Source organism: Danio rerio, chromosome 1, assembly GCF_052040795.2.
Source record: "Danio rerio strain M-AB ecotype USA chromosome 1, GRCz13ab, whole genome shotgun sequence".
NCBI classification, from domain to species: domain Eukaryota; kingdom Metazoa; phylum Chordata; class Actinopteri; order Cypriniformes; family Danionidae; genus Danio; species Danio rerio.
This window is the reverse complement of record NC_141021.1, coordinates 35,544,163-35,688,341: the sequence shown is the minus strand read 5'-3', so window position 1 is coordinate 35,688,341 and position 144,179 is coordinate 35,544,163. Positions and strand designations below refer to the sequence as shown.

General features: G+C 36.0%; 2 protein-coding genes across 26 annotated transcripts; both read left to right on the top strand.

Moving 5' to 3' along the window:
* The first annotated feature begins 46,737 nt into the window (after positions 1 to 46,737).
* Positions 46,738 to 70,041, top strand: LOC147846901 (uncharacterized). Of its 15 annotated transcripts, none has more exons than XR_015475992.1 (37): positions 46,738 to 46,906; positions 47,879 to 47,999; positions 48,078 to 48,240; positions 48,421 to 48,613; positions 48,751 to 48,822; positions 48,968 to 49,039; positions 49,185 to 49,256; positions 49,402 to 49,473; positions 49,617 to 49,688; positions 49,834 to 49,905; positions 50,051 to 50,122; positions 50,268 to 50,339; positions 50,485 to 50,556; positions 50,702 to 50,773; positions 50,919 to 50,990; positions 51,136 to 51,207; positions 51,353 to 51,424; positions 51,570 to 51,641; positions 51,787 to 51,858; positions 52,004 to 52,075; positions 52,221 to 52,292; positions 52,438 to 52,509; positions 58,145 to 58,250; positions 60,341 to 60,411; positions 60,539 to 62,480; positions 62,743 to 62,817; positions 64,599 to 64,631; positions 64,818 to 64,868; positions 64,972 to 65,004; positions 65,134 to 65,184; positions 65,288 to 65,320; positions 65,468 to 65,518; positions 65,808 to 65,858; positions 65,966 to 65,998; positions 66,754 to 66,819; positions 67,718 to 68,403; positions 68,959 to 70,041. XR_015475992.1 is itself a non-coding variant. In XM_087236535.1 (37 exons), the coding sequence occupies exons 2-37, from the start codon at positions 47,882 to 47,884 to the stop codon at positions 67,966 to 67,968; spliced, it is 4,650 nt and encodes a 1,549-aa protein (XP_087092661.1). In that variant the 5' UTR covers positions 46,738 to 46,906; positions 47,879 to 47,881; the 3' UTR covers positions 67,969 to 70,041. The 15 variants fall into 15 exon arrangements, 10 of the variants coding, with proteins under 10 accessions (XP_087092661.1, XP_087092662.1, XP_087092663.1 ...); XM_087236535.1 differs by adding an exon at positions 65,622 to 65,654 and having other exon boundaries at positions 67,718 to 70,041; XR_015475993.1 differs by lacking the exon at positions 64,599 to 64,631.
* Positions 70,042 to 71,506: 1,465 nt separating this feature from the next.
* LOC147846900 (uncharacterized) lies at positions 71,507 to 94,810 on the top strand. Of its 11 annotated transcripts, none has more exons than XR_015475997.1 (37): positions 71,507 to 71,675; positions 72,648 to 72,768; positions 72,847 to 73,009; positions 73,190 to 73,382; positions 73,520 to 73,591; positions 73,737 to 73,808; positions 73,954 to 74,025; positions 74,171 to 74,242; positions 74,386 to 74,457; positions 74,603 to 74,674; positions 74,820 to 74,891; positions 75,037 to 75,108; positions 75,254 to 75,325; positions 75,471 to 75,542; positions 75,688 to 75,759; positions 75,905 to 75,976; positions 76,122 to 76,193; positions 76,339 to 76,410; positions 76,556 to 76,627; positions 76,773 to 76,844; positions 76,990 to 77,061; positions 77,207 to 77,278; positions 82,914 to 83,019; positions 85,110 to 85,180; positions 85,308 to 87,249; positions 87,512 to 87,586; positions 89,368 to 89,400; positions 89,587 to 89,637; positions 89,741 to 89,773; positions 89,903 to 89,953; positions 90,057 to 90,089; positions 90,237 to 90,287; positions 90,577 to 90,627; positions 90,735 to 90,767; positions 91,523 to 91,588; positions 92,487 to 93,172; positions 93,728 to 94,810. XR_015475997.1 is itself a non-coding variant. In XM_087236545.1 (37 exons), the coding sequence occupies exons 2-37, from the start codon at positions 72,651 to 72,653 to the stop codon at positions 92,735 to 92,737; spliced, it is 4,650 nt and encodes a 1,549-aa protein (XP_087092671.1). In that variant the 5' UTR covers positions 71,507 to 71,675; positions 72,648 to 72,650; the 3' UTR covers positions 92,738 to 94,810. The 11 variants fall into 11 exon arrangements, 6 of the variants coding, with proteins under 6 accessions (XP_087092671.1, XP_087092672.1, XP_087092673.1 ...); XM_087236545.1 differs by adding an exon at positions 90,391 to 90,423 and having other exon boundaries at positions 92,487 to 94,810; XR_015475998.1 differs by lacking the exon at positions 89,368 to 89,400.
* Positions 94,811 to 144,179: the final 49,369 nt, after the last annotated feature.

Here is a 144,179-nt window from a genome sequence, read left to right as displayed (position 1 = left end):
AGCGAACTTGGGTTCAGGAGAATAACCCAAAGCACACCATCAAATCCACTTCTGAATGGATGAATAAAAACAAAATGATGACTGTGGAGTGGCCTAGTCAAAGCCCTGACCTGAATTAAATTGAAATGTTGTGACATGAACTTAATAAGACAATTTGTCCTCAAATCCTCCATTATGGCAGAATTATATTAACATGTTAAATATTAACATATTTGCAAAGATGAATTGATCAAAATTCAATGATCAATGGCTCAACCAATTATTAGGTTTAGGAGCAAACCCTTTATTACACAGGGCTATGTAGTTTTGTATTTTGTTTTCCCTTAATAATAAAACCTTCAATTCAAACATTAAACTTCTGAAACATTTAGCTGACATTTCAAACATTGCATGTGTGTGCGTGTGTGTAAGCCCTGCCAAGTACATGCAGTGGTATATACTACCATTAGGGCATAAGAACGTATACCTTCACAAGTCTGTGGGTGATTTAATGTCATTCAACCCTTTCAGACATTTGTAACTGACTTCACTGAATATATTTACAGGCCCTCAAACTCAAATAATGGCTTGAAATCTATTTGGGCAGAAAGTCAATATAGCATCATTTGTCTTTTATACTGTCAGGTGATTCGCTCTGTGGGTATGAATGGTTCCTTCATGGACGTTATGGTAATACACTGCGGTTATTAGTAGATTTATGATGTGCAAATGCTAAGAGGTGAGTTCCACACTGTGCAAGTTCTAAGGTGAACATATGCTGTATTGACCAAAGAGACATTTTAAGCACAATGTAAAAAAAGGAAGTGGTGTTTAACAGTGTATTAAAATTGGGCTGAATGAAAGCACATTCATTTGGTAAAAATAAAACAGCGGACGTTTCAGGTGCTGTCAAAAGCAGAGAAGTGCTTTAGTTTGAGAGAGGGATTCAAGTTTAAAAGTGCCAAAAATAATCTGAAAATAAAGTTATATTACACACATTTACTGTCATTTTCACGTCTAGTTGAGTCAACACCTGATGTCCAGTGTAAAATGTTGTACCTAAAGCAAAAGCAGTGGAGAAGCAGGGCTGGGGATGTGCCATAAGATAAATTATAAATGAAAAATGAACAAGAGTCTATGACTAAGTGTGTAATTATCTTATGACACTGGAGCTTGAAAGGCTGTCATAACAAGCGAGAGCCTTTATGAAACCATTTTTCAAGATTATTAATGCTTTCAGAATTCATTGATGAGTTAAGATAAGGCATTCTTGTCAAGATTTATTCTAAGTGACAATCATGTCAAAACAAATTCTGTAATACTCTCAGATCACCAATGAATGTTTCAAGTGTAAATGTTATTTTCTGGATTACTTAATTGACAACCCTGTCAAACAAAAAAACAAGGGAAGTCGAGTATAACGTTTACATTATTTGGTCCACATAAAAACGTACGACTCCTCCCCCCTCCCTTGAGGACACCCTTGCCTGTCTCGTAATATCGCCTCAAAAGATTCTAAGATGAAACTTAGTGGACAGGGACTATCAAGGAGAACAAATAAACTATAGCCAATTATATGTTTGTGATTCCTCTAAGCTTGTCTCTTTTACTCTGGAGACTGATGGCACCTGTAGAGACAAGATTTAGTACACACTCCACACATACAATACTTTAACTTAATTGGAAAGACAGTAACAGAGAAGGAGTGATGAAAAAAAAAAACTGCTCTCTACTAGTGATACAAAAGAACAGATACCATATGTCAGTAAATCTTGACAGACACACTGAAAACGTGTATAATGTAATGCAGACACTGCCAGATCATAGCCTCAGGGCACATGTCTTTAAAAGTCCACAGCCCCCGTACCACACCTGGTGGAAAGTCCCTTATCCTGCATAAAATAGGAAATGTATATTTTGATAAATACTACCTATACTTCCATGCAGAATTGAGTTGTATTCCCAATTAACTACACCTGAAGCAGCAAATTAATGTGTTCAGGGTTATTTGGAAGTTATTGCAGCAGGGTTGGAAATGCAGGATTGGAGATTCCTTTTCTGTAGAGGGTATGTATGTGAGGTCACATACATACCCTCCACAGGGTTGATATTAACGTTTTTTGATCCCCAGCCAGTGTGGCTAGATTTCCAACATTACTAGCCACTAGCCATAATTTTGTTGTTGGGGAAAGCATATTTTATATGCATAGATTATACTTTGACATGCTAAAATTACTTAATTTAGATTTTGTGTTATGTCCACATGTCTACTCATTCATGTCACTTTTGTGTGTGTGTGTTGTGTATGAGCTTGCTCAAAGTGCATGAGCAAATGGGTTGTGTCGCATTACAATTAGTTTTTATTTCACATGACTATTCAGAGCTTAATGTTAAGGATTTAGCAAATTTATCTCTAACCACACCAAAAATAAATAAATATTGTTTCTTAGCCACACATTTTAAATAATGTGTCTAAACAAGCAAAGTATAGCTGTATAAATTCACTTTTTAATTTATCAAAGCATTTCTTAAAAAAAAAAAAAAAACATTAAAAAAATACCTATTGCCATGTATCTAAAATATGCACAGTGATCTGTCCTGGCTAAAGCTCCCAGATGACCAGTGCACATAAATGGGGAATTAATCTCATATAGATGCAATGGTATTGTAAAAAAAAAAAAAAAAAGATAATTAAATAATATTAACAAAAATGATTGTAAGCAAAAGAAAGCAGGTAAAAAAAAAGCCATAATTGAAGGATAATCAGGTGCACACGGTTGATGTGAGGCCTGTTCATAATCTGTTCAAACAATAATTACAGCAAATGCAGCGACCGCAGCTGCTTTCAAAAGGATTTTTTTTTCAAACCTGGAACTCTTGAAGTGCATTTGCACGAATATTGGGCCATCCTTAATGTCGAACTTTGCTTTTAAGAAAACTACAAATTAAAAATCAGCCAAAATGGCTAGAGCGACTGTCTGTCTAACCCGCCACAGCTGAAATCTACCTGCATTTGGCGGTTGTTAATGTCAAGCCCTCAAGGTCACCATCAACTGGAGTAATTACAGTGCTTCCTACTTTGTAACAACATTTGTGTAGTGTAAAATCTGCAAAAACTTGCATAAAAAAGGAAAACGTTTGTGATTTTCTGCTCCAATAGATTCAACATGAATTGGCATATTCATTCATTCATTCATTTTCTTGTCAGCTTAGTCCCTTTGCTAATCTAGGGTCAACACAGCGGAATGAACCGCCAACTTATCCAGTATTTTTTTTATGCAGCGGATGCTATTTCAGCCGCAACCCATCTCTGGGAAACATCCACACACTTATTCATACACACACTCATACACTACGGACAATTTAGCCTACCCAGTTCACCTGTACCGTATGTCTTTGGACTGTGGGGGAAACCGGAGCACCCGGAGGAAACCCACGCGAACGTAGGGAGAACATGCAAACTCCACACAGAAACGCCAGCTGAGCCGAGCCAAGCCGAGGTTCGAACCAGCGACCCAGCGACCTTTTTGCTGTGAGGTGACAGCACCTAAATATGTCATACTCAAATATTTTACCATCCCATATTTTGTTTTGTCAGTCACCCTTTATAAATCAAACAAACTATAAAATAAATACATACATCAATATATAAATGTATAAATTAATTAATTATAGTCCATTATATGTGGATAGATACTCTAAAGGCCAAAAACATCTAGCTAACAGCCTTCTCCAGCCTGTCGCACACTGGAAGATAAGTGACACTACAGTACGCCAAGTTTACATTGTTTCTTCCTTTGCCATAGACAGATACTGAATGATGCATCTGGTGTCTGCTCACAGAAAATAAATGTCATGTCTCACTCATTCTCATGTGTGACCCCCTCAGTATCTTTAAAATGTCTTTGTGAGTGATTGTACATGTGTAGATGACCCCCATGGATCTGAGATAGGAATCATTTGCACATCAAAGAAGGTTCAAGTTAAAGTACACACTCACCAATTGTGTAATTGACAAAGACCAATGGTAGCTTAGTTGTGTTTGTAAATGTGATATACAAATGAAAACAAACAACATTTTGGTATTCAAAGCCGAATTGGCATCAACACATTTTTTATTTTCTTTTAGCTTAATCCCTTTATTCATCAGGGGTTGCCACAGCGGAATGAACTGCCAACTTATTTGGCATATGTTTTACACATTGAATGTCCTTCCAGCTGCAACCCAGTACTGGGAAACATCCATACACACTCATTCACACATATACTATACTGCCAATTTAGTGTATTCAATTCACCTATACTGCATGTCCTTGGACTGTATGGGAAACCGGAGCACCCAGAGAAAACCCACACGAACAACTTACCCAGCTGGAACTCAAACCAGTGACATTCTTGCTGTGAGTGAGACTGTCCTAACCACTGAGCCACCGTGTCACCTTAACGTCAACACACAACCACCATATTCTCATTAACTGGAGGGACAAGTCAACATTTCATACTGTAGTTTCTGAAGGCACTACTTTAGGTATTCCAGTAGTCCAGTGATTATATGTTGATAAACTTCCCCTGCCTGTAGATTTCTATTAACCCTTTTGACCTAATTAGCTTTTTATAAGTGTGTTTGATTAGGGTTAGAGCAAAACTCTGCAGCTCGGTGGCCCTTCAGGACTAGGGTTAGCCACCTCACCCCAATATTAGTCAGCAAGTGCTCTGCAAGAAAAGGTCTGCAGGAGGTTTTTATTTTTTACTTTCAGGCAGAAAAGCTTTAAAGGACATTCATAGTATAAGGCCCCAGGCTACTGGCTGGGTCTATAATCTAGCCTGTAATCTTTAAATATGAAGGAAACCATCTTTTTGAAGCTCATTGCTAAAGGTGATCCTGAACCTGGTGAGCCTGAACAATCTACTTTCCATGCGGAAGCTCTCTATCTTTCCATCCCCTCTTTATCTCTTCCATCCCTGTGATCACAGCAGGAATAACACATCAGATTGTTTAGCAGGAGTGGATAGGCACAGTTCCTCAGCCGACAGTCAGTGCACTGGAAGAAGAAGGACGCATTTTCCTCTTTGCTGAAAGAATAAATGATAACGATGGGGTGTGACATTATTTCAGCTCTCGTCATTTGGTTCCTCTCTGACCGAAATGAGCTCATTTCATGCTCCAGCGGGTAGTCTGAATCCCAAAATGAGCACGAATTGTCTCTCACCCTGGTGCTCGGCTGGACAGCTCGCGATTGTGAGATCAGAGAATCTAACGGAAAATGTGAAAATCATGGCCAATAAAAGCCACCCTAGAGTTCACATTACCGCCAACCAATTTGATGGCTGACATGTTTTTGCTTGAGACGTATTGTTAGGTGGAGAGTTTTCCAGAGGTGTACCAGGCAGCTGGCTATGGCGTCTGTTGGACATCGGGGGGGCCTCACTATCAAAGGCAAAGACATCAAGCCCTGTCTCTCTCATTGGTCTAATGAGATTTTCACATCCTTTCAGCCTCTAGGCTTTCAGCAAACTGCCCTTTGGCAGCATGAGTATTGTGGTGTTATATCTCCCGGCTTTATACTATCAAGTCACTGAGCAAATCTGAAGAAAAGTTAAATGACTAAGCCTAACCTACTTTTGACAGTCAATATTTTCTTCACCTCTTCCTGGCTGCCACATGAAGAGAATGTGCCAGGACCCTTAGCTGTTTGAGGTGTCTTTGGCGATTTATTTACTTCCACTGAGAGTCTAGTGAGTAACTGGGTTGCCCTTGTCACAGCGTGCATCTGAATGAGCACACACCTTGTCAACTTGTTAAAAACTGCAAGTATGAGGCTGTGTGTTTGAAACAGTAAGGTTGCATCTCCTATAGGGAATGGCGAAAAAACGAATGTGGGAAACAAAGCCAGAGTGACAGAGGACAATGCAAAGATGAACACTGTGGAGGTCCTGAATGAGTGAAAGAGACAAGTCACTATGTTCAGTAGTCACTTTTAATAACAACTACCTACCACATACTCGCCGACATTCTGCAGCATGCGATGGACCCACTTGGGGATGGCATTCAACTCAAAGCCACCACATCAAAATAAAAGACTGATTAGATCTAAGTCTTTCACACCTCCGTTGTGTAAAAAGTGTAAATGAATGATGCTGCTGCTTTCCATGTGGGCTTGTCAGTCAAATTAAGCCTAGTGAGGACTCTGTTATCTGAGACAGCAATTATGTGTCTTGGAACTTTTTTCTGAAAGTTAATGGGAAGCTATTGTGCAAGAATTTGAAAGAGATGGGATAAACGCCATGGTAACAGCATCTCACAGCTTAGGTTCTGTCTAGTGTCTTGAAGCTTAAAGTTAAACGTAGTAGCTTTCCCTACACTGTCAAAAGATTGTCAGAGTAATACTTAACTCTGCATCATTTAATCTGTTCTGCTATTTTGGTGTTTGAATGGGTGATAATGAGAAAGACAAAGAACAGAGGAGAGCTTGAGACTTCCAAAATAAGTTTGCCTCCAGGGGCTGCTGTTGTTCAAGCCTTTGTAACTGTGACATCCGTGAAGTTTGTACAATAGTCTACAATAGCCACCTCTATGCATAATTGTGTTAATAGTACTTTATGTGTGAAATATAATTCCAAATAATCACCATTCATTTAGCATTTGTGAAATGCCACATGACAAAGCACAAACACAGCCTATTCAGGACATTAAATACCAACTACAGAAAATAACTCCGGGCCTTCCTCTCAGGTCCCAATGCATTATTAATGTACTGGGTTTCTTGATCATTCTTCTCTAGAGATAAATATCACCTGGCATTTTGGAAATGATATTTGATTTACAGCTTTATGTGTTTTATCCAGTGAGTCTGTTTAATTACATTATTCAATCATGTTACTGACACCTTATTTTGTCCCTGAGTCTTAGTAAAAAAAAAGCAATAGATAATTTGTCTGTGAAACACTGGCACACAAACCAGAAAGGTTTTTTTTTTTTTTTTTTTTTTTTGAGCTGTCACAATTTCACGACAAATACAGTCATCTGAGGCTGGGGAATAAAATGTTATCCTTAAAACAGGGTAAGTACAAGCAGATTATGCTTGGAACTACTCACAATTGTATTGTGCTTACACTGGTAACTGGGTACTAGAAGGGCACAGAGTAGATTGCTCTGCTCCCTTCTGTTTATGCAGGTAGAACAGAATGGTAACTTTCCTGCTGATATTTCTCTAAGTTTATGCAAGAAATACATATACAACTTTCCTTCACATTATTATTCACTGCCATTTGAAGAAGATCCTTGTAATGACTTAGGAATCATAATCCGGAATGGCTTTTCGAGAATTAAATTTCCTGTCCCTCAAGTCAGAGACAAAGTGGATGAAATCATTATTAAATTTTCTATAGGAGACAGATAGTCTGGTTGTTCTGCTAAATACACATGAGTTGGGTTATAAGAGAACAGACTGTCCAGTGATGTCTGTGTGGCCTTCAAGGACATTAGTGTCTTCAAGGAACACAAGCTTAGAGCACTATTGCGACCAAAAGGTCCTACAACATATCACAATAGTCCTCATAACACATTGCACTGCAAAAAAAAAAAAAAATAACCATCTAAACACAAGAAATGAATTAAAGATATAAAAAAGCTTTAGTAATCTAGGCTTTATTTAGTAAAGAAGTCTTGAGATAGGTATTATAACACTTATTCCAAGCACTGTTTTTGAACTAATTATGGTAAAACTACCTTGTTAATTGTTTTTTAAATGCTTTTATTTTCTTATCTTATGTGGAAAGATCTTAAAACTAGATTTACTAAACACAAGAATGCCTCATCATTTAAGAATTGTCACTATACACTCACCCTCCACTTTATTAGGTACTTTATTATCCAACTGCTCGTTAACACAAATTTCTAATCAGCCAATCACATGGCAGCTACTCAATGCATTTATGCATGTAGACATGGTCAAGACGATCTGCTGCAGTTTAAACTCAGCTTCAGAATGGAAAAGGAATGGGATTTAAGTGCACTGTTAGACCTTACCAGGCTTTTTTACAGTAGAACACTGGCAACACTGTTGCCAGCTACTCACTGTAAAAGTTTGGTTACAGTAATTAACTGGCAACAGTGTTGCCAGTTAATTACTGTAACTGAACCATTACAGTGAGTGGCTGGCAACAGTGTTGCCAGTTATTTACTGTAACTGAACCGATACAGTGAGTAGCTGGCAACAGTGTTGCCAGTTAATTACTGTAATAAAGCAGTAGTGGTAACTAACTGGAAACTGTGTACAGTTAATTACTGCACTGTAGTGTTACAACTCACAGCATTATACTGCATACACATTTATAGTATGTCAAGGTGTTACTAAAATTAATTTGTGTTCTTACCTGTTATTAAAAATAGAAGGCATAAACATTCTGACAAATTTATTTTATTGTTTTGGCAGCAAACAAATATACAACAGAAAATGTTTAACAAAATTAAGAAATCAGCAGATATAAATATCATCTTACATATTACTGAGAGCCACAGGTCTGCACAGTAAGGCTGTGGTCACACTAACGTTTGAGCATGCGAAATTCTGTCATATGGCACTGCGAAAAGGAGTGGTGTTAAACAAAATAATTAGAGATTGAAAAAGCTAGCGACTGGTCCATAATTTTGTTCAGAGAGGTCATGGTTTGATCTTTGATTAGTCTCAAGCAATCACAAGATGTGATTTCGCAGGTCAGAGTTCTCCAAGCTTGAACTTTTCAATGCTGCAAACTGTAAAATTTGTTGCATGAGCTAGCATTCCAGGTCTGCAGCATTCACATGCAGCATTCTGCAGCATTCAATGGAAGTCTATAGGGAGAAAAGTGCAGTGTGACCGGGACTTTAAGCTGTAACTCTAATTAAACACACCTGATCAAACTAATTAAGGCTTGTTAGAAATCTACAGGTAATGTTAAAGCAGGGTGGGAACTAAACTCTGCTGCCCTGCAGTTCTCCAGCAACTTGGAGTTTGACCCCTATGGTATATAGCAGGGGTGCTTAATCCTGTGCCTGGAGATCTACCTTCCTGCAGATTTCGGTTGCTACCCATATCAAACACACCTGCCTGTAATTATCAAGTGGTGTTCAGGTCCTAATTAATTGGTTCAGGTGTGTTTGATATGGGTAGCAACTAAAATCTGCAGGAAGGTAGATCTCCAGGAACAGAATTGAGCACCCCTCGTATATAGCATACTTTTAAAGCAACTTGCAACATTTATCACAATCACATATGCAAAAAAAAAATGCACGCACGCACACACACACACACACAAACACACACACACACACACACACACACACAACACACACACACACACACACACACACACACACACACACACACACACACACACACACACACACACACACACACACACACACACACACACATAAAGTGCTGCAGTGAAATGTGTTACTCTCTCCTCAATGTGAACCATGCATAAAAAAACTGAACAGCAAAAACACAAAATAATTATTTTATTTTTTAAATAATTAAAAAAAAAAATAAATAAAGTCGGCAACACCGAAAATCCAAAGGATCCAATCTTTTATTGTTATAATTATTATTTATTTACTTTAAAAATCTCATGACAACGAACTTTTCTATTGTTTCTAATATAAATGCATAGGTGGAAACACTGCTCTGAAAAATACTTAGCTACAAACTCACAACCTGGGACCTGACAGTGGAGCTTTTGTGTGGGGATGGTTATGTGTATCATATTTTTGTGATTCCCTGTGATGATTTCTGTGCACATGTTACCTTACTGAGATGATGGAATTTAATGGTTTTTATGTGCATAAAATCTGCTTATTTGCCAGAAAGATACATGAAACTGTTAGCATCTGTACATTATGGCAATATGCAATATCCAATAAATAAATATACTTAAACAAAAGTAATGTAAAAAGTTATATGAGGAGAGGCTAACTAGCTAACAATGTAGCTTTCAATTACACAGTTCAAGATAACAACAATATAACTTAAAACACAACCTTATTTTAGAAACCCTCAAAATTCATTTGAACACATTTTACTTACTCATTGTAGATTCTTATTTAAAGCCTAAAACATATCAGACTACATCTGAATTGATAGACAGAGAATAGAGCGCACTCAGCAGTAAACAAATCAAACACCTGACTCCCTTAAAGGGCCAGCATTTTCTGAAAATTAAAACTTCTAAAACTTTTTTTGTCAAGAATAAGACAGCCTGTGGGAGTGTCTGGTGATGCCTAAATTATTGTTTTCTGCCTTTAAAATGCACGTCTCTATAATTAGCAACTAAAAGCATCAGAGTAGATGGGACAGTAATGGTTGAACAGTAATTTGCCATTTATTGTCACAGTTACTACCTGTAATGTGTACGTAAAGTAAATTACTGTAATTTATCATTTGCACTACACAATTTCATACAAACTCTACTCCTTTTACAGTAAAATACTGTTTCTTTTTATTACAGCTAAACACTGGCTATTTTACAGTTATTTACTGCATAATCTACAGTAAGGGTTAACAGTGTGACTGTGGCATAGTTGGTGGTGCTAAATAGGCTAAAAAAAATTAAAACTTGCTGTTCTACTGGGATCGTCTTGCACAACCATCTCTAGGGTTTATTGAAAAGGAGAAACCTATTCAGTGAGTGGCAGTTCCCTCAAATAACAACTCTTTACAACCAAGGTATGCAGAAGACCATCTCTGAATGCACAACACTTTGGAACGTGAGACGGATGGGGTACAGCAGCAGAAGACCACACCGGGTGCCACTCCTGTCAGCTAAGAACAGAAAAATGAGGCTGCAATTCACACAGACTCACCCAAATTGGACAATATAAAATTGGTAAAAACATTGCCTGTCTGATGAGTCTCGATTTTAGCTGTGACATTCGGATGGTAAGGTCAGAATTTGGCATAAACAATATAAAAGCATGGATCCATCCCGCTATATATCAACAGTTCAGACTGATGGTGGTAGTGTAATGGTGTGGATGATATTGTCTTGACACAATTTGGGCCCATTAGTACCAATTGAGCACCGTATCAATGTCTGAGTATTGTTGCTGACCATGTCTATCCTGTTATGACCACAGTGTACCCATCTTCTGATAGCTACTTCCAGCATGACTACGTGCCATGTAATAAAGCGTGAATCATCTTTTACTGATTTCTTGAACATGACAATGAGTTCACTGTACTCAAATGGCCTCAACAGTAACCAGATCTCAATCCAATAAAGCATCTTTGGGATGTGGTTGAATGGGAGATTCACATCATGGATGTGCAGCTGACAAATCTGCAACAACTGTGTGATGCTATCATGTCCATATACAGGTGTCAAAATTCAGGATTGCAGATTCATGCATTTTGTCTACCTATGTTTATTAAATGAAAACTTGACAGTATAGTAACAATGAAAGTATTACTTGTTGCTTCTAAAAATGCTGAAGCTGAGTTTTGGCACCAAAGAACATATTACAAACAGTTTATTAAAGCTAAAATATATCTTAATAATGTCTCTGAGGGCGGCACAGTGGCACAGTAGGTAGTGCTGTCGCATCTGTTGGTGTTTCTCTGTGGAGTTTGCACATTCTCTCTCTGCGTTGTTATGGGTTTCCTCTGGGTGCTCTGATTTCCCCACGGTCCAAATACATGCAGTACATGTGAATTGGGTAAGCTAAATTGTCTGTAGTGTATTAGTGTGTATGGATGTTTCCCAGAGATGTGTAAACGTGCTGGATAAGTTGGCGGTTGAATCTGCTGTGGCGACCCCGGATTAATAAAGGGACTAAGCCGAAAAGAAAATGAATGAATGAATAATGTCTCTGAAAAAGAGATAATCTTAAAACAATCATAATAATCTTAGACAATCAGATCTTGCATAATCTTAAAACAACATCAATATGATTATTTTTATTTTTTTTCAATTCAATTCAATTCAGCTTTATTTGTATAGTGCTTTTACAATGTAGATTGTGTCAAAGCAACTTCACATAAATGGTCATAGTAACTGGAACAGTGTAGTTCAGTTTTTAGTGTTTAAGTTTAGTTCAGTTCAGTTTAGCTCAGTTCAGTGTGATTTAAAATCATCACTGAGAGTTCAAACACTAAAGAGCAAATTCATCGATACGTAGCTCTACCAATCCTGAACCATGCGAGCCAGTGACGACAACGGAGAGGGAAAAAAAAAACTTCACCTGATAGGAGTCAAGAAAAAAAAACTTGAGAGAACCAGACTCTTGAAAAAATTTGGCTTGAAAAACAAAATATTCTTTATTAGAAAGGAGGTTATGTCAGTTTGCAACCTGTGGCAAGTTTTCCCAGTTAAAAGGTTGAGAAGGCCAAAATGCTTAATGTGTAAATAAACAACAACAACAACAACAACTAAAAAAGCTTTCCCCACAGGTTATATAATTTGGATTGGTATTTTAAAAGTTGTATATAGATTTGACCCCCAAATAAACTTTTGTAACCAAGCTCATGGACATGAGACAAAGTACCATGTCGATCTATTCACACAGTGCAAAATTACTCTTGCCTTGAGTGCGCATAGTGATTTAACTATACATATTCACTTTCCATTTCTGTTGGTCCTGCTATTTAATGATAAGACCTAATTGAATAAAGCAGTACTTTCGCTTCTCTCTCTTTTCCTCTATCCTCTCTAGAGAAAACATGAGGCAATAACTGGAATATATTATTAAAACAATCGCTGTATTGTTGTATCGGCTTACAGCCAGATTCCTGTACAAAGGCAAATTTATATACAACAAATTTTGAGCACATTTTGATCTAAATTCTCACACTATGCCTTTGTCACAACGGGAGCAATGAAGGGTAATTCACGTTCCAAGCACTTTGTATTATAGTCATTTTTGAGAATTTGCCATAATTGCATGCTGAGAGAGAACACGGCGCACAATTCCCAACATCTATTTGTCAAGGTAAGCAATCTCGTCATCCCACAAGAATTTTACAAAACGCTTAATTCAGCACATGAACCTCTGCAGACAAGAGTTAATTTAGAACAATCCTGTGACTGCGGTGGTAATTACCCACTTCTTAGCATTGCTAATTATTGTCCTTTCATAACTGCTGATGATGTATAATCACAGATTTGGCATGCAAATTAGCCTGATAAATAAAAACAGATTTGCATGTAACAGAAATGAAAAGCATTTGGCTTCCTGATTGATGGAGATGAAAAATACATTGTGCTGTAGGGTCATTTGCTGCTGGCGCAGAACAGATTTGTTCCTGAGTGATGCGTTCGGAAAGACGATGAAAAACTTGCTGAGTGCAGTACAGGTGGATTGACCACCACAAACGTAATTAAGTGTCATTGCCATCTCTGGTGAGGTACTGAAAATGTCCCGCATTCTGAATTATTAATGGCATTTCAATGTGCTAGAGATTTATATCATGAATATGAAGACCCGTTCGCCTTTGAATCAATTTTAAATGAGCAAACCAAGCCTTAGAAGGCCACTGTGGGTTTCGTGTAAAGAGATATTCATTAAAGTGCAATAGTGTACAGTATAGTAGGACAAAATAAAAGTAATACAAAAATCATTTAAAATTATAAAATCATTTATACACTTTACCCACGTAGCAAAACATCTGTGGCCCACACAATCAGCTTTTGCTTGGCCCAGTGAATTTTGGTACATGACTGGACCAAGTCTGGCTTCCAGACAAGGGTCAAACATGGATCATATCTGGGCCAAGTCTCAGCCAAGTTAATAACCCATAACTGGGCCAGATATGTTGGTGTGTCACGACTGCGATGAAATTGATATGAATTTCCATGATTATTGTAGCTTGCTATGGGCATGCTTTTTGTTGAAGCGACCTGATTGGTAGAATTTTTTTTCTTTATTTGAAAATAATAAAATGTATTTTAAATGTGGGTCAAGAAAGGCCAAACTTGGCCCAACTATCAATTCTTTACATCTGGGCCAAATACTACATTTTACATCTGGCCAAAGTATTGTGTGTCGCTTTAAAGATGGTGCCACCTCTGACAAACCAGGGCCATGTTTGGCCCACATGCTGTATGCCAGTGCCTGATGAATGCCTGATGTGCCAGATTTATGTCAAATCTGGGCCAGAATTATTTGCTACCATAATCATGCACCTTTGCTCATTTGTAATGCTTAATTGGTCACACTTATAGGAGTTCACAATAAGGTTCATTAGTTAATGTTAATTAATGTATTTACTAACATAAACAAACAATGAGCATTACATTTACTACTGAACTGTATTTGTTCATTCTAGTTAACGTTAGTTAATGAAAATACAGTAGTTCATTGTTAGCTCATCTTAACTCATGGTGCATTAACTAAGGTTAACAAGCATGGACTTGAATGTTAATAATGCATTAGTAAATGATCAATTATGATTAATAAATGCTGTTCGTGTGTTGTTCATGATTAGTTCATGTTAGTAAATGCATTAACCAATGAACCTTATTGTAAAGTGTTACCACTTAATTGTTGTTGTTTTTGTTTTTACAATTTTAAAATGCATTATGTGGATTGATCTCTGTTTTGACAACTTTTATTGTAAAATGTTAAACAAAGTAACTTTATTGAAATAGTTGGTAGTTTGAAGCAATATATTGTCTGTGTTAGTCATGTGAATTAATTTCTCAACCATGTTTCTGGAGGACTACCGAAACTGCATGTTTTGGATGTCTCCTTTGTCACACCCATTGCAGGTCATTTAGTCTCTGCTAATGAGCTGATGATGTGAATCAGGTGTGTTTTGTTAAGGAGACATGGCAAATGTGCAGAGGTGGTGGTCCTCCAGGAATGTGGTTGAGAAACAATGAATTAACTGATCATGTTTATGTTGCTTTACTTTTTCGTTATTATTTATACAACATACTGTTTCAAACAAAATAGTATCAGTTTTTTCTTTAAATACGTTGTCAAAACAAAGCTCAAGGTCCCATAATGTATTTTGAAAGTGTATATAAAAATACTCATAAATTTAAAGCTATTTTTTTCTCAGTGACTACAGTTGAAGTCAGAATTATTAAACCCCCTGAATTATTAGCCTTCCTGTTTCTTTTTTCCTAATATCTGTTTAATGGAGAGAATATTTTTTAACACATTTCTAAACATAATAATTTTAATAGCTCATTTCTAATAACTGATTTATTTTATCTTTGCCATGATGACAGTAAATAATATTTGAGTAGATATTTTTCAAGACACTTCTATGCAGCTTAAAGTGACATTTAAAGGCTTAACTAGTTTAATTAAGTAAATAGGCAGGTTAAGGTAATTAGGCAAGTTATTGTATAATGATGTTTTTTTTTTTTTTTTTTTTTTTTTATAAAACTGATTTTATTCTAGCCTAAATAAAACAAATAAGACTTTCTCCAGAAGAATAAATATTATCAAACGTACTGTAAAAATGTCCTTCCTCTGTTAAACATTATTTACATTAACTAACACTGAGATAATATGTCCGACTTCAACTGTATGTAATGGTCAATTGGTGACATATCAGAATTCAAAAGAGGACAAATTGTTGGTGTGCATCTCGCTGGCAGATCTGTGAATAAGACAGCAAGTCTTCATAATGTGTCAAGAGCCATAATATCCAGAGTAATGTCAGCAAACCACCAAGAAGAAGAACCACATCCAACCAAAGTAACTATGGACCCAAGAGGAAGCAGTCTGAAAGGGATGTCTGGGTCCTTACACTGATTGTATCCAAAAAACATAAAACTAAAACAACTCAACTCACTGCAGAATTAAATGTGTACCTCAACTCTCCTCCACAGGGTCAATATACATAGCCAGCTGCTCACTCGTGCCAATGCTAAACGCTTGTTACAATGATGCAGCGGCCAAAATCTTGTGCTGTGGATAATGTGAAACATGTTGTGTTATCTGACGAGACCTACCTTTACTGTATTTACCACATCCGGTAAATTCTGGTGTGGAGCCCAACAGAGGCATCCCACCAAGAATATTAATCCCCAGAGTAAAACATGGGGGAATCATTGATGGATTGGGCTGTAATATAATGGCATTCCCTGGGCCCAATACTGGTGCTAGATGGAGCATCATTGCCGACACATTCTAAAGGATCAAGTGCACCCAGTGGTTCAAACATTGCATCCAGAAGGCGTGGTGACCTGTATCAGGATGATTATGCATCAATACACACAACAAGACTGGTGACAGAGTGGTTTGATGAACATGAAAGTGAAGCTGAAAATCTCCCATGGCCTACACAGTCACCAGATCAAAATATTATTGAGCCCTATGGGGTAATGTGGGGGAATGTAGGTTTTCCTTTAGCAGCATCTAGTGACCCTGAACAGTATTCTACAAAAAAGAATGGTTCAAAATCCCTTTTGCCACTGTGCACGACTTGTGTCTGTCATTCCTGACATGAACTGATGGTATATTGTCCGCAAAAGCAAGTCCGACACCATACTAATGATTTATTTATTTTTTTCATTTTCTTTTCATTTCAGTCTCTTTATTCATTAGGGGTCACCACAGCGGAATGAACCACCAACTTATCCAGATTATGTTTTACACAGCAGATGCCCTTTCATCTGCAACCCATCACTGGGGAATACCCATACACTCTCATTCACGCACATACACTACAGATAATTTAGCTTACCCAATTCACCTATACCGCATGTGTTTGGACTGTGGTGGAAACCGGAGCACCCAGAGGAAACCCATGCAAACACACGGAGAACTTGCAAACTCCACACAGAAATGCCAACTGACCCAGCAGGGGCTTAAGCCAACGACATTCTTGTTTACCAACTGCACCACAGCACTAATGAATTATTGTGCTCTAAAACCAGGCCTTTCAGTTTCATTGTCTAACTCCTGTAGATGTGTAATTAATTTTATTTTAAAATTTATTTACATAATATTTGAATAAAATAATAAATTAAAAAATAAAAATAAAAAAAAATAAATAAAAAAACAGTTTGCATTGTTACTGTTCATATGTTAGACAAATCAGGTTTTTTAAATAAATTTCAGCTTTACACATTTAAAAAAATGTGTGGTTATGCTTAGTAAATTAGTTAATTTAGTTCAATAAGTGTGAGTTTAAGAGTTTAATATTTTTTCTAATAAATATCTAATGTTTTTTTATTAATTTTTTATTTTACAATGACACTGATTAATTGTCATTTTCAACCACACCCTGTCATTTCCAGCATGGCCCTGTCATTTCCATCACCACACACATTTTTAATTTTTTTTATTTTTTATTTTTTTTAAAGTTATCACACATTAAATGTATGCTCACAATTTATGAGTTCATGCTCTATTCAATATACAAATTCATTTTTTTTTTTTTTCTAAGCTCTTAACCAAATTAATATTAAATTTTAGAGTGTGTCAGGTGTACAATTCAGCATTTGGTCCTATTAAACTAATTTCAAGAGTTCACACTTAGATATTGCTTGACAGCTGTAAGCAGGTTTGGCATGCTGTCCCGGGAGAGAACCCTGAGCTCGGAGATAGTTGAGCCCAGGGCTCCCGCCAGGTCCATAGAGCATGTGAGGGGAGTACGAGATCAGGTGGTTCTCGAGAGCTCCCCTTTTTGTAAAGGAGAAAAGGAGGAGAAAGGGGTGGATGGGGGGTTTCTTCGGAAAACGAAGATAAGGGAGTAATGTCTAGCTAGGCTACTTATAGTGGGTTAGGACAGATCTGATTGGCTAACTAATGAGTGTAGATAGGTGGCCAGCTGCTGTCAATTATATCACGTGCTCCTCTCGAAATTAGTTTAAAAACTTCACTTCAAGAGTTTACACTTAGATATTGCTTGACAGCTGTAAGCAGGTTTGGCATGCTGTCCCGGGAGAGAACCCTGAGCTCGGAGATAGTTGAGCCCAGGGCTCCCGCCAGGTCCATAGAGCATGTGAGGGGAGTACGAGATCAGGTGGTTCTCGAGAGCTCCCCAAATGCATGAAGCTCGGGACAGCAGCCGTGTATTCGAAGAAACTCCCCAAAAGGCTTGAAATGCTATATCCGGCTGCTGGATATAGTTATTTGAAAAAGAAAAGGTAAAGAGGGCTCCTTTGGAGCAAAGGGTGAAACAGGTTCCTGCGGGAACCCGAGCAGAGTTGGCTTGGGCTGTGAATACTCCTGCTGGAGTAGAGACTCGGGGAGACCCCTGCGGGGGTCAGAGCCATGGGGTGGGCGGGAATCCTGCTGGAGTCATTACAAGGGAAGGGGAGTGAAGGACTCCGGCTGGAGAGGGGGGTGAAGGGGGGCAGGGGGGGCGGGGACTCCAAAGGAGTAATTTGCTCGAGGAACACTCCTTGCGGAGATTGAGCTGGGAGGTGGCAGCACTATATATAATTATATATTTATATGAAACATATAGATATATAAATATATAATGGGGTAATCTAGGGCCTTGGGGGGGCGTTTTTACTGACTCTTGCGAGAGTCGAAGCTCTTGGCTCTCCTGCGGGAGAGAGAGCTGTATGTGCCATCTCCAGCTGGAGTCGGGAAAAGGAATGGTCGGTGAAGCCCCAGCTGGAGGGTGAAATGGCAGTTGGGCGATGACCCCTGCGGGGGTCCGGTGCTCGGGATTAACTCCGCGGGAGTTAGAGCTTGAGGGTGACAGCACTATATATAAATATATATTTATATGCGTGGGTGCATATATATATACATATATATAAATAAATTTAAAAAATAAAAGATAAGTGTGAGAAATAAACAAAAATAAACATAAATAAAAGCTAGGGCCGGGGAGGGTCGGTGACATGACTCATGTCACAGCTCGGGGTTGGGTGAGCTATTTAGCTGCTCCAGTAGGAGTCGGGAAAGATGAGGGGGAGGTGAAGACTTCTTACTGGAGGGTGACGGGCGGTATAGGTGCTCTGGGGGTGTTCCTGCGGGAACAGAGCGTGAGGGTGACAGCACTATATATAAATTCATATTTATATGCGTGGGTGCATATAGATATAAATTTATATAAATAAAATCAAACAGAGAGAAAAATAAATACTGCTATACTATATGTCATTATGGAATGACATAATATAAAAAGCTAAGGCCAGGGCAGTGAGATGATTCCTGCGAGAATCGAAGCTCGGGGTAACGCCCCTGCGGGGGCCAGAGCCATGGGGGGGGCGGGGTCCTACAGAAGTTAGAAAAGTTGGGGGGCAGTGAAAACTTCTGTGGCAGCGGCCGGGGGGGGCGGGGGTGACAAGGGGGCCTGGGCAGGGAGAGAACTCCTACTGGAGTTAGGTGAGTGAAAAGGGGGAGAAGGCTGAGTGCAAATCAGCTGGAAGGAAGAAAGGAAGCTAGATGGCTGGGTCATGCCCGCGCCCTTGGGAGACTGGGTAGTTCCTCTGCCCTCGGGAAGCTGGTATGGTTGGGTCGTATTCTCTCCCTGGACTAGGCCCATGCCCTTGGCCGCTGGGATTACTGCGTCTGCTGGTGAGGGTCCTCTGAGCTTCCCTGAGATGGCTGTGGCTGAGTCAGATATAAGATTTGAAGGCGTCGGGAGACTACTTTCCTAGTGTTTGTATGTGTTGTTACGATAGCCCTTGTGTGCTGCTGTGGTGGTGGCTCCAATTCTGAATGAGTGACTGGATTATGAATCTGGTGGGAAGCCTGAATGGTCCTATGACTTTAAGGTGTTATGAAACCAAAAATGTTATTGAACGGAATGTGTGGATGTGTTGAGCAGTGAGAAACTGATGAGGTGTTCTGGGGTAACTTAAAATGTATAAATGAATGCAGACGCAAATTGTGTATGCTGTGGTTATGGGATTATCATCTTAAAAGGAGAGATGGAGTCAGCTGCGGCTCTGCTTCTGATACCAGTTTCTGAAAATAAAGCAAAAGAGAGTCAGCGATTTCCTATGCAACTAGGAACATGTACAGCAGTATTTTTTTTTTTTTTTTTTTTTTTTTTTTTTTTTTTCAGAATGTATTGACTATATTGCCCGTTAGAAGCGCATTGGCGGCCCCGATAATATACCCCACGAAGGGGGCAGCATCTGTGTAAAAAGCATATACTGAGGATGAAATTGGATAGCTAATAAATGAATGGCTTCTATTCCAGCGCTTAAGGAAGGAAGCATAAGCAGGTCGCATGCTTTAAGCGCTACCTGATGGTTACGAACCTTTATGAATTTCATTTCTGTTAAACCAGGAGTCACCAAATATGGTACCAGATAGCTCACGAGGCTCTCGTGTGTTGCTCACAGGCCTGTTCTAAAATAGCTCACCATAACACCACTTACAAGTAAGCTTTCTCTAATATAGAAGTAATCATTTAAAAATGTAAATATTTGCAAAGATAAATAAAATAGTGTTGCACGTTGATATATTAATTACGGGGTATTTCCTACCCTGTTAAATCATTGTTGGTAACTTTGAGAGAATCATAACATGATCAGTGACTACACCTGGATGAATATTATTCATTATTAAAAATAACCAAAACTTAAATTATAATTATAAGTAAATTGAGCAATTTGTTATTTGAGAAGTGTTTATCCAACTGGTAGCCCTCCACGTTAATCGGTGCCCGAAAGTAGCTCTTAGTTTCAGAGGTTAGTGACTCCCGTGTTAAACGCTAAAGACAACATTTTGAAGAAAGCTGAAAACCTGTAACCATTGACTTTCACAGGAAGGAAATAAATAATAAGGAAGTCAATGCGGCTGTCCGTAGTGCCCAGCCACAATTCATGACACTTCGTATTCTGCCGCGCCGCGGAGCGCTATTTGTATAATTAATTAGTTTATTTGATAAAGTATGAATGCTTGAGTCTGGTGTGCATTAAGCCTGATTTATACTTCTGCGTCAGGTGACCGGCGTAACCCACGGCGCAGGCAACGCGCGTGGCTGTGCATTTATACTTCTGCGCGCTGTCTCTGCCGGTCTGCATTAACACTTCCGAAACGCTAGTTGGCAGTGAGGTGTAAATGTTCCTCTGTGTCAAGTTTCTTCGCTACTTTTTTGCATTTCCTGAACACTTCCGGGATGTACAAGTGGCTCAAACTCGCTCATTTTGAGGCAGGAACCGGCGGACGTGCAACAACTTTAACTATGAGGTAAACACAAAACAAAACTTTCCATCCGGAGCTCCTTCACGGGACTCCACATTTGTAAACAATCGCTCGCGCGGCGTCGCGCCATTCGCGCGCCTCTCGGTCCCGCCCAGACTCGTCAGCGCTACCAAGCCGACCAATCACAGAGCTTATGCTACGCGTCGTTGCGACGTGTAGTTACATTTTTTGAGAGGTGCACGTCAGTGACGGCGATGGCCACGGCGAAGGGCTATGCGTCAGCGCCGTAGCATACGCCGGTGTTTGACGCAGAAGTATAAATCAGGCTTTAATCTACTATTCTCTGTCGTAAGTGCGTCGCGTCACCGCGCCGTCGGCGCCTCTGGTGCGCGACGCCCTTCAGGCAGAGTTTGTTACGGCCAAGATCGGATTTAGATCATTTCTCTTCTATTCCGGAGATTGCTGCTGCGAGATGAAGTTGGTGAGTGACGAAAAGGCATCCCTGCGGGATAATGCGCATGTGTGTTTGATGTTCTAGATGGAGAGCAGTTTATGCTTAGCGTGATATTTTTCTTCCAGAATATAAAAGGGGACTGATTGTCGATTTATTCAAGTAGCTTATTAATGCTTGAAATTCTATCACTCCAAATTGATGCTTAAGAATTCTATAGAAGTGCTTAAGCCGGAGGTTCTTCCGCAATGAGAATGCAAATATTAGAAAACCGGTCACTAGTTTAGCTGGGGGATATTAGGGAGAGAGAAACGGGAACTTGTAGGTGAATTACGTGCAAACACCGTAGTTATTGGCGAAATCCAGCGGATCGTTTTTAAGCATAAATGTGTGGGCTACTTTTGCATCCGAATGTTAAACGGACTACGAAATGTAATTGTGACCTCCGATTGCCAGAAATCGGGTGGCGGGTCTAATGTTGATTGCAACCGAGCGTTGCAGCCGTCTAGATTAGAGAGATTGCTTGGTTTATAACGTGATAATTTAAGCATATTCATCAGGTAGAATCATGCTGTTAAAGCTGAAAAAGGCAGAATTATGAGGAGATGAAAGAGCCGTTATTAGACGTTTTTAGAAACGTTCTAATGTCCATTTCAGTAGGGCTGGTATGGACGTGCTTAACAGGGAATTGCTCTGTGATTTCTGGTGTAGTGTTGGTGGACGGCTAGTGAGGTTGTGGGAAGGGAGCGCCGAGATCGGCTGTGCTTCAGTAGACGAAACCTGGAATGAGAAATTCAGAAAATTAGGTCAGTTACAAACGTAATTCGGTAAAAGCATAAACATATTGACAAAAGTCGACAAGTAATTTCTATTTTAAAATAGAAAATAATCAGCAGTAGCTGCGAGCTTGTAAAAATGAGAGGGGGAAAAAGCAATGATACGCAAGGTAGAGGGGCGGGGTGCGTAGGTGGTAAGGATCGCTGAAAGAGGAGGACTGGAGTGTGCACTGGAATCGGGAGCTGCAGGATGGAAGAGGTGAGGTGGGATTCCCAAGAGTTGCTTTATTGTCCGGGAGATAGGTTTTATCCGTGTTTAGAATTATGATTGCTGCAATATGTCCAAATCCAATATTGCTTTTTAATCCTTTCCTTGATTCTCCGGGGAGGCGGAGAGATTGCGGGTTTAATGTCAGTTTAGGATAGGGGGTGTGGCAGGAGCGTGTTATGTCCTGGGGGTGGCGGTGAAGACGTGGATTCGCAAGTGTTTTGGGTTTAATGCAGCGGCTTTGAATTATGGTCCCGGCGTCTAGGAGTTTGGAGGAGTTCAGTGACAGTCGTTGTTGGATATGAGTGACACATGATGATGCTGTAGAAGGTACGTAGCGGAGCTGGGGATTGCATTGTGATCTGGCTGGAGTGGATAGGCCTACGGCCTCTCGTTGGAGCCTCGGTCTCGAGCTGACTTTCATGCTGGGCTGGTTGTTGTTAAGACGGGGCTGGTGTTTCAGGGAGCCCGGAGCTTTCTTTCTTGTATGTAGCTGCGCTGATGCTGTTGTGATCTCAGCCGCCGTCGCTGTTGTTGTTGTTTTTGTCATTTTTTGTAGTTGCTGACGATGGTATTAAAGGTGGTGTGGTATTGTAGTTGAAGAATAGTAGGAGATGTGGAGGATCCGTTTTGTCCGTGAGTAACTTTTGGAGGAGCTAGAGCGGACCTGTCGTTTGTTTCTTCGGAAAACGAAGATAAGGGAGTAATGTCTAGCTAGGCTACTTATAGTGGGTTAGGATAGATCTGATTGGCTAACTAATGAGTGTAGATAGGTGGCCAGCTGCTGTCAATTATATCACGTGCTCCTCTCGAAATTAGTTTAAAAACTTCACTTATTTAATTGACAAATGTATAATCATTGTATATATTGTGGAAAGATTGGCTAAACTAGATACAAAAAAAATATTTTGGACAAGGTTTGACTGCCATAATTTATTTCATTTTGAAATAAAAGCTGTATATTGAGATGTGGTAGAAATGACATTTGTTTAGTTCACGATGGAAAAAAAAAAAAAGTTAAATATTTACAATTTCCCTTTATATCTAAGTTTGTCCTCTAACAGATCTTAAAACTAGACAAATTGTTTAAACTTATGAGGCTATGTTAATTTTGAACAGGTTCATTTTACTCAAATTCACAAGGCTAAAATTGGCATAGTTGAAGAATTGCCCATATATATATATATATATATATATATATATATATATATATATATATATATATATATATATATATATATATATATATATATATATATATATATATAAACAAACAAACAAAAAATAATAGAGCCTAAAAGAAAAGTAGTTGATCATCATTCATAGTTGTTTATTTTATTTTTTTTAAGATCTTGTGTTTGTGGAATTCATACATTTGGCAGGTGTATTGCTCTTGACAAATTGTCTTAGTTTGTGCTTTTGGAAGATTAGGATAATGAAAAAATGGTTTAAAAGTCATAAGAACTCTCATAATATGATGTTACCAATGTTACTATACTTTAATTGTCTTAAATTATGATTGATTGTTCCTTCTGGAAAAAAAAAAACAAAAAACAAAAAAAACTCTAACTCTAAAAGGTGTATACTATTCTTAAGAAGCCCAACAGACTTGGTGGTCAAATAAGGACACATGTCTATTCTTTTCCCTTCCTATCAGACTGTCTGAAGCAGGCTCTCTAATAAGCTCAAACCCCCAGGGCCTCTGGAAGGGCAAAAGGCCCAGTGACACTGCTGATGTTCCAGCATCTACTCCACCCACACCCAGTCTGTCAGCCAGCAGCCCCAACATTAAACACTGTCCCTAAAGACTCCAGCTATTCCCATTGTGAATTTTTTTGATGTACTATAAACTGTAAGGTCCCATTTACAATATAAAGTTAGGGAAGAAGAATTTTCAAATGCAATTCTCTACTCTCATGGCATCGTTTTTTGTATTTTATTAAATTAAAGGCTTTTAGTTCATTTTGACATAAACATAGAAAAAAATGTTGCTACTTTGATGTTTTGTTTTGCATGGTTACAATGCATTGCAGCATGGTCTCAGTTGATTCTTTTAGACTGTAAAAATTCAGTCTAAACCCATGTGATTTACACATTTATACATTTCAACAACCCATGAGGGTATTTTTGTAGGGGTAGTCAAACACATCTGTTATTTTTATGCCAAAAATGTCTAGAATGAAGACATTTTGTACATTTTCTACTTGAAATATATTAAAACCTAATTTAATCAGACACCAAATATATGTCAAGTTCCAAGTATTTTAAATTCTCTTTCTTCCCTATTTTCATGCTCAGTTTAAACTTCAGCAGATCATATTGACCATGTCATGTCGAGCTGCTGCTAAGCAATTGGACGATTTAGACATGCTGATTAGAGAAGAGCTGGGCCTACTAAAGTGTCCAGTAACTGTAATATAACTATGATTCTATAATTTTGAACAATTCTTTTTTCCCCCTTCAAATAAATGCTATGATCTATGAAATGCATAAACAAAAATACAGTAGATTGAGTGTTTAAAGACGTTTGCAAACTGTGTAATCATTTTGATAATTTGTATTAAAAAAAAAAAATAAATAAATAAAAAAAAAAAAAAAAAAATATATATATATATATATATATATATATATATATATATATATATATATATATTAAAATAATCTCAATAGAAGCTCTAAATATAAATATGAAATGACAATAAGACTCCTTATGTGAAAAGACAGAATGACTGCTTTTGCCTTTGTAGTATTTTATGGTAGATCTCTGGTAGTCTCAGTGTTAATAATGAAATGAGCTGAAACATTAGCAATCGAAATATGGGAAAAACAGTGATTTTTATGATTGACCTTATTGCATATGCATTTGTAGGAGTTTTCTTTTCAGATGTAAAAAAATAAAATAAAAATAATAATAATAATTTGAGCAAAATACTGCATATACATCATGCATAGTAATTTAGGGTTAAGAAGAGTAACCTGGTATTTGCACAATATAATACCCAAAATAGTATGATTTAACCCATTTTCGTTTGTGTTGACATTACTATCATAAGGTTTGGTTGTTTGCTGCTTAATTTGCATTGGTTTATGCACAGTATTAAACTGTTGTATTTGTGTTTATTCTAGTGGATATAGTCGGTATATCACTCGGTGTAAAATTTATTTGCCCTGTTTATTAACTTAGCCCAAAGTCTTCAAAATGCCATTCAGCAATCACACAAATCCTATAAAGTGAATTCCATGCAATAACACTAAACTTTTTGTCAGTATGAAACAGCTGCACATGGAATACACCAAAATCCCCATCCAACATTTTTTACAATGCCCGAGGCCTTGCTTACAGCATATTCATAAGACTAACATCTCTCTATCTCTATCTCTCTGCATAACATAGATTTCACCACCATCTAAATCAGCCTAGATTTCATTTTTACTCAACGCATTATTCCACATAGATGGCGCACCTGTTTACACCTGGTCATTTTAATGCATTTTTCTCTGTGCAAGACATTATTGAGAATTGAAAAGGGGTTTTTGACTTTGTAAATAAACAAAAAAACACTATATATACTTAATCTTTGTTTGCAAACTTTGGCTTCCCTTTGGAAAAAAAAAATAAATTACTGAAATCATTTGCTTGCTATAACCATCAATATTTATAAATATCAGATTTTTTTAGTCCCTCAGAATTATTAGCTCCTCTGTTTATTTTTCCCAATTTCTGTTTAACGGACAGCAGATTTTTTCAACACATTTCTAAACATAATATTTTTAATAACTCATGTTATTTTTTTAATAACATTAAATTATTTTAATAACTTAATGTCTAAAAACGAATTTTTTTTATCTTTGCCATGATGACAGTAAATAATATTTGACTAGATATTTTTCAAGACACCTCTATCCAGCTTAAAGTGACATTTAAAGGCTTAACTAGGTTAACTAGGTTAACTAAGCAGGTTAGGTTAATTAGGCAAGTTATAGTATAAAAATGGTTTGTTCTGTAGACAGTCAAAAAAAAAAAAAAAAAAACCTTAAAGGGGCTAATAATTTTGACCTTAAAATATTTTTCAACGTATACACACACACACACACACACACACACACACACACACACACACACACACACACACACACACACACACACACACACACATATAATTATAATTATTATAATTATTATTATTATTATTACAGTTGTGTAATAATAATCTGTGGTTTCATCTGTGGTTTTGATCATTCCTGTTATATAATTTATATATGTGATATAGCCATGATATGAATTACACTTATTTTTATTAAACTAGGAGAAATAGTTACATTTGCGGTTTCGACATTCAGATACATTTAGACTTTTGTATGTGTTCCTGAACATTCCCTGAAATGGTTTGAGCAATCAGATTTATATCGACCTCACATGGATTTTGGAGGGCATTTACGGCCCTATTCATGAATAGATGGCTATCCAATCAGAAAAAAAAGGGCTTAAAGTGTAAACAGGAATTTGTTGAAACATGGAGACACAGATCCTTACTGTCCGAAACACGTGATGAAGACTTTAAAAGAGAGAGGTTTAGTTTGTTTCCAGTGGCCTGGCTGCTGATCATCTTGATGAATGAGATTAGGGCTGGGCTAAAGTGTGCCCTGATGAGCAAGCGTGCAATTGCGAGATTGATCAGTGTCATCCGTCGTGGGAGGCCTCTCTTGAATACATCCCCTTTGGATAAACTAGAGTAATGGAAAACATACAAGCCCCCCTAACTCAGTCAATCACAATATTTACCGGCTAAATCTTTTCTCAATTACTGTGCCCTGTATTAGGTCAAAAGTGACATCAGGCTCGGAAGAGAAAATTGCTCCAGAAAATTACACGGTGGCTTTGATAAATAACAAACACGTTTTGTGGTTTGATTCGGTTGCCAGATCTGGGTGCCCCAAGGGATTTAGCGATGAATATCTTGATGAAGACAAAAGGGAGTGAGTAATAGATAGATGGAGTTGCTGATAAATAGATTATCTCTTTGGGGGTAATTATACAGACAGAGCTCTGTGCGACTACTCAAAGTTTAAATGATAAACTGAGGTTCACTTTCTCCCTCAGGTTTCTCCCTCGCTTTCTCTCTCTCTCTTCCTACTCCACTTTACAGTTCATTTACTCCCTGTGGCTCACCTGAGATTGATGCTCTGATACTCTGATTGCCATAATAGCTCTATCCTAGAGATCCCATACATAATGCACGGCAGACTCGCTGAACGCGGGGGGCATCGCCAGGTCCCTGCGGCCATTCATTTCCCTCCAGCAGATGATGATGCTGCTGCATTAAATGTTGTTCTTTATTTAAATATAAAGTTCATTTCTGCTTTCAAATGATTTAGGTTTCTAATATATTAGCGTCTTATGCCACCTGCATTTGTTAAATGTTAAATTGACCTGCTGCAGTCGTTTTTGTAAATGCATTTGCTTAATAGAATCCTCAAATGGAGAAGTGTGAAAGTTGCAGTTGAAAGATTATAAAAACAACATTAAAAGATCCACATTAAAGCATATAAGCAGAGCAGCAGCATGCCAATTAGGTGACGAGTCAAAGAAAATCACAATTTAGGTGCCTCTCGATGAAATATGTGCATAAATTGACTGAGCACTCTGAAAACTTGGTGACACTTTACAAGCTTAGACTTTATTTTTATGACCTCCTTTAGACAGTCTCTTAGCTAAAACTTTTATATCACTTAATGTGTCAGCTAAAGACATCAACACGCTATAAGATAATCAATGTGATATAATATGTAAGCACCAAATGAGACCATGCAGGTGTAATGTAGCAATCTGTTTTGTCATATTATCTGTGGTGCACATATTTATAGTGGAAGGAGGATTCAGAAAAGAAAAAAAAAAAAAACAACAACAATGGCAACACTGTTTGAGGGTTTAGCTCTGGCAGGATGCAATGATAATTACAAGCATTTTTATATTATTTTGTTTTTCACACAACCAACAGTAAAAGCTTAATGTTTTATAATCTGTGGTCTTATTGCCCTGGGTATAAACATCTATAAAAAACTAATTGAATAACAAATACTAAAAAAGTAGTACACAGAGAAAAAGCAGTTGCAGCAATACATATATAAAATGTTCTAAACATAAATAAAGACAAGACATATTTGGTTAACAGTTCAAAAAACACAACACAGCCCCTTTTTAATATTCCACTGATTTTTTATTTTTTTAACCGGTCATGGGCTGCAGGGTGATATGGCTGTGGCAAAATTAATAAATTGTTACATAGTTAACTGTAGGTTTTTTTTTTTTTTTGCATTCATTTGTTATTGAGGCATGTTGCGATGAGGCAGGTGACTCTTCTGAGGTTGCTCTTTTGAATCGGGGTATGAATTAAAACAAACAAATAAACAAACTAATGTAAGAATCTAAAGTTATCACATAAAAAGTCACATAACACTATTTGTGCAAAGTCTCACGTGAGATTAGTGTCCACTTACTGTAACTAGCCACACGTGTTCAACTGTCCACTAACAAAAATGTCATATCAGCTAATCCACTAGCAGAACTTATATAAGCACGTTGACTGATATTCAAACTAAAATTATGCAGTTTCAAAGGCGATTTAAGTGATTTCGACATGAGAGATCTGCATCACAGAAGTGCAGCTGGCAATTTTTGTTTTTATTTTTGTTTTTATTGTTCTGGATGTTAAAGAGAAAGCTGTCACAAAGTGTAAAAGTAGAGTTTTGTATTTGATGGTTAGCACAGTCATCTTAGAGCAAGAGGATCGCTGGTGGGAGTAGTGTCTGAGCCAGTTGGTATTTCTGTGTGGAGTTTACTTGTTTTCCCCATGTTTGTCCCACAGTCCATGCACATGCAGTACAGGTGAATGAACTAAATTGGCCAAAGTGTATGAGTGTGTCTAATGTGAGAGTGTATGGGTGTTTCCCAGTACTGGTTTGTAGCTGGAAGGGTGTCTGCTGTGTAAAACATATGCTGGAATAGTTGGTGGTTCACTCTGCCTTGGCGACCCCTTAGTAATAAGGGCCTAAACTAAAGAAAAAAATGAATGTATGTATGTAAAAATTTGAACCCAAGACAATGTATGGCATTTTACAAAATGCATCATACCCAGCAAAAAAAAAAAAAAAAAAAAAAAAAGAAGTACATCACAAAGTTAGATAGACATATTATGATTCGCTGTTTCCTTGGCAACAGCCATTGTGTCCTTTTCCTGAGGCAAAACCCATCTCGCCAGCACAGACTGTGCAACCAGAATGTCTATTAAACGTTTATTTGTCCAGGCATAAACCACCCTGCTGCTCAGGATATTTGGTTCTATAGGACCATCAGTAACTGACCCCAGCTCTTTCAAAATATTCCTTTGACTGTCTCCTTAATTTCTAGCAATTTGTATTCATGAGAAAAGTGCTGCACCAGGGCACTATTAAGATGAATGTTAAGTTATGCCGGAATTCAAACTGTCAAGGTTTTGATAGTTATCAAGGCCCTGCTAGCCATGAATCTATAATTAAACTTTTTATTATTTTTTTTTCCCACACAAATAAAAGTGACAATTCAAAGGTTTGAAGGCTTCTGTATTTTGTGAGAGATATCTTGCAGGAATGCCTCTGCTTGTTTCTTGGTTGCCTGAAACCTACCAACAACAACACTGACAGCATCACCTAATAGGCCTGATGGTAATAATACCTTCCTTGATCCTGGAGACGTCCAGCCACAGGTGTCTCTCCTTAGCAACAATAATGTGGGCTGTTTTCTTGGTAGCATGGACAGAAAGGTCTGTGGCCTGGCATAACTACATCGTGACTCAAATCTGGTATCCAGCTATTTGAGTAGGTCAGCCTGACAGGCCTGTAACACTAACATGATGTGCAGGGAACCATCAGCCTGTCCTGCCACCACATAGGCTTTGCCCACCAGTGCAAATGTAAAATAGAGTCTGTCTTTTCCACTCTCTGCACCGTTTTATGCACATATACTCAATAAATCTGAATAGTTCATCAGACAAGCAAGGAGCCTGTAGTTATTTTATCAGCAACGTTCAGAATGAAAGGGAGACTTTAATACATAGTTCACCCAATAATGACAATTCTGCCCTCATTTATTAAACACGACTTTTCCAAACCAGCTTGAGTTTTTTTTGTTCTTTTGAACACAAAAGAAGATATTTTGAAGAATGTTGGAAACCTGTAATTGTTGACAGCCGGGTAAAAAATAATCTCTTAAGTCATTGGTTACACACTTTCAATAATAAACAAATAATATAACAAAAATACACAAACTTGTTTGGAATAAGTCAAGGGTGAGCAATTGATGGGAGTGGAATGTTCATTTTGGTGGGAAACTATTCCTTTCACTTTGTTACTAGTGCTCCATCAGTTTGAGGTACCTCCCTAGTTTCATTAAACCATTCAATATTCAACAAAGCCACCATTCTTTTTCATGATTTGGAGAAACTGCAGGTTTAAACATGAGGCTACTTGGTGAAACCCCCCTCAGTCTCACTTGACTCAAGAGTCCACATCAGTATTGGAGAGAATTGTGAAGCAAGCTTTTAAATCCACAGCGGGACCCTGAGTGACCATAAAGCAAGGAGAAGGGCTCCACTTACTCCATTCAATTCCCCTTGCAGACATTTAGCACAAAACAAATGCCGGTCATCCCCAGACGTAAAGCAGGGACTTGGCGGATACATGTCTGTCTGTCTGGTTGTGAGTGTATGTATGTATAAAATGTATGGTAAGTGGCATAGTATATTTTAGATATACATTTTGCTTTGAGGACATTTATCAGAAGAACTACAGAAGCAGTCATTCTGACTATTTTTTTATTGTGTTACCCTGACTTTTCCTAAATGTGTACTTTATTACTACGTTTATTTATTTATTTATTTATTTATTTATTTATTTATTTTTTATTTATTAAAATCGCAAAACACAGAAGAGTTTTCAGCATTTCTACCTTTATTGCCAAAAATGGTCAAATAAGCTGCATACTTTTCACCGTCATCTGCTTATTCCCTAGTTTATGAATATGATTCTATTTGTTGCCTAGCAACAATATGCCTAGCATATATATATATATATATATATATATATATATATATATATATATATATATATATATATATATATATATATATATATATATATATATATATATATAAAGACACATACCTTCCTAATAGCAAAAACATGTTTTTTTTTTTTTTTTTCAGATATGTCTTTCAAAACAACATCTTAATAGTTTGGATGCTAAAACCTGTGCTGTCTGAAATTTTTAGCATTTTTCCCAGGCTGTTGTGTGTACTTTCAGTAATTTTACCCTTGGTGAAGAGAATGGGAAATAACTGAACATAAATAGGCTGAGAAAAGCAATAGTTTTAGAGGAAAATTTTAGACGGCACTTAGAGGTGTTTGCATCTAAACACATCATTTCCATTGTGAGTGAAATAAAATGTGGTAAAAAGTAAAAAGATACATACCTTCAGGATTCATCTAGTAATTTGCACACAATTATAGGCTACGTTACAAAAAAAAAAAAAAAAAAAAAGCAATAGTGTATTTTAGGGTTTATGAATCATCTTAATTCCCTCACTCATCATTGTCTGTTGTACACTCAGGAAGTGCCCTCATATCTGCAAACTTACATTTGTAAAAAAAAAAAAAGAAAGAAAACAAAACTCTCTTGTTATAGCCTTCAGTGTCAGGAATTTTATTTATTGTCTAAATCAGTGGTGCATACCAAAATGGGGAAAACAAGTCTTTTAAATATGCAACGCCTCTTGCATAACCTAAAAGAAAGTTGCAGTTTAATGAGTTGATTTCACTACCTTTAAAAATATTTTAAATATTTTGTCATCTGAAACATTGGCATGTAGATGTTCTGACAATGCAATCTCATGGCAATTCGTAACTGTTTTGATTTGGTGGTTAATTTGTATGAATTTGTACGATTTAATTCATATAATTTAGTATTTAGTTAGTTCACCCAATGAAGGTTGGGGTTAGTGTGGGTTTGGGTGCCAAGACTCTTTTTTTAAAATCGTAAATTTTTGTACGACTGAACGGATTTGTACAAATTAGCCTCTAATCTGACAAAACGTAAAATACTTTTGTTTTCTTGTGAGATCAGGCTGGTTCTGACTAGTTTTAACTGTCATTGTATGCGTGGTTTGATGTATGGATGTTACCTGTTATTTATTTATTTATTTAACTGTATACTGCTTAATCTTGGCCAGGACACTCTTGAAAATATTTATTAATCCCAATGTGCTTCATATTCTGGTAAAGGCAATAATGAGCAATAATAATACGAGTAAAATATGACAACAAACATTTAAAGCTTAATTATAAAATCTCTAAAGAAGCATCAAATGTAATTATGAAGTGACAACATGGTGTCTAATGTGAATGATCTGAATGACCACGATTGCCATTCTAGTAATACATTCTTGTGGTTTACAAGTACTAAAAGTATTTTTCTAAATTGCACCAAATGTACCCAGATTAGGGTTTGTGTAATTCACCTTATGTACATGTGCTGACAAAATAATACTTTAGTTTTGTAATATATTAATATTGAGATCACTATAGTGTGCTTTCAGAGATCAGCAATGGCCAATTGCACATAGACAGCATAGGCTGTCAACCTTGATAAAATTGAGGAAGACAACTGCCTTAAATACAGACAGAGAATGACTGGTTGATATAGAGAGAGAAATGCCACTTTTGCTGTCCTCTCCTATTCTACTCTCTCATATTCTCCTTTTAATTATACAGGCAAGCACTTTGCCAGGGCATCAAGAAGGATGATCAATCTTTCCATCTAATCTGGATTTATACAGCAACATTATATTCATAATTAAAAAAGAAGATTAATTGCATCTTTAAAATATGACCTACATGAGGGTAAAGAATATAGAGTTGTTTGGTAAATAGATACACAGCAGTTACTGTATTTGGTGCATGGTAATGCAGATAGGAATTTAATTAATGGCGGGCATTTCACCTACAGCTGACCTTCTAGTGGCACATAAGCCTGCTGGGGAAAAATACAGCTAAGGGAAAAAGCAAGTCACGAAGATGAAGATTTATAAGGTTGGGTAGATTTAATCTCAGATAACTGTGCTGAATTTTAAAAAGTTTTTTCCTTAAGAGGCAATATGTAAGTTCACGACATAAATAAGGCAATAAAAGCCAATAAAAAAAGTAATGTCATAAATATAGTTGGAAGCGTTAAGTTGAGTGTACTACTAAATAAAGAATTAATGTCAAAATTGCTCCCCAAATGAATATATCTGACAGAATAGCACACCGTTTAGACATTTATATGGGACTTTTGGGCATATACTGTCAGAAAAAAAGGTGTTACTCAACATTTTTATGGACTACTTTAGGGATAAACAAGAAACTCCATAAATCAGAACAATAGAGGAAGGTCTGTCTTACAAGAGAGACTAATACCAGTGACCCTCTCATAATAAAACCCATGTGTAGGCCAGAGTCTCTCTCTTTGTGTGTGTTTTTTAGTTTTCTCAGCGGTGTGCTGTAAATATAGCGTGGGTGGGTTGAAGCTCATTGGAACAGAGTCAGTGCTGAAATACTGATCTCACTCTCAGCCATCTACATTACTTTCAGCATAAATCTCCCGCTAAACTGCTGAGCTACATGTTCAGAAGCAAAGCCTAATGCTTAATATTCAGCGCAGTAAATAATTTTTGCCACATTTATGCTAGTGCCCAGTGTAGTGAGTCACCACCACAGATGAGGCAGAGTAGACTCTTAATGTCTTTGGAGGAAAAAAAAAAAATACAAATCTTGCCGAATGTCATTTTTTAAATGAGCTTTGTTCAAAGGGCAAGAGAAGCTTTTGAAGTTTTGGAAAGGGCTGTCAAGAAGGTTAAAGTAGAAAGTCAGCGTGTGTAGGTGTGCATGTGGTTTCATTAATCTTAGTTCTTTTGGCATCAAGACAACGAAAGAGTTCCAAGGTTTTCTTCCAAGAGTAAGGTCTTCTTTAAAAAACAATGTGCTCTAGAGCTTGGAGCTATGAAGTTATCTAACAAATGAAGTGCCTCTATTTATTTATTATTATTTTTTTTCCATGTGCTTGATAAGAACCCTTTAGATGATTTGTGTTGCATGTCCTGCAGGGAGAAACTCCTATATGTTTGGACATACTGTATCAGGTTATTCAGGAGAATTCTGTTAGCAATGCTGTCTTTCTGTAAATTACTTCATTCCGCACAGGTATGCTTATAAGCATTCCTAAAAGACAAAGATTAACCATTATTAAATGGAAAATCTTCATAAAAAGTCTGCAACAAACTTTGGTTCTGATGTCAATCCAAACTGTAGAGAAAATATTATTTAATTTTAACAGAATATATTTTTTAACTCAACTCAACTATAGTACAAGCAGAAAAAAGTGACGTGAAATTCATGATATGTTAATAAATACCCATAAACATTATGAATGTAAAAAAAGTAACCGTTCCTAAACAGATATATTGCAACATTTATCTTTTTTTCTTTTTGCATCATTGAGCCGTATGACTGCATGTTTCACTATTTATGTGTGCATTGGCTACCTTACCAAATGGCTTAACACTAAAGTACTACACTATTTGTGCATAGGCTATCCTTGCCTACTGGATTAAAAGTATAGCTTTGTGACTTGTCTACTTTTGCCAACTGGCTTGACTGTGGATTATATTTTCCAGCGCTGTCTTGCCAAATGGCTTAACACCAGTGGTCTACAGGACTATATGTACTTAGCATTAAATTTGTCCTTGTTACAAAATTGTACTCGCAGGCTGACCCAGCTACCACCTGAGCAAGTGTAAATGAGAACCGTTTTATTGGCATGATCTTGCAGAAAAGCAGTGTTAACATAAATTGCATCCCCAAAGTGAAATTCTGACATTTAAATAGAAAAAAAAAATTAACTAAATTAATATCAGACAATAAGCTAAGGTAATTAATAGCTATGTTTCTATCCATATATGTTATGTACATTTTTGAAAGTCACATTAAAAATGCTTGATGGAAACACCATGATGAGCATAAATTTTAAAAACGCACATAAAAAAAAAAAAAAAAAAAAGCAGGACAAAGTATATTTTTGCAGAATAAAACCCTTCAGTCTTATACAACAGCTCTCTGGTTCATGTCGCACTGTCGTTAAGCTTTTCAGACTTTATTCTGGATTAACAAAATTGTAGATGTACTTTATCCCTAACATATAGAACATACCTAATTCTGATTGATTAGTCATGTTAGTCCAATTAGATTCACTTTATTTGGTAAACAAAGCAAGTCTCTCATATAATATGTCAACTAAAAGACAGAAAATGTTACTGTATAAACTGCAGTGTACATAATTCAGATGAACATTTTCATATTAGTCAATAATATTACTGTAATTAATTTAAAAACTGAGTAAATATAAATTTATCCACATTTACTCGAATAAATAAACAGATTTAATGATGGGCTAAAGATCTGTGGAAATCTGCAGAAAATCTGCGGGTATTGCAAGGTGTGCTATTCCAAAATGACAACCTATAAATAAAACTCCTTTTGAATCACCTCAACTGTCAGTGAATACATTCAAATACAAATGCTTATGTTCCCAATGTCTTGTGAATGAGTTCGTAGGTTAGTACATGATTCATATATCTGGTTTTGTTTCTATAAACTTTGCATTGTTGACTGTTTGGCACCATCTTGTCTGAATAATGCACAAGTTAGTGTACACTCCATCATCTGCTTTTAGTTTTGTCAGCTTTGCATTTATTTAATGAATTAATAAATCTTTTATTGCATAGAACAATGTTTTGTGTCTATTTGTTATGTTTATGGCATGCACTTATGTATGTATTGAGGATGGTTGTTTTATTTATTTATTTTTTGCAGAATAAAGCCCTTTGGTTGTATACAACAGCCCTCCGCCATGCGACAGGTTAATAACAACCTCCTGAATGCCTAACTTAAAGCATGGCAACCCATTGATTATCTTTTACATATTTACAGCTTGAAACCTTTTTTCAATGGTTTCCAGGCTTCCAAAACACTGTTGTTTGATGGCCAACATTAAATGCATATTTTGCAAACTACACAAAATGAAGCAACAATTTTAATTACACTTACATGTTATGATCTAGAGAAAGAAGAAACTGGCACACATGAACTGTAACAGTTACTGACAAACTACCTGTCATAGTTCCATACGTAATAGTGTCTGCTGCTCCACCCTTTAATAGCAAAGGGCCAATGAATCCCACGTTGCAGCATAGGTTATTTTATCAAAAATCTAAAAAAAAAAAAAAATGACAAAAACAAACAAAGCACTAGGTTAGCTATACTGTGGTATTGTTCTGAAAATAATGATTTTTAACCCTTTATTCCCCACAGCCTGAATTTACATCTGTCACTGACTGTCACCTTCATGTAATGATCAGTCCTGTAATCCCCCGTGCTTCGCTAGTGTCCGAAGGGAAGTGCGAGTTCAAGTTTTACCAGACCCAGCAATACATTTTTGGTGATGCACCGTATCGACGTTGACACGTTCAGGCAAAAGATCCGAACCATTTATTCTACTTTGAGTCGACTAAACTGTTGAAGAATCAATCGTTTTAAACACGATGCACTTTCAGATTTAAACCTCAGCTGGATGCTTTCATTGACTTAGTGCTGTGTTACACACTGCATGGAACATTATTTTCAAAACATAATAGGGGCTCTTTAAAAGAAACATTAAAGTATTGAATAAGGATTTGGTAAGATGACATATTCTATCAAGTTATTTGATTGCCCATCTGACCTTTTGATTGTCTTAGTACTTGTAAGTGTACCCTGTTAAAAAAATCAGCATACAGATATATAAGCAAACACTTGGCTAACTGTAAATACCAGAACAAATGACAACATTTTTGAGAGACATCAACAATTTCAGTCATCCAGAACACATCATTTCCATGGGAGGCATTATATGCTGGCAGAAAATGGAATTCAATTTTGCCATTTCTTTGTTAGTGTAAAGGGCACTTTGAAATATTCTGTGAAGCCAATGCAATGGCAAGGCAATATAAAGCTTGATAAACCTGCATAAACAGAGTCAGATTAAGGACAAACTAAGGCCCATGAGTTCACACTCCGAATACAGAAGCTGATGTGTTTTGCAGAATAAGCAGAGTGAAGCAAAGTGACATGAATTATAGACACTTCTCAATATTGCCTGCATTTCCTGCATTGATCTAGAGCTTATGAAAGTGTCTTGCTTTCGGCCTGTATAAGCGAAGTGGCTATTAAGGGGACTAAGAACAAAGACAACAGGGTGTGATATAAATGTGTTTGTTTGTGTGTTCATATACCACCTACCAACAGTTCTTGGCTCCTCATCTATTATGTAAACTCTGCTGACCACAAAATCTTGCACCAAATTAGAGCTTTCCCTCACTGGAAATTGGGCTTGAAAGTAAGCCCAGGTGACACGTAAAGACTATGTTTCTAAGCAGCTCTTGATACCTGCCTGGAGAGATTTCTTAAATTCATATGAGAGTAATATTGAAGGTGTGTGTGCCAGTTTACAGTCTCTGTGCAATTATTGTTGCGATTTGTGTTACTCTGCTTCCTGTTGAGAGCTCTTATGAAGCAGCTCTCTGCCTGTCGACCTGTGTCCCTGCATTAGTCTGATTATCTGGTTCTTCTTCCTCAACCTAAAGCTGTACTTTTAGTTACAGATAGCATTTTGACATTTTAATTCAGACACCTGCCAGGATAAAAAATGGCATTTTGAAAATTACTTGTAATGCTGGATGCAAATTAAGATGTAGTTGTCAGCATCGGTTTGGTGAGCCTTTTGCTTATATACGGAGTACTTGAAATTCAGCAGATCAAGATACAAATAGCTTTATTACTTATCAGGGTGTGTATAACATTCATTCATTCATTTTGTTTTCGGCTTAGTCCCATCATTAATCGGGTTGACATAGCGGTATGAACCGCCAACTTATCCAACTTATCCAAATGTTTTAGGCAGCAGATGCCCTTTCAGCTGCAACCTAATACTGGGAACACCCATACACTCTTATTCACACACGTACACTATGGACAATTTAGCTTACCCAATTCACCTATAGCATGTGTCTTTGGACTTCTGAGGGAAACTGGAGCACCTGGAGGAAACCCATGCAAACGCGGAGAGAACATGCAACCTCCACACAGAAATGCCAACTGACCCAGCCAGGGCTCCAACCAGCAACCTTCTTGCTGTGAGGCGACAATGCTAGCCACTGCACCATTGTGCACACTTAAATATTTTATGAACATAATTAAAATGTGCAATACTGTTGCAAAAAGATAATGTACTGATTTTGTTTCGATTATCTAGATAAGCCATATTCTATGACATTCTGCTTTATAAAGCTAAGTGACCAACATTTCAGAAATCAAAGGGTCCCACTTAATGTTTCTGATTGCAAAATCCAACTGCTTGAGTTTTATACTTTCAAGAGTTCACACTTAGTTGATGATTGATTATAAAAGTTTGGCATGCTGTCCCAGGAGCGAGCCCTGAGCTCATAAGATCCTCGAGCGAGGGGCTCCCTTCCCGTTTGCGAGGCGAGAGGAGAGTTTAAGCTCAGGTAGATCTCCAGAGCTCCCCTGCTGTAGTAACTAATGAACACTTAGTGGTTGCTCTTATGAGGTAAATATAAACTGGGAGCATGTCTATGGTGCCGATTTGGATTAGTCAACTAATTTAGTTTGAACCGGAGAACCCGGGGGAAACCTATGTGAGCGCAAAGAGAACGTGTAAACTCCGCACAGAAACAGTCTAAAGACTAGAACCAGTGACATTCTTGCTGTGAGGCAACAGTGCTAACCACTGGGCCACCATGCCACCCATCTAGGAAAGTAGGAGAAGTAGGTGTGGATAGGGGAATTCTTCAAAATGAAGATGGCTGTCATATGGAACATAGGGTATTTATAGTGGCCTAGGAATCGTCTGATTGGTGAATCATAAATAGAATAATGCGGTACCGGCTGCAAACAATCATAAGCACGTGATCCTCTCAAAATTTGTTTATAAATAAACTACAAATATCGGGATGAGGTAATTTAAAAAAAAAAACAAAAAAAAAAACACTAAAACAAACAATATAACATCTTAACAAAATGAAGATAAGTGACAGGGAATGAAAAAAAAAATAATGAAAAAAGAAGAACAACTTTCACCTTCAGCCAGCCAATCATTTGCTCGAAATGGCAGTCACGATGACAACCATGTTTTCACATGTCATAACTCAAAATAAAACTTTCAGTTGTCACAGAAGAAACAAGAACCAGGTTGCTAAGTTAATATACAATATATTTAGTAAATTATGGTAAGTAAACAGATGAAATGGAACATATTATAAATGGAATATCCAAAGATGACTTGAAGGAATGCCTGCTCTAGGACAGGGGTGTCCAAATTCGGTCCTGAGGGCCGGTGTCCTGCAGACTCAAGCTCGAACTTGCCTCAACACACCTGCAAGGATGTTTATAGAAAGCCTAGTAAGAACTTGATGAGCTAGCCCATGGGTGTCTGATTGAGGTTGGAATTAAACATTGCAGAACACTGACCCCCCAAGACCGGGGTTGAGCTCCCCTGCTGTAGGACATAGGTCTCAAACTCAATTCCTGGATGGTTGCAGCTCTGCACAGTTTTGCTCTAACCCTAATTAAATACAGCTGATCCAACTAATCAAGCTGTTCAAGACTACTAGACACTGCTAGATCAAAACTGTGCAGAGCTTCAGGAATTAAGTTTGAAACCTATGCCCTAAGAGAATGACAGGTAACCAGGAACGGAGGGAACCAGACACAGATACCAAACGGGGAACCAGGACAGACCAACACTAGAAGAGATATGCAGACAGGAGAGTAGGAGACACAAGTAACTTTGAAATGGCATCTAGACACTGACCTTATGGCAGTTCTTTGAACATGCAACAGCAACATGACTGCACACAGAAGCAAGGAGATGAACAAATTAGTATTTTTTGTCATTATTGCAACAAACAAGCATATGTTTTAATACAACGGAGTTAGTATTTCATCGCCATGCTTAAAAAAAAAAAAAAAAAAAGAAAGGCTGAGATAAAACCCACTAGATTTCAGTCCCACAACATACTTTAACATCTGATACTTGAATATCTTTTTAGAAAGTCTAGTGGCTGGGAATGATCAATTTGCGGTGTCTGGTATAATGTTAATGTTGTTTCTGTGTTTTTACATAGATGAATATGGTCACAGTTTAGATGGACAGAACAGTTACGATCTTAAAGCTACTTTATATGGTTATGATAACATGATATCTTTGCCTTTGGTGATTTCCTGAAGAAAAAAAAAACAAAAAAAAAAAAAACGCTGGAATACCTACAGATAGTCTGATCTCACATGAAGTGAGAGATTATGATGACATATGATGACGTGTGCAGGTGTTGTCGTGGTGTCCCATTTCTTATGGGTAAATTTTTAAGGGGAATGGGTAGGAGTACAAAATAGGATTGGGACTGGGCCTAAATCAGCAAGTAACTGCACTATTCTTATGAAAGGAACTAAGGTGACTAAAGTTAGGCTTATAACTGATATATTTAAGTCATTGTTCATCATTTAATTCACATGATTGACAAACATGCAGTTTGTGCCATTAATGATACATAAAAACATTGGAAACGATTATAAGGTGCAGTGAGATGATTAATACTTATTTCTATTGTAAGAGAAACACAGAAAAAGCACAAATGCATGTGCCTTTTGAAAATTCTACAGGTAAAACTGATGAGCAAATGCAAGAAACTGCCAATGGACTGGTGACGGTTGTATGTTTTAATTGAAACACCTCTAACCGTGTTGATGTTTCTATTTCAGCATTGGAAAGGACCTTTGTATTTTTTCTCTCACACAATGGTTTGGCTATTTGGCTGAAGAGTTTAAGTGCTGCCCTCCACTCTGTTGGAATGACTCTGTGAGATGAGCTCTATTCAGTGCACACTAGATCTGCTGCTGCAGCCTGCTGGTCTGTAGAAAACGATAGTGATGGTCTCTTGATGGACGTCCAATCACATCAGTTTCTCCACCTTTTTTTTATAGCCACATAATCCATTCGCCTTCACTGTAACGTCAACATAACTGTCAGCAAACAGAAACAAGTACATTGTTTTCATTCTGGTTTCTCTGCATTAAAGTAGCTGAATTATTCTTATTAGTCTTAGTCATGTTAAATGACATACAGTAAAGTAAACTGACCTATGTATAGCCACTGACTATGATAGCAGAGGTAATTAAATTAAATTCAGTAGAACGCAGTAGTATATATTCTGTAGTATTTGTGCATATATTATACTGCATTAATTCTTCTGGGAAGGCTTTCCACCAAAGTTTTTTGATCCTTCTTTTAGAACCAGATTTGTGAAGTTAGGCTCTGATACAAGACAAGAAGGCCTGGTTTAAGCCTCTACTTTAATTTACCCTAAATGTGTTCTATTGGGTTAAGGTCAGGACTCTGTGTAAGACAGTCGAGTTCCTCCAGAACCACTCCCACATGAACTCTCTCATCCATGTCTTAATGGACCTTGTTGGAAAAAGAAGGGGCCATCTCCACACTGCTTACACAAAGTTAGGACCAAAATGTCTAGTATGCTTGATCATTAAGAGTTAATATAACTGTAAATAAGAGGCCAAGTTCGTCCTCTAAAAAACAAGTCCAAACCCTAATTCCCCTTCATCAAACTTTACACTTTCAACATCATATTGGCCAGATTGCCAGACAGACGTGTGATTTGAGAACATGTCTCTACTGCTCTAGAGTCTAGTGGTGGTGAATCTCAAACCACTGCACATCCAATGCTTCAAGAAAGCACTTGGTGATGCAATGCTTAGATGCAGCTGGTCAGCCACGAAAATCCATTCCATGAAGCACTTAACACTGTTCTCAAACTAATCCAAAGACCACACAATGTTTAAAGGTCTGTCGCTGTTGACTCTGTAGCTGTTGACTCTTGACTCTTCACTGACACTGCTCTGAGATTTTACCTGGCCTACAACACAGTAGATGAGTTGCTGATCATGGAATATTAAGTAGTAAGAAATTTACCTATAACATAGGTAAGTTCACTTAGCTCCTAGGAGAGACATTTTGCACATATTTATAGAAGCAGTCTACATAGTGAGGCAAAGAGGAACAGAGGAGAGTCCAAAAACATTTGGAAATATATTTTATGTTTATGACTTATGAAATCACAAAATTGATATATACAGTTGAAGTCAAAATTATTAGCCCTCCTGAATTATTAGTCCCCTTGTTTATTTTCCCCAATTTCTGTTTAACAGAGAGTATTTTTTAACTAATTTCTAAACATAATAGTTTTAAGAACTCATTTCTAATAACTGATTTATTTTATCCTTGCCAGGATGACAGTAAAAAATATTTGACTAGATAATTTTCAAGACACTTCCATAAGATACAGCTTAAAGTGACATTTAAAGGCTTAACTAGGTACATTCGATTCACTTGCAGGTCAAGGTAATTAGGAAAGGTATTGTATAATGATGGTTTGTTCTGTAGACTATCGTAATAAAAAATATAGCCTAAAGGCGCTAATAATTTTGAACCTAAAACGGTGTTTAAAAAAATAAACTGATTTTATTCTAGTCCAAATAAAACAAACAAGATATATATATATATATATATATATATATATATATATATATATATATATATATATATATATATATATATATATATATATATATATATATACATACAAATAAAAACTGAACAAATGAACAAATAAAACAATCAAGAGTTTATACTTTATTTATATATAAATTAGTGCTGTCAAAATTAGTGCATTAACGCATGTGATTAATTTGAAATATTTAACATGTTAAAAAAATTAACGCAGTTGCAAGGTTTTTTTACTTCCTGTTGTGACCGACGTGTGGTAAACATGTAAACAAATAAGGATAAGACCAAGGAAGCCCTTTTTAAAGGCAAGTTTCAATAAAAAAAAAATAATAAATAAAAATTACATCGCATCACTAGGCTCTCCAGAGTTTCCTGCAATTTCAGGTGTGTCATTTTTAACCTTCGACTTCTGTTTTAATGGAATTCGATACCACATGGCGAACGGAAAGAAAAACTGCAATTTCGTGACTCTGTGTCCTTTAAAGGGGTGGTCCACTAGGATATCATATTTTAAACTTTAGTTGATGTGTAATGTAGCTGTGTGAATATTAACAACATCTCTGAATGTAAAAAGTTCTAAGTTCGATGCAAAGGGAGACCTTGGTTTTTACAAAGTTAGCTTAGCAAAGCCTACAATGAACAAATTTTACTGCGTATACAAACTGCGCAGGTAAGGACCGTGGCCAGAGGTGCTGTAACATTATAGCAGAAATAGAGATAGATAGATAATATGTGTCCAAACACTGCTGTTTCCACAGAGTTTCCCGTTCAATATTAATCATGTTCCAGAGAATTATAAAATACACAGCCAGCATGATTTGACAAAACAACTTCCAGAATCTCTCCCAATTCAGTGCTGGATTCGGCTAAAATCTACTCAAAGCAGAAGCTGTGAGCTACAACCAGTAAGTGTTTTTATTTGTTAAAATTGATTGCATTAATTGTCTTCAGGTAGCTTTTATATGCGTTTCACATCTCAAATAATTAAGTCGCAAAAGATATGTGAATGATTTACATTACTTACACCTGCATATTCCGGATATTTATGAAAGACGTTGAGTAATGCAAAGAAAAAATAAATAAAATACAGGTTAGCTTACCTGACTCGTGTAGCAGCAGAATAATAAATCAAGGCTCACACAGGTCACATTCCACATCTTGTGCTTTATTCTTCTGTCACGATATATTACAGAAAATAACAATCCGAGCGCCAAAGAAAGAAAATTAAAAAAGAACTCCCTTGCACATGCGCTTGTTACAGAAAGGTCACACATTCACTCACAAACACACACATAGACGCAGACAAAATTCACACACACAAAGACAAGGGGCCCTATCATACACGCAGTGGGGCGCAAGACGCAGCGCAATAGTCTTTTGGTAGTTTCAGCTTGGCGCAAGAGTCGTTTTGACTCTGATCTCTCATTCTCACACAGTAGATGCTCTGTTTAACAGTTTTCTGTTTAAAAACTGTCAACTGTTAACTGTTTGCTAGTGAAATGCTAATTTTTTCCACTTAGACTTACTTTGGGAGATGAGACTCTAATTGGTTTATTCTCAAAACACACCTATAACTCAATAAGAAAATAAACTCAACCCTTTTAGACCATGCGCCTTGGCGCAAGGCAGAAGTCCTTAAATTAGCAAAAACGCGTCCTGACATGCCCTGAAAGCATTTGCGCCCTGCGTTTTGTGCTCTGCGCATGGACCGTCAAAATAGAGCCCAAGGTCTATTAAAGGAGCCGCACCCCATTCTCACTTGTTACAGACACTTGTCAGATTTTATTTTAGAGCAGGCAGGAGGTTGACTGATTGTTTACACAACAGAAAAGCACGTGCTTTTACGGGCGTGACGTGGAGCCGATCCGCGAATAGCAGCATATTATGACGATGACCAATCAGAGTCACTTAAGGGCGGGCCTTTCAGAGGAACACGGAAATTTGACAGCTGTGTATAATCAAAGTGAGATAGATAAAAAATAACTCGATTTCCTTCAAGTGAAACACATTGCTTTGCATCTTATAAACACAACCAAGCTTTAAAATATAATTCTGGACCACCCCTTTAAGGTATCGCTGCTTACATGGTAGACTTTTAATAAGAGTATTATCTTAATCATATTAAATCGGAGAATTGGTGCCTTATGCAAATGTACTTAGAAAGTGTCAATAAAATTGCAAACTGTCAAAGACATGCCAATGTCTTTCTGCATGAGCCCTCCAATGTTTCAGTAAGTTTGACGTGTTTCCTTCTTAAACTCAACGAAAGCATATGCTTCGCGTTGTTGTGTCAGAATTCTTCTGAAATACTGCCATACTTTAGAAGGCTTAGTTTAAGCAAATTTGATGAACGTGATCATGTGTGTTAAATATGAAGCGAGTCGCTCCCTGCGCAGTCCTGCAGGTGCATAAGGTGCTGCAACGCAATCGCAAAGTAAAGAGCAAGTGCCCCCTGAGAGGGGCACCTCAGCCAATGAGGGCAGATGGGCAGTGGCTCTAAAATATATATATATTTTTTTTTATTGGCATTGATTGTTTCAAAATTCAAATGGCACTAACATGCCTGTGTTTTAATTTCTGTAATAAATATGGCTGTCAAGCCAGAATCTTGATAATTAGTTAATTTTTTTAACCAATTGACAGCACTATATATATATATATATATATATATATATATATATATATATATATATATATATATATATATATATATAGTTTCTTTCTTTTTTCCTACACTATGACAGTTTTTTTTTTATCACTTGAAATTGTGCTGATGTCTAGACTTAGCCAAAAAGACAGTAAGAGTGCTTTCACATTAGCACTTTTGGTCTGTATGCACGTTTAGCTAGTGTGAATGTATCTTCTGCATTTCTGTGTGGTGTGTGTGTGTTTGTGTGTGTGTGTGTGTGTGTGTGTGTGTGTGTGTGTGTGTGTTGGTTTATGTGATTTATGAAGACATTTCATATGAATACACGCCACACTATGAGGACATTTTCAATTATGAGGACAGGGTCGGAGTCCTCATAATTTTAGCAATGTAGAAGTGCTTCTTTGATGTAGAAGAGCTCAAATCCAAAATTTCTCCACATGACTTTATAGTTCACATAAACCTGATTTTGTGTATTACGTGTGTATTCGACATGCGCCCCTGTAGCCCGGACTGGGTACTGCATCCCCTCATTAATTATGTATGCGAGTGTATGAAATTGCGGCATGTGATTGGCTGACCACCAAATGTCCTTATAATTACTGTATCTGTCAAACATCTGTTAACAATAATGATTGAAAAAATAGTTTTAAACAGATATAAAATATGAATTACGTTCTAATTAAATAATAAAAATAACCCACTACCTTTAAAAGATCAATAAAAAATATGAATGCCAGTTATTGGCTAATCGCCACCACCTGACTCAATCAATTCCCGCGCTGGACAGATGGAGAGTCGAATTGAAGACAAGACGAGGAAGCACGGAGCGTTTTATTCGACGATTGATTGCACACGATTGATTAAATGTGAATTAATTTGTGGAAATTAATAGCCACTGGACTCAAGCGATTGCATGCTGGAAGATCCGATGACACATGGGTGTCAATCATCAGTAAGACCCTTCAGGTAAGACTGTTAACTAACCACCTAAATAATTAAGTCTACTACACGATTAATGTGCATTATTTGATTAAACTTAGAAGCCAGTAAACCAAGTAACTGTTAATAAAACCTTGTAAGTTAGCGTACTTTTCATTTCCTGTCAAGAGTGATGAACTATCGTTTTTAATATGTTGATTTATTGTTTTAGCATTACGTTTATGTTTGCAATGTCGTCATGCTTTACCAAAGTAACAGATGCGTTACATGTAATCGTTTTAGTGTGCTTATTAATCATGTAAGAGTATTTGCCAATCAAGTCATAAGGTTATTGTCAGTTTGATATCACTAACGTTGTGTAACGTTAATGACAAGTTACACGTTATGGCCTAACTTGTTATTAGAAGTTTTCAGGGCACCCAAGATACAAGACAAATATGTTTTCATAACTGTGTGTTACCTGTATTTTTCATAGCACGTGATGATAATTTAATCGTTTTATTTAGTCCTCATTTTGATTTAATTATAAATAATGTTGCTTACACTTACAAAATTGTCACAAGACATTCACATATATAAAATAGAAACATGAAACGTGATTCCAGAACACTTTTGGTGGTTTTGACATGAATTAACATGTGATTCACACAAATGTGTTCTAGAAGCACACATTTCACATTTGTGTTTTGCACATGTGTATACAATGTTATTTTTTTTTCTGTAAAGGCAACGTGTATACAGATGTTTCATCTTCTTAAATATGAAGTCTGTGTGTATTTGCCATATCTAGACATTTCTAGTGACAAAGAAAAAGAGAAAATCTGCAAAATCAAACAAATAATTTTTGATTAAAATGTTTTTCCTGTTTCACTGGCATGTTATACTGACATGCATATTACAGACAAAGCACAATCTTTAATATGTGTACCCTTTGTAAAAAAGAATAAACTAAAAACATATCTGATAAAATTATTATATATTGACATTGGTGCATTGCAGAAAATGGCAACAGCAAGGTCCCAGAGAGTCAAACTGAAGCCGAATGATGAAGCTGTGTACTATGCTTCTACTTCAAAAGATAAAACTGGATTTGAAATAAAATACATAAATTCATTCAAAGGTAAGAAAAAAAGTCATTTACGTCAGGGATCTCCAAGAATTGTTTTTTTCATGACTAATCAGAAAAATTCTTTGCTAGGTCGGGGAGTGTTCAGCTCTTGCCACTATAGAAAAGGAGATTTTCTAGTTGAATATCGAGGAGACATAATAACCAAAGAAGAATGTGAAAGAAGACGCAGACTTTATCATAATGCACTTGAAGTGTTTTTGTTTGAATTCCGTTTTAATGGAAAACAGTTATGGTATGTATATTGCTTTATTAAATGTGCTATCATTTATGTTTCCATATTTTCAAAAAAGTAATAAAAAAATTAAATTGTCTATTCATAAACTTGATAATTTTTTTGTGATCTGCAATTACTTAGTGTGTAATTTAGTAAATACTGTAATTACATGAGGTGGCATTGTTCTCTGTGATTCAGGGTTGATGCTGCAAGAGAAGATGGCTCGTTGGGTAGACTTATTAATGATGATCATATAAACCCAAACAGCAAAATGAAAATAATCAACGTTGATAGAAAGCCCCATTTGTGCTTATTCGCAACAAAGGACATCAGTCCAGGGCAAGAGATCACTTATAACTATGGCGATTCAGAGTGGCCATGGAGAAACAAGGTATGCAGAGATTAAACTTGTTTTCTTTAAAAATTATTTGGTTCTAGATAATAAAGCCAAAATAAACTTAAATCTGTAAAAATACTATATTCTGCAAGGGTTTACATATATTAATATTGTGTTGCTCATCTACACAGGCGACCTCTGACACTGAAATCCAGACCAGTACTTCACTCAGCTGTGCAGGAGAGAATGGTGGAACACAGAAGGTAAATGTCTGACATCACTGACTGTCTATTTTCCCTTTAGTTTAGCTCTATATATGCTAAAACTGTGACAAAGTTTACTGTTTATACAGTTTGTCAATTGTGTAAGGGTTTACATATATTAATATTGTGTTGCTCATCTACACAGGCGACCTCTGACACTGAAATCCAGACCAGTACTTCACTCAGCTGTGCAGGAGAGAATGGTGGAACACAGAAGGTAAATGTCTGACATCACTGACTGTCTATTTTCCCTTTAGTTTAGCTCTATATATTCTAAAACTACCACAAAGTTTACTGTTTATACAGTTTGTCAATTGTGTAAGGGTTTACATATATTAATATTGTGTTGTTCATCTACACAGGCGACCTCTGACACTGAAATCCAGACCAGTACTTCACTCAGCTGTGCAGGAGAGAATGGTGGAACACAGAAGGTAAATGTCTGACATCACTGACTGTCTATTTTCCCTTTAGTTTAGTTCTATATATGCTAAAACTGTGACAAAGTTTAATGTTTATACAGTTTGTCAATTGTGTAAGGGTTTACATATATTATTATTGTGTTGTTCATCTACACAGGCGACCTCTGACACTGAAATCCAGACCAGTACTTCACTCAGCTGTGCAGGAGAGAATGGTGGAACACAGAAGGTAAATGTCTGACATCACTGACTGTCTATTTTCCCTTTAGTTTAGCTCTATATATGCTAAAACTGACAAAGTTTACTGTTTATACAGTTTGTCAATTGTGTAAGGGTTTACATATATTAATATTGTGTTGTTCATCTACACAGGCGACCTCTGACACTGAAATCCAGACCAGTACTTCACTCAGCTGTGCAGGAGAGAATGGTGGAACACAGAAGGTAAATGTCTGACATCACTGACTGTCTATTTTCCCTTTAGTTTAGTTCTATATATGCTAAAACTGTGACAAAGTTTAATGTTTATACAGTTTGTCAATTGTGTAAGGGTTTACATATATTAATATTGTGTTGTTCATCTACACAGGCGACCTCTGACACTGAAATCCAGACCAGTACTTCACTCAGCTGTGCAGGAGAGAATGGTGGAACACAGAAGGTAAATGTCTGACATCACTGACTGTCTATTTTCCCTTTAGTTTAGCTCTATATATGCTAAAATTACCACAAAGTTTACTGTTTATACAGTTTGTCAATTGTGTAAGGGTTTACATATATTAATATTGTGTTGTTCATCTACACAGGCGACCTCTGACACTGAAATCCAGACCAGTACTTCACTCAGCTGTGCAGGAGAGAATGGTGGAACACAGAAGGTAAATGTCTGACATCACTGACTGTCTATTTTCCCTTTAGTTTAGCTCTATATATGCTAAAACTGTGACAAAGTTTACTGTTTATACAGTTTGTCAATTGTGTAAGGGTTTACATATATTAATATTGTGTTGCTCATCTACACAGGCGACCTCTGACACTGAAATCCAGACCAGTACTTCACTCAGCTGTGCAGGAGAGAATGGTGGAACACAGAAGGTAAATGTCTGACATCACTGACTGTCTATTTTCCCTTTAGTTTAGCTCTATATATGCTAAAACTACCACAAAGTTTACTGTTTATACAGTTTGTCAATTGTGTAAGGGTTTACATATATTAATATTGTGTTGCTCATCTACACAGGCGACCTCTGACACTGAAATCCAGACCAGTACTTCACTCAGCTGTGCAGGAGAGAATGGTGGAACACAGAAGGTAAATGTCTGACATCACTGACTGTCTATTTTCCCTTTAGTTTAGTTCTATATATGCTAAAACTGTGACAAAGTTTAATGTTTATACAGTTTGTCAATTGTGTAAGGGTTTACATATATTAATATTGTGTTGTTCATCTACACAGGCGACCTCTGACACTGAAATCCAGACCAGTACTTCACTCAGCTGTGCAGGAGAGAATGGTGGAACACAGAAGGTAAATGTCTGACATCACTGACTGTCTATTTTCCCTTTAGTTTAGCTCTATATATTCTAAAACTACCACAAAGTTTACTGTTTATACAGTTTGTCAATTGTGTAAGGGTTTACATATATTAATATTGTGTTGTTCATCTACACAGGCGACCTCTGACACTGAAATCCAGACCAGTACTTCACTCAGCTGTGCAGGAGAGAATGGTGGAACACAGAAGGTAAATGTCTGACATCACTGACTGTCTATTTTCCCTTTAGTTTAGCTCTATATATGCTAAAACTGTGACAAAGTTTACTGTTTATACAGTTTGTCAATTGTGTAAGGGTTTACATATATTAATATTGTGTTGCTCATCTACACAGGCGACCTCTGACACTGAAATCCAGACCAGTACTTCACTCAGCTGTGCAGGAGAGAATGGTGGAACACAGAAGGTAAATGTCTGACATCACTGACTGTCTATTTTCCCTTTAGTTTAGCTCTATATATGCTAAAATTACCACAAAGTTTACTGTTTATACAGTTTGTCAATTGTGTAAGGGTTTACATATATTAATATTGTGTTGCTCATCTACACAGGCGACCTCTGACACTGAAATCCAGACCAGTACTTCACTCAGCTGTGCAGGAGAGAATGGTGGAACACAGAAGGTAAATGTCTGACATCACTGACTGTCTATTTTCCCTTTAGTTTAGCTCTATATATGCTAAAACTACCACAAAGTTTACTGTTTATACAGTTTGTCAATTGTGTAAGGGTTTACATATATTAATATTGTGTTGCTCATCTACACAGGCGACCTCTGACACTGAAATCCAGACCAGTACTTCACTCAGCTGTGCAGGAGAGAATGGTGGAACACAGAAGGTAAATGTCTGACATCACTGACTGTCTATTTTCCCTTTAGTTTAGTTCTATATATGCTAAAACTGTGACAAAGTTTAATGTTTATACAGTTTGTCAATTGTGTAAGGGTTTACATATATTAATATTGTGTTGTTCATCTACACAGGCGACCTCTGACACTGAAATCCAGACCAGTACTTCACTCAGCTGTGCAGGAGAGAATGGTGGAACACAGAAGGTAAATGTCTGACATCACTGACTGTCTATTTTCCCTTTAGTTTAGCTCTATATATGCTAAAACTACCACAAAGTTTACTGTTTATACAGTTTGTCAATTGTGTAAGGGTTTACATATATTAATATTGTGTTGTTCATCTACACAGGCGACCTCTGACACTGAAATCCAGACCAGTACTTCACTCAGCTGTGCAGGAGAGAATGGTGGAACACAGAAGGTAATTGTCTGACATCACTGACTGTCGATTTTCCCTTTAGTTTAGCTCTATATATGCTAAAACTACCACAAAGTTTACTGTTTATACAGTTTGTCAATTGTGTAAGGGTTTACATATATTAATATTGTGTTGCTCATCTACACAGGCGACCTCTGACACTGAAATCCAGACCAGTACTTCACTCAGCTGTGCAGGAGAGAATGGTGGAACACAGAAGGTAAATGTCTGACATCACTGACCGTCTATTTTCCCTTTAGTTTAGCTCTATATATGCTAAAACTGTGACAAAGTTTAATGTTTATACAGTTTGTCAATTGTGTAAGGGTTTACATATATTAATATTGTGTTGCTCATCTACACAGGCGACCTCTGACACTGAAATCCAGACCAGTACTTCACTCAGCTGTGAAGGAGAGAATGGTGGAACACAGAAGGTAAATATATTTTAAGTGTTTGATACCTAGCAGAATTGCTCTCCGGGCAATTTGTGTTATTGGATATTATGTCAAATTTAAATTGTGAATAATTGGCAGATGCAGGTTTCTCTTACTAAAGTCAGATTGGGGTGTGTGTTGCACGCTGTCCAATTTTTTGATGGTGTCCTATTGTGTAATAATATGGGTTGTGTGTTGTGTCCTTGTATTTAGTGATGATTTCCTATTTTGTATAAATGTTGGTTGTGTGTAGTGTCCCCATAGTTACTGATTGTTCTGTATTGTGTATTAAATTAGGTTGTGTGTCCTCGTATTCACTGTTGTTGTCATGTTGTGTATGGTGGGGGAGGGACAGAAGATGCAGGTTTCCATTACTTAAGCCAGATTGGACCTATTGGTTGTGTGTGTAGTGTCCTCATAATTACTAATTGTGCTGTATTGTGTATTAAATTAGGTTGTGTGTCCCCGTATTCACTGATGTTGCAAGATGTTCAAGAAGTTTATCTACTAACAGAGGAAATTGGCATGCAAGCAGAGATTTGCATGCTACATATTGCATAAATGCAATCTCGACTTGCAATACTGTGCTCAATACATTTGACATTGAAATGACGCCACAGGTAGTTGGTAGATTTGTGTAAAAGGCCCAAGAAAGTCTGCCGCCACATCTGAAAAAAAAATCTTAAAGGAAACAGTGAATTATATATTTAAATTTAGCCTGACATGTTCAATGTTTCAAAAATATTTTTTTTCTTAAAATATACTTAGATTTTTATTTTATCCAAGGTAATCATATTGTCAGAATCATATTAGCCCATGCCTACAACCTATAGGTCCAATCTGACTTTAAGAAACACCTGCATTTTCTGTCCCTCCCCCGCAGTACACAACGTGACAACAACAGTGAATACAAGGACACACAACCTAATTTAATACACAATACAGCACAATCAGTAATTATGAGGACACTACACACAACCAATAGGTTCAATCTGGCTTTAGGAGTGTCCTCATAGTTACTGATTGTGCTGTATTGTGTATTAAATTAGGTTGTGTGTCCTCGTATTCACTGTTGTTGTCATGTTGTGTATGGTGGGGGAGGGACAGAAGATGCAGGTTTCCATTACTTAAGCCAGATTGGACCTATTGGTTGTGTGTAGTGTCCTCATAATTACCGATTGTGCTGTTTTGTGTGTCCTCGTATTCACTGTGGTTGCAAGATTTTCAAGAAGTTTATCTACTAACAGAGGAAATCGGCATGCAAGCAGAGATTTGCATGCTACATATTGCATAAATGCAATCTCGACTTGCAATACTGTGCTCAATACATTTGACATTGAAATAACGCCACACGTAGTTGGTAGATTTGTGTAAAAGGCCCAAGAAAGTCTGCCGCCACATCTGAAAAAAAATCTTAAAGGAAACAGTGAATTATATATTTAAATTTAGCCTGACATGTTCAATGTTTTAAAAATATTTTGTTTCTTAAAATATACTTTGATTTTTATTTTATCCAAGGTAATCATATTGTCAGAATCATATCAGCCCATGCCTACAACCTATAGGTCCAATCTGACTTTAAGAAACACCTGCATTTTCTGTCCCTCCCCCGCAGTACACAACGTGACAACAACAGTGAATACGAGAAAACACAATGTAATTTAATACACAATACCACACAATCAGTAATTATGAGGACACTACACACAACCAATAGGTTCAATCTGGCTTTAGTAGTGTCCTCATAGTTACTGATTGTGCTGTATTGTGTATTAAATTAGGTTGTGTGTCCTCGTATTCACTGTTGTTGTCATGTTGTGTATGGTGGGGGAGGGACAGAAGATGCAGGTTTCCATTTCTTAAGCCAGATTGGACCTATTGGTTGTGTGTGTAGTGTCCTCATAATTACTAATTGTGCTGTATTGTGTATTAAATTAGGTTGTGTGTCCCCGTATTCACTGATGTTGCAAGATGTTCAAGAAGTTTATCTACTAACAGAGGAAATCGGCATGCAAGCAGAGATTTGCATGCTACATATTGCATAAATGCAATCTCGACTTGCAATACTGTGCTCAATACATTTGACATTGAAATGACGCCACAGGTAGTTGGTAGATTTGTGTAAAAGGCCCAAGAAAGTCTGCCGCCACATCTGAAAAAAAAATCTTAAAGGAAACAGTGAATTATATATTTAAATTTAGCCTGACATGTTCAATGTTTCAAAAATATTTTGTTTCTTAAAATATACTTAGATTTTTATTTTATCCAAGGTAATCATATTGTCAGAATCATATTAGCCCATGCCTACAACCTATAGGTCCAATCTGACTTTAAGAAACACCTGCATTTTCTGTCCCTCCCCCGCAGTACACAACGTGACAACAACAGTGAATACAAGGACACACAACCTAATTTAATACACAATACAGCACAATCAGTAATTATGAGGACACTACACACAACCAATAGGTTCAATCTGGCTTTAGGAGTGTCCTCATAGTTACTGATTGTGCTGTATTGTGTATTAAATTAGGTTGTGTGTCCTCGTATTCACTGTTGTTGTCATGTTGTGTATGGTGGGGGAGGGACAGAAGATGCAGGTTTCCATTACTTAAGCCAGATTGGACCTATTGGTTGTGTGTAGTGTCCTCATAATTACCGATTGTGCTGTTTTGTGTGTCCTCGTATTCACTGTGGTTGCAAGATTTTCAAGAAGTTTATCTACTAACAGAGGAAATCGGCATGCAAGCAGAGATTTGCATGCTACATATTGCATAAATGCAATCTCGACTTGCAATACTGTGCTCAATACATTTGACATTGAAATAACGCCACACGTAGTTGGTAGATTTGTGTAAAAGGCCCAAGAAAGTCTGCCGCCACATCTGAAAAAAAATCTTAAAGGAAACAGTGAATTATATATTTAAATTTAGCCTGACATGTTCAATGTTTTAAAAATATTTTGTTTCTTAAAATATACTTTGATTTTTATTTTATCCAAGGTAATCATATTGTCAGAATCATATCAGCCCATGCCTACAACCTATAGGTCCAATCTGACTTTAAGAAACACCTGCATTTTCTGTCCCTCCCCCGCAGTACACAACGTGACAACAACAGTGAATACGAGAAAACACAATGTAATTTAATACACAATACCACACAATCAGTAATTATGAGGACACTACACACAACCAATAGGTTCAATCTGGCTTTAGTAGTGTCCTCATAGTTACTGATTGTGCTGTATTGTGTATTAAATTAGGTTGTGTGTCCTCGTATTCACTGTTGTTGTCATGTTGTGTATGGTGGGGGAGGGACAGAAGATGCAGGTTTCCATTACTTAAGCCAGATTGGACCTATTGGTTGTGTGTGTAGTGTCCTCATAATTACTAATTGTGCTGTATTGTGTATTAAATTAGGTTGTGTGTCCCCGTATTCACTGATGTTGCAAGATGTTCAAGAAGTTTATCTACTAACAGAGGAAATCGGCATGCAAGCAGAGATTTGCATGCTACATATTGCATAAATGCAATCTCGACTTGCAATACTGTGCTCAATACATTTGACATTGAAATGACGCCACAGGTAGTTGGTAGATTTGTGTAAAAGGCCCAAGAAAGTCTGCCGCCACATCTGAAAAAAAATCTTAAAGGAAACAGTGAATTATATATTTAAATTTAGCCTGACATGTTCAATGTTTCAAAAATATTTTGTTTCTTAAAATATACTTTGATTTTTATTTTATCCAAGGTAATCATATTGTCAGAATCATATTAGCCCATGCCTACAACCTATAGGTCCAATCTGACTTTAAGAAACACCTGCATTTTCTGTCCCTCCCCCGCAGTACACAACGTGACAACAACAGTGAATACGAGAAAACACAATGTAATTTAATACACAATACCACACAATCAGTAATTATGAGGACACTACACACAACCAATAGGTTCAATCTGGCTTTAGTAGTGTCCTCATAGTTACTGATTGTGCTGTATTGTGTATTAAATTAGGTTGTGTGTCCTCGTATTCACTGTTGTTGTCATGTTGTGTATGGTGGGGGAGGGACAGAAGATGCAGGTTTCCATTACTTAAGCCAGATTGGACCTATTGGTTGTGTGTGTAGTGTCCTCATAATTACTAATTGTGCTGTATTGTGTATTAAATTAGGTTGTGTGTCCCCGTATTCACTGATGTTGCAAGATGTTCAAGAAGTTTATCTACTAACAGAGGAAATCGGCATGCAAGCAGAGATTTGCATGCTACATATTGCATAAATGCAATCTCGACTTGCAATACTGTGCTCAATACATTTGACATTGAAATGACGCCACAGGTAGTTGGTAGATTTGTGTAAAAGGCCCAAGAAAGTCTGCCGCCACATCTGAAAAAAAATCTTAAAGGAAACAGTGAATTATATATTTAAATTTAGCCTGACATGTTCAATGTTTCAAAAATATTTTGTTTCTTAAAATATACTTTGATTTTTATTTTATCCAAGGTAATCATATTGTCAGAATCATATTAGCCCATGCCTACAACCTATAGGTCCAATCTGACTTTAAGAAACACCTGCATTTTCTGTCCCTCCCCCGCAGTACACAACGTGACAACAACAGTGAATACAAGGACACACAACCTAATTTAATACACAATACAGCACAATCAGTAATTATGAGGACACTACACACAACCAATAGGTTCAATCTGGCTTTAGTAGTGTCCTCATAAGTACTGATTGTGCTGTGTATTAAATTAGGTTGTGTGTCCTCGTATTCACTGTTGTTGTCATGTTGTGTATGGTGGGGGAGGGACAGAAGATGCAGGTTTCCATTACTTAAGCCAGATTGGACCTATTGGTTGTGTGTAGTGTCCTCATAATTACTGATGATGTCATATTGTCTATTTAATATGGGTTGTGTTTTGTGTGTCCTCGTATTTACTAATGGATGTTATATTGTGTATAATTATATGTTTTGTGTTGTTTTCTCATATTTGCTTATGATGTTATATTGTGTATTAAATTAGGCTCTGTGTGGTGTTATTTACTGATGATGTCCTATTTTGTATTAATATACTGTAGGTTGTGTGTAGTGTCCCCATAATCACTGTTGCTGTCATGTTGTGTACTGTGGGGGAGGGTCAGGTTTCCATTACTAAAGCAGGATTTTACCTATAGGTTGTGTGTAGTGTCCCCATAATTACTGATTGTGCTGTATTGTGTATTAAATTAGGTGTATGTCCTCGTATTCACTGCTGTTGTCATGTTGTGTGTTTTGAGGGAGGGTTAGAATATGCAGGTTTCTGTTAAAGTCAGATTGGACCTATAGGTTATGTGTTTTGTCCTCATTTACTGATGGTGTCTTATTGTGTGTTGTGTTTACTGCTGCTGTCATGTCATATTTACTCATGGTTTAATATTTTTTTTATTGTTATTAACTGATAAAATCATGGCAGAAGTTTGCCTTTTGTCTCCCTGATTGTTTGCCTTGTTAATACAAGTGAATTAAGGAGCAAACCTCTAGTTAGTTTCTTAACTTTTATGTAAAAAGTGTTTTTATCTTGACTTGATGTGTCTGATGTAATTACATAGTTAAATAGTATGTTTAAAGACATGATTTTTTTTCAACAGATTTGTAAACATGATGTAATATCAGTAGCTGTGTCAAGCTTGGATAAATGTGCCAGCTGCAGTGGGCCCTACAACGCATTTAAGTGGATTGGGGTGAAATGTAAATGTAAGTATTGTGCTTTGGTCAATTTAAAAATAATAATAATAATAATAAATTTAATTGTAACACTCTGTGAAAACCCAGCTAAAGTCATTTTTCGATTTAATGCTTTTTAAAATTTTTTTTTTTTTACGTTAAATCATTTTAGACAAAGGTAAAGAATATAATGTGAAAATATAACCGTGATGTCTTTAATACAAATCAAGTTAGGCCATGTCAACAATTTATTTTCGTTCATTCATTCATTTTCTTTTCAGCTTAGTCCCTTTATTAATCTGGGGTCGCCACAGCGAGTAGGCCTGGTAAACATACAGTAGACTTATAATAGCTGCATTTAAAAAAAAAAAAATAAATAAATAAAAACTTTTCTTTAGATTCCTCTCCAGCTTTGTCAAAGATTAAGTCTTACTTGTCATTCTCCAAAACAATAATCCATTATATCACCCTTGGGGCTATTCCACCATGATATACTTTAGCTGTTAAACAATTCTGTTCCTCGTGCTTCATAATTGCTGACCTGTCTGGCAATCAAACTAAAGCATCAGTGTGCTATAAAAACCAACTTTTTTTAGCATACAAGCAATACAAAAAACTTGAAATAAGCAGGGTTACTTTGATGCGTGTTGGGCTATAAAACAAAATAAAAAAAAATATTTTGAAATGTCAGCATTGAAGCAGAAAAATCTCCACAGAAACAGGAACAAGGATAAATTACAGGTTATCTCTTGCTTCATTGAGTCTACCTGGCAATCGTGTGTGAGGAGATTTTAAAGTCGCTTTACAGTCTTTAATAGTAGAAAATAAATTTATTAAGAAAATGATATGAAAATCAGATGTTTATTCAGTGCTAAAAGTAAATGGAGATGATTGAAATCATTGTTTAGGTAGTAAACCTCTAAAAAAATTTTGCTACAAAAATTTACAGTGTTGATAAAATAGTTTGTTTCTATATGTATTATGTTATATGTACTGTACATGTAGTGCTGTATCTTAAAGCATTTTACAGTTGAAGTCAGAATAATTAGTCCACATCTGATTTTAAAAATATTTAATTATGTTTAATAGAGCAAGATAATTTTCACAGTTTGTGTGATAATATTTTTTTCTTCTGGAGAAAGTCTTATTTGTTTTATTTTGGCTAGAATAAATGCTGTTTTAAACTTTTTAAAAACCCATTTTAAGGTCAAAAGTTTTAGCCCCTTTAAGCTATATATTTTTTTGTCTACAGAACAAACCATCGTTCACAATAACTTGCCAAATTAACCTAACCACCCTAATTTAACCTAGTAAAGCCTTTAAATGTCACTTTAAGCTGTATAGTCTGATTTTTTTTATTTCAACTAGAATAAAAGTAGTTTCACATTTTTAAAAACATTTTAGGTCAAAATTATTACCCCCCTTAAGCTATATATTTTTTCAATAGTCTACAGAGTAAACCATCATTATACAATAATTTACTTAATTACCCTAACCTGCCTAGTTAACCTAATTACCCTAGTGAAGCCTTTAAATGTCACTTTAAGCTGTATAGAAGTGTCTTGAAGAATATCTAGTCTAATATTATTTACTGTCATCATGAAAAAAGAGAAAATAAATAAGTTATTAGAAATGAGTTATTAAAACTATTATGATTAGAAATGTTGCAAAAATATTTGCTCTCCGTTAATCAGAAATTGTGGAAAAAAATAACAGGGGGGGGGGCTAATAATTCTGACTTTAATTGTATATTTAAGTCTTTCAACTACTGCAATGAAGAGAAATTGCATATTCTTTGTCATTTTTATGGCTATGACTTTGACACTCTTTTCTCAGAATTAGATTATATGACTTTAGCCAGGGTTTCACACAGGAGTGGTCACAATTAGCCTGCAGTTCAGCTAATGCCATGTTTTGTTTTGTTTTTTTCATTCAAAATGTAATGGTAATCTGGTTTGAGAAAGGAGATTTTCTTGAACTCTTGCTTTTATCTGTGAGCTGTTAATTTCATGCGTGTCTTTTTTATTTCTCAATTTAAGAACATTTACCCAAAGTTCTGAAATATGCTAATTGTATAGATCAAATTAACCAACCTTATATTCATTATGTATTCTGCCTAGTTTGCTCCTGTTTCTGGCACAGATCATGCTTTAATAAAGCAGTTCAATTTGAACCAGAGTCTGAATTATCAGTAAGTGCATTTAATCACATCATTATAAAAAATATTGATTTACTAACTGTTAAACTATTTATTTCAAGTAAAGATTAGTTTATATTGTCTATACATGATAAAATATATATATTTTTTTTCATTTCAGACTTCTGAAAATGAGATTTTCAGTGAAGACATGTCTGATCAGGAGTATGTTCCTAACAGTTTCTCAGAAAGTTCAGAAGAGAGTACAGATATAGAAAAGACAAGGAATGGCTCCTGTAGTGATGCCAAGACAGAAAAACAAAATGACATTGACGGTCAAAAAGAAATTCCAGTTGAAGAGTCACTGCTGAATGAACCAGTCTCTACAATGCAGCAGGACACAATTGCTGAAGATACCACAGAGACTGGGAAAAGTCCTGGTATTCAGTCTTCAAAAATTACCACTTCAGGTCACAAGAACTATTGTTACATATGTGGGAAACCACAGACGAAATTTGCAAGGCACTTAAAAATTCATGAAAAAACAAATGTAGATGTTGCTAGAGCTTTGGCATTGCCAGTCCATTCTAAAGAACGAAAACAATTGCTGGACAATCTCAGAAACAAAGGAAATTATGAACATAATGTAGACGTTCTATCGAGTGGTAAGGGATTATTAAAACTAAGACGCGAACCAAAGAAAAAATATAATCCTAAACATTATGTTCATTGTATGTATTGCAAAGCTATGTTTCTGCGGCGAGATTTGTGGCGGCATGTACGGAATTGTCTGTCAAAGCCATTGGATAATCGGACACAGCCTGGAAGATCTAAGGTCTTGTCTTTAGCAGAAATGTCTGGTTCAGCTCTTTGTCAACAGATATCACAGGGGGTTTGGAAATTGTTGACCGGGCTAAAGGATGATGACGTTTCTGCTGCTGTGAGGAGTGACTTTTGTCTTCTTCAGTTGGCTCAATCATTTTTTAATAAGCATGGCCAGGATCTAACGAAGAATGATTACATACGGCAGAAGCTTAGGGAGGTCGGACGACTTCTTTTGATCCTTAGAAGAGAATTTTCCATACAGACTGTTGAAGAAGCTGTTAAACCGGCCAATTTCAAGGTTGTTGTCCAGGCCGTTAAAAAAGTATCTGGATTTGATGATGACAAACAAATCTACCGCACTCCAAGCCTTGCTCTAAAGTTAGGTCACTCTTTAAATAAAATCTGTGACATACTTCATTGTAGAGCATTGATGGCAGAAGACGACGAAGGCATAAAGTCAGTGCATGCTTTTAAAAAACTCTATGATGCGAAATGGTCAGAACTAGTGTCTCACCGAGCACTAACCACCTTACACGAAGCACACTTTAACAAACCATCCACGCTTCCCTTCACAGAGGATGTTCAAAAACTTCACGGCCATCTGGAGAAGGTTACAGATTTGGTTTCAGAAAACTTAAAATCGTCGTCATCCCCTCAAGCGTATGGAGATCTTTGTAAAGCAACACTTGCCAAAATCATTTTGTTTAACAGAAGACGCGGAGGAGAGGTTGCAAAGATGGAAATTAAGGGATACCAAGAGAGGGACAGAGCTCCGTTACACAAAGATGTTGCCATGGGCCTTACAAAATTTGAACAAAAACTTTGTGAACATTTCAGCCGAGTAGAAATAAGGGGTAAAAGGGGGCGTAAAGTTGCTGTGTTACTTTCGCCAGACATGGTCAATGCCCTAAACTTACTCATAAGCAAAAGACAAGAATGTGGAGTACCAGATGAGAACACATTCTTATTTGCCAGACCCAACTGCTTAACCCCTTATCGAGGGCAAGACTGTTTGAGGGTTTTTGCTGAAGAGTGTGGTGCTCAGAACCCAGAACTTCTCCGCTCAACACAATTGCGTAAGCATGTCGCAACATTGTCACAGGTCCTAAATCTCAAAAATAATGAGCTTGACCAAGTTGCAGACTTTCTGGGCCATGATATTCGTATCCATCGTGAATACTATAGGCTTCCAGAGGCTACAACTCAGCTAGCTAAAATTTCAAAACTTCTAATTGCCATGGAGAAAGGTTCTGTTAAGAACCTTCAAGGCAAAACCCTGGAAGATATTGAAATAGAAGGTAAGGAGTATATTAAATTTGTTGCACATTTGATTGTATAGTTTATTGTACAAATTATAGTTTATTTTAATATAAAGTAATTAATTAGTATTTATAGTACATAGTTCTATAGTATAGTTTTTATAGTATTATATTTGACATACTAAAGAACTTGAACAATGTAATGCTTATATTTCAGAGTAATTATTGTGTTCATTTTATCTACTCATGCAATTTGCAATGTTAAACTTATCTGGTACTCAAATTGTTTGTCTTTTGTTAGATAACCTAGACTTCAGTGACATTGACGGAAGTGAAGACGATGATGAGTCGGTTCCAACAACACAGAGAAAAAATGGTAAAATAGAGATATAGGCCCAATCCCATTTCAATTTTTTTACCCCTACCTCTTTCCCTTAAAGCCGAGTGTGAAGGGGAAGGGCTTTAAAATGTGCCTCTAAGAAATGGAACAGCACCATAACACCTGCACTCATGTCATTGCGATCTCTTGCTTCATATGAGATCAGTTGATTGCAACTGCTGTAGTGATTCCAGTTGTGTTATTTTTTGGTATTTATCTTCAGGAAATTACTGAAGGCATATATTATGCATATATAATAATCTAATGTGGCAGTAAGCTCATAACTGTACTGCGCATTTACACAATGGCCATATTCATCAATACAAACACACCAAAAACAGCATGAACATTAGAGCAGACACTGTAAACAGCTAATTCCCAGCCACTAGACATTACTGACGGTATTCGAGTGTCAGAATGTTGTGTGACTACTATACAAGAGACATTATTATGGATTATAGATAGCCAAATTAAGCTGTTTTTATTTTAGCGTTTTATTTATTTTTTGTTTAACATAACAGTAAAATACGTGTGCGGTTATGAATGTATTAAAAAATGTGCTTGTTTGCTGTAAAAGTTCATAATAAGGACAAAAACTACTAATTTGCCTCTCCTGACTTCCGTGTGCTGCTATGCTGCTATTTTAGCTGGTGTATTCTGGGATATTGTCTTACCCCTTGCCTTCAAGTGTGGTCCTAAAAAATCTCAGTTCAAAGGGCTATCTACCCCTTCCCCTTAGCCTTACGCCTTTAAGCTAAAGAGAGTTGGGTAAGGGAAAGGGCTAAAGAGTAGAATTGGGATTGGGCCATAGACATTTAAATATTAATAATTAAGGCCCAATCCCAATTCTATTCCTTGGCCCTTCCTCTCATTTTGCATGTTCACAGGAAAGGGTAGGGGTGTCCCAATTTTTTTAGCTTGAAGGCGTAGGACTAAGCGGAAGGGCTAGATACCCCTCGAAGCAGATTTTTCAGGACCACACTCAAAACCAAGGTGTAAGAAAATTTCCCAGAAAACACCAGCGACAACGGCTGCATGTCTGCACACGAAAGTAAAGACATGCACAATTTAGTAATTTTTTGTTATTACAAATTTTTTAAACAAACAAGCATATGTTTTTATACATTCATAACCACGTTCATATTTTAGTGTGATTTAAAAAAAAAAAAAAAAAAACGCTAAAATAAAAACTTGGCTATTTATAAGTATAATAATGTATAAGTATATAATAAATTTGGCTATCTATAATCCATAATAATGTCTCCTGTACAGCAGTCCCACAACATTCTGACACTCGAATACCCTTTTTGAAAACTAGAGGCTGAGAGTTGTTTGAGTGTTTGCATTGATGAATTTGGCCATTGTGTAAATCTGCAGTAAAGTTATGATCTTATTGCCACATTAGATCATTATGATAACATAATATATGCCTTCAGTGATTTCCTGAAGATAAATACCAAAAAATAACACAACTGAAATCACTACAGCAGTTGCCATCGTCAATCAAGGGCTCACGAGGACATATGATGACTTATGCAGGTGCTGTAGTGCTGTCCCAATTCTTAGGGGTAAATTTTGAAGCCCTTCCCCTTCATACTCTGTTTCAAGGGCCAAGGGTCAAGGGGTAGAGGTACAAAAACAGAATTGGGATTGGGCCTAAAGTAAACACAATATGATGTACAACAAAAAACACTTAAAAGTGTTGAACTGTTTGTATGTCATTTCTAAACTATAAAAGTTATATATACTGCTACAGTATATTATTATTTATTTTATAGATATTGACACTGCATTAGAAGGCCCATCTCATGGTATGACACATGAAAATTCAATTCATTGCACAATTTAAGTTAAGAATAAATATTACATTTAAGATGTATAAGTACAGGTTTTGTGTCTTTAATATCGTTTTGTTTACTTATAGGTAACTGTAGTATGTAATATTTAAAAACTTGGCATCAGAACTAGTAAAGTAATCTGAACTGTTTATATTGCAGGAATGAAGAGAGCCGGGCAACCCTTTGAAGAATCTGCAAGGGCATCAGATGGTATGAGATTGTACCTCATTTTCACAGCTGAGGTTTGGTTTATTTCATATATACCAAGCAGTGTCTACTATATTTTATAGTATTGTTTTTACAAATTTTATAGAGGTCAACTCTGCATTGGAAGGCCCATCTCAAGGTACAACAAACATATACATTTTTTTAACTACTGTATTAACCAATTGAAGAGATATTTCAATATTATTATTATTATTATTATTATTTGGCACCAGAACCAGTGTAGTAATCTGGACTGTTTATATTGCAGGAATGAAGAGAGCCAGGCAATCCTGTGAAGAATCTGCAAGGGCATCAGATGGTATGAGATTGTACCTCATTTTCACAGCTGAGGTTTGGTTTATTTCATATATACCAAGCAGTGTCTACTATATTTTATAGTATTGTTTTTACAAATTTTATAGAGGTCAACTCTGCATTGGAAGGCCCATCTCAAGGTACAACAAACATATACATTTTTTTAACTACTGTATTAACCAATTGAAGAGATATTTCAATATTATTATTATTATTATTATTATTATTATTATTATTATTATTTGGCACCAGAACCAGTGTAGTAATCCGGACTGTTTATATTGCAGGAATGAAGAGAGCCAGGCAATCCTGTGAAGAATCTGCAAGGGCATCAGATGGTATGAGATTGTACCTCATTTTCACAGCTGAGGTTTGGTTTATTTCATATATACCAAGCAGTGTCTACTATATAAAATTTGTAAAAACAATACTATAAAATAGAGGTCAACTCTGCATTGGAAGGCCCATCTCAAGGTACAACAAACATATACATTTTTTTAACTACTGTATTAACCAATTGAAGAGATATTTCAATATTATTATTATTATTATTATTATTATTATTATTATTATTATTATTATTTGGCACCAGAACCAGTGTAGTAATCCGGACTGTTTATATTGCAGGAATGAAGAGAGCCAGGCAATCCTGTGAAGAATCACCAAGCGCATCAGATGGTATGAGATTCTACCTCATTTTCACAGCTGAGGTTTGGTCCATTTTGTATCAAGCAGTGTCTACTATATTTTTTTAAGTTTTTTTTTTTTTTTTACTCCTTTTATAGAGGTTGACTCTGCATTAGAAGGCCCATCTCAAGGTATGACAAACATGTTTTCTGTTTTATTTACTTTAATGTTAAATTCATTGTTACTTTGACTGGAATTGGACTATAATTGTAAAAATAGTGTTAAAGCAATGCATAGAGAAACTCTCATTTAAATCCAGTTAGCAATTTTTACACAGCATTTTTAATGCTGTTCCCTCTAGGGTGTGTATATGTTTCCCCATTGTACATCAGTGTTTGACTACATCCTTTATCTATCCATAGTGCAGAGGACCAACTGTGTAGAAAGTCCTACAAAATAGTTATTAATTTATTATAAAATATCAAGTTTTTGTAGATCAGGTAATTTGTGACACAACTATGATATAACTATAACTTTAGAAACCAAAGACTTTATTAGCTTTTTCTCAAGATTTGGAGGAAACTGGAAATCAGGTGAATGTTTTTTTTAGCATAGCAGGGACTCTACTCTTTTTCACGTACTATATTGTTGGGAAGTCTGCAGTCTCAAAGCAGCTAGGGTGAATGTAGCAGGTGAGGAGGTTGTGGCTGGTGTGTTCATGACAATTTGTAACAAGCAGTTGATTTTTGACAGTTTGTAGTTCTGTTTGTAGAGGGGTTTTTAGAGGATGGATAAATGTGTAGAAATCTATTGCAGACAGATGAATAAACAAAAGCTATCTTCAATTTAAATTTATATCCCCTATACTTGTTCATTTAGGTCCTAGAATGTACCAGGAAGTCCCCTACAATGTTTTTATGTGTTTTTTTTTTTCATTTATTTTTAGCCATTTACAGAAACACTTGTGGGAAAAAGAAAAAGAGAACCCGAAAGGAAAAGTGTGAACAAACTGGTAAAACTACACAAGCATACATACAATATCATTTATTAGAGAATCACATACTTAAGAATCAAAGTTTATATATAGTAATTGGTGTTTTTGTTTAAAACAAAAAGAAGGCTAAGAGCCTGTATGAAGGAATATTGCCAATATCATAAATTAGGTTATTTCATTTTATTTATTTACATTTTCATTAAGGTACAATGTAGTGCCAAGGATGGTCGATTAGTTTAAACAAAATTGTACAAATTAAATCATTGCACCTTAGTGTTTTCTAATGCGGTCCAGTCGGTACTGAAATTTACGTCCACTAAATGTTCCCACTAAAATTGAAGCACTGTTGATCGTGTTCTTAAATGCTACTGATTTGCTGTTGTGTTCACATGCTCAACAGAATAGGCTGTGAAGGTTATCAATTCACCGAACTCAACACTGTTTACCGAGTTTAAACACAGAAATACGGACACTGGAGTGTTTTGAAGCTGTGAAGATTAGTTGATTCATCAGTGGATTGTTCATATGTCAGCTTATAGACAGACCAGCTGATCTTTACATATTTAAAATGATTCAGTGTTCTTGTATCTGTGTTTACACTCAGTAAACAGTGGTGAGTTTGGTGAACTGATGACACAATCATTTCTGTTGAGCACATAAACACAATGGCAAAACAGCACTGTTAAAGAACTAGCTCAGCAACGCTTGGATATTATCGGGAAATAGACGGTTTTAAAATTCCAGTACCGATCAGTTCCAAAATTGAGTATTGTGACAATACTATTGCTTCTAGTAATAATAAAAAACCTAAATAAAGATAATGATTGGGAGGAGGGGGTGGTTGGGAAATGGAGATGAGCTCTGATCAACATGGTGCTGATCCCATGAATCTGTTTTTTTTTATTTTTATTTGCAGTCGTTCTCAAATCTCCTGAAAATAACGCAAGAAGAAAAACAAAAAGACCATGGTCTCCTGATGAAATTGCTGCAGTACTGAGACATTTCCATAGCCATGTTTCCAAGGGTAAACTTGCCACAAAAATAGAATGCCAACAATGCAAATCTGCAGAGCATCCCATGTTGGCAAATCGCTCCATTCAAAACATCAGGGACTTTGTCAGAAACAGAGGTTTGATGCTGAAAAGGAATCAGGTAGAAAAAAACTAAGTCTTTTTGCTAACACTTGAAGGATGTGTGTTTATAAGACTGTAATGAAATCTTTATAATTGTTACATAACATGTCATGAATATGAATGAGATTTTATGCATGCTTATGACAGTTGTAATTATAAGGAGAGCTGGAAGGGACGTAAAGGTGGGGAAAAACAGGTGTAGGAAAAAAATTGGTGGAAGGAAAAAAAAACTGGGTAGGAGAAAAAAAAACAGAGTGATAGGAAAAAAATATTTTTTTTTTGCATTACCTCGCGAAGATGTTTTGCGTTCTCTCGTAAAACCGTTTCTCCATAAACACTTCCTGTTCTCATTCATGTAAACCCTCCCGTTTTTACCGAAATTCTCCCGTATTTTACCATTCTATCCCATTATCATCCTATCATTAAGTATTTTCCCATGTTTCTGATATATTTTTAATCTTGAAAGCACGCTGAAATTAATATTAAAATGTCTGCATTCACTTTCTTTACATTAAAGCTGTGCGTCGACCATCGCCTTTCATATGCTACCTCTGAACCTATAAATGCATGTAAGCGCTCATTGTCAGACGAGCGCCGTACAATATATTGGTCCCAGATCAGCTTCTGTACACACCATTTACAGAAAAGCAAAAGTGCATGACACTTTTGGATTCGGGTGTATGTTTAAACAGACAAATACACTGACAAATACACAAATAAACATCTCCATCCTGCATGTTTTACTTTAAACAGCTAATTTTCTCTTAAATGAGTACAAACAGTAATGGAATGCTTTCATTATTGATCTGTGCATTCTTACAGAGACACCTCTGTTATCAAACAAAACAAAACAAGAGATTCATTGGCTGCTCACTTGTTTGATAACAGAGGTGTCACATTAAATGGCGTGTACAGAAGCTGATCTGGGATCAGTTTATTGTATGAAGCGCATCTGTCAATCAGCGCTTATGCATGCATTCACTGGTTCAGAGGTTACAAATGAAAGGCGAAGATCAACGCACAGCTTTAATGTAAAGAAAGTGGGATAGAATGTGAAAATACGGGAGAATTTTGGCAAAAATGTGAGGATTTTTGTAAATGAAGTGAGCAGGAAGTGTTTGTGGAGAAACAGTTTTGCGAGGGAACGCCAAACATCTTTGCGAGGGAACGCAGAAACTTCAGTAATATGTCTTCCTACCACCCAGTTTTTTTTTTTTCTTCCACCAATTTTTTTTTCCACCATCACGTCCCTTCCAGGTCTCCGTATAATTAGATGTCATTTCCTCAGTTATGTCATTTTAAATGACAACTGAACAAACAAATACATCACAAGCTCTTTTTATTTTTGTCATGACAACTTGACAATACCAAGACAAGAGAAAAACATGCCATAAATCTGTCATAAATATGATTGTCATGAGGGCATTATAATTGTGTAATTTTATAAAATGAACATTAATTGTGTGTGAATTTTATTACAGCTTCATTCATATTTTTATTGATCTCGAGTAAATTGGTAAAAGCTAAATGTGTTATTAAAATGTTGTGATTGACAGAGTAATAACATTTTTAAAAATGTCATTTAAATAAAAAAAAATTAAAAAAGTGATTGGATAAATATTCATGACATGATTATAATGGCTTCATGACAATTATAAACTACTTGTTTTGATTATGTTAGGTTGTCATTACTAAGACCAGATGTGATTTATTTGTTTGTCAAGTTGTCATAACAAACATCATATCATCATCTTTGCATTTAAAATGTTGTAACTGAGTGAATGACACTTAATGGCAGCTGTCATAAGCATGCATAATATTTCATTCATATTCATGACATGTGTGATGTCAGAATCATAACATATTTATGACAGTTTTTATGAACACCCCTTAAAGTAAAGTGTTACTGTTTTGCTTTTTATTTTATTTTATTTTTTTAAATGGTTATATGCCGTTTGTTTGGTTCACACAGGTGTTGTGCAGATTTGTTTGATTTTTGTGCAGGTTTGTTTGGTTTTATGGTCCATCGATAGTTAGTAAAGCTAATGTTTTACTTGTATTAATTAGATTTTCTAAACATGCACAAATAAAACTTGCATTTTGTTCACATGCTGTGTTCTGCATTTGTTCTATTAGTAAATTCTTTTAGTTGCCATATCAAAGAAACAGTTGCTTGAATACACTACAGATTTACATTAGTGTGTATGGATAATGTAAAAAAATACTGATCAGGATGCCACACAAGTAACTAAATGGGCATATTTGTAAATGAATGTGATGAATGTGTATATAGATTAAAAAAGTTTACTACACTCACTTTTCTATTTAACCATTCGTCCTCATAGATCAGTTATGTCCTTTTAATACACAAGACGTTTAGTTTTGTGTGTGTGTTTAACCATTCGTCCTCATAGATCAGTTATGTCCTTTTAATACACAAGACGTTTACTTTTGTGTGTGTGTTTAACTATTCGTCCTCATAGATCAGTTATGTCCTTTTAATACACAAGACGTTTACTTTTGTGTGTGTGTTTAACCATTCGTCCTCATAGATCAGTTATGTCCTTTTAATACACAAGGCGTTTAGTTTTGTGTGTGTGTGTAACCATTCGTCCTCCTAGATCACTTATGTCCTTTTAATACACAAGACGTTTACTTTTGTGTGTGTGTTTTGCTGTGTCCCATTAAATCACATTTGTCCCTTTAGGACACATTTGTGAGGTGTGTGTGTGTGTATAGCTACTGTCCTTATAATAACGGTTTGTGTTATGGGCGGGGTTTCAAGGTAATTATAATATGACCTCATAAATTAGTATTTAGTCAGGTTGTTGTATTTTAAGTTGTGTTGTGTGTAATCAAACTTTGAAGTGAAATCTGTGTTGTACAGCTAAAAATATAATTTTTGATATGCACCACGTCGCTCTAGAGTAAGTGGAAGAGTGTGCTCCCCTAATACACCAAAAAACTGGTTTGAGCTGAAGTGTCCTTGTAACACACATAAACCCGTATGTGTGTGTGTGTGTGTGTGTGTGTGTGTGTGTGTGTGTGTTTGTGTGTGTTGGTTTATGTGATTTATGAAGACATTTCATATGAATACACGCCACACTATGAGGACATTTTCAATTATGAGGACAGGGTCGGAGTCCTCATAATTTTAGCAATGTAGAAGTGCTTCTTTGATGTAGAAGAGCTCAAATCCAAAATTTCTCCACATGACTTTATAGTTCACATAAACCTGATTTTGTGTATTACGTGTGTATTCGACATGCGCCCCTGTAGCCCGGACTGGGTACTGCATCCCCTCATTAATTATGTATGCGAGTGTATGAAATTGCGGCATGTGATTGGCTGACCACCAAATGTCCTTATAATTACTGTATCTGTCAAACATCTGTTAACAATAATGATTGAAAAAATAGTTTTAAACAGATATAAAATATGAATTACGTTCTAATTAAATAATAAAAATAACCCACTACCTTTAAAAGATCAATAAAAAATATGAATGCCAGTTATTGGCTAATCGCCACCACCTGACTCAATCAATTCCCGCGCTGGACAGATGGAGAGTCGAATTGAAGACAAGACGAGGAAGCACGGAGCGTTTTATTCGACGATTGATTGCACACGATTGATTAAATGTGAATTAATTTGTGGAAATTAATAGCCACTGGACTCAAGCGATTGCATGCTGGAAGATCCGATGACACATGGGTGTCAATCATCAGTAAGACCCTTCAGGTAAGACTGTTAACTAACCACCTAAATAATTAAGTCTACTACACGATTAATGTGCATTATTTGATTAAACTTAGAAGCCAGTAAACCAAGTAACTGTTAATAAAACCTTGTAAGTTAGCGTACTTTTCATTTCCTGTCAAGAGTGATGAACTATCGTTTTTAATATGTTGATTTATTGTTTTAGCATTACGTTTATGTTTGCAATGTCGTCATGCTTTACCAAAGTAACAGATGCGTTACATGTAATCGTTTTAGTGTGCTTATTAATCATGTAAGAGTATTTGCCAATCAAGTCATAAGGTTATTGTCAGTTTGATATCACTAACGTTGTGTAACGTTAATGACAAGTTACACGTTATGGCCTAACTTGTTATTAGAAGTTTTCAGGGCACCCAAGATACAAGACAAATATGTTTTCATAACTGTGTGTTACCTGTATTTTTCATAGCACGTGATGATAATTTAATCGTTTTATTTAGTCCTCATTTTGATTTAATTATAAATAATGTTGCTTACACTTACAAAATTGTCACAAGACATTCACATATATAAAATAGAAACATGAAACGTGATTCCAGAACACTTTTGGTGGTTTTGACATGAATTAACATGTGATTCACACAAATGTGTTCTAGAAGCACACATTTCACATTTGTGTTTTGCACATGTGTATACAATGTTATTTTTTTTTCTGTAAAGGCAACGTGTATACAGATGTTTCATCTTCTTAAATATGAAGTCTGTGTGTATTTGCCATATCTAGACATTTCTAGTGACAAAGAAAAAGAGAAAATCTGCAAAATCAAACAAATAATTTTTGATTAAAATGTTTTTCCTGTTTCACTGGCATGTTATACTGACATGCATATTACAGACAAAGCACAATCTTTAATATGTGTACCCTTTGTAAAAAAGAATAAACTAAAAACATATCTGATAAAATTATTATATATTGACATTGGTGCATTGCAGAAAATGGCAACAGCAAGGTCCCAGAGAGTCAAACTGAAGCCGAATGATGAAGCTGTGTACTATGCTTCTACTTCAAAAGATAAAACTGGATTTGAAATAAAATACATAAATTCATTCAAAGGTAAGAAAAAAAGTCATTTACGTCAGGGATCTCCAAGAATTGTTTTTTTCATGACTAATCAGAAAAATTCTTTGCTAGGTCGGGGAGTGTTCAGCTCTTGCCACTATAGAAAAGGAGATTTTCTAGTTGAATATCGAGGAGACATAATAACCAAAGAAGAATGTGAAAGAAGACGCAGACTTTATCATAATGCACTTGAAGTGTTTTTGTTTGAATTCCGTTTTAATGGAAAACAGTTATGGTATGTATATTGCTTTATTAAATGTGCTATCATTTATGTTTCCATATTTTCAAAAAAGTAATAAAAAAATTAAATTGTCTATTCATAAACTTGATAATTTTTTTGTGATCTGCAATTACTTAGTGTGTAATTTAGTAAATACTGTAATTACATGAGGTGGCATTGTTCTCTGTGATTCAGGGTTGATGCTGCAAGAGAAGATGGCTCGTTGGGTAGACTTATTAATGATGATCATATAAACCCAAACAGCAAAATGAAAATAATCAACGTTGATAGAAAGCCCCATTTGTGCTTATTCGCAACAAAGGACATCAGTCCAGGGCAAGAGATCACTTATAACTATGGCGATTCAGAGTGGCCATGGAGAAACAAGGTATGCAGAGATTAAACTTGTTTTCTTTAAAAATTATTTGGTTCTAGATAATAAAGCCAAAATAAACTTAAATCTGTAAAAATACTATATTCTGCAAGGGTTTACATATATTAATATTGTGTTGCTCATCTACACAGGCGACCTCTGACACTGAAATCCAGACCAGTACTTCACTCAGCTGTGCAGGAGAGAATGGTGGAACACAGAAGGTAAATGTCTGACATCACTGACTGTCTATTTTCCCTTTAGTTTAGCTCTATATATGCTAAAACTGTGACAAAGTTTACTGTTTATACAGTTTGTCAATTGTGTAAGGGTTTACATATATTAATATTGTGTTGCTCATCTACACAGGCGACCTCTGACACTGAAATCCAGACCAGTACTTCACTCAGCTGTGCAGGAGAGAATGGTGGAACACAGAAGGTAAATGTCTGACATCACTGACTGTCTATTTTCCCTTTAGTTTAGCTCTATATATTCTAAAACTACCACAAAGTTTACTGTTTATACAGTTTGTCAATTGTGTAAGGGTTTACATATATTAATATTGTGTTGTTCATCTACACAGGCGACCTCTGACACTGAAATCCAGACCAGTACTTCACTCAGCTGTGCAGGAGAGAATGGTGGAACACAGAAGGTAAATGTCTGACATCACTGACTGTCTATTTTCCCTTTAGTTTAGTTCTATATATGCTAAAACTGTGACAAAGTTTAATGTTTATACAGTTTGTCAATTGTGTAAGGGTTTACATATATTATTATTGTGTTGTTCATCTACACAGGCGACCTCTGACACTGAAATCCAGACCAGTACTTCACTCAGCTGTGCAGGAGAGAATGGTGGAACACAGAAGGTAAATGTCTGACATCACTGACTGTCTATTTTCCCTTTAGTTTAGCTCTATATATGCTAAAACTGACAAAGTTTACTGTTTATACAGTTTGTCAATTGTGTAAGGGTTTACATATATTAATATTGTGTTGTTCATCTACACAGGCGACCTCTGACACTGAAATCCAGACCAGTACTTCACTCAGCTGTGCAGGAGAGAATGGTGGAACACAGAAGGTAAATGTCTGACATCACTGACTGTCTATTTTCCCTTTAGTTTAGTTCTATATATGCTAAAACTGTGACAAAGTTTAATGTTTATACAGTTTGTCAATTGTGTAAGGGTTTACATATATTAATATTGTGTTGTTCATCTACACAGGCGACCTCTGACACTGAAATCCAGACCAGTACTTCACTCAGCTGTGCAGGAGAGAATGGTGGAACACAGAAGGTAAATGTCTGACATCACTGACTGTCTATTTTCCCTTTAGTTTAGCTCTATATATGCTAAAATTACCACAAAGTTTACTGTTTATACAGTTTGTCAATTGTGTAAGGGTTTACATATATTAATATTGTGTTGTTCATCTACACAGGCGACCTCTGACACTGAAATCCAGACCAGTACTTCACTCAGCTGTGCAGGAGAGAATGGTGGAACACAGAAGGTAAATGTCTGACATCACTGACTGTCTATTTTCCCTTTAGTTTAGCTCTATATATGCTAAAACTGTGACAAAGTTTACTGTTTATACAGTTTGTCAATTGTGTAAGGGTTTACATATATTAATATTGTGTTGCTCATCTACACAGGCGACCTCTGACACTGAAATCCAGACCAGTACTTCACTCAGCTGTGCAGGAGAGAATGGTGGAACACAGAAGGTAAATGTCTGACATCACTGACTGTCTATTTTCCCTTTAGTTTAGCTCTATATATGCTAAAACTACCACAAAGTTTACTGTTTATACAGTTTGTCAATTGTGTAAGGGTTTACATATATTAATATTGTGTTGCTCATCTACACAGGCGACCTCTGACACTGAAATCCAGACCAGTACTTCACTCAGCTGTGCAGGAGAGAATGGTGGAACACAGAAGGTAAATGTCTGACATCACTGACTGTCTATTTTCCCTTTAGTTTAGTTCTATATATGCTAAAACTGTGACAAAGTTTAATGTTTATACAGTTTGTCAATTGTGTAAGGGTTTACATATATTAATATTGTGTTGTTCATCTACACAGGCGACCTCTGACACTGAAATCCAGACCAGTACTTCACTCAGCTGTGCAGGAGAGAATGGTGGAACACAGAAGGTAAATGTCTGACATCACTGACTGTCTATTTTCCCTTTAGTTTAGCTCTATATATTCTAAAACTACCACAAAGTTTACTGTTTATACAGTTTGTCAATTGTGTAAGGGTTTACATATATTAATATTGTGTTGTTCATCTACACAGGCGACCTCTGACACTGAAATCCAGACCAGTACTTCACTCAGCTGTGCAGGAGAGAATGGTGGAACACAGAAGGTAAATGTCTGACATCACTGACTGTCTATTTTCCCTTTAGTTTAGCTCTATATATGCTAAAACTGTGACAAAGTTTACTGTTTATACAGTTTGTCAATTGTGTAAGGGTTTACATATATTAATATTGTGTTGCTCATCTACACAGGCGACCTCTGACACTGAAATCCAGACCAGTACTTCACTCAGCTGTGCAGGAGAGAATGGTGGAACACAGAAGGTAAATGTCTGACATCACTGACTGTCTATTTTCCCTTTAGTTTAGCTCTATATATGCTAAAATTACCACAAAGTTTACTGTTTATACAGTTTGTCAATTGTGTAAGGGTTTACATATATTAATATTGTGTTGCTCATCTACACAGGCGACCTCTGACACTGAAATCCAGACCAGTACTTCACTCAGCTGTGCAGGAGAGAATGGTGGAACACAGAAGGTAAATGTCTGACATCACTGACTGTCTATTTTCCCTTTAGTTTAGCTCTATATATGCTAAAACTACCACAAAGTTTACTGTTTATACAGTTTGTCAATTGTGTAAGGGTTTACATATATTAATATTGTGTTGCTCATCTACACAGGCGACCTCTGACACTGAAATCCAGACCAGTACTTCACTCAGCTGTGCAGGAGAGAATGGTGGAACACAGAAGGTAAATGTCTGACATCACTGACTGTCTATTTTCCCTTTAGTTTAGTTCTATATATGCTAAAACTGTGACAAAGTTTAATGTTTATACAGTTTGTCAATTGTGTAAGGGTTTACATATATTAATATTGTGTTGTTCATCTACACAGGCGACCTCTGACACTGAAATCCAGACCAGTACTTCACTCAGCTGTGCAGGAGAGAATGGTGGAACACAGAAGGTAAATGTCTGACATCACTGACTGTCTATTTTCCCTTTAGTTTAGCTCTATATATGCTAAAACTACCACAAAGTTTACTGTTTATACAGTTTGTCAATTGTGTAAGGGTTTACATATATTAATATTGTGTTGTTCATCTACACAGGCGACCTCTGACACTGAAATCCAGACCAGTACTTCACTCAGCTGTGCAGGAGAGAATGGTGGAACACAGAAGGTAATTGTCTGACATCACTGACTGTCGATTTTCCCTTTAGTTTAGCTCTATATATGCTAAAACTACCACAAAGTTTACTGTTTATACAGTTTGTCAATTGTGTAAGGGTTTACATATATTAATATTGTGTTGCTCATCTACACAGGCGACCTCTGACACTGAAATCCAGACCAGTACTTCACTCAGCTGTGCAGGAGAGAATGGTGGAACACAGAAGGTAAATGTCTGACATCACTGACCGTCTATTTTCCCTTTAGTTTAGCTCTATATATGCTAAAACTGTGACAAAGTTTAATGTTTATACAGTTTGTCAATTGTGTAAGGGTTTACATATATTAATATTGTGTTGCTCATCTACACAGGCGACCTCTGACACTGAAATCCAGACCAGTACTTCACTCAGCTGTGAAGGAGAGAATGGTGGAACACAGAAGGTAAATATATTTTAAGTGTTTGATACCTAGCAGAATTGCTCTCCGGGCAATTTGTGTTATTGGATATTATGTCAAATTTAAATTGTGAATAATTGGCAGATGCAGGTTTCTCTTACTAAAGTCAGATTGGGGTGTGTGTTGCACGCTGTCCAATTTTTTGATGGTGTCCTATTGTGTAATAATATGGGTTGTGTGTTGTGTCCTTGTATTTAGTGATGATTTCCTATTTTGTATAAATGTTGGTTGTGTGTAGTGTCCCCATAGTTACTGATTGTTCTGTATTGTGTATTAAATTAGGTTGTGTGTCCTCGTATTCACTGTTGTTGTCATGTTGTGTATGGTGGGGGAGGGACAGAAGATGCAGGTTTCCATTACTTAAGCCAGATTGGACCTATTGGTTGTGTGTGTAGTGTCCTCATAATTACTAATTGTGCTGTATTGTGTATTAAATTAGGTTGTGTGTCCCCGTATTCACTGATGTTGCAAGATGTTCAAGAAGTTTATCTACTAACAGAGGAAATTGGCATGCAAGCAGAGATTTGCATGCTACATATTGCATAAATGCAATCTCGACTTGCAATACTGTGCTCAATACATTTGACATTGAAATGACGCCACAGGTAGTTGGTAGATTTGTGTAAAAGGCCCAAGAAAGTCTGCCGCCACATCTGAAAAAAAAATCTTAAAGGAAACAGTGAATTATATATTTAAATTTAGCCTGACATGTTCAATGTTTCAAAAATATTTTTTTTCTTAAAATATACTTAGATTTTTATTTTATCCAAGGTAATCATATTGTCAGAATCATATTAGCCCATGCCTACAACCTATAGGTCCAATCTGACTTTAAGAAACACCTGCATTTTCTGTCCCTCCCCCGCAGTACACAACGTGACAACAACAGTGAATACAAGGACACACAACCTAATTTAATACACAATACAGCACAATCAGTAATTATGAGGACACTACACACAACCAATAGGTTCAATCTGGCTTTAGGAGTGTCCTCATAGTTACTGATTGTGCTGTATTGTGTATTAAATTAGGTTGTGTGTCCTCGTATTCACTGTTGTTGTCATGTTGTGTATGGTGGGGGAGGGACAGAAGATGCAGGTTTCCATTACTTAAGCCAGATTGGACCTATTGGTTGTGTGTAGTGTCCTCATAATTACCGATTGTGCTGTTTTGTGTGTCCTCGTATTCACTGTGGTTGCAAGATTTTCAAGAAGTTTATCTACTAACAGAGGAAATCGGCATGCAAGCAGAGATTTGCATGCTACATATTGCATAAATGCAATCTCGACTTGCAATACTGTGCTCAATACATTTGACATTGAAATAACGCCACACGTAGTTGGTAGATTTGTGTAAAAGGCCCAAGAAAGTCTGCCGCCACATCTGAAAAAAAATCTTAAAGGAAACAGTGAATTATATATTTAAATTTAGCCTGACATGTTCAATGTTTTAAAAATATTTTGTTTCTTAAAATATACTTTGATTTTTATTTTATCCAAGGTAATCATATTGTCAGAATCATATCAGCCCATGCCTACAACCTATAGGTCCAATCTGACTTTAAGAAACACCTGCATTTTCTGTCCCTCCCCCGCAGTACACAACGTGACAACAACAGTGAATACGAGAAAACACAATGTAATTTAATACACAATACCACACAATCAGTAATTATGAGGACACTACACACAACCAATAGGTTCAATCTGGCTTTAGTAGTGTCCTCATAGTTACTGATTGTGCTGTATTGTGTATTAAATTAGGTTGTGTGTCCTCGTATTCACTGTTGTTGTCATGTTGTGTATGGTGGGGGAGGGACAGAAGATGCAGGTTTCCATTTCTTAAGCCAGATTGGACCTATTGGTTGTGTGTGTAGTGTCCTCATAATTACTAATTGTGCTGTATTGTGTATTAAATTAGGTTGTGTGTCCCCGTATTCACTGATGTTGCAAGATGTTCAAGAAGTTTATCTACTAACAGAGGAAATCGGCATGCAAGCAGAGATTTGCATGCTACATATTGCATAAATGCAATCTCGACTTGCAATACTGTGCTCAATACATTTGACATTGAAATGACGCCACAGGTAGTTGGTAGATTTGTGTAAAAGGCCCAAGAAAGTCTGCCGCCACATCTGAAAAAAAAATCTTAAAGGAAACAGTGAATTATATATTTAAATTTAGCCTGACATGTTCAATGTTTCAAAAATATTTTGTTTCTTAAAATATACTTAGATTTTTATTTTATCCAAGGTAATCATATTGTCAGAATCATATTAGCCCATGCCTACAACCTATAGGTCCAATCTGACTTTAAGAAACACCTGCATTTTCTGTCCCTCCCCCGCAGTACACAACGTGACAACAACAGTGAATACAAGGACACACAACCTAATTTAATACACAATACAGCACAATCAGTAATTATGAGGACACTACACACAACCAATAGGTTCAATCTGGCTTTAGGAGTGTCCTCATAGTTACTGATTGTGCTGTATTGTGTATTAAATTAGGTTGTGTGTCCTCGTATTCACTGTTGTTGTCATGTTGTGTATGGTGGGGGAGGGACAGAAGATGCAGGTTTCCATTACTTAAGCCAGATTGGACCTATTGGTTGTGTGTAGTGTCCTCATAATTACCGATTGTGCTGTTTTGTGTGTCCTCGTATTCACTGTGGTTGCAAGATTTTCAAGAAGTTTATCTACTAACAGAGGAAATCGGCATGCAAGCAGAGATTTGCATGCTACATATTGCATAAATGCAATCTCGACTTGCAATACTGTGCTCAATACATTTGACATTGAAATAACGCCACACGTAGTTGGTAGATTTGTGTAAAAGGCCCAAGAAAGTCTGCCGCCACATCTGAAAAAAAATCTTAAAGGAAACAGTGAATTATATATTTAAATTTAGCCTGACATGTTCAATGTTTTAAAAATATTTTGTTTCTTAAAATATACTTTGATTTTTATTTTATCCAAGGTAATCATATTGTCAGAATCATATCAGCCCATGCCTACAACCTATAGGTCCAATCTGACTTTAAGAAACACCTGCATTTTCTGTCCCTCCCCCGCAGTACACAACGTGACAACAACAGTGAATACGAGAAAACACAATGTAATTTAATACACAATACCACACAATCAGTAATTATGAGGACACTACACACAACCAATAGGTTCAATCTGGCTTTAGTAGTGTCCTCATAGTTACTGATTGTGCTGTATTGTGTATTAAATTAGGTTGTGTGTCCTCGTATTCACTGTTGTTGTCATGTTGTGTATGGTGGGGGAGGGACAGAAGATGCAGGTTTCCATTACTTAAGCCAGATTGGACCTATTGGTTGTGTGTGTAGTGTCCTCATAATTACTAATTGTGCTGTATTGTGTATTAAATTAGGTTGTGTGTCCCCGTATTCACTGATGTTGCAAGATGTTCAAGAAGTTTATCTACTAACAGAGGAAATCGGCATGCAAGCAGAGATTTGCATGCTACATATTGCATAAATGCAATCTCGACTTGCAATACTGTGCTCAATACATTTGACATTGAAATGACGCCACAGGTAGTTGGTAGATTTGTGTAAAAGGCCCAAGAAAGTCTGCCGCCACATCTGAAAAAAAATCTTAAAGGAAACAGTGAATTATATATTTAAATTTAGCCTGACATGTTCAATGTTTCAAAAATATTTTGTTTCTTAAAATATACTTTGATTTTTATTTTATCCAAGGTAATCATATTGTCAGAATCATATTAGCCCATGCCTACAACCTATAGGTCCAATCTGACTTTAAGAAACACCTGCATTTTCTGTCCCTCCCCCGCAGTACACAACGTGACAACAACAGTGAATACGAGAAAACACAATGTAATTTAATACACAATACCACACAATCAGTAATTATGAGGACACTACACACAACCAATAGGTTCAATCTGGCTTTAGTAGTGTCCTCATAGTTACTGATTGTGCTGTATTGTGTATTAAATTAGGTTGTGTGTCCTCGTATTCACTGTTGTTGTCATGTTGTGTATGGTGGGGGAGGGACAGAAGATGCAGGTTTCCATTACTTAAGCCAGATTGGACCTATTGGTTGTGTGTGTAGTGTCCTCATAATTACTAATTGTGCTGTATTGTGTATTAAATTAGGTTGTGTGTCCCCGTATTCACTGATGTTGCAAGATGTTCAAGAAGTTTATCTACTAACAGAGGAAATCGGCATGCAAGCAGAGATTTGCATGCTACATATTGCATAAATGCAATCTCGACTTGCAATACTGTGCTCAATACATTTGACATTGAAATGACGCCACAGGTAGTTGGTAGATTTGTGTAAAAGGCCCAAGAAAGTCTGCCGCCACATCTGAAAAAAAATCTTAAAGGAAACAGTGAATTATATATTTAAATTTAGCCTGACATGTTCAATGTTTCAAAAATATTTTGTTTCTTAAAATATACTTTGATTTTTATTTTATCCAAGGTAATCATATTGTCAGAATCATATTAGCCCATGCCTACAACCTATAGGTCCAATCTGACTTTAAGAAACACCTGCATTTTCTGTCCCTCCCCCGCAGTACACAACGTGACAACAACAGTGAATACAAGGACACACAACCTAATTTAATACACAATACAGCACAATCAGTAATTATGAGGACACTACACACAACCAATAGGTTCAATCTGGCTTTAGTAGTGTCCTCATAAGTACTGATTGTGCTGTGTATTAAATTAGGTTGTGTGTCCTCGTATTCACTGTTGTTGTCATGTTGTGTATGGTGGGGGAGGGACAGAAGATGCAGGTTTCCATTACTTAAGCCAGATTGGACCTATTGGTTGTGTGTAGTGTCCTCATAATTACTGATGATGTCATATTGTCTATTTAATATGGGTTGTGTTTTGTGTGTCCTCGTATTTACTAATGGATGTTATATTGTGTATAATTATATGTTTTGTGTTGTTTTCTCATATTTGCTTATGATGTTATATTGTGTATTAAATTAGGCTCTGTGTGGTGTTATTTACTGATGATGTCCTATTTTGTATTAATATACTGTAGGTTGTGTGTAGTGTCCCCATAATCACTGTTGCTGTCATGTTGTGTACTGTGGGGGAGGGTCAGGTTTCCATTACTAAAGCAGGATTTTACCTATAGGTTGTGTGTAGTGTCCCCATAATTACTGATTGTGCTGTATTGTGTATTAAATTAGGTGTATGTCCTCGTATTCACTGCTGTTGTCATGTTGTGTGTTTTGAGGGAGGGTTAGAATATGCAGGTTTCTGTTAAAGTCAGATTGGACCTATAGGTTATGTGTTTTGTCCTCATTTACTGATGGTGTCTTATTGTGTGTTGTGTTTACTGCTGCTGTCATGTCATATTTACTCATGGTTTAATATTTTTTTTATTGTTATTAACTGATAAAATCATGGCAGAAGTTTGCCTTTTGTCTCCCTGATTGTTTGCCTTGTTAATACAAGTGAATTAAGGAGCAAACCTCTAGTTAGTTTCTTAACTTTTATGTAAAAAGTGTTTTTATCTTGACTTGATGTGTCTGATGTAATTACATAGTTAAATAGTATGTTTAAAGACATGATTTTTTTTCAACAGATTTGTAAACATGATGTAATATCAGTAGCTGTGTCAAGCTTGGATAAATGTGCCAGCTGCAGTGGGCCCTACAACGCATTTAAGTGGATTGGGGTGAAATGTAAATGTAAGTATTGTGCTTTGGTCAATTTAAAAATAATAATAATAATAATAAATTTAATTGTAACACTCTGTGAAAACCCAGCTAAAGTCATTTTTCGATTTAATGCTTTTTAAAATTTTTTTTTTTTTACGTTAAATCATTTTAGACAAAGGTAAAGAATATAATGTGAAAATATAACCGTGATGTCTTTAATACAAATCAAGTTAGGCCATGTCAACAATTTATTTTCGTTCATTCATTCATTTTCTTTTCAGCTTAGTCCCTTTATTAATCTGGGGTCGCCACAGCGAGTAGGCCTGGTAAACATACAGTAGACTTATAATAGCTGCATTTAAAAAAAAAAAAATAAATAAATAAAAACTTTTCTTTAGATTCCTCTCCAGCTTTGTCAAAGATTAAGTCTTACTTGTCATTCTCCAAAACAATAATCCATTATATCACCCTTGGGGCTATTCCACCATGATATACTTTAGCTGTTAAACAATTCTGTTCCTCGTGCTTCATAATTGCTGACCTGTCTGGCAATCAAACTAAAGCATCAGTGTGCTATAAAAACCAACTTTTTTTAGCATACAAGCAATACAAAAAACTTGAAATAAGCAGGGTTACTTTGATGCGTGTTGGGCTATAAAACAAAATAAAAAAAAATATTTTGAAATGTCAGCATTGAAGCAGAAAAATCTCCACAGAAACAGGAACAAGGATAAATTACAGGTTATCTCTTGCTTCATTGAGTCTACCTGGCAATCGTGTGTGAGGAGATTTTAAAGTCGCTTTACAGTCTTTAATAGTAGAAAATAAATTTATTAAGAAAATGATATGAAAATCAGATGTTTATTCAGTGCTAAAAGTAAATGGAGATGATTGAAATCATTGTTTAGGTAGTAAACCTCTAAAAAAATTTTGCTACAAAAATTTACAGTGTTGATAAAATAGTTTGTTTCTATATGTATTATGTTATATGTACTGTACATGTAGTGCTGTATCTTAAAGCATTTTACAGTTGAAGTCAGAATAATTAGTCCACATCTGATTTTAAAAATATTTAATTATGTTTAATAGAGCAAGATAATTTTCACAGTTTGTGTGATAATATTTTTTTCTTCTGGAGAAAGTCTTATTTGTTTTATTTTGGCTAGAATAAATGCTGTTTTAAACTTTTTAAAAACCCATTTTAAGGTCAAAAGTTTTAGCCCCTTTAAGCTATATATTTTTTTGTCTACAGAACAAACCATCGTTCACAATAACTTGCCAAATTAACCTAACCACCCTAATTTAACCTAGTAAAGCCTTTAAATGTCACTTTAAGCTGTATAGTCTGATTTTTTTTATTTCAACTAGAATAAAAGTAGTTTCACATTTTTAAAAACATTTTAGGTCAAAATTATTACCCCCCTTAAGCTATATATTTTTTCAATAGTCTACAGAGTAAACCATCATTATACAATAATTTACTTAATTACCCTAACCTGCCTAGTTAACCTAATTACCCTAGTGAAGCCTTTAAATGTCACTTTAAGCTGTATAGAAGTGTCTTGAAGAATATCTAGTCTAATATTATTTACTGTCATCATGAAAAAAGAGAAAATAAATAAGTTATTAGAAATGAGTTATTAAAACTATTATGATTAGAAATGTTGCAAAAATATTTGCTCTCCGTTAATCAGAAATTGTGGAAAAAAATAACAGGGGGGGGGGCTAATAATTCTGACTTTAATTGTATATTTAAGTCTTTCAACTACTGCAATGAAGAGAAATTGCATATTCTTTGTCATTTTTATGGCTATGACTTTGACACTCTTTTCTCAGAATTAGATTATATGACTTTAGCCAGGGTTTCACACAGGAGTGGTCACAATTAGCCTGCAGTTCAGCTAATGCCATGTTTTGTTTTGTTTTTTTCATTCAAAATGTAATGGTAATCTGGTTTGAGAAAGGAGATTTTCTTGAACTCTTGCTTTTATCTGTGAGCTGTTAATTTCATGCGTGTCTTTTTTATTTCTCAATTTAAGAACATTTACCCAAAGTTCTGAAATATGCTAATTGTATAGATCAAATTAACCAACCTTATATTCATTATGTATTCTGCCTAGTTTGCTCCTGTTTCTGGCACAGATCATGCTTTAATAAAGCAGTTCAATTTGAACCAGAGTCTGAATTATCAGTAAGTGCATTTAATCACATCATTATAAAAAATATTGATTTACTAACTGTTAAACTATTTATTTCAAGTAAAGATTAGTTTATATTGTCTATACATGATAAAATATATATATTTTTTTTCATTTCAGACTTCTGAAAATGAGATTTTCAGTGAAGACATGTCTGATCAGGAGTATGTTCCTAACAGTTTCTCAGAAAGTTCAGAAGAGAGTACAGATATAGAAAAGACAAGGAATGGCTCCTGTAGTGATGCCAAGACAGAAAAACAAAATGACATTGACGGTCAAAAAGAAATTCCAGTTGAAGAGTCACTGCTGAATGAACCAGTCTCTACAATGCAGCAGGACACAATTGCTGAAGATACCACAGAGACTGGGAAAAGTCCTGGTATTCAGTCTTCAAAAATTACCACTTCAGGTCACAAGAACTATTGTTACATATGTGGGAAACCACAGACGAAATTTGCAAGGCACTTAAAAATTCATGAAAAAACAAATGTAGATGTTGCTAGAGCTTTGGCATTGCCAGTCCATTCTAAAGAACGAAAACAATTGCTGGACAATCTCAGAAACAAAGGAAATTATGAACATAATGTAGACGTTCTATCGAGTGGTAAGGGATTATTAAAACTAAGACGCGAACCAAAGAAAAAATATAATCCTAAACATTATGTTCATTGTATGTATTGCAAAGCTATGTTTCTGCGGCGAGATTTGTGGCGGCATGTACGGAATTGTCTGTCAAAGCCATTGGATAATCGGACACAGCCTGGAAGATCTAAGGTCTTGTCTTTAGCAGAAATGTCTGGTTCAGCTCTTTGTCAACAGATATCACAGGGGGTTTGGAAATTGTTGACCGGGCTAAAGGATGATGACGTTTCTGCTGCTGTGAGGAGTGACTTTTGTCTTCTTCAGTTGGCTCAATCATTTTTTAATAAGCATGGCCAGGATCTAACGAAGAATGATTACATACGGCAGAAGCTTAGGGAGGTCGGACGACTTCTTTTGATCCTTAGAAGAGAATTTTCCATACAGACTGTTGAAGAAGCTGTTAAACCGGCCAATTTCAAGGTTGTTGTCCAGGCCGTTAAAAAAGTATCTGGATTTGATGATGACAAACAAATCTACCGCACTCCAAGCCTTGCTCTAAAGTTAGGTCACTCTTTAAATAAAATCTGTGACATACTTCATTGTAGAGCATTGATGGCAGAAGACGACGAAGGCATAAAGTCAGTGCATGCTTTTAAAAAACTCTATGATGCGAAATGGTCAGAACTAGTGTCTCACCGAGCACTAACCACCTTACACGAAGCACACTTTAACAAACCATCCACGCTTCCCTTCACAGAGGATGTTCAAAAACTTCACGGCCATCTGGAGAAGGTTACAGATTTGGTTTCAGAAAACTTAAAATCGTCGTCATCCCCTCAAGCGTATGGAGATCTTTGTAAAGCAACACTTGCCAAAATCATTTTGTTTAACAGAAGACGCGGAGGAGAGGTTGCAAAGATGGAAATTAAGGGATACCAAGAGAGGGACAGAGCTCCGTTACACAAAGATGTTGCCATGGGCCTTACAAAATTTGAACAAAAACTTTGTGAACATTTCAGCCGAGTAGAAATAAGGGGTAAAAGGGGGCGTAAAGTTGCTGTGTTACTTTCGCCAGACATGGTCAATGCCCTAAACTTACTCATAAGCAAAAGACAAGAATGTGGAGTACCAGATGAGAACACATTCTTATTTGCCAGACCCAACTGCTTAACCCCTTATCGAGGGCAAGACTGTTTGAGGGTTTTTGCTGAAGAGTGTGGTGCTCAGAACCCAGAACTTCTCCGCTCAACACAATTGCGTAAGCATGTCGCAACATTGTCACAGGTCCTAAATCTCAAAAATAATGAGCTTGACCAAGTTGCAGACTTTCTGGGCCATGATATTCGTATCCATCGTGAATACTATAGGCTTCCAGAGGCTACAACTCAGCTAGCTAAAATTTCAAAACTTCTAATTGCCATGGAGAAAGGTTCTGTTAAGAACCTTCAAGGCAAAACCCTGGAAGATATTGAAATAGAAGGTAAGGAGTATATTAAATTTGTTGCACATTTGATTGTATAGTTTATTGTACAAATTATAGTTTATTTTAATATAAAGTAATTAATTAGTATTTATAGTACATAGTTCTATAGTATAGTTTTTATAGTATTATATTTGACATACTAAAGAACTTGAACAATGTAATGCTTATATTTCAGAGTAATTATTGTGTTCATTTTATCTACTCATGCAATTTGCAATGTTAAACTTATCTGGTACTCAAATTGTTTGTCTTTTGTTAGATAACCTAGACTTCAGTGACATTGACGGAAGTGAAGACGATGATGAGTCGGTTCCAACAACACAGAGAAAAAATGGTAAAATAGAGATATAGGCCCAATCCCATTTCAATTTTTTTACCCCTACCTCTTTCCCTTAAAGCCGAGTGTGAAGGGGAAGGGCTTTAAAATGTGCCTCTAAGAAATGGAACAGCACCATAACACCTGCACTCATGTCATTGCGATCTCTTGCTTCATATGAGATCAGTTGATTGCAACTGCTGTAGTGATTCCAGTTGTGTTATTTTTTGGTATTTATCTTCAGGAAATTACTGAAGGCATATATTATGCATATATAATAATCTAATGTGGCAGTAAGCTCATAACTGTACTGCGCATTTACACAATGGCCATATTCATCAATACAAACACACCAAAAACAGCATGAACATTAGAGCAGACACTGTAAACAGCTAATTCCCAGCCACTAGACATTACTGACGGTATTCGAGTGTCAGAATGTTGTGTGACTACTATACAAGAGACATTATTATGGATTATAGATAGCCAAATTAAGCTGTTTTTATTTTAGCGTTTTATTTATTTTTTGTTTAACATAACAGTAAAATACGTGTGCGGTTATGAATGTATTAAAAAATGTGCTTGTTTGCTGTAAAAGTTCATAATAAGGACAAAAACTACTAATTTGCCTCTCCTGACTTCCGTGTGCTGCTATGCTGCTATTTTAGCTGGTGTATTCTGGGATATTGTCTTACCCCTTGCCTTCAAGTGTGGTCCTAAAAAATCTCAGTTCAAAGGGCTATCTACCCCTTCCCCTTAGCCTTACGCCTTTAAGCTAAAGAGAGTTGGGTAAGGGAAAGGGCTAAAGAGTAGAATTGGGATTGGGCCATAGACATTTAAATATTAATAATTAAGGCCCAATCCCAATTCTATTCCTTGGCCCTTCCTCTCATTTTGCATGTTCACAGGAAAGGGTAGGGGTGTCCCAATTTTTTTAGCTTGAAGGCGTAGGACTAAGCGGAAGGGCTAGATACCCCTCGAAGCAGATTTTTCAGGACCACACTCAAAACCAAGGTGTAAGAAAATTTCCCAGAAAACACCAGCGACAACGGCTGCATGTCTGCACACGAAAGTAAAGACATGCACAATTTAGTAATTTTTTGTTATTACAAATTTTTTAAACAAACAAGCATATGTTTTTATACATTCATAACCACGTTCATATTTTAGTGTGATTTAAAAAAAAAAAAAAAAAAACGCTAAAATAAAAACTTGGCTATTTATAAGTATAATAATGTATAAGTATATAATAAATTTGGCTATCTATAATCCATAATAATGTCTCCTGTACAGCAGTCCCACAACATTCTGACACTCGAATACCCTTTTTGAAAACTAGAGGCTGAGAGTTGTTTGAGTGTTTGCATTGATGAATTTGGCCATTGTGTAAATCTGCAGTAAAGTTATGATCTTATTGCCACATTAGATCATTATGATAACATAATATATGCCTTCAGTGATTTCCTGAAGATAAATACCAAAAAATAACACAACTGAAATCACTACAGCAGTTGCCATCGTCAATCAAGGGCTCACGAGGACATATGATGACTTATGCAGGTGCTGTAGTGCTGTCCCAATTCTTAGGGGTAAATTTTGAAGCCCTTCCCCTTCATACTCTGTTTCAAGGGCCAAGGGTCAAGGGGTAGAGGTACAAAAACAGAATTGGGATTGGGCCTAAAGTAAACACAATATGATGTACAACAAAAAACACTTAAAAGTGTTGAACTGTTTGTATGTCATTTCTAAACTATAAAAGTTATATATACTGCTACAGTATATTATTATTTATTTTATAGATATTGACACTGCATTAGAAGGCCCATCTCATGGTATGACACATGAAAATTCAATTCATTGCACAATTTAAGTTAAGAATAAATATTACATTTAAGATGTATAAGTACAGGTTTTGTGTCTTTAATATCGTTTTGTTTACTTATAGGTAACTGTAGTATGTAATATTTAAAAACTTGGCATCAGAACTAGTAAAGTAATCTGAACTGTTTATATTGCAGGAATGAAGAGAGCCGGGCAACCCTTTGAAGAATCTGCAAGGGCATCAGATGGTATGAGATTGTACCTCATTTTCACAGCTGAGGTTTGGTTTATTTCATATATACCAAGCAGTGTCTACTATATTTTATAGTATTGTTTTTACAAATTTTATAGAGGTCAACTCTGCATTGGAAGGCCCATCTCAAGGTACAACAAACATATACATTTTTTTAACTACTGTATTAACCAATTGAAGAGATATTTCAATATTATTATTATTATTATTATTATTTGGCACCAGAACCAGTGTAGTAATCTGGACTGTTTATATTGCAGGAATGAAGAGAGCCAGGCAATCCTGTGAAGAATCTGCAAGGGCATCAGATGGTATGAGATTGTACCTCATTTTCACAGCTGAGGTTTGGTTTATTTCATATATACCAAGCAGTGTCTACTATATTTTATAGTATTGTTTTTACAAATTTTATAGAGGTCAACTCTGCATTGGAAGGCCCATCTCAAGGTACAACAAACATATACATTTTTTTAACTACTGTATTAACCAATTGAAGAGATATTTCAATATTATTATTATTATTATTATTATTATTATTATTATTATTATTTGGCACCAGAACCAGTGTAGTAATCCGGACTGTTTATATTGCAGGAATGAAGAGAGCCAGGCAATCCTGTGAAGAATCTGCAAGGGCATCAGATGGTATGAGATTGTACCTCATTTTCACAGCTGAGGTTTGGTTTATTTCATATATACCAAGCAGTGTCTACTATATAAAATTTGTAAAAACAATACTATAAAATAGAGGTCAACTCTGCATTGGAAGGCCCATCTCAAGGTACAACAAACATATACATTTTTTTAACTACTGTATTAACCAATTGAAGAGATATTTCAATATTATTATTATTATTATTATTATTATTATTATTATTATTATTATTATTTGGCACCAGAACCAGTGTAGTAATCCGGACTGTTTATATTGCAGGAATGAAGAGAGCCAGGCAATCCTGTGAAGAATCACCAAGCGCATCAGATGGTATGAGATTCTACCTCATTTTCACAGCTGAGGTTTGGTCCATTTTGTATCAAGCAGTGTCTACTATATTTTTTTAAGTTTTTTTTTTTTTTTTACTCCTTTTATAGAGGTTGACTCTGCATTAGAAGGCCCATCTCAAGGTATGACAAACATGTTTTCTGTTTTATTTACTTTAATGTTAAATTCATTGTTACTTTGACTGGAATTGGACTATAATTGTAAAAATAGTGTTAAAGCAATGCATAGAGAAACTCTCATTTAAATCCAGTTAGCAATTTTTACACAGCATTTTTAATGCTGTTCCCTCTAGGGTGTGTATATGTTTCCCCATTGTACATCAGTGTTTGACTACATCCTTTATCTATCCATAGTGCAGAGGACCAACTGTGTAGAAAGTCCTACAAAATAGTTATTAATTTATTATAAAATATCAAGTTTTTGTAGATCAGGTAATTTGTGACACAACTATGATATAACTATAACTTTAGAAACCAAAGACTTTATTAGCTTTTTCTCAAGATTTGGAGGAAACTGGAAATCAGGTGAATGTTTTTTTTAGCATAGCAGGGACTCTACTCTTTTTCACGTACTATATTGTTGGGAAGTCTGCAGTCTCAAAGCAGCTAGGGTGAATGTAGCAGGTGAGGAGGTTGTGGCTGGTGTGTTCATGACAATTTGTAACAAGCAGTTGATTTTTGACAGTTTGTAGTTCTGTTTGTAGAGGGGTTTTTAGAGGATGGATAAATGTGTAGAAATCTATTGCAGACAGATGAATAAACAAAAGCTATCTTCAATTTAAATTTATATCCCCTATACTTGTTCATTTAGGTCCTAGAATGTACCAGGAAGTCCCCTACAATGTTTTTATGTGTTTTTTTTTTTCATTTATTTTTAGCCATTTACAGAAACACTTGTGGGAAAAAGAAAAAGAGAACCCGAAAGGAAAAGTGTGAACAAACTGGTAAAACTACACAAGCATACATACAATATCATTTATTAGAGAATCACATACTTAAGAATCAAAGTTTATATATAGTAATTGGTGTTTTTGTTTAAAACAAAAAGAAGGCTAAGAGCCTGTATGAAGGAATATTGCCAATATCATAAATTAGGTTATTTCATTTTATTTATTTACATTTTCATTAAGGTACAATGTAGTGCCAAGGATGGTCGATTAGTTTAAACAAAATTGTACAAATTAAATCATTGCACCTTAGTGTTTTCTAATGCGGTCCAGTCGGTACTGAAATTTACGTCCACTAAATGTTCCCACTAAAATTGAAGCACTGTTGATCGTGTTCTTAAATGCTACTGATTTGCTGTTGTGTTCACATGCTCAACAGAATAGGCTGTGAAGGTTATCAATTCACCGAACTCAACACTGTTTACCGAGTTTAAACACAGAAATACGGACACTGGAGTGTTTTGAAGCTGTGAAGATTAGTTGATTCATCAGTGGATTGTTCATATGTCAGCTTATAGACAGACCAGCTGATCTTTACATATTTAAAATGATTCAGTGTTCTTGTATCTGTGTTTACACTCAGTAAACAGTGGTGAGTTTGGTGAACTGATGACACAATCATTTCTGTTGAGCACATAAACACAATGGCAAAACAGCACTGTTAAAGAACTAGCTCAGCAACGCTTGGATATTATCGGGAAATAGACGGTTTTAAAATTCCAGTACCGATCAGTTCCAAAATTGAGTATTGTGACAATACTATTGCTTCTAGTAATAATAAAAAACCTAAATAAAGATAATGATTGGGAGGAGGGGGTGGTTGGGAAATGGAGATGAGCTCTGATCAACATGGTGCTGATCCCATGAATCTGTTTTTTTTTATTTTTATTTGCAGTCGTTCTCAAATCTCCTGAAAATAACGCAAGAAGAAAAACAAAAAGACCATGGTCTCCTGATGAAATTGCTGCAGTACTGAGACATTTCCATAGCCATGTTTCCAAGGGTAAACTTGCCACAAAAATAGAATGCCAACAATGCAAATCTGCAGAGCATCCCATGTTGGCAAATCGCTCCATTCAAAACATCAGGGACTTTGTCAGAAACAGAGGTTTGATGCTGAAAAGGAATCAGGTAGAAAAAAACTAAGTCTTTTTGCTAACACTTGAAGGATGTGTGTTTATAAGACTGTAATGAAATCTTTATAATTGTTACATAACATGTCATGAATATGAATGAGATTTTATGCATGCTTATGACAGTTGTAATTATAAGGAGAGCTGGAAGGGACGTAAAGGTGGGGAAAAACAGGTGTAGGAAAAAAATTGGTGGAAGGAAAAAAAAACTGGGTAGGAGAAAAAAAAACAGAGTGATAGGAAAAAAATATTTTTTTTTTGCATTACCTCGCGAAGATGTTTTGCGTTCTCTCGTAAAACCGTTTCTCCATAAACACTTCCTGTTCTCATTCATGTAAACCCTCCCGTTTTTACCGAAATTCTCCCGTATTTTACCATTCTATCCCATTATCATCCTATCATTAAGTATTTTCCCATGTTTCTGATATATTTTTAATCTTGAAAGCACGCTGAAATTAATATTAAAATGTCTGCATTCACTTTCTTTACATTAAAGCTGTGCGTCGACCATCGCCTTTCATATGCTACCTCTGAACCTATAAATGCATGTAAGCGCTCATTGTCAGACGAGCGCCGTACAATATATTGGTCCCAGATCAGCTTCTGTACACACCATTTACAGAAAAGCAAAAGTGCATGACACTTTTGGATTCGGGTGTATGTTTAAACAGACAAATACACTGACAAATACACAAATAAACATCTCCATCCTGCATGTTTTACTTTAAACAGCTAATTTTCTCTTAAATGAGTACAAACAGTAATGGAATGCTTTCATTATTGATCTGTGCATTCTTACAGAGACACCTCTGTTATCAAACAAAACAAAACAAGAGATTCATTGGCTGCTCACTTGTTTGATAACAGAGGTGTCACATTAAATGGCGTGTACAGAAGCTGATCTGGGATCAGTTTATTGTATGAAGCGCATCTGTCAATCAGCGCTTATGCATGCATTCACTGGTTCAGAGGTTACAAATGAAAGGCGAAGATCAACGCACAGCTTTAATGTAAAGAAAGTGGGATAGAATGTGAAAATACGGGAGAATTTTGGCAAAAATGTGAGGATTTTTGTAAATGAAGTGAGCAGGAAGTGTTTGTGGAGAAACAGTTTTGCGAGGGAACGCCAAACATCTTTGCGAGGGAACGCAGAAACTTCAGTAATATGTCTTCCTACCACCCAGTTTTTTTTTTTTCTTCCACCAATTTTTTTTTCCACCATCACGTCCCTTCCAGGTCTCCGTATAATTAGATGTCATTTCCTCAGTTATGTCATTTTAAATGACAACTGAACAAACAAATACATCACAAGCTCTTTTTATTTTTGTCATGACAACTTGACAATACCAAGACAAGAGAAAAACATGCCATAAATCTGTCATAAATATGATTGTCATGAGGGCATTATAATTGTGTAATTTTATAAAATGAACATTAATTGTGTGTGAATTTTATTACAGCTTCATTCATATTTTTATTGATCTCGAGTAAATTGGTAAAAGCTAAATGTGTTATTAAAATGTTGTGATTGACAGAGTAATAACATTTTTAAAAATGTCATTTAAATAAAAAAAAATTAAAAAAGTGATTGGATAAATATTCATGACATGATTATAATGGCTTCATGACAATTATAAACTACTTGTTTTGATTATGTTAGGTTGTCATTACTAAGACCAGATGTGATTTATTTGTTTGTCAAGTTGTCATAACAAACATCATATCATCATCTTTGCATTTAAAATGTTGTAACTGAGTGAATGACACTTAATGGCAGCTGTCATAAGCATGCATAATATTTCATTCATATTCATGACATGTGTGATGTCAGAATCATAACATATTTATGACAGTTTTTATGAACACCCCTTAAAGTAAAGTGTTACTGTTTTGCTTTTTATTTTATTTTATTTTTTTAAATGGTTATATGCCGTTTGTTTGGTTCACACAGGTGTTGTGCAGATTTGTTTGATTTTTGTGCAGGTTTGTTTGGTTTTATGGTCCATCGATAGTTAGTAAAGCTAATGTTTTACTTGTATTAATTAGATTTTCTAAACATGCACAAATAAAACTTGCATTTTGTTCACATGCTGTGTTCTGCATTTGTTCTATTAGTAAATTCTTTTAGTTGCCATATCAAAGAAACAGTTGCTTGAATACACTACAGATTTACATTAGTGTGTATGGATAATGTAAAAAAATACTGATCAGGATGCCACACAAGTAACTAAATGGGCATATTTGTAAATGAATGTGATGAATGTGTATATAGATTAAAAAAGTTTACTACACTCACTTTTCTATTTAACCATTCGTCCTCATAGATCAGTTATGTCCTTTTAATACACAAGACGTTTAGTTTTGTGTGTGTGTTTAACCATTCGTCCTCATAGATCAGTTATGTCCTTTTAATACACAAGACGTTTACTTTTGTGTGTGTGTTTAACTATTCGTCCTCATAGATCAGTTATGTCCTTTTAATACACAAGACGTTTACTTTTGTGTGTGTGTTTAACCATTCGTCCTCATAGATCAGTTATGTCCTTTTAATACACAAGGCGTTTAGTTTTGTGTGTGTGTGTAACCATTCGTCCTCCTAGATCACTTATGTCCTTTTAATACACAAGACGTTTACTTTTGTGTGTGTGTTTTGCTGTGTCCCATTAAATCACATTTGTCCCTTTAGGACACATTTGTGAGGTGTGTGTGTGTGTATAGCTACTGTCCTTATAATAACGGTTTGTGTTATGGGCGGGGTTTCAAGGTAATTATAATATGACCTCATAAATTAGTATTTAGTCAGGTTGTTGTATTTTAAGTTGTGTTGTGTGTAATCAAACTTTGAAGTGAAATCTGTGTTGTACAGCTAAAAATATAATTTTTGATATGCACCACGTCGCTCTAGAGTAAGTGGAAGAGTGTGCTCCCCTAATACACCAAAAAACTGGTTTGAGCTGAAGTGTCCTTGTAACACACATAAACCCGTATGTGTGTGTGTGTGTGTGTGTGTGTGTGTGTGTGTATGTGTGTGTGTGTGTGTGCTGGAAGGGCATTTGCTGTGTAAAACATATGTTGAAATAGTGGCGACCTCTAAACCTAGGTCGCATAGAAACTAAGCCAAAAGAAAATAAATGAATTAAGGAATTTATTTGAATAGTAGCATTAAATTATGTTTTCTTATAGTTATTCACCTCATATTCAGAGTTTTGGATGAGGGTACAGCTGAAGATATAAATGTATAGTCAAGATAAAATGTATTAAAAATAAATCCTTCACAACCAACTTGAACATTTCCAAGTGTTGTTGATTCACAGTTGAGAATGTACTGTGTAAAAGTGTTGTTAACTTTTATTGAAATTACCTAGAATATTAAAGTCCGACTGGTTATTGTTTACTTGTATTTAAATAACTTGGTATAACTTTTTTTTTTTTTGTCAGTAATACACCCTTCACAAATTAATGCAAATGACACACTGATACATACTGTAAATCTTCATAAAACACTCAGTCATATTTTTTCTGTGACACAGTGACTGGAAGCAATGTTAGACAGGCACGGCTCAGTGACAGAGATGAGGATTCGACAGCATTATGATGATCGTCAGCCATTATCATCTGGATGTCACACGCCTGCCTGCCTCAGGATGCTGACAGCGTTTTCTGCACTCTGATGCTCCTCTACAGGTGGAGGGGAATTTTTTAAAATATGTTCATTCCAGCTTTCTCACAAAGGATAGGAAAATGTCCATCACACTGAAGACAAGCGTCAAGCTCTTTATGATTGATGAGTGTCATGTTTGACTACCATGAAGCAGATTACTGACACTAGCTGTGTGCAAGCAAAAAAAAAATAAATAAATAAATAAAAAGAAAGCTAATTCCTCCGTGAATTGAATTTTTAAAAATGTTTAGAGCAATCCCATAATAACAGTACAGATGGAACTTAAACGATTTGCAAGTTATCTACTGGCAAATGGTCAGAAATGACCCATGACCATTTTAACAGCAGGAGGAAAAATAGAAAGTGGTTTTGTTTAATTATTTTTTTTTCTGAAATGATCCAAATATTAAAAAAAGAGACCATTTAAAATTTCTATATTTTTATGAAGGCTGTCTCAGTGGTATTTATATTTATATATATATAATTTATTTATTTTTTATTTTTTGGCGTAGTCCCTTAATTAATCTGGGGTCGCCACAGCGGAATGAACCGCCCACTTATCCAGCATATGTTTTATTCAGCGGATGCTCTTCCAGCCACAACCCATCACTGGGAAACCAATACACACTCATTTGCACACATACATACACTATGGACATATATATATATATATATATATATATATATATATATATATATATATATATATATATATATATATATATATATATATATATATATATATTGTCCATAGTGTATGTATGTGTGCAAATGAGTGTGTATTGGTTTCCCAGTGATGGGTTGTGGCTGGAAGAGCATCCGCTGAATAAAACATATGCTGGATAAGTGGGCGGTTCATTCCGCTGTGGCGACCCCAGATTAATTAAGGGACTACGCCAAAAAATAAAAAATAAATAAATTATATATATATAAATATAAATACCACTGAGACAGCCTTCATAAAAATATAGAAATTTTAAATGGTCTCTTTTTTTAATATTTGGATCATTTCAGAAAAAAAAATAATTAAACAAAACCACTTTCTATTTTTCCTCCTGCTGTTAAAATGGTCATGGGTCATTTCTGACCATTTGCCAGTAGATAACTTGCAAATCGTTTAAGTTCCATCTGTACTGTTATTATGGGATTGCTCTAAACATTTTTAAAAATTCAATTCACGGAGGAATTAGCTTTCTTTTTATTTATTTATTTATTTTTTTTTTTGCTTGCACACAGCTAGTGTCAGTAATCTGCTTCATGGTAGTCAAACATGACACTCATCAATAAAAAAAAATAATAAATCCTGAAATGTATTCTGCATTCATCTGTAAACTCTGTAAATGTGGTGTTTGTGTATACATGTGTGTACCAGTATCTCTCTCTTTCTCTCTTTCTCTCTCTCTCTCTCTCTCTCTCTATATATATATATATATATATATATATATATATATATATATATATATATATATATATATATATATATAGAGAGAGAGAGAGAGAGAGAGAGAGAGAGAGAGAGAGAGAGAGAGAGAAAGAGAGAAAGAGAGAGATACTGGTACACACATGTATACACAAACACCACATTTACAGAGTTTACAGATGAATGCAGAATACATTTCAGGATTTATTATTTTTTTTTACATTATTATTATTGAATCAATCTACTTTATTTTAGAGGTTTAGTGAAGGCGAGTCATTTTTTGTCCCTTCAGGCAGGGGTTCCCAAATTTTTCAGCCCGTGACTACCCAAAATAAGAATGCCATTGACTCACAACCCCCAATATTCTTTGAGGTGTTGATAAATATAGAAACCTTGCATGCAACGGCGCACACGCACCACTAGGCCCATGTCTATTCTTTATTTATTTATTTATTTATTTATTTATTTATTTATTTATTTATTTATTTATTTATTTATTTATTTAACGTATTTAAAAGCTGTAAATAATGTAATCACTCCAAGGGTCGCAATCCAATAAAGAAAATAAAAATGACAAACTTTAACTATAAACTTCTATTTATAGTTCTATTTATAGTATATTATGACTCACTTCTATAAACTAGGGCCATAATAAGGGGACCTAGAAATGTGGTCTCAACCTGAGCCTCTCAGGTTGTTAAGGGAACACACTGCAACATTTGTTGGCTGAGTGTAAAAGCAGTAGCTCACATTTCACTATGTTGGAGAAAAAATTAAAACAATAACCGAACAATTGTTTGGCATAGCTGTGTTTGCTGTTTATAATTGAACATATTTTAAGTAATGTTTTGCTGAGAGGGCCAGGAAATTAAAGAAAACTCATTAAAATAATAAATTATTGTGCATAGATTTTAAGATGCAAGTTGACACGGTGGCGCAATAAGTAGTGCTGCCGCCACACAGCAAGAAGGTCGCTGGTTCAAGCCCTGGTTGAGTCAGTTGGCTTTTCTGTGTGAAGTTTGCATGTTGTCCTTGGGTTTGCATGAGTTTCCTCCGGGTGCTCCGGTTTTCCAGACAGTCCAAAGATATGCTCTATAGGTGAATTTAATAAGCTTAATTGGTTGTAGTGTACATGTGTAAATGGAGGAGTATATGGGTGTTTCCCAGTGCTGGGTTGCAGCTGGACTGGCAGCTGCTGCATAATAAAATATGCTGGATATGTTGATAGTTTATTCCGCTGTGGCGACCCCAGATTAATAAAGAAAAAGGCGGAAAAAAATGAATGGATGAAGATAAGAATCAGATTTGAGTAGCAATTACATTATAGCATCATTTAGCAACTTTTAAATTGTTATTCAACATTTTGTTCCCTCAACAAATTGTGTCATCTTTAGCAGCTAGGAAAAAAACACAGACACACACTGACACACACACATGCACACTCAAACACCACATTTACAGAGTTAAATAATGAGGTTGTTTCTTTAAGCAGAATAGATTTGACTTTTTTATTGAATCAAACTGCTTTTTTTATTTTAGTGAAGGCTGGTCATTTTTTGTCCCTTAGGGAGCTGTATACAGACCAAACAAGGGTTAAACAATTCCAACAGATTCAGATTTCTTTTTTTTTAAATGTCCAATGCAGTGTTAATTAGGTCAAAAACTAGCAGAGCCAATTATGATGAGGTGTGTATTAAATAATAATCAAAAAATTAAGGGAAGCTACAGTGACAATAAGCAGGATTCTAAAGCTGCCTTTCCACTAGCTCCAACAAATATCCAAATAGAGATGTAAGGCCATATTGATAATTATTGGGTTCGTGTGGACATATTCATAATGATATTATTCATTTACCACGGTAAATGAGCATAGAGCCTCATGATCAATTTGAAAAATCTATATGACTGCCACAAGGGGGTGAAATATGACAAATGTGTGTGATTAGTGAAAATGTGGCTTATGACTGTAAGCTGCATTAATATAGCAGTCTGTGCTATTTAATATATGTGAATATAGTGTCTAAATTAATTTGCATGTCAACAATGAACAATCGCATGTAAGATGAAAATTTAAATGCTTACACTGCATTATTAGATATTGTGTAACCAATATAGTTTCTTCTGTTAGTTTCTTCTTCCTGTGGGGTAAAAAAAAAATCGGACCATTAATCTTAATTCCAGAGGTTTGGTTTATGTGAGACTGTCTTGTCTTTTTCCCTCACCTTCTTCTTCCTCTTGAGAAAGCTAGAGATCCAATCCTTTTGTAAACAAAATACAGTAGTATATCATAACCACAGTGCCAAGGGCTTCTATTAGAACCACAGAGCAACAAACCTGGAAGCTCTGAAGTATATCCTTGGAATATTGGCAAACAAATGAGGCAAAAATGTGATACATTAATCTTGTTACATCGCATGAGTACATCTCCAATGAAATCATGTGTAATCTGCCCCAAGGTGCCGTTTACAACCAAGGTGATCATAGGAGAATAGAAGTAACAAGAAAAGACACAAACAGAGAAATCATATGCCAGATCTATTAAATGATATATGTTTAATACAAATTAGATGTTACCACTCTTATGGCAAACATTCAAACAGCCTAAAGGCATTTCATTTTTTCTTGTTTTGCACTATTCAACAACCTCTGCATGCTTAAATGATATTTAAGATTGTGCTCTTGGCTTATTGACACAAGAATCCTCGAACCCTGACCCTTTAAAAGGCAAATTGAGAAGCCATCATTCTGTTTTAAGCTAAAGAGCCTTAATGGGAACGATACCTTTAAACATAAATAATGCATGCGCTTTGCACTACAATGTGTGAGACAGAAAATAATATTGACAAACATGCCTGGTACACCAAATGTCAGTTGAAATGTCCTCATAATGTGAGCTGTCTTAAAGTTCTCACTCAGGTTACAGGAAGCAACACATCTGGTATTTACCTGCACAAAGTGACTAATATTAAATGCTAAGAATTATGACTCACACTTAAAGAAATAAACAAATAGGTAGGCAACACAGTGGTTCAGTGGTTAGCACTGTTGCCTCACACCAAGGAGGTCACTGGTTTGAGCCCCTGGCTGGGTCAGTTGGCTTTTCTGTGTGAAGTTTGGATGTTCTCACCATGTTTGCGTCGGTTTCCTCTAGTTTCCCCCACAGTCCAAAGATATGTGCTAATACTTTAGATGAATTGAATAAACTAAATCGTTCATAATGATGGCACGATGGTGCAGTGGGTAGGGCTGTCACCCTTACAGCAAGAAAGTCACTGGTTTGAGCCTCAGATTGGTCAGTTGGCATTTTTTTGTGGAGTTTACATGTTTTCCCCGTGTTTGCGTTGGTTTCCTCCGGATGGTCTGGTTTCCCCCACAGTCCAAAGACATGAGGTATAGGTGAATTGGGTAAGCTAAATTGTTCATAGTATGTGTGTGAAAGAGAATGTATGGGTGCTTTCAAGTGGTTTGTTTCAGCTGTAAGGGCATCTGCTGCGTAAAACATATGCTGGATAAGTTGGGGGTTCATTCCGTTGTGGCAAGCCCTGATCAATAAAGGGACTAAGCAGAAAGAAAATGAATGAATGGATGAATGCAATTGGCCATACTCTAGTGTGTGTGTGAAGGGCATCCACTGTGTAAAATATGCTGGATAAGGTGGCGGTTCACTTTGTTGTAACAATCCCTGATAATAAAGGGACCAAGTCAAAGAAAAATTAATGAATGAATATACATTGGTGTGAAAACGTGTTTGTCCCTTAATGGTTTCTATTTTTGGCATATTTGTCACACTTTAGTGTTTCAGATCTTTGAACACATTAAAGATTGGTTAAAGACTACACAAGTAAACACATCAAGCGGGTTATTATCATTAACCTAACTTTAAGCTGAAATAAACATGGGTTGAATTTTGATCAATGATTCAAACCACATCAGCAGGAACACTTCTGAATGGCTGAAGAAAAACAAAAAAATAAGACTTCTTGATGTGGCTTGTTCAAAGTCCTGACCTTGATCTAATAGAGATACTGATCAATTAAAACTTTTCTCATTAAAAAAAAAAAGTTTTTTTTTTTTTCAATAAACAATTTAAAATATCAGAATAGCCAACATTGAATTATCTTTTTTATAATAAAAATAAAAAAAATATAAATAAATAAATAAATAAACAGAAAAAGTCAGGATATACTGTATGTGATGAAATATTACTGTAAGTAAAATCATGCAAAGAAAAAAATGATGAAGTCATCTGTGCATTATTTTCACTTCTATACGGTACAGTATATTTATTAGCAACTGTCTTTCTGTAATCCATCAAGGGATATTTGTACCTCACTGTGAAGTCTCTTTGGATGTCCTCCATCCATGTGTCCTCTATTTTTCTTTCAGAGGAGCCACACTAGACACAATGTCCCAGCCTTCTTTCCTCGTCTTAGGAAGTCTGTTCATGAACCCCCACAGGAGAACCAGGAGCAAACACAGCAGACCGAAGTCTACACACCAGCATCTTCATTTGTACCTTCTTCAATATCGTATTTGCTGAGGCAGGGCCCAGGGGTGGGATGACCCGAAAGAGCTCGCTGAAATATTGAACTAGCCAGAGGATCACACAAAATATTCAATATTGATACTCAGAGGAGGACAGTGGGAAGATTCAGAATAAGGAAGGAGAAAAGAGCAACAGAGAAAAAGAGAGAGACATGGTGAAAGTGGAACAGTGGGTTGTTTTATCTTTGAGATAGAGAAAAATAAAGAGATGAAACGAGGTGAGGCTCTTATGCTGCTGTGGTATAACATGTCTCCAAACAGACATTTTGGGACTGCTGAGGCAGGCAATAAACCGTTAAACTGAATTGGTTTGTCTGAAAGCTAAGCGGAGCACTAAACTCACCAGAGTCTCCATTGGACAGTTGTGTATGAATTTTAATGAAAGCAGTGAGTCTCCCACTGCACTGCAAGCAAGCTTTCACTGCTTTTTTTCTTCCTGAGACTTTCACTGAACTAACCTAACCAGCAGCTATATGTTCACAATCAAACAATACATAAATCATGATCAGATGATGTTATACTGAAGACCAAACAGAGAAAAATAAATGAATAAATTTAATATGAATAGAAAAAAAAATAATACAACAACAATGAATAACTAAAAGCAAGCACATCAACTGCTTCACTTCTTGCATCATCAAGCCTGAATCATTTACACACACTCTACACAAGATTTCATTGCAGAATGTATAGTGCAAAAGTGACATACTTTATGTGGCATTTCCTACTAATTGGTTCCTTGGAATTATAAGGTTATCCGCATTCTAAATGATTTTTGAGCTTACATGTTTTTGCTTTTCATATAGCATGTGTGTAACAGTTCTCTTTCATCATTAACATGACAGAGACCCTAAATGAACTTTTTAAATATTAATTAACAAAGTTCTTCAATTTGGGGTAAAAAAAAAAAAAAGAAAAAAAAAAGAAAAAAAAAACTAATGCTAAAAAGTTATTTTCTGCTTGGAGTTATAAGGTTGTTTCTGGCAGATCATTAATTAAAGCGTTACTTTTCAAGAAATACAACCAGTCTGCTTATGTATTTAATTTAAAAAATAAATAAATAAATAAATAAATAAATTGGTGTTGTAATAATATGTTGATGTCTAAGAAAGTCATATATTTGCTTTTCATAACATGTATTTAATGTTTTAGAAATATATATTTTTTCTTGTTCAAATTAAGCATATAAGGTTGTGCTTAATATTTTATCCAGTGGAGCTGTTAGTTTTTATAAAATAAACATGGTAATTTTTATTTATTTATATGCCCCATAAATTAATTTAAGTATTTGCTTAATATCTAATTTAAAGACTTGACAATGAGCAAATGTGTTGTTTAACAGAGTTTAATGAACACTGAACATGTTTCACTGACTATATCCACTAATAAAATAATTTCACATTTATTATATTACATTTTTTGTTTATTTTTCAACAATTTAAAATTGATAATTTTATTTCCATGTCAAAAAAAAACATGCTTCTAAATGATCACATTTACACACATCTTTTCAGTTTCAGGCTTCTTCTTAATTTTGTGTGGTGCAGCATTATTTAGTTGACTCTGATTTTGTATTTCTTTCCGGTTTTTACCACTGTCACCCAAGCAGTCCGACAAAATGACAAAGAAAGTTGATCATGATTGGTCCTCATGCGTGAATTCGAAATGCTGATGGCTCACAGAAAGAACCTTATAAAGCCAAGCTAGAACTTTTAATTTTGGTAAATAAACATTACCATGTTTATTTAGTTGTTTGTAAACAACTTATACAAACATCACATAATATAAACAAGTTGTAATTTAATGAGAATATGTTAATAACTTGTAAAAGTCCATCTATTAGCCTAATGACAAAACAGTGTGGTCGAAAGTTAAATGCATGTAGGCCTTTTCTAGTGCTTCTGAAAATAATTTTGTTAGTTATTAGAATTTATTCATATTTGTTTTTCAGCTTTAAATTTAATCTATAACTAATTTTCATTGACCGTCAAAATTAGACTGTATTTCTTATTGTAACAATCACATTCTTCACATTCTTCATTTTATGACTCAATTTGGAATTTTGATTTATATCTGATCTTATACTCTTCAGTTATAGGTTCATTAGGGACCCAATGGCGCAGAGTGGTCATGGACAGGATCTCAACATTCTGAAGTTAGTCAGAGGATGCAGGGTTAACTAATACCCAATTAGTTTGGTTGCCTCCTAACTCGTATTAAAAGTGTAGTTAATTTAGGGTGCTTTCACACTTGGTTCATTTGACTGGACTGTCTCCAAGTTTGATTGTCCCCCCTTGCCACCTTCTCGGTTGGCTTTTTTCCTTCTGAACCCCGGTACGGGCTGTTGCTAGCTGACGGTCACGAAAGCAAAGTGCTGAAATGAAAAGACGTCCACACATCACAGTCATTGTGTTTTTACTGAATGTTTAGTTTTGGACATACAGAAAGTGACTCATGTCTATCTGGCGCAAAAAAAAAAAAAAAAAAAAAAGTATATATATATATATATATTTTTTTTTATTTATTTTTTTTTCATAAAAACAAACATGTGTGTGTGTCTGTGTGTGTGTAAAAAAAAAAGAAAAGAAAAACAAAAGAAGAAAAAGAAATCCCTAATTAGTTGTCTTATGCCTAGTTCAGACTGTGTGATTTTAACCCAGATTTTGGCTCGCCGACAGGTTTTGAGAAATCGCCGACAAATGCCTGAAATCACAGGCAAATTGCTGCTCGTGCACGTGAGTGACAATCACACAGTATCAACTTTCAAAGACGCGATCTGAGAGAATCGCCGATGAGTTGCCAATGCCTGTGAGATATTTGGCATGCTAAATATCTGGAGCTGTCGGCGATTCAAATCATGCCGTGTGAATTGAGTTTTGACTGAAAATAACATCAGCGATCACCTACAGCCAATGAGAGAGCAGCTTTCACTTGTGTGTGTGTGTGTGTATACCTGCTGCAGGCCAGCGGGAGGCTGGGAGAGAAGTTAAAAGCACTCTTTTTAGGTTTATTTGGACCTACGAAATGGAGGAAAAACTAGTGGATGTTTGACAGGACTCAGGAGCAACCGTGTCTGTTTGACGTTTCATACAGAAAGAAATTAGTTTATTATCAACATTGAGGAGAAATGGCTAACTCCCTTTAAACCCAGGTAAGCAAACATGTACATGTTCTACCCCATTAAAGGCTTCTTTCTCATTATGTAGTTAATAACAAAAGATCTACTATGTGTTTTTGGCTGTGAGACGTAGTTTGGACGAAGTTGTCGGTGATTCTTCCTATAGTAAAGTCATGCAATGTGAATGTCCCTGTCGCCAATCCATCTTGCAGTGTAAACAAAGCAGTGACGAAACGCTAGCCCAGATAGTCATGCAGTGTGAAAACAACTGTGACATGACTACTTTGAAAATCATGCAGTCTGAACTTGGCATTAATCTGTATTTCACCCAGTGGTAGACATTTGAGATCAGGGGCATGATCCAAAAAAAAAAAAAAAGTGTAACAAAGCAAAGACTATACAATATACTAGGGCTGCACAATATTGAAAAAATCTAGCGTTGCAATTTTTTATTTTTTATTTTGTGATATATATTGCAATATGAATACAATATGACCAAATAACTTAATACCTCTATTTAGAAAGAATTCATAATGTTAGATCAATTGGGGTGATTTTGTAGTGGGAGTCCATATCCATAAAATTTGCTAAATCTACAATCTATTAATTTTTTGTGACAGTGCGTTTGAATCCACACTCTCTGTTGTCAGTGTGGATTTGGAAAATATCCTTTGTAACACGTGTTGTGAGTGTAATGCTCAACATATATAAGTATACCCCTTATACAAATCTTTTTTTTTTTTTTTTTGCAATATTTTGCTTAAAATGTTATTGTTTTATCTTTCAATTTCTAAACATGTTTGGTGATTAAAATACTGTTTTTATAAATATATCTGTTTAATAAATGTGTTTTAATGCACCAAAATGCATTGCCTATATTCAATGAGAAATTGATAAAAATTTTCATTTTGTAATTTGGGTCAATTTAATTATGCTGAGCACTGTATCTATAAATACAATCAAGAACAAGAAACATTTGAAAAAGTGTTTATTGCTTTATGAGTCTGATGGTATTCAAGTGCAGTAACTGAATAATAAAAATAAAAATAATTCAATTTTTTTTGTGGTTAAAGCCCCAAAAGGTATGCAAATAATAATAATAATAATAAAAAACAAACATGCAAATTATAAATTATAATACAAACTTATGTATATGTTATGTATGTATATTATATATATATATATATTCTGTATACATATATAGCATGTTTCAAAATATTTTTTGAAGAATGAAAAAAGAATATAGTGAATGTTTAAAACCACATGACTGAGAATAAATGATGAGGAAATCTGGATTTTTTGTCCCTTTAAAGCTTTCATTAATATGCCAGAGCATTTTCTTTGTTTTACATAAAGTACAGTACATCCGGAAAGTATCAATAGTGCTTCACTTTTTCCACTTTTTTTTTTATAACCTTATTCCAAAATGTATTAAAATAATGTATTTCCTCAAAATTCTTCACACAATAACACATAATGACAATGTGACAATTGTTGACAATTGTTGCAAATTTATTAAAAATAAAAAAACCTGAAAAATCACATGTACATAAGTATTCACAGCTTTTAGTCCAATACTTTGTTGATATTTGGCAGCAATTACAGCCTCATGTCTTTTTGAATATAATGCCACAAGCTTGGCACACCTGTCTTTGGGAATTTTTGCTCATTCCTCTTTGCAGTACCTCTCAAGCTCTATCAGGTTGGATGGGAAGGAACAGCGTCCATCCATTTTCAGATCTCTCCAGGTATGTTCAAAAGGAATTAAGTCTGGGCTCTGGCTGGGCCACTAAAGGACATTCACCGAGTTGTTGTGAAGCCACTCCATTGATATTTTGGCAGTTTGCACTGGGTCTTTGTACTGCTGGAAGATGAACCTTTACCGCAGTCTGGAGTCAAGAGCACTCTGAAGCAGGTTTTCATTCAAGATGTCACTGTACATTGCTGCATTCATCTTTCCCTCTATTCTGACTAGTCTTCCAGTTCCTGCTTCTGAAAAACATCCCTACAGCATGATGCTGCCATTATGCTTCACTGTAGATTATATTAGCCTGGTGATGATTGGTGCCTGATTTTCTCCAAACGTACACTGCAAAAAATGCTTTTCTTGCTTAGATTTTTTGTAGTGTACGTTTGGAGTGTAAACAAAGCAGTGACGAAACGCTAGCCCAGATAGTCATGCAGTGTGAAAACAACTGTGACATGACTACTTTGAAAATCATGCAGTCTGAACTTGGCATTAATCTGTATTTCACCCAGTGGTAGACATTTGAGATCAGGGGCATGATCCAAAAAAAAAAAAAAAAGTGTAACAAAGCAAAGACTATACAATATACTAGGGCTGCACAATATTGAAAAAATCTAGCGTTGCAATTTTTTATTTTTTATTTTGTGATATATATTGCAATATGAATACAATATGACCAAATAACTTAATACCTCTATTTAGAAAGAATTCATAATGTTAGATCAATTGGGGTGATTTTGTAGTGGGAGTCCATATCCATAAAATTTGCTAAATCTACAATCTATTAATTTTTTGTGACAGTGCGTTTGAATCCACACTCTCTGTTGTCAGTGTGGATTTGGAAAATATCCTTTGTAACACGTGTTGTGAGTGTAATGCTCAACATATATAAGTATACCCCTTATACAAATCTTTTTTTTTTTTTTTTTTGCAATATTTTGCTTAAAATGTTATTGTTTTATCTTTCAATTTCTAAACATGTTTGGTGATTAAAATACTGTTTTTATAAATATATCTGTTTAATAAATGTGTTTTAATGCACCAAAATGCATTGCCTATATTCAATGAGAAATTGATAAAAATTTTCATTTTGTAATTTGGGTCAATTTAATTATGCTGAGCACTGTATCTATAAATACAATCAAGAACAAGAAACATTTGAAAAAGTGTTTATTGCTTTATGAGTCTGATGGTATTCAAGTGCAGTAACTAAATAATAAAAATAAAAATAATTCAATTTTTTTTGTGGTTAAAGCCACAAAAGGTATGCAAATAATAATAATAATAATAAAAAACAAACATGCAAATTATAAATTATAATACAAACTTATGTATATGTTATGTATGTATATTATATATATATATATATATTCTGTATACATATATAGCATGTTTCAAAATATTTTTTGAAGAATGAAATAAGAATATAGTGAATGTTTAAAACCACATGACTGAGAATAAATGATGAGGAAATCTGGATTTTTTGTCCCTTTAAAGCTTTCATTAATATGCCAGAGCATTTTCTATGTTTTACATAAAGTACAGTACATCCGGAAAGTATCAATAGTGCTTCACTTTTTCCACTTTTTTTTATAACCTTATTCCAAAATGTATTAAAATAATGTATTTCCTCAAAATTCTTCACACAATAACACATAATGACAATGTGACAATTGTTGACAATTGTTGCAAATTTATTAAAAATAAAAAACCTGAAAAATCACATGTACATAAGTATTCACAGCTTTTAGTCCAATACTTTGTTGATATTCGGCAGCAATTACAGCCTCATGTCTTTTTGAATATAATGCCACAAGCTTGGCACACCTGCCTTTGGGAATTTTTGCTCATTCCTCTTTGCAGTACCTCTCAAGCTCTATCAGGTTGGATGGGAAGGAACAGCGTCCATCCATTTTCAGATCTCTCCAGGTATGTTCAAAAGGAATTAAGTCTGGGCTCTGGCTGGGCCACTAAAGGACATTCACCGAGTTGTTGTGAAGCCACTCCATTGATATTTTGGCAGTTTGCACTGGGTCTTTGTACTGCTGGAAGATGAACCTTTACCGCAGTCTGGAGTCAAGAGCACTCTGAAGCAGGTTTTCATTCAAGATGTCACTGTACATTGCTGCATTCATCTTTCCCTCTATTCTGACTAGTCTTCCAGTTCCTGCTTCTGAAAAACATCCCTACAGCATGATGCTGCCATTATGCTTCACTGTAGATTATATTAGCCTGGTGATGATTGGTGCCTGATTTTCTCCAAACGTACACTGCAAAAAATGCTTTTCTTGCTTAGATTTTTTGTCTTGTTTCTAGTCTAAATATCTAAAATTTCTTATATCAAGAGGCATTTTCTACACAAGCAAAACATATCGTCTTGTTTTGAGAAATAATATGCCAATATAATGTAAGTTTTTCCTTAAAACAAGCAAAATAATCTGCCAATGGGGTAAGGAAATTAATCTTTTTTTTTTTTTTTTTGACGTAAGATTATTTTGCTTACCCCATTGGCAGATTATTTAGCTTGTTTTAAGGAAAAACTCACTTAATATTGGCATATTATCTCTCAAAATGAGACAATATGTTTTGCTTGTCTAGAAAATTCTTCTTGATTTAGTAATTTTTATATATTTGGAGAAGAAAAGCATAAGTAAGAAAATCATTTTTTGCAGTGTAATGCCTGGAATTTTTTCAGCAGCATTTAAGTTTAGTCTCATTAGATCAGATAATTTCTTTTTGCCTTTTGGCAAATTCCAGGTGGGAATAGGCTTTCGTCTGGCCACTCTATAAAGGCCTAATTGGTGGATTGCTGCACTGATGGTTGTCCTTCTGTAAGGTTCTCCACTCTTCACAGAACAATGGTGGAGCTCAGACAGAGTGACTATCGGGTTATTGATCACCTCCCCTGTCTAAGGCCCCGTTTACACTAATGCGTTTTAGTTTGAAAACGCATAAGTTTTGCTACGGTTACGCCATCCGTCCACACTACGCCGGAGTTCTCGAGCGCCGAAAACGGAGCGTTTCGAAAACGCTGGAGAGGCCGTTTTCATTCTAAAACGCTGCTGCTCCGTCTCAGTGTGGATGGGGAAAGACGGAGACATCTGAAAACGGAGGCGGGGCTGCAGACATTCGCCTCTCTGATTGGGGCTTTTCCTCAATATTAAGTAGCCCACACACAGTTCAGTCCTGAATCTTCTCCGTGTAAGTTTAGACTTCGCAAGTTTGATCAAGGCTGCATCTCTTCTTCTCAGTTTGATATGGAAAACATACCGAGGACACGCGTCAATCTTCACAGGGAACAGTGTAACGTTACTTTATAACTTCATTCACATCACCTTGGCTACGTTGTTTCACTTTCTCAACAATAAAATGTAAACTTGATATAAGGAACTGCCTATTTTTATTTTAATATTAACAACTAAACAGACAGCAGAAATGTTGAGGCGTCGTGCTGCATGAGCGTCATCTTCACTGTGCATATTTATAACAAAACGGAGCCGATAACAACTGCCTCCTTTCAATTTCAGTGAAAATACGAAACATACCCTCTCTTTTGCTGAATATCAGTTTTAATAATCGATAATGGCCATTATAAAAGTATAACATACAATAAGTTTATACATTATAGGAAATAAAGGCAAGCGATCAGTCAATATACAGAATGTAGGCTACGTGCTTACATTAATCATTAACTTATCTTTGCGCTCAGCCAAAACACGTTACCTGAGAACAAGTAATAGATTCCAATGACCAAAGTCAGGGAATATGTCGTTAGATAAAGACAATAAGATGAATGAAATATCACGTTTAATAAATATAGTGAGATTAGATCCAGCGGGAGATGCTTGATGAGAAGTCCGACTAGCAGAGCTCTCATCTGGGTAGATGGGCTCCAGCGATTGCCAAAGTGTGTGTGTGTGGTCACGTGATGTGCGTTTTCAGCGTTTTGGTGTGGACGGAGAGCAGTTCAGAAACGCTGGGTAAAACGCGAGTGTGGACGCGGATCGTTTTCATTCTAAAACGCCGTTTTAAAACTAAAACGCACTAGTGTAAACGGGGCCTAAGGCCCTTTTCCCCAATCACTCAGCTTAGATGACCAGCCAGCTCTAGGAAATGTCCTGGTGGTTCCAAACATCTTTAACTTACGGATGATGGAGGCCACTGTTCTCATTGGAACTTTCAGAGCAGCAGAAACTTTTCTGTAACTTTCTTCAGCCTTGTGCCTCAAGACAATCCTGTCTCAAATGTCTATAATGCATTTGTATTCATGCTTGGTTTGTGCTTTGACATGCACTGTCAACCCTGGGACCTTATATAGACAGGTGTATGCCTTTTAAAATCATGTCCAATCAACTGAATTTACCACAGGTGAACTTTATTTAAGCTGCAGAAACATCTTAATAATGATTAGTGGAAACAGAATGTACCTGAGCTCAATTTAGAGCTTCACGGCAAACGCTTTGAATACTTATGTACTGTACATGTGATTTTTCAGTTTTTTATTTTTAATAAATGTGCAAACATTTTAAAAAAAATCACATTGTCATCATGGGCTATTGTGTGTAAATAACATTGATAGATTCACATACTTACTAGTTGCCATACTGGTATTTATTAAATCTATTGACTAACTTTCAGAAAGAGATTCTGATTATCATTTGAGTCATCAAACAATTATTAATAGGCCTTGGTTAAATAAATAAATAAATAAATAAATAAATAAATAAATACATACTCAAACATTTATGCAACTCTTTGAGTTTATACACTTTGGCATGCAATTTCCAACTTTGTCAGACCAGAAGATGAATTAGTTTAATTTTCTGAATTAAAATGGTAAAGTGAAGTCTAAGTTGAGCTTGATGGTCAATCTGCTACATGTGTGGACATGCAATGTCATGTCTCATAGGACCACAGGCCTACAGCTATTTCATACCTATACATAACATACCAGGGCAGTAAATCTTTTTGGTAGGACTAACTTTCAGTTACAGAAAACATCTAGAAAACAACATGAAATATTTTATTGCTTTGCAAAGAAGTACATGGATGTGTGGGCTACACTATTGTGTAAGTATTACTACAGACTTCATTGGCTTTCCAGACCATCTAGCTTCATTCCAGTCCTACAGAAGAGGACCACTGGGACCGACATGTTACTGACTCTAGGGCTATTTAAATCAGCATATGCAAAAGAACTGGCTTGTCTGGTTCAGTTTATTTGCTGAAGGGACTGCTGAAGTGTAGTCTGACTGAAAAATATTGATTCATTATAACTACCAACAGTATATGATCTCTTTATTAATTTCCCTTAGCTTATTACCCTCATAAATGCAGATAGTTAACATTTTTTGGAGAATTGCTATTTTTCAGACCTGTAACCACATTAATATTTATACCTTTTTTGTTTCTTATGGCTATTTCTTGCTTCTGCATTTTGTAGCTGCTCAAATGTTATGCCCAAGGACACTTGGGGCTTCATTCAGAAGTGAACACTGCACTGTTCAGAGAACCAATTGAGACTCTTGTTAGAGCCTTCTGCACTTCTTTTCATTCCCTCAACCAAAAACATAAATCTTAATCTTCGTTGCTTCTCTTGAAATTGGCCTCTGTGGGGTTCTGAGCTGTTTAGGGAGATCTGTGTTTCACACTTTGTGTTTTCCCCAAACTAGGACAAACATCTTCCTGATTTAACTCAGTCTGTAAAGACTTTATAAGTCTTGTGGACTAAAGCCAGAGAGTGATTTATAATATTAATAATAATAATAATAAAAATAATAATAATAATAATAATAATAATAATAATAATAATAATTTTATTATAATAATTTTATTATAATAATATGTATATAGCAATAATAATAATGATACAATTAATAATGTCATTAATATTAATAACACTGATGGACTTTAATACATTTTGTCCTTTTACCTGAACTTTTCTTCCCCTTTAGTATTGATAAATACTCAGGTGGGATTGGTAACGAGGTTTTGTTCACTATTTTTGCTAACTTTTGTTAAATAACAACAGATTAAATCCTAGATTAAATTAAGTCTTTCGGATGAGACGTTAAACTGAGGTCCTGACACTCTGTGGTCATTAAAAATCCCAGGATGTCCTTCGAAAAGAGTAAGGGTTTACCCTGGCATCCTGGCCTAATTTTCCCACTGGCCTCTGTCAATCATGGCCTTCTAACCCTGCCCATATGATAATTGGCTTCAACACTCTGTCTCCTCTCCACCAATCAGCTGGTGTGTGGTGTGCAGTCTGGTGCAATATAGCTGCAGTAGTGTCATCCAGGTGAATGTTGTACACTGGTGGTGAATGAGGAGACCGCCTTCCAACCAATATCACAGATCTGGCCAAGGTTACAAACAAAAATCTGCTAAATGTTAGGTTTCTAAGAGCACAGTGGCCTTCATAATCCATAAATGGAAGACGTTTGGGACAACAAGAACCCTTCCTAGAGCAGGTTGTCCAGGCTAACTGATCAATCAGGGGAGAAGAACTTCAGTGAGAGAGGTAAAGAAAAACCCAAAAAGCTCCAGAAAAGCTGTCAGGAGATAGGAGAAAGTTGTAGTAAGTCAGCCATCACTGCACCATCCAAGCCCTGACTTAAAACCAATTGAGCATCTCTGTAAAGATCTAAAACCGGCTGTCCAACAATGTTTACCATCCAACCTGATAGCAATGGAGAGGATCTGCAAGGAGGAATGGCAAAGAATCCCCAAATCCAGCTGTGAAAAACTTGTTGCAAAAGACTCGTAGCTGTCTTGGATCAAAAGAATGCTTCTACTAAATACTTTTCAAAGAGTCTAAATACTTAAGACCATGTGATATTTCAGTTTTTTTTTTTTTTTTTTTTTTTTTTGTCAAATGTCAACAATTCTGTGTTTTTCTGTCAATATTGGGTGCTGTGTGAGATAAAAAATGAACTTAAATGATTTTAACAAATGGCTGCAATATAAAAAAGTAAAAAAATATATGAAAATTCAACTTTTAACAAATATAAGGAGGTCTGAACACTTTACATGCTTATATATATATATATATATATATATATATATATATATATATATATATATATATATATATATATATATATATATATATATTTATTTATTTATTTATTTATTTATTTATTTATTTATGGAATATAAAATTCCCTGGTATAAGAAAGACCACAATTTATCACATTGAAAAGGCAGAAACTCACCTAATTTGCACACAAGAAAGACTAAAATCATCTATGATTTTTGATTAATAAGCTGTAATATTATCAAACCTGATTTGAACAAGTCAAAACTCAGTAAAAGACATCACATTCTCTTAAAAACTAAATCCCTTGCTCCAATTCCAATACTTTTTTTTTTTCTTTTTGAGCAGATAATTTCCACAGCCAGTCCTGTCTAAAATAATGAAGCTCTCAGATGATACATTAATGTCTCCTCTCATTGGCAGCCATCTGGATTATGGATCTTTCTTTCAGAAAAGGTTACAAGTCACCAATTGCCCCCCTTCTTCACGAAAGTTCTATAATTATTTATCGAAGACTGCACACAGAGCTCACACAACTATGATTACGTTGTGCTGGGGTCATTAACAAGATGTGTTCAGACTTTTATGTATTCCAGCTATCAGGGTAGACGACAACATTTCAGAATACTCATCGGCAGAGAGAATCAATATCTAATTACCAGGCCCACATTACTGAGGCTCAGCAGTGAATTCGGAAAGAGAGAACCTCTCTTATTACTTACTTTCTCTCAGCCTAGAGCTCAATAACACCTTGTGGATTATTTCTTCACCATTCATTTGCATGCTGTCACTGTAAAGGCTCTCCACTTTGAGAATCCATTACCGATTCTCCCCCTCGATCCTTTCTTTTGCTCCCCAGCTTTTTTTCCCTTCTTTTTTTAACATTTTGCCAGAAAGTCAGCACTTTTAGAGGTGGAGAGATTTGTCTCGCTGTGGTCCATCACTCAGCTTAAGCTGCATTCAATTTACACCGCAAAACGGCAATAACAAGATCACTGTGCAGGGCAAGAGAGTTTTGCAGCTTTTTAAATATTCCATTTTATATTCGCAGGTGTTTTGAGATGAAAACTTGCCAGATTTGTGTCTAGCCTGGATACTTAGTGTTGTGACACACCAAGTCTCACCCTCCAACGCTGGGCCACCTGTGAATCTCTGCCAGGCTAGTTTTTGCTGTGTGTTCCACACATTACCCCAGGTCAGGCTTACGTCAGTAAAAGTATGTCCAATTCAGCATTCTGAATCGGTTTCAGAACGTCAGTGAGAGAAATCACTCTGATTGGATGTTCAGTTTGGCAAACAAGCCAGCTGACAAGAATAAAAGTGAGCAAAAATACCAAGGTGGCACAGATACAAGGCTGTTTTTATTTTATATTGTCTTGTCTGAGCATTGAGCTTTCAAATTCACAAATACAACCCCCACCTTAAGTCTGGTTTTGGTTTTCCGTTTTAGAAAAGGAATACTGATACTGATATCTGCCAATATAATAAAAAAAAAAAACATTTTTAAAACCTTCAGGACAAGCTTAAATTTATAGCAGCATAATATATTACCTGATGCTTTCCATGCTGTTATTTTAAATCAAACTGCAACAGACACAAAAATGGCTAAATGTTATGAAAAGTTTTACAAAAATGTCTTCATTTAAGTCATAAATGGGCATAATAGGGCATATTGTCCTCCAACTTGGGATTTCAGAGTAGGGGGATATCTTGAACAGCCAATTTTCAAAAATGCTTCTGATGTATTTTGATTTCATAAAAAGCAGTGTGTACATTTTTAGCGTTATAGACTGGTTGTTCACTCAATGTGAATGCACATTAGTATTTAAACAGCACGCTAAACTGAATTTTGCATAATAAGAACCCTTTAATCTGAAATATATCACCAATACTGTTTAAAGATAGCACCTGATGGGCAGATAACATTGCAGTGCTAATATATCAGAAGCATGTAAAACAAACGGTCCAGCAAATTCAATTCAGCTCAGCTCAACTGACCTTATCGCACATACTAAAGTCACCTTTCTGCGAACCCTGACGGATATTCATCTCACTGCTTCCGTAAATGAGAAGCAACTCTAGCTGTAATTTTTTTTCTTCCCCTAGAAAATCAAAGCCAGACTGACTGGAGCTTTAGTAGGCTGAAAGGTAATGTGCAGGTGTGGAAGGATCCCACCAGGTCTTTACCTGGTGCCGATCCACCACAGGCTGCCACATATGGGATGATAATTACAGAGGGGTGTGCAGGCTGCCCTGGATCTTTCAGGGTTTGCTAAACGATCTTTAGCAATGTACCAAGCCCAGCTGTGCCAAAGTGAAGACCAGCTTTCAAAAAGGCCAGAGGGAACACTGAATCACTATTGTTAATGGTCAGTGTACATCTGTTCTCTTTTTAAGGATGGATTCATCTCTTTTTCTTCTCCTCCTGCCATACCAGAAAATGAGACAGAACTAAATGTAATCTTTTTTGAGCTAGCACTGATCTTAATGTACTGATATTTTTACATTATTACAATATTGTTATTACATTTTCACATTTAAAATAGTATCTTAGTTATTTCTATGCCTTATGCACTTCAGGGTAATCCTTTGTGGCATAAATTCAACAAGGTAATGCAAATATTCCTCTGAGATTTTGTTCCATATTGACATGATAACATCACGCAGTTACTACAGATTTGTCATCTTCACATCCATGAATCCCCATGCGAATCTCGTTCCACCACATTGCAAAGGTGCTCTATTGGATTGAGTCTAGTGACTGTGGAGGTTATTTGAGTACAGTTTACTCATTGTCATGTTCAAGAAATCAGTCTGAGATGATTCGCGTTTTATGACAAGGTGTGTTATCTTGGTGGAAGTAGCCATTAGAAGATGGGTACACTGTGGTCATAAAGGGATGGACATGGTCAGCAACAATACTCAGGTAAGATGTGGCATTAACATGGTGCTCAATTGGTACTAATGAGCCCAAAGTGTGCCAAGAAAATATCCCCCACACCAGTACACCACCACCACCAGCCTGAACCGTTGATACAAGGCAGGATCGATCCTTTTTTTTTTTTTTTTTTGCTGACACACAATTCTAACCCTGCCACCCAAATGTTGCAGCAGAAATCGAAATTTATCAGACTAGGCAACATTTTTCCAAACTTCTATTGTCCAATTTTGGTGAGCCTGTTCAAATTGTAGCCTCAGTTTCCTGTTCTTAGCTGACAGGAGTGGCATCCAGTGTGGTTTTCTGCTGCTGTAGCCCATCTGCCTCAAGGTTGGACGTGTTGAGCATTCAGAGATTCTGTTCTGCATACCTCGGTTGTAACATGAGGTTGTTTGAGTTACTGTTGCCATTTAATCAGCTCAAACCAGTCTGGCCATTCTCCTTTGACCTCTGGTATCAATAAGGAATTTGTTCCCACAGAACTGCCTCTCACTGGATATTTTCTCTTTTTCTGACCATTTTCTGTAAACACTTGAAATGATTGTACATACAAGTCTCAGTTGATCAGCAGTTTCTGAAGTACTTAGACCAGCCTGACTGGCACCAACAACAATCCCACGTTCAGAGTGACTTAAATCACATTTCTTCTCTATTCTGATGTTCAGTTTGAACTGCAGAATTACATCCAGACTATGTATACATGCCTAAATGCATTGAGTTGCTGCCATGGTAGTGGCTGATTAGAAATTTACGTTAATGGGCAGTTCAACAGGTGTAACAAATGAAGTGGTCGGTGAGTGCGTGTGTGTGTATGTTTGTGAATATATATATATATATATATATATATATATATATATATATATATATATATACATATATATATATATATATATATATATATATATATATATATATATATATATATATATATATATACGCACACACAGCAAGAAGGTCACTGGTTATAGCCTCGGCTGGGTCAGTTGGCATTTCTGTGTGAAGTTTGCATGTTCTCCCCACGTTTGCATGGGTTTCCTCCGGGTGCTCCGGTTTCCCCCACAAGTCCAAAGAAATGCGGTACAGGTGAATTGGGTAGGCTAAATTGTCCATAGTGTATAAGTGTGAATGAGTGTAAATGGTGACCCCAGATTAATATAGGGACTAAGCTGAAAAGAAAATGAATGAATGAATTTATATGTGCATACATTATATATTTATATATATTTAATATATGTGTATAATGAAACTGAGAAACTGACAGTGTAACAATAACATTATCTCCCTTTAGAAGTCTTTGCTTGCCAAACAGTCAAATTTTTAGTCAGAAATGCTTTTAAATGAAATGGCTCTCTTGCTTGAATAACCTCCTGACCCTTTTTTATTTGGCTACAGGAAGGTGCACTGTGGCCTGCTGATTGTAAAGGTTAAAAGGCCTACACAGGTCAAATGTGAAATAAAGTGTGTGTTTTTTTATTTTTATTATTATTTTTTTTTCTACTGAACTACGCTGTCTGGAGCAGGAATTTAATGCCAAAGTAAGCCAATGCAGATCCATATATAGCACATGTGTTTGTGTGTGTGTGTGTGTGTGTGTGTGTGTGTGTGTGTGTGTGTGTGTGTGTGTGTGCGTACGAGCGTGTGTGTGTGTAAGAGAGAGAGGGAGAGAGAGAGAGAGATGGGAAAAAGGGGTAGCACCTGCTGACCCAGTTTCGCACACTAAAGCAGCCCTGTATCAGGAGAGCAGTGCTGCACAGCTGTCAGCCTGTGCCTGTCTAGCACAGGTGCTGGGAGAATGGAATCAGAACAGAGCTGGCAGGATTACAGATATGCTAAGCAATGAGTAACAGACATTGTTGCAACAACCCTTGATGGTGTAACTAACCACACTCCTTACTATCACTCATCCCGACATCGCTCCTTCAACCCATCGATACATACTCCATATTTAAAGCTCTGTAGTCATGAGCATGCTGTATCTCCTCTTCCACATACACCATAGACAGATGTGTTTCTTATTCTACGAGTATTACCTTTCTACAATTATCAAGAAAACTTGTGAAACTTGTGTGCTAATTGTATGCCATTGTTTTGCATTAAATTACAGACACAATGGGCAACAAGTTTAAATAGGCTAAAATTTGTTTAATCCAGTATTATCGAAATATAACATCTATTTATCTAGGTTAATTGCAAAGTGGTGATGCAGTGGCACAGTAGCAAGTTCGCCTCACAGCAAGAAGGACACTGGTTCGAGCCTCTGCTTCGTCAGTTGGTGTTTCTGTGTGGAGTTTGCATGTTCTCCCTGTGTTTACATGGGTTTCATCCTGGTGTTCCGGTTTCCCTCAAGTCCAAAGATATGTAGTATAGGTGAATTGGGTAAACTAAATTGTCCGTAGTGTATGTGTGTGAATGAGTGTGTATGAGTGTTTTCCAGTGATGGCTTGATGCTGTGTTAAACATGCACAAGATAAATTGGCGGTTCATTCAGCTGTGGTGACCCCGGATTAATAAAGGGACTAAGTCGAAAAGAAAATGAATGAATGAATACTTGCAAAGTCATTTCCTTTTCTGCCTATTTCCTTATTTATCATGGCTTTCCACAGCGGAATGATCCATCAATTACTCTGGCATGTTTTGCCATCTGATGTCCTCTGTGCTGCAACCAATGCATGGGAGTGCACCAGCTCATGCATCTCTCATGCAATTATTATTATAAATATAGTTTAAAGTGGCTCTAACACTAAAAAAAGGCTTTGCCTCTTCTATATTTAGGTATGGACACTGTTGAGGCCACTTCAATGTTTTATTGGTCATTTTTTCTCACTCTTCAGGAGGGGACATTTAATTGTAGCCTAACACATTTGTACAGTACTGTATGTTCTGAGATTTGCTTTGGAGTACACATTAGATCACTTTTATGAGACTATAGTTTGCTAATTATTTTTAACCTTTATGTAAAGACTAGCACATGCAGGGTTATCTAATAAATAATGTAAACTAAATAATGTATATTCATTCATTCATTCATTTTCTTTTTGGCTTAGTCTCTTTATTAATCAGGGATCACCACAGCAGAATGAACCACCAAGTTATCCAGCATATGTTTTACGCAGCGGATGCCATTTCAGCTGCAACCCATCACTGGGAACATCCATATACTCTCATTCACATACATACACTTTGGATAATTTTTGCTTACCCAATTTAACTATACCACATGTCTTTGAATTTGTGGGGGAAATCGGAGCACCCGAAGGAAACCCACGCGAACGCAGGAAGAACATGCAAACTTCACATAGAAATGCCAACTGAACAGCCGGGACTCGAACCACCGACCTTCTAGCTATTAGGCGACAGCACTACCTACTTTGTCACCACATCCCCTAAAAAAATGTATATTATGTAGAAATGTGTTTAATAAGAACATGATGCATAATGCCAAGCCAGTTAAAATAATGAAACTCACCCCTTGCAATCTGGAGCTATTTAGAGGTTTTCTGCCCTAAATGCAAATGTAACTCAATCACAAACAGTTATCATAAGGGGCTGGGTACCGAAACCCAATATGTAACCGGTATACACCGGACCAAATCAGCATATGAATTTTGGTGAGTAATGTCAGTGCCACTGGTCCTGTGACAAGGTTGTAAGAAAGATGCTTTACAAAAGTTGTAAGCGGGAAACATGTCAAACTTAATGAAACATTTAAGGACACATGGACTCAACTTAAAGGCAGAGGAATGCACTCTTGTCTTTGACAGCTTGCCACATCATGAAACTCTGGATGAAACGTGGATAGTCTGGTGACCAATGACATAAAACAATTTATGTAATATAAATGTAAACATGTAATAACATGTAAAACAGGATCATATACAGAACCTTCAAAAACAACTCATTTAAACACCTTAATCATATAATTGTCTTATTCAGATTAAGGCAAATAATTTGATTACTGATGTCCATGTAAACATAGTTACAAGCCCCAACTCAAGAAAAAAGGTGTTCCCTGATTTTGATGACAGTCTCTCCACAGGTTATAGTAAGATAATGTAATGTTAACTGCACAATTCAAACATTAAATTCATGTAAACAAACAAATTATATTATTGCAATTCAGTTCAAATATATAAAATATAAAAATATATGCATACTTTAAACTTTAAGTATATTGTTCAGTTAAAATGATAAAAAAAAAAAAAATATATATATATATATATATATATATATATATATATATATATATATATATATATATATATGTATATATATACATATACACACACACACACATATATATATATAATATATATATATATATATATATATATATATATATATATATATATATATATATATATTTTTTTTTTTTTTTTTTTTTTTTTTTTTTTTTTTTTTTTTTGTCAAATAAAATATTTTTATAAAGTCGTCCACCATAATTTTGTAGCTTAAAAGTATCAAATTTTGGCACCGGTATTGTTTTAAAAGTATCGATTTAGCATTGGTATTGAAATAACCCCAATAGATACACAGCCCTAGTTATCATAGCTATAACTAAATCAATTAATAACAAAAGTATTTTTAAAATTACAGATTTATTAATGTTATGAAATAATAGACATTCATATATTGTGGTCATCAGAATGTTTATTATACACTTCAAGATATCAACATGCTGATGGCTGCAGAACAGTAAGGTGATAACATTTTCCAATTACCACCAAAAGGAATTTAAATTGAGATGGCAAGTGTGCAGAGGTTTAACACCAAATTACTATATGCTTTACCAACAATGCACTTCTGATGTCCATAAATGTAATAACCCAAGCTAACAGAAAAGCTGTACTTACCATTTATTGTTCCAAATCGTGTGTGTTCAGAATTCACAGTGATGAGTCAACGGCATCAGGTCATCATTGTTATGGCTTATTTGTCATATTCATCAAACTCTTCGTTTGTGTAGCTCTCATTTCTAAACATTTCAAAAGAGATAATAAAAGTATTCAGCTGTAAAACCTTCACAAACGGGTTCTCTTGAAGTGAAAGTCATCTACTCAAGCTCAACACGAATCAAAGATGAAAATATCACATTTGTATTTTGTTGTGATAGACAAAAAATCTGAACAAAGTAAGCAATGCCAAATACGTCAGCAGTTCAGTCTTATCAAAGTCATCATTCATGTAAAAGCTTTGAGACAAGCAAGAAACTTGAATGGTGAAAGAATTTTGATTTAACTTGAACAAAAACAGACTATCCAAATTCTCCATAGTTCACCTTGGTTTTGTCATAAGTGGCTGATGGGTATTTTAGACTTCAGGGATGGCTCACCGTACACTTGAAACATTTTTAGAATAGACATGGTTTCATCCATGCAAGCAACTATCACAAAGCAATCCCATTTAGCTATAGACAGGTTTCCTTCATCTGGGATTTGAAAAACAACCAATCAATCAAGTTTTTGTTCATTCATGGGTGTTTAGGGTGCCCTAAACATATATTATATACATAAAAATAATAATAATAATAATAATAAATAAATATATTGTGTTATCAAAGTCAAAATTATTTATTTCTTTTTTATGAGAAAAAAAAAAAAAAAACATTTGTAAGATTATGTTCCATGAAGACATTTTATAAATGAATGTGTTCCAAATGTCTCTTTTTTTGTTAATGAGATGCATTTCTAAGAATGCAATTTGGACAACTTTAAAGGTGATATTTTTATTATTTAGATTTTTTTTTTTCAACCTAGATTTTTTAAACAGTCATAGCCAACACAAGCTCATTATGAAAATGTACCCCAGTATGCATTTCTGGAGAGAGCAAATTATGTAGCCAGAGCTATGTATGGCTGCATTTCATCTGTAAAACGAACACTCCACAGCAGTGTAATGCCGCAGACGGCTTCTGTTTCTATTTGCACTACCTTCTGATTGCTTACCTCTGTGTGGACGGCGTTTCCGCTGCTACTAGTTTGCCCAATAGCTCACAGTGTACGTCGGTGGATTTGAGATGCAGAAAATAGTTTACGACAACAATGGGGTTAGAGTTCAGCAAAGAATGCCTCCAGAAAGCATGGAAATCATAAAACAAAAAGAAAAAAAGAATGAAAAAAAAAGGAAATAACAGTGTGAGAATATAGTAAGATCTGAACACTGTTGGTTGGTTTTAGCAATGGGGTGATTGGGTCAATATGTGCTTTTGAAAACTCTATCAGTTGAGTTTAGGGAAGAGAGTTGGTGTGGGGTTCGGTCGGACGGTCGGTTGGTCGGTCGGTCAGTCTGTCAGTCAGTCAAGTGAAAGCAGCCTTTGGTGGATTAACAGGAGAACAGGGCAAATAGCACTTGTGGGAGTAATTTGAGATCTAAAAAAGAATACACAGTGGCCTCTAGTAGATTCATGAAAACAAACTGCAAAAAAATGTACCTATGTACCTTTTGGGACATATTTTGCGCTCTCCAGAAATGTATATAGGGCATATATGTATGTATATATTTTTTTTCTAATAAACCATGCATCAATGTAAAGCTTGTTTATTCAGATTTCAGATGATATGTACATCACAGTATGAGACAATAATCGTTTTCAAGGTATACTGTTCCTACAGTATGTTTATTTTTTATTTACTTTTTTTTTGTTTGTTTGTTTTTTAGGACAAAATCTCAGCAAATTAAAAAAAAAATCCATAGATGACATTTTAAATTGTAAAGAACCCTTTTTTGAAACTAATGAAGACAGCAGAAGTCAATAATTAATTTGAATTATTTAGCCTGACATGTTTACTGATCCAAAATTGTATAAATAAATAAAAAAAAAATAAAAAATTATATATATATATATATATATATATATATATATATATATATATATATATTGTTTTCAAAGGGGAAAAAAGTTTAGAGCATACTCACAATACTGTGAAAACGTGATATTTTTATCCAAGGTTATCATTCTGTTAGAATCTAATACCGGCCCATGTCTACATCACAGTTTCCAAAAATGTACTTATGTCTGATTTTGTGATGCAGGGTCACTCATATATCCATATTGTGGGGAAAAAAAAAAAAAAAAAAAATATATATATATATATATATATATATATATATATTAGGGATTTGTATTTGTATTTGTTGAGGGGGGAAAAGTATTTGTATTTGTATTTGTAATGGGGAGACTGACACGGAGGGATCCATTTTGCAGTATTTATTAAGTCACACTTAAACATCAACAACTCGCACGGCTGTGCGGACATACAACATACACATCAAAGGGAAAGTAGCAGATAACAGACGCAGTGTGATTACCAGGCTTGGGTCAGAGGCAGGCAGCGTGATTCAGAGTCCGTGTAACAGGCTTTGGTCAGGGGCAGGCAGCAAGAATCAGAGTCCGAGGAAACAGGCTTTGGTCGAGGGCAGGCAGAAGACAGAGCAGAGTCGTGAAACGGGCTGAAGTGGTAAATGGGAGATCAGGCAGGATAGAACGCTCAGAAATGCTGGCCGGGGCTAAACAAGACTTCGCACTAAAGTGTGTGTGTGTGCTGCTTATATGTGGTACGTGGGTCATTAGTGGAATGGACAACAGGTGTGCTGGGATCAGGTGAATGGATGACGTAATGGTTAGAAGTCCGGAGATGGTGACCTCTGCTGGCCAGCGAGGGGAATGACTGGGACCGAGTCGGTGACAGAGCCCCCCCCAAACGAACGGCTCCTGAAGTGAGGCAATTCTCGACGCCGGGGTCTTCCACGGGGGCGAGGGGCCGGCTTATCCGGATGTTGTGAGTGGAACTCTTCCAGTAGTGTAGTGTCTAGGATGTCCTTGCGGTTAATCCAAGATCTCTCCTCCGGACCGTACCCCTCCCAATCAACGAGATATTGGAGTTGTCCACCCTGGCGTCTGGATCTCAGGATTTCATGGATCTAGTAGGCCTCCTCACCATCGATCATGAGAGGCAGGGGACACTGTTCACCGGCTGCCACCTCCCTATCCGCCTCGGCTGGACCAGCAGCAGGCTTGAGCAGAGAGACATGGAAAGTGGGAGAAATACGGAAATGATTAGGGAGTGTCAGTCTGAACGAAACAGGAGATATTTGTCTTTCAATTTGGAACGGACCCACGTACCTGGGGCTGAGCTTCTTGCAGGGCAGTTTGAGGCGTAAGTCACAGGTGGAAAGCCATACCCATTGTCCTGGGGAATACATGGGACCAGAACGTCGGTGTCGATCGGCTTGTTCCTTGAAACGCCGTACGGCGTGAGAGAGGTGAGTGTGAGCTGCGTTCCAGACCTCTTCGCAATTTTTAAACCAGGTGTCTACAGCGGGGAGTTCAGAGGTCTCGCCGGACCAGGGAAAGAGAGGAGGTTGGAAGCCCAGTACGCATTGAAATGGAGTTAGACCAGTAGATGCCTTTCTTAGAGAATTTTGAGCATATTCTGCCCACATCAGAAATTTAGCCCATTCATTTTGGTTAGAGTGACAGTATGTGCGGAGGAATCTGCCAATCTCCTGGTTCAAGCGCTCTGTCTGCCCGTTGGATTGGGGATGATAGCCGGATGTTAGACTAATATTCACCTGGAGGTTCTTGAAAAATGCGGACCAGAGTCGAGATGTGAACTGGGGACCTCTATCCGAAACTATGTCTTCGGGGAGACCATAGTACCGGAACACACACTCGCAGAGTAATTCGGCTGTTTCCATGGCTGTAGGCAGTTTGGATATGGGAATGAGACGGCAGGATTTCGAAAATCGATCCACTACTGTGAGGATGGTGGTTTTGCCCTGAGATATGGGTAAATCGGTAACGAAATCTATGGCGATGTGTGACCAGGGACGGTGTGGCACCTCCAGGGGTTGGAGTAATCCAGCTGGACGGTGACGGGAGTGTTTAGACATCTGACAGGGTGAGCATTTATTGATGAAGTTAATGACATCTTTGTTTATGGATGGCCACCAATAGCGGGATTGAATCAATTGCACGGTGGCTGTGCTGCCTGGATGACCGGAACTGGGGTGGTCATGTACCTCGGAGATGAGTTTTTCTCGAAGTGACGGAGAAACAAAGATCTTATTTTCTGGACAGGATTGTGGCGTGGGACTGGTTTCGGCGGCTTGAAGGATTTCATGTTCAATGTCCCACTGGATAGGAGCGACAATTAGAGGATCTTTGATTATGGGTTCATCATTGTACTCGGAGGTTTCATCGTCTGAGAGGCGGGAAAGAGCATCTGCTTTGATGTTTTTTGAGCCAGGGATATAGGTGACTTGGAAGTCGAATCGAGTGAAAAACAGAGCCCATAGTGCCTGTCTAGGGTTCAGACGTTTACAGGAGCAGATATATTCCAGGTTTTTGTGATCGGTGATGACAGTGAAAGGATGTTTGGCGCCTTCAAGCCAGTGTCTCCACTCTTCTAGCGCTGCCTTCATGGCGAGGAGTTCTCGGTTTCCCATATTGTAGTTCCGTTCAGCGGAGTTGAGCTTGCGAGAATAGAAGGCACAGGGATGGAGCTTCTTCGTGATTAGGGATCTTTGAGACAGGATGGCTCCAATTCCAGTGTTGGATGCGTCAATTTCAACAATAAATGGTTGCTCGGGATCAGGATGACACAGAATGGGTGCACTGGAGAAGCGGGTTTTGAGCTGAGTAAACGCTCGAACAGCGTCTGGGTTCCATTTTAGGCGAGCGTTGTTAGCTTTTACCATGGCGGTAAGTGGAGCAGCGACTGAACTGAAGTTCCTTATGAAGCGCCTGTAGAAGTTAGCAAAGCCCAGGAATCGTTGCAGTTGTCTGATGGTCTCAGGTTGTGGCCATTGTGTTACGGAATCGACCTTTTGCTGGTCCATGGCCACGCCTTCGGGGCTGATGATGTAACCCAAGAACGAAATGCAGGTCTGATGGAATTCACACTTGGAGATCTTTGCATATAGCTGGTTCTGAATGAGGCGTTCGAGCACTGCCCTGACGTGCTGAATATGCTCAGATAGTGAATTAGAGTAGACCAGGATGTCGTCAATATACACTATGACCCATTTGTTGAGCATGTCTCTAAATACCTCATTTACAAAAGCCTGGAACACGGAAGGACTGTTTGCTAGGCCGAAGGGCATAACGAGGTATTCATAGTGGCCGTCGATTGTAGAGAACTCGGTTTTCCACTCGTCTCCCTGTCGTATGCGGATGAGGTTATATGCACTACGGAGGTCCAACTTAGTGAAATACTGGGCGGATCGGAGTTGCTCAAGGGCGGCTGGAACCAATGGCAAGGGGTAGCGGTATTTGACTGTGATCTCATTTAAGCCTCGGTAATCAATGCATGGACGTAAGCTGCCATCCTTCTTCTTGACGAAGAAAAAGCCTGCTGAAGCGGGTGAGGTAGATGGTCGGATAAAGCCCTTTTCTAGCTCCTCAGAGATGTAGTTCTTCATCGCTTCAGTTTCAGGTTGAGAGAGGGGGAAGATGCGACCACGAGGGGGCGTGGTGCCTGGTAGCAGTTCAATGGCACAATCGTTTTCACGATGTGGAGGGAGCTTGGTAGCCTTCTGCTTATTAAATGCCTCAGTTAAATCATGATAAACATCAGGAACATGACATAGTTCAGGGTCTTCGGTGTTGGTAATTGTGTTGATCTGGACAGGGGAAACAGAATGCAGACATTGGGTAAAGCATTGATTGCTCCATTTTGTGATCTCACCAGTTCTCCAGGAAACTTGAGGGTCATGTAGTTGTAGTCATGGTAACCCAAGAATTACAGAGTGCTTAGGGGAGTCGATGGCAAGAAGGGAAATCTCCTCTTCATGGAGAGAGCCTGTTTGAAGAGAGATTGGTTGAGTCTGGAATTTTATGCGTCCCTCTCCCAAAGGGCGCCCGTCTACAGCAGTGATGGCTATGGAGGAATCACAGGAGGTTAGAGGAATGGAGTGAGTGGTGGCAAACGTGTAATCGATAAAGTTGCCAGCGGCTCCTGAATCGATCATGGCCATGGTCTCAATTTCATCCCCATTATTTCTCAGAAGGACAGGCAAATTCATAACATCATTAGTGGTCGTGAACATAGTGGTTGCACTCACCGAGAGGGTTTTAGGGAGAGGCTTGTTGGGACATAAAACCTTCGTATGACCTGGAAGTCCGCAATAGATGCACAGGTGATTTCTTCTCCGTCGTTCTCGTTCCTCTGGGTTCAGGCGGGTTCTGCCCAATTGCATGGGTTCAGCGGAGATCTCAGGGGATACAGGACTGGAAGCAATTGAGCACAGTGGGTTGCGAGTGCGGAGGAGAGTGTCTAACCTTATGGAAAGTTCAATTAGTTGATTCAGTGTTTTTCCCTCGTCACGACATGCCATCTCTTTCTGCAATTTTGGTCTCAGAGCCTTTCTGTAGAGCGTAGTAAGCGGATCATCAGCTCAGCCAGTTTGCGCTGCCAAGGTGCGGAACTGCAGTGCGAACTCAGCTGCGGAGCGATCTCCCTGTTGGATACACAGTAGCTCCTCGCCAGCGTTACGACCACCCTCCGGATGATCAAACACAGTGCAAAAACATTTGAGAAAGTCATTAAACGAGGGAAATATCGGGGTACTGTCTGGCCAAACTGCAGTAGCCCAGTCTAGCGCTTTCCCAGTGAGCAGTGAGCACACAAAAGCAATTTTCCCATTATCGTCCTTAAACAGATGGGGCTGTTGGGCGATAAACAGTTTACATTGCAATAGGAAGCCTTTACATTTTGCTGGGTTACCTGAGAACTTGTCAGGGAATGCCAATCGAGCTCCGGAAGTCATCGGGGGTTGTGTAACAACAAGTGGACTCGGAGAGTAGTTGGCGGTGAGTTGCGCTGTGGGAGCAGCTTGCAGGTTTTGTAGAGCTTTCACAAGTTCGTCTGTCAACTGGGTTAGATGTGTTAGTTGTTGTTGGTGAGTAGACAATACCTGAGCTTGAGCTGTGACTTTGTGAGACAAAACCTGGATGGCTGCGGGATCCATGTTGGGCGAAGTCTTCTGTAACGGGGAGACTGACACGGAGGGATCCATTTTGCAGTATTTATTAAGTCACACTTAAACATCAACAACTCGCACGGCTGTGCGGACATACAACATACACATCAAAGGGGAAGTAGCAGATAACAGACGCAGTGTGATTACCAGGCTTGGGTCAGAGGCAGGCAGCGTGATTCAGAGTCCGTGTAACAGGCTTTGGTCAGGGGCAGGCAGCGAGAATCTGAGTCCGAGGAAACAGGCTTTGGTCGAGGGCAGGCAGAAGACAGAGCAGAGTCGTGAAACAGGCTGAAGTGGTAAACGGGAGATCAGGCAGGATAGACCGCTCAGAAATGCTGGCCGGGGCTAAACAAGACTTCGCACTGAAGTGTGTGTGTGAGCTGCTTATATGTGGTACGTGGGTCATTAGTGGAATGGACAACAGGTGTGCTGGGATCAGGTGAATGGATGACGTAATGGTTAGAAGTCCGGAGATGGGGACCTCTGCTGGCCAGCGAGGGGAATGACTGGGACCGAGTCGGTGACAGTATTCGAGTAAAATTCAAAATGGCGCAAAAATATATATTTTTTCTATTACACTTCTAGTTTACATTATAGTGAAAGTATTGTTTAATTATACCCATTATATAAATTATAGATATGCAATATTGGCTGTTGTTTTTTAACATGTGACAAGAAATGTCATTGAAAATAAAATAACATAGAAGCCATTATCTCATCCATGGTTAAACCAACAACTAATAAAATACCATTGTGAATATTATGAACCCCACCACCACCGTTCTTGTTGAAGGACACTGAATAGACAGAATAAAAACAAATAATACTTCAAAAAACTGTTCTTCTTCTGAAAGAACTTCTTTCCAATGCACAGAATTCCAAAAACTAAAATTAACTAAATAAATCTAAATAAAACCCTGCCTGGGAGATCTGGCAGAACAAAAGTATTCTATATAATACTAAAAGATACAGCCCTGCTTTTGTCATCTGCCTGCCACAAAACAGACACAAAGTTTGTTTGTTTGTTTTTTTTATGTTTGAAACTGACTTGCTGGGGCAGAATGTGGCCGTGTTGATGGTTTGGTGCTTGTGGAGGATTTAGCAGGACATAGCTGTGCTGATTGAGGGGATTGATGCTTGTGGGGGGTTCACATACAGTATCAGGAGAGGATGCTTTTAGTGCATGTGATAATACATTACATAGAAGGTTGCGCGGTGGCACAGTGAGTAGCACTGTCGCCTGACAGCAAGAAGGTTGCTGGTTCGAGCCCCGACTGGGTTCTCCCCATGTTGGCGTGGGTTTCCTCCGGGTGCCCCGGTTTCCCCCACAGTCCAAACACATGCAATACAGGTGAATTGGGTAAGCTAAATTGTCCCTATTATATGTGTGTGAAAGAGAGTGTATGGATGTTTCCCAGTGCTGGGTAGCAGCTGGAAGGGCAGCCACTGCGTAAAACATATGCTGGATAAATTGGTGGTTCATTCCACTGTGGCAACCCCAGATTGATAAAGGGATTTAGCCGAAAAGAAATGAATGAATGATTATGGATAGAAGATGTTGACAGATGTTTAATATCTCTGCCTCTGCTGATTTCACTTTTGTAAACATTATACAGTATCACTTTGTTTTATCTGCAGCACCACTGACTGTAAAATGCTTCCACACAGAACATGAAGGTTTTTTTTTCTTCTTTTGACTGGTGGAGGACCATGAAATGGTTTAGCAGCAGTCTCATTTTTTTCATTGTGCCCAAATGTATTTGAGGAGTTTTAAGTTAATAAAAAGTGACGGGAAGCTATGCTAAGGTTAACTAGCCTATAGCATATATCTTGCTGTCTGTAAAAGACAGCAATTTAGACGCACCATATAACTCCCATAAGTGCATACTATTCGACACATCTGCAAAAGCATCGTTTTAATCTTTATAAACAAACGTTAACGTTACTCTGTCAACAGACTATTGTCTAAATTACCGCGCTAACAGAGCTAACGTTGCGTAAACAGAGCACCCGGTTGCAGACGTCAATAATGCAGCGTAATAGAATATCCAGAAAAAACTCCGCTTCAACTCCGCTACAAGTTTATAAACTGCCTTTGGAACCCAATTAAGGTACAAAAATCTATTTAACAAAAATAGTGATGCAGTGAAGTATTTTTTACCTTTTATCTCTGCCCCGCCCTCCCACTACTGACTGAGCGCCTCTCTCTCTCTCTCTCTCTCTCTTTCTCTCTCTCTCTCACACTCACTCACTCACGCGGGCATGCACTGTGGTCTCATGAGGAAACGCTGCTTTTTGATATAGTGTTTTTCTTGCTCCTGAATACAAATAATTTTTCAAGTATTTGTTCGAATCAAGTATTCGTAAAAACACGCTATTCGTGCCTTTTCGAATACCGTATATATATATATATATATATATATATATATATATATATATATATATATATATATATATATATATATATCATTCAATCAAGGTTATAACTCACTCAAGGTTATAACTAATTCAGAGGTAGTTTCTGCATTTCATTCTGTATACACTTTGGCTTTAGAAATGTTGGTATTCAAGGAGCTGTCATTCACCTACAAAACAACCACTGGCTATGTGCCCCTTTACACGAACACACTATTCCGAGCTTATGTGCCTGGCAGGACTCTGTATTCTGCAACTGAATGTCCCAAAAGGGGCACAAAGTCGATTGCAAGGACTTTCACCTTTAATGTCCCATCCTGGTGGAATGACTTTCCAAACTCTACACGAAGAAATGGCTGAAGACACGTATGTTTCATCAACAATAACCCTTCCTATTAATTATTTGTATAAATTTGGCCTGCTGATTTGTTCATTGAAACAAACAAATAAATGAATAAAATAATACAAATGTAATAAAAATATCATCAAAATGTAATAATAATAATAATAATAATATGCATTGACATTTTGCTTTTCTGGTGATTTGAAGTACTTATCCACATTTGTAAGTCCCTTTGGAGAAAAAAAATAAAAATAAATAATCCATGTAAAATGCAAACATCTGTATTCAAAACCATGTAAAGCAGGTTGTGACTACAGAACAGAAAATCGGGCTATTCTGAAAGTATTGTATTATAATGTATTAAATGTATTGTATTGTTCTCTATTGACTAGTCTCACCTCCACAGTATTTAATTCATAGCATTAAAAGTATTTACATGCAAACTGGTTAAACAAGTTGTCATAATATGTTGTCAAAATGCATTTTTCTCTGTATATTTGCATTAGATGTGTTTCTAACTCTATCCTAAATTGATAAATTGCTTACAGATAAATCTTGAATTTTCCAATAAAGGTTAATCTATGTCATGTTTTCTATTTTTCTATCTTTCTATCACTTTCTATTTTTTTCTTTCTGCTATTAAGTGCTGTCTTATCTTTTCTGTATCACAATGACATGGTCTGTCCAGAAATTACAGCACAAACAGTAAAAGCATAAAATGTGAATTTCGTCAAGTGTCTTGCAACTTCCACATACACCATGAGGTAACCTACAATTTACAAAAAATAAATAATAATAATAATAATAATAATAATAATAATAATAATAATAATTAAGAAATAAATAAATAAATAAAAAATAAAACTTAAACAACTTAAAATTAATCAAACTTGTAGCAGTATTTTACATCAGAAAATCCTTCCAGAATACATTATATTGACAAAATGACTAACCATTTGACCGTCCTATTTGTACACAATAACACAAAGATTTTACATTCTGAATGCACTGACATGTTCATCTTTGCAGGTAACCTGTGTTGTATAGCCATTTATATTTATATGAGTTTTTATGCACTTAGTTTCATGCACTTACTGTTTTGCAAATTTCAATGTCTGAGAAATTAACCAAGGCACCTGAGAAAAACTGTAGTTACAATTTATATGATTTAATTGTATGTGGTAAGATGCGCAAATCTGTTTATATATCATTTGAGCTAATTTACAACATTGCATTTGCTATATTTTTTACATCTGTGAAAAGTGCCTGGCTTTGTTTAATTTAGCTTTTATTAATTATTTTTTTAAGTTTAGAAAATGAAACAACTATTAAAACGAAACTTTTATTATTTGACAGAGCTTGGTTTTATGTATATAAAAATATATAAATAAAGGTTAAAACAAAGTTAAATAATTGTTTCACAAACAATGGCGTAACTCGTGGCGGAACTACAGGTATCATAGTATGATGTATTGTTTGGTAAAAGAACAAAGTAGGGACGAATGTTTCCAAAAACCCATTCTTTCTCTTTTGCAGATCTATTGTTTGAACTACGTTAGCTATAAAACGCCAATAATGATGTTCTAAATGGGGTGGTAACAACTTCTTTAGGGAGGAACCCCATATTTTAATTTTTATTTATTTATTTTTTTTGTGCAAAGTTATTGTTTTACACACACACACACACACACACACACACACACACACACACACACACACACACACACACACACACACACACACACACACACACATTAAAACAATCAAATCCAATATTTGTTTTGGCAAAAACATGCACTCGTTTTTCATATTAATTAATTTCTGTATTACAGAACGAATCACTGCTATCCTTTAAAAAGCCACTAGTTAAAATAATAATTATCTATTCATGAATATAAACCTTAATAGCAACCCTGATAGTCGAGATGTTTTTTTTTTTTTTTTTTATTAAAAAAATATATCGAATTCTTCGGTTTCACAAAATTTACCAAGCGCAAAATAAAGATTGCAAAATACTTTTGTTGACTTTTGTAACGATTTTTTTGTCAACTTTAATAGATATATCTGCCATTTACATTGTATAAGTTGTCATTAAATCTGCATGTGCTAATAATTATACCTGGAATCCATCATTATTTTTAGTAAAACAAGAATCATTGTGCTGCTGATATTCTGAGCCATCATCTCTCTAGCACAAATTGGCCGGTACTCATAACCAAAAAAAAAAAAAAAAAGGCTTTTAAAAAGTTGTCTATTATATGTTGTTCCACGCATGTATTATTTTTTTTCTCTAACTCCCTAAAACAGAAAGCATATGACCATTGAAGTGTCTTTTGAAATATCAAAGGTAAGTGAGATTTAACTGGCAACAAGCAAGCATTCTGAAAACACTAATTGGAGTGTGATTAGTAACACCATAAATGAGTATGTTCAGTTAATCTCTCACATTCTGATGTTGTGAAAAAGCATTTATTCAAGTTTCATAGTTTGCATTAGTTTTCCTTGCATGTATTCTCTTTAATGAGGAAATAAACAAATTAACTTTACTTATGATATCCCATGGTGCACTGTGACTGATGTAATCAAATAAAACTATATTATTATCAGCTTTCTTTCCATGCCTCATGGTGCTTTACATGAATTTTAAGAGTGATTTCAGTTCAACTGTAAACAATAAGGTGGCACAGGGGCTCAGTGGTTAACACTGTCACCTCACAGCAAGAAGGTTGCTGGTTCAAGTACCGGCTGGGCCAGGAAGTATTTCTGTGTGGAGTTTGCATCTTCTCCTCTTGTTCGTTTGAGTGCTCGGGTTTCCTCACAGTTCAAAAACATGCAGTATAGATAAATTTAATAAACTAAATTTTGCCTGTACTGTATGAGTGTGTGTGTGTGTGTGTGTGTGTGTGTGTGTGTGTGTGTGTGTGTGTGTGTGTGTGTATGTGTGTGTGTGTGAATAACTTTGTATGGATGCTTCTCAGTACTGGGTTGCGGCTGGAGGGGCATCTGCTGTGTAAAACATATGCTCGAATATTGGAATATTTTTCTGCTTTGGCAACCTCTGAAATAGAGACTAAGCTGAAGAAAAATGAATGAATTCAGTAAAATGTAAAAAAAAAAAAGAAGAAAAAATGGGTACATGGAGGAATTATTATCCTCACAGTTCATTCATTGAATATTAAAAGGCAAGTTATTGCAATTAACACATAACTGTCAACAGATCATGAATAACCTCCAAAACTCAAAACAAGTCTTTCTAAATCAATATTACGGATATGTTAAGTATTACGGTGCTGTGCAGAATACAAAGAGAAAATAATCAGGAGGAAGAGAACACAGTGAACTCAAAACAGAACTTGCAACAGTTCTTGTGATATTAATGTCATGTAGAAAATAATAACCATAGTGTTACATAGTGTAACATAGTGTAACCATAGTGTTACAACCACCTCAAAGTTGCAACATTAGAGAAACAATACAAAACGCAATATTAACAAAAGTATTTAAATCAATCAAAGTCAGTATAAGTGAAAGTCAGTAGTGAAAAGCATGTGTATGGTAGTGTACAGAGCTCATGATCCAAACACAAACTAAAATAAATCAAAAGCGCCAAGCAGAGACATCCGGCTAATCGAGCTCTCCTCCAGACAGAATGCCGGACTCCTTATAAACACCACACAATGGGTCTCAGGTGAGATGACCCACCCACCAATCTGCAATCATGCAGGCTCTGCAAATCACAAAAAAGACACATACAAACCGGTCCCACATGGGACCTAACGAAGTGTTTTTTCTTTTCTTTTTTATTTTATGATCAAGCAAAAAAAAAAAAATAATAAAAATTGGCACCTATTAACAGTTTTCAGCCATCCTGTATTTATTTGTGCAATATGTTTATTTTTCTTTAGTTATGTTTAACAGATACTTTTTTTTTCTTTCCTTTTTTAAAACATACCAGTTTTAATGAGTAATTTCTGACAACACAATTTGGTAATACTTTATGATAACTGCACACTATGGACTTATTGTTTGTTACACTCTCTAACTATAATTTATTAGGCATTAACTTTATTTTAATAGACAATAGTAAGTAGTCTGTTGTTACAGCTACAAATGCTTTATTCTTGACTTATAAGCACATGTATAATCTGCTTAATGGTTGTATTTTATCATACTTTAAGTCAAGTATTGCATTATTTACAAGCCTGTTATTTAAGAGTAGTCTGTAGTTTTTTTTATTTTTTGTATTTTTTTTTAAGATCACTCAGAATAAGTCAATGATTAATACATCTTTTTTTTTTTACATAGATATCGTAATAGTTAGTTTGTTGTTAAATGCTTTATTAACACACCTCCATGCAGTTTTGTGACTTAATTTATAGTGAGGACTATTTATGTAAATATGTAAATCCCTCATAAATGACAATAAAAAAATAAAAATAGTAAATAAATAAATAATAATAATATATATATATATATATATATATATATATATATATATATATATATATATATATATATATATATATATATATTGTAACGAGCGCACACATGCCACGTCGCCCTGGTCGCTAATTCAACCCAGCTGGACCATCATCAACTCAGGATCGCTCACAGCTGGACGTCATCACGCAGAGAGGCATATAAGCCAAACCTACGTCAGGAGAAGATGAGCTTCATTCACCCAATGACTCCCTGTGCTAATGCTTGTCTCTCTGTCTCTCCTCAGCAGACTCCAGCTCGTGACGATCCTACACCCGACTACTCACTGTCCTTCACCTACTTCCCGGAGCACCAGAGCACCTCACCCTGAAGAAGAGCACCATTTACACAACCTTCACTTTGTAAATAAAGCACCCTCTGGGGACTTGTCTGTAAACTTATCCAACTGTGTCACTGTTTTCCCTCTGCCTCGCTACAATATATATATATATATATATATATATATATATATATATATATATATATATATATATATATATATATATATATAATGACACTGTATTTTGCAGAACTTGTGCTTGGAGTAGCTGTTCTTTTCTTTTCTGCCTTCATATATTAAATGCATGTAAAGGTTCACGAAATCCTTAAATACTTTTTTGAGATTTTACCAGATTTGTGTGTGTTGAGCATCAGTTAGAACAATGTTAACGCCAGTTAGCTTTAATTGTGGGGAAAACTTGGTAATTTTGAGCTTTAGTCAGCTAATTTCAGCTTCCGGGTTTAAAATGATTTTTGGGGCGGGATCAAAATCGGTGACGTAGCGCTTACCTGCAAGTGCAAAGATGACGCGTCGGTTTCTCATTATTATTCAAAGCGGAGTTTTCTTGTCCTATGAGAAGAGCCAGCTTCTTAAATATTCATGAGAGCACGTGCTTTCCAAAGACAAAGCAGACCTGGCTGCCAGTGCCAAGATCAGCTGTAAAATCCTACGTTGATGACTGGGTGAGACGCGGCCTGTGGTCTGTTAAACATCATAAAGAAATATTTTTAAAAAATATATATATAATAATAATAATAAAATCAAACAAGGGCTGATCATTTGACTTCAGCTTGCAAAGTTATTTTCATCTTTCAGTTCACTGCAGTAATGATGATAACATGCATTAAAGTTTAGCTGAAGCTTCCAGCACAATACTGTTCCTTCAACTACTGCAGTTTTATTGACAATATCTATGTAGATTATTTTTTCTTTCTCTATCTCTTACTCTGACATATGGTTCTGTGCCAATTTTCCTTCCTGAAACTATGAACTCCAGTCTGAGGACCAGCTGCAATGTGCTGCTGAGAATTTTGTTCATTTTCTCAATGTGCCCCTTCAGCTTCTGTGGCACTGTCCTTTCTTCTGTTGTTTTGGTAGTGCTTTGGTGATTATCTCTGCGCCTCTACCTCTTAATCTCAATCTCCGACCGTGCTTACCATAGGGTATATCACCACATTGCTCGCTCAACTGCTAGGAATCCTGCTGATCTTTTCTATCTCTACTACCTGCTTTGTCTTCAGAATTTTGATGTCCTTTCCGAGCGAAATACAGTCCAGGATCCAACTTGCAAACCAACAGTCATGCATGCACATTGGCGCAGAAGGTAGTGCTGTCGCCTCACAGCAAGTAGGTCACTGGTTCGAGCCACGGCTGGGTCAGTTGGCGCCAACAGAGTTTGCATGCTCTCCCTGTGTTTGCATAGGTTTCCTCTGGGTGCTCTGGTTTTCCCCACAGTCCAAAAACATGCGGTACAGGTGAATTGGGTGGGCTAAATTGTCCATAGTGTATGTGTGTGTGAATGAGTGTGTAAAGGTGTTTCAGAGAGATGTGTTGTGGCTGGAAGGGCATCCACTGTGTAAAACATAAATTCAATTTTGATTTGAAGAAATAAAAATCATAAATACAATTTCTTTAAAATCTTTTGATATGGTACTTTTTTGTTTAGTTTTCCACTGCACAAGGACCTCTTATATCACATTATCTCAGCATCCACTCATTCTACAGTTCCACTTCCAGTTGTTTCTCATTTATTTACAGTTCACTAGTCAGCCTCTTTGTTCTGTCAAAGCATGCAATAACACTTGAGCTGGAATTTCCTAGACTGGACAAAACAGAGCTCTAAGTAGCTAACATAATTTCACGCCAGCTAGCCTGTTTGCTACTGTAAAACAGCTTACAAAATAAAACCTTGTAAAATGGCCTGCAGGGAAAAAAAAAAAAAAAAAAACTGAGACAGATCAACAAAGGTCACTCAATGTTGTCCCGACAAGTCAGACACTATGAATGAATGGATGAATAAAATCAAACAATCAATATAACATAAGTTAAAATTAACATCAAGTTGAATAAACAATTAAATCCTAACCATTCTCTAAGCTGGTTAAACATTTTAAATTTTTTTTTTTATTTAAATTTTTTTCTGTGAAATCTCAAACATTCTCACTCGTCTGAAACAGGAAAGAGGATGTAAACTAAATGCATATATATATATATATATATATATATATATATATATATATATATATATATATATATATATATATATATATATATTAGCCCCTTTAAGCTATACTTTTTTCTCGATAATCTACAGAACAAACCACTTTTATACAATAACTTGTCTAATTACCCTTACCTGCCTAGGTAACCTAATTAACCCAGTTAAGCCTTTAAATGTCACTTTAAGCTGTATAGAAGTGTCTTGAAAAATATCTAGTAAAATATTATTTACAGTAATCATGACAAAGATAAAATAAATCAGTTATTTATTATAAACTATTATGTTTAGAAATTTGTTGAAAAAAAATTGCTCTCCGTTAAACAGAAATTGGGGAAAAAATAAACAAGCGGTCTAAAAATTCAGGGGGGCTAATAATTCTGACTTCAACTGTATGTATATATATATATATATATATATATATATATATATATATATATATATATATATATATATATATATATATATACTTTTGGATTTTTAATAATAATACAATAATAATAATAATTTTTTTATTTATTATTATTATTTTTTTTAAATTTATTAATATTTTTTGGAAGGGAGGGGGTTAATTAAAACTGAATTAATTAAACATGATATACAGTGACAAATCCAAAAATTTTGCACTCTGCTCTTACTGTAGTATGCAGTAGTAGAAAAGAAGTAGCAGAAAGTGCTACACTAGATACAAAAAGCATATTAAACAATATGTTTAATTAATACAAGTGTTCTTTTTGGCTGAAACATTTTGTGCTCATACTGTGTCATTGTGTTCATTAAAGTTAAAAGTGGTTTATCTGGATGGGCTGGCTTTTTTGGTTTTGTATTCATTTACCATCGCTCTCCGTTTCTTTCTAACTTCACTGTATTTCTCTTTTTTCTGCACATTGCCTGTTGACTTCCCTCTCACTGGCTGATCTGCTGTGTCTTCAGGCTACCACACCATTTGCACTACAGTCTCAAGGGTGAGTGCAGTCATTAGCAGCATTTTCTCAGAGAGCCCCATGTCCTGCTTTCTGACCCTAAACCGATTTATTGTGTTTGATGTACACCAAAGTCACACACTTCACAACAAATCATATTTTTTTGTATTTTATTTTATTTGTGTAATTTTTGACAATTCTGTTCATTAGAATGTGATTGTTTCACATGAATAATCAATAAATAATAAACACATTAATGAATGAATGGGTGTATAGATGGATGGTTGAATTTAAAAGAGTGTATGAACAAACAATTTATTAATACATGAAGAATGAAAGAAATGTGATGATATTTCAATTGTATGTCTTTAAAATATTTCAATGTATTTTGTCACTATAGAACAAATATGAATGTGATTGAGTTTATCTCTGATTGTTTCAAAATACTTCAACTGTGATCTAGAATAATGTACATCTGAATTACCACTACAATGAAAAGCTTAAATACCAGAACCATTATATACAACAGTTTTAACTCATACAGTAGATTGTGGTGTCAACATTATACAGCTACTAACAAAACTACTTAGAACAAATAAAATATGTAAAAAAAAAATAAAATGCATCTGTACAATTTATAATATTGTTTGAATTAAATAATTTGCTAAATAATATTAATAATACTTCTACTATTAGCATTACTAGTACTACCACTACTACTACTACTACTACTACTACTACTACTACTACTAATAATAATAATAATAATAATAATAATAATAATAATGTTTTAATGTATCACTATTACTATTATTATTATTATTATTATTATTGTTATTATTATTATTAGTTTTACTCTACAGAGCATGCTCAGTGTCATGCTACATTGATGTGTCTGTCTTCTCTGTTCCGAGCACATCACATTGTTTACAGACTAGTTAGTAAGCTAACTCATCACCTTGGAATTATAAGGTTCTATCTGCATTCTGAATGATTTTGAGATATTGAGCTTTAAAGTTTATGCATTCCAAATAGCCGTAGGTGTGTAACATTTTTTTTTTTTTAATGTTATGAAAAGTTCTAAATTGTAAAGAACATATAAAAACACAGCCTATAATGTAAATAAGTTGTAAATTAATAAGAATATGGCAATAACATAAAAATGTCAGATAGAACCTTATAATTCTAAGGTGATGAACAATCCAATATATTGGGTATTGTATAAAATGCTTAATGTATGCTAGTTTATTCTATTGTTGAATCCCAATATTTTCTTTTTTATAAAACTGTTAAAGATTTGAAGCTTGAGTCATTCTGCTTAACAGCATGGTGCATAAGGCTTTTTAGGATCTATGTACATTCCAGTTTTGGATGAACAATTTGAAATCTGTTTTGCACATTAAGATTAATTGGGTGTAATAATATTTGCACAGTTGCTCTAAATGATATGCTAAAATACAGGTAAGTGGCCACTTATATGCATGCGTGTTATTTCAGTCCACTGAAGATGGTCATCAGATGGCAAAGGCTTCTGCTTGGCCATAATCATAAGTCATAATAATCTTTTTTTTTTTTTTCCTCAGTCTTCAACTATTGATATGAGTGTGTGTGTACATGTGAAGTGAGTTACACCTTGTTTGAAAACTCAAGTGCTTGAGAATTATCATGGACTGTTTTTGAATATTACTGAAGAGTAGTCAAACAACTCTGTGAATATCCAGTCCCTAAATGTGCATCACCTTAAAATTTGAGTTTCTTGAAAGGCACTTTAAATATGATGTATAAACTCAAGGTAACTGTACAACAAAGATATACAATAATAAAAAAGTAGAGCACCATAAAAAAGAGAAAATTTTGAAATGCAAAGACCAACAATAAAAAATGGGGCAGTGGAGTGATAAGTATGTTTTTTCAACGGATGAGTTTTAAGTCACATTTATGTTGTTTTAAGAGAGACATTCAATAGCACGAATGTCAGGAGGAAAACAATTCCAGAGAGCGAATGACAAGTGATGTAAAGGATGTAGATGTTTATGAATGTCCTTGAATATACGAAAGATGATTTTGAAATCAACTCTTAATTTGATTGGAAGCCAGTGTAGATCTTGTACAATAGTCATATCAGCCGAGCAGCTGAATTCTGGACCAGTTGAAGCTTATGGGGCATTTGTGAGGAAGACTATAGAGGAGAAAATTGCAATAATCAATGCATGAAGTGACAAGACTATGCACAAGGATAGAGGTGGAGTGGGCAGTGAGAGAGGGGCGAAGACGATTAATGTTACAAAGGTGAAACTATGCATAATAGGTTATATTATTAATGTGAGACTGAAAAGAAAATGAGCTATCGAGGGTGACACCCAAACTCTTAACCTAAGGGGAAGGGGAGAATGAAGAGCCATCTATTGTAAGAAGACACTGTCAACTTTAGAAAGTGTAGAATTGGTGTCAACAAGAAAAAAAAATGGTGTATCACTGTTAAGTTTTAAGTACTTTTATGTGAACCAGCATTTTGTTTCAGACAGGTAGACCTAGTAATTCTTCAACTCTAGCCTAACAAATAAGTCCAAGGAGGTCAAAATATTCTTCTTAACTGGAATCACTCAAGGGTCAGTTTTGTGCCAGAGTGCCGGTTTTTAGGCACTCTGCTTTTTAACATTTACTTTTCACCTTTAGTTCATATTCTGAAATCTTTTTGTGGAAGATACAAAGATTTACATACATGCAAGTCTTGACATTGCTTTTTTGCTTGATTGCATCACTGAGATCAACACAGATGAGCAATAATTTATTGTGTTTGAACATTGTTTAAACTAAAGCTGTACTTGGTGGTTCCCGTCATCGGGGTTTTAAAGCTTGTTCTTTCTCCCAGACTTTGGATTGCTCTGTTTTAAAAACCCAACGTTGAGTTAGTAACCTTGTAGTTGTTTTTGAAGCTTTTGAAACTTTTTTTTTGTCCAAGACATTACTAAAATAAAAATAAAAAATCCACCTCAAAAATATTACAAGGCTGTACCCTATTTTAAATGTTACAGTTGCAGAAAAAAAGTATTATAAATGTCTTTGTCTTCTTACAGTTAGACTACTGTAACACTCTTAGCTGGTGTTTCAAAGTTTACACTTAATAAGCTCCAATGTTTACAATTTAGCTTTTGACTGTGGCAATAATTCAAATTCTTAAGTATTAAAATTTTTGCATTGGCCTCTGATAACGGTATATTTTTAGCTTATGATGCTTTTTTAAAGAAATCTTTACATGGCCTGGCAACACATAGCCTTACAGAATTGTTACATTCACACAAACACCTATTCCTAATGTAGTGATCAGCGGTAAGTCAGGAACTTGTGTGGACATTCATTTCCAATATAAACAAATGCTGCAGAGTTAACACAACTCTGGCCCTTTTGTTAAGCTTATCAGAAAAGTGGCATTTGAGACAGTGACCATCAAGTCACCAAGGACAAAGGTGTAAAGAGCCCAGATCGTGCAAAATGGCTTCTTAATCCAATCAGCACTTAACATTCTACATCGTCAATCAACATTCTAAATATTCTACATCATCTCAGACACAAAGAGACATAGATCATAATACTTCCATCTCACAAAAGAGATGAAAAATTTAATATTTCACTCAAAATACCTTTAAATTCAAATAATTATGAATATGAACTGCTTAAAACACTCCACTGTATGAAACTTTGTTTATTAATGTCTATATATGAATGCTTAGGTAAAGATCAACATTGCATAGGGATGTTTAGATTCTATATATTGGAAATAATGCCTTGGGTAAATTATATGTGGTCTGGAAAGTGAATTATTCATAAGAAAGTATTTAAGACTCTTAAATATAAAAAACAGTTAACTGTTGACTATTACTTTGCAAATGCAAGTCACACTATGGATGACACCTTCCAGTGGTCAACTTACAGAATCATCCAATCACAATTCTGGATTTGAAAGGCGACTGATCTTTTCAATCCCACCTTCAAAAAAAAAAAAAAAAAGGATTAAAAAATTCTCTCAAACAGGAAGAGGAGTAACCTGGAGGAGAAACGTAGTGGTATCAGAAGGAAGCGAAAGTGTGTGGAGACCTGGTACACAAGGTTGTAGTGGTGTGATTTTCAATGCAAGGATTACACCATTGAATGTCTGCAAGACGAAAAAGGATTTTCTGAACGTTCCAGTCTAGCTGAATTGCTCAAAGACTTCAGAACTTTGCTGCGTGTTCCAGCAAGGCTTTTCACAGTGATTGGATTCACAGTGCCTTTTCCAAGGCGTCTGAAATCATAGCTACAAGACTACCACTTTCAAACATCTGCTTGTCCTAGATTTCCTGGAACTCCAGC

Bases quoted from the DNA above. Each gene is read 5' to 3' on its own strand.
- LOC147846900 (XM_087236544.1), top strand. From the start codon at position 72,537: ATGCATATTACAGACAAAGCACAATCTTTAATATGTGTACCCTTTGTA. The intron at 75,977-76,121 runs GTAAATGTCTGA...TCATCTACACAG, and splicing joins AGAATGGTGGAACACAGAAG to GCGACCTCTGACACTGAAAT. The intron at 76,845-76,989 runs GTAATTGTCTGA...TCATCTACACAG, and splicing joins AGAATGGTGGAACACAGAAG to GCGACCTCTGACACTGAAAT.
- LOC147846901 (XM_087236534.1), top strand. From the start codon at position 47,768: ATGCATATTACAGACAAAGCACAATCTTTAATATGTGTACCCTTTGTA. The intron at 49,474-49,616 runs GTAAATGTCTGA...TCATCTACACAG, and splicing joins AGAATGGTGGAACACAGAAG to GCGACCTCTGACACTGAAAT. The intron at 66,820-67,717 runs GTAAAACTACAC...TTTTATTTGCAG, and splicing joins GGAAAAGTGTGAACAAACTG to TCGTTCTCAAATCTCCTGAA.